The following is a 144,179-nucleotide window of genomic DNA, read 5'->3' on the forward strand; positions in this document are numbered from 1 at the left end:
GATAGGATAGGATAGGATAGGATAGGATAGGATAGGATAGGATAGGATAGGATAGGATAGGATAGAATAGAATAGAATAGAATAGAATAGAATAGAATAGAATAGAATAGAATAGATATTGGAATGAAGAATGGAATGGAATGGAATGGAATGGAATAGAATAGAATAGAATAGAATAGAATAGAATAGAATAGAATAGAATAGAATAGAATAGAATAGAATAGAATAGATATTGGAATGAAGAATAGAATATAATGGAGCGGAGCAGAATGGAACAGAACAGAGCAGAAATGAGCTGGGAGGGACCTTGGAGGCCTTCTACTCCAGCCCCCTGCTCAAGCAAGAAAACCTATACCATAGTTAATTTATATTTATTTTATCATCTTATCCTACCCAATTCTCATATAGATCCTTTTTTGGTGCCTTTTCTTTAAGGATAGGGGCAATTTGCATTGTTGGGATTGTCCATAAAAGCTCCCTCCACCTCAAAGGAATTATAGAGCAGGAAATTAAAGAAGCAGAAAGAAAGATGCAGAATAACTTTTCTTTTCTGTAGCCAAGCCTCACTTCCAGCTCGACCTCCCAAGGTTGCTGTGACTATAAACATGGGGATGCTGTCCACAGATCACTTTGCCCTTCTCAGAAAAAAGGCAGGCTGTAAGATAAGAAATAAATACATAAACACATACAATCACCAGTTTTTTAAAATAATAATATTGTCACTTGGAACACAACACATCAGATATCACAGTTGTTGAAAACCGAAAGGTACAATTTATTGACATCTCAGTACCAGGAGTCGAAGAAAAAGAACTGGAAAAAAATCACGAAATATCGTGACCTGGCCATCGAAACTACACGGCTATGGATGAAACATGTAACAGTGATATCCATTGTCATCGGGGCATTTGGTACCATGTCCAAGAATTTTATAAGATACATCAACAAATTGCAGCTTCCTGTAATAACACCAGCAGAACTGCAAAAAATTGCGCTACTTGGAACATCGTACATCTTAAGAAGATACTTGGTTGATACCTAGGACACTGGCAGCAACCCATATCAAACATTAGCACCAGTCAATGGTATTTGTGATGCATTTTTGAATGTTCAGTTAACTGAGTTTCATGTTTAATGAATAAAGTAAATAATAATAATAATAATAATAATAATAATGATCTGTGATACGAAATCCAGCATAATTATCTCGTTTGCTGTGTATACTGTCATTTTGTGTAAATAATAATAATAATAATAATAATAATAATAATAATAATAATAATAATAATAATAATAATAATAATAGGCATCTCTATTGAGATTTTGATGATGGGCAAATGTCTTTAAATTCACTCTTTTTTTAAATAATAATAATACAGCCGACTGCGTCATGAAAAATGTTGAGTTGAGAAGAAACATCTTAGACATCTTCCCACCCATCACCCACCACTATTTTGTTGGCCACAAATTTCTTTTTGTTTCCCGCAAACTGGGGTTTCTAAAGAACAACCTTTTTTATACAAACAGAATCAAATATTACACGGTGTTTCCTTGGACAAAGCACCCAACTGTTTATGATTTCTTGCACCCTTCCTCTTCCTCTTTCTGTCTCACCCTCTCTATCTACAAACTTTAGAAAGCTCACATATCTACAAATATGCTCACAAAGACTTGTCTGCTGTCTCACTCGCACACTTGCCGCCGCCCCCCCCATTACGTGCTCAGACTTTCCAACACTTTAGGGGCCCCAAAGTATTCACTATTATCAGTTGAGTCACGTCGAAAGCTCAGCAGAAGGTCATTTCAGGTCATTCCCGAGATGAAAGAAAGGAGCTAAAGTATGTGAAAGAGACAGCCTGGAGGAGGAGGGGGGGAGGGAAGAAGAGGAGGAGGAGGAGGGAGAGAGGGAAGAAGAAGAGGAGGAGGGAGAGATGGAAGAAGAGAAGGAGGAGGAGGAGAAAGAGTTGAAAGAAGGAGGATAAGAAGGAAAATGGATGGGAAGAAAAATAGAAGAGGAGGAGGAGGAGGAGGAGGAGGAGGAGATGGAAGAAGAAGGAGGAGGAGGGAGAGAGGGAGGAAGAAGAGGAGGAGAGGGAGAGATGGAAGAAGAGGAGGAGGAGGAGGAGGAGGAGGAGGAGGAGGAGGAGGAGGAGGAGGAGGAGGAGGAGGAGGAGGAGGAGGAGGAGGAGGAGTTGAAAGAAGGAGGATAAGAAGGAAAATGGATGGGAAGAAAAATAGAAGAGGAGCAGGAGGAGGAGGGAGAGATGAAAGAAGAAGAGGAGGAGGAGGAGGAGACTGAGGTGAGAGGACCGGATGGGTGAGGGCAGAAACAAGGAGAGGAAAAAGATCCAAAACAGGAAAACGAAGCGGGTGTCATCAATCCAGGGTTAAGCCTGGTCTGTTCATCCCAAGATTCATTCCAGGCAGGGATCCCGGCCTTCTCCAAAGCCCCACGGCTGACCTTGAATCTGTTCCAGTGTGGGAGGGAGACGGCTGCCCAAGGTCACCACTTTCATTCCTTCCCATCACTCAGGTTTCCCCTCTGGCCCCCCTCCCTCTCTCTCTCTCTCTCTCTGTGTGTGTGTGTGTGTGTGTGTGTGTAAGTCCTCTAATAAAAGAGACCCTGTCCTAAGTTAGGGAGAGGAGGAAAGAACCTCCATTATGCTCTAGATCCATTTCTCTGCCTTTTCTTTGTTCCGAAGTGTGTTGCGGGGAGGGGGCAAAGACCGGGAAGGAATGGCTCGTCCTCCATTTGTTTTATCCATTGGAAATTAATTTTGCATTCAGGAGAGGTAAAAGAGAAGCCTCAAGGACATTGCCCCAACTAATGTTTCATTTCTTTCCTTCCTTCCTTCCTTCCTTCCTTCCTTCCTTCCTTCCTTCCTTCCTTCCTTCCTTCCCCTTCTCTTTCCCTTTCCCTTCTTTCCTTTCCTCTTTCCTTTCTCTCATTTCCTTTCTCTTCTTTCTTCCCTTCTTTCCTTTCCTTTCCCTCCTTTCCTTTTCTTTTCCTTCCTTCTTTCCTTTCTTTTCTTTTCCCCTCTTTCCTTTTCTTTTCCTTCCTTCGTTCCTTTCCCTTCTTTCCTTTCCTTTCCTTTCCTTTCCCTTCTTTCCTTCCTTCGGGATTTTTATCACATACAGAAAAGAGGGGTTGCTGGTAGAAGAGGTAGAAAGTTTGGCATCCTCCCTGGAGCATTTTTACAATGTACATAAACTACATTAACATGTGTACACACATCATCGGGTAGAAGAGATTTGTAACTCAAGGTTGAACTGTGAGGTCCTTGATGCTCTCTGAGCTCGGTTGTTTTCTCAACAGACGTTTCATTACCCAATGAGGTAACTTCCTCAGTGCTTGAAAGGGAGTAGCAAACTACTCCCTTTGTCCCACTCAGTTCTACAACTGAGGATGTTACCTAGTTGGATAATGAAACATTTGCAAGAAAACAACCAAGCTCAGAGAGCGCCAAGGACCTCCATCTCCTCCTCCTCCCCCTCTCCCTCCTCCTCTTCCTCCTCCTCCTCTCCTTCCTCCACCTCCTCTTCCTCCTCCTTTCCCTCCTCTTCTTCCTCCTCTTCCTCCTCCTCTTCCTCCTCCCTGCACACTCCCTTCTAGAACTGACGATGTTACCTAGTTGGATAACGAAACATTTGCAAGAAAACAACCAAGCTCAGAGAGCACCAAGGACCTCCATCTCCTCCTCCTCCCCCTCTCCCTCCTCCTCTTCCTCCTCCTCCTCTCCCTCCTCCACCTCCTCTTCCTCCTCCTTTCCCTCCTCTTCTTCCTCCTCTTCCTCCTCCTTTTCCTCCTCCCAGCACACTCCCTTCTAGAACTGACGATGTTACCTAGTTGGATAACGAAACATTTGCAAGAAAACAACCAAGCTCAGAGAGCACCAAGGACCTCCATCTCCTCCTCCTCCCCCTCTCCCTCCTCCTCTTCCTCCTCCTCCTCTCCCTCCTCCACCTCCTCTTCCTCCTCCTTTCCCTCCTCTTCTTCCTCCTCTTCCTCCTCCTTTTCCTCCTCCCAGCACACTCCCTTCTAGAACTGACGATGTTACCTAGTTGGATAACGAAACATTTGCAAGAAAACAACCAAGCTCAGAGAGCATGGATGGATGTCATAGGAGAGGAGTAAAAGAAGGGTAAAAGCAGCTGAAGCTGGTGAAGGAATGGTATAGGTCGAGCAGAGAGGGTTGGACTAGAAGACCTCTGAGGTCCCTTCCAACTCTTCCGTTACTCTGTAAGAGATCCATCCTGTGGGCAACTTGGCTTCCCTTTGTTAGCTGCAGCCAAAAGGTCAGATCGGTTTTGCGCCGAGCCCAGACGGGTTGGCTCAAGCGCTCAGCTTTTTCTCGTCTTTCAAACCTCCACCCAGCTTAATCTTCCAGACAGGGCTTCTCTGAGCCAATCAGCTTCCAGCAGACACAGTCAGCTGTTCCCACCCACCCACCCACCCCCGACCCCCCCCCCTCCCAACGGGAACAACCTGGGAAAGGGTGGCAGCCAGAATAATGAACAAACCTCCGGCTCTCTCGGAAGGAAAATGCTGATGGAGCAAAAAACCCCCAGCATTATTACTTGGTTGAGCGTAAGAGAGAACAAGGGAGGGGTTTAGGAATACTGAAATCACAAGGAGGCACAATGGACAAAGCGCGAACGCACACAGCATCGCTGATCGGGTGAGAGTGAGAACAGATGATTCCCTTATGCAGCGTAGACTGATTCCAAGTGTTCCGCTGGATGGGTTTCGATCAGCGTCTCTCCAACCTTGGCCGCTTTAAGACAGGTGGACTTCAACTCCCAGAATTCCCCAGCCAACCGTGCTGCCTGGGGAATTCTGGGATTTGAAATCCACCTGCTTTAAAGCAGCCGAGGTTGGGAAACGCTGGTTGGGGTTCACCAAATTCAGGAGCAAAAATTCAGAACAGAACAGAATAAGAGAACTGGAAGGGACCTTGGAGGTCTTCTAGTCCGACCCCCTGCTCAAGCAGGAGACTTTATATTATTTCAGACAAGCGGCTGTCTAATCCTGATCCGTTCAGGAAAGAAAAGAAGCACAGAAGCTTTCTGTATCCGTCGGGAATAAATGTCAAGGGAGAGGGTGAAATCCAAGGGTGCTGGTCTGTGAATGGAGTGGCCTTTATTTTCACAACAGCCCAATAAGGTAGGTTAAGCTGTGAACTAAAGTAAGCACGAAAACCAACAATAACATTTCTCCATTTAGAGATGAATTATTTCAGGAATCCTATGTAGGAAGTGGATACTTAGGGGTGAGTTGAAGTAGGGATGGGATGGGATGGAATGGAACGGAAGATAGGGAAGGGAAGGGACAGGAAGAAGGAAGGAAGGAAGGAAGGAAAAGAAGGGAAAGAAAAGGAAGGGAAAAGAAAGAAGGAAGGAAGGAAGGAAGGAAGGAAGGAAGGAAGGAAGGAAGGAAAGGAAATGAAAGAAGAGAAACGAAAGGAAAGGAAGGAAGGAAGGAAGGAAGGAAAGGAAAGGAAAGGAAAGGAAAGGAAAGGAAAGGAAAGGAAAAGAAAGGAAGGAAAGGAAAGGAAAGGAAAGGAAAGAAGGGAAAGGAAAGGAAAAGAAAGGAAAGGAAAGGAAAGGAAAGAAGGGAAAGGAAAGAAGGAAGGAAAGAAGGAAGGAAGGAAGGAAAGAGAAGAGAAAAGAGAATGGAACAGAATGGAACAGAACAGAATAACAGGATATTCTTTATTGGCCCAGTGTGATTGGACAAACAAGGAATTTGTCTCCAGTGCATAAGCTCTCTGTGTGCATGCAAACAACGAAGTGATAAATCATAAATCATAAGATACAAACAAACAAAGTGATAAATCCTAAGATACCAATAGGAGAAGGCAGTAGGAAAGATGAGAAGGATAATAGCAGTATACTGTCGTTTACCACATAGGTAAATATCCTTAGGCATAAAACAGTGCTGTGGGAATTAGGTGTTTAGCAGAGTGATGGCACGGGGGGGGGGGGGTAGGGCAATATGTATGGAAATATGTATTTTGTTTCCCTCTGGTTTGTTTTTTTTTTAATCTCTTTCTCCTTTCTAACTACGCTGAAAAGGAAAGTCCTTCTCAGCTGTCGAAATTAATCTGAAGAAACTGAGATGAAGGCCTGGAATTCAAATTAAAAAAAATAATCATAGAAAAATGCATGGGACTATATTTTCTAACCTTCCCCGCCCCCCCCCTCCCCAGGAAGGCGAGACAAAATTCAAATACAACCTTTTGACGCACTCTTCGGAAAGAAAGCAGGCTTAGATATCCTCCTGGTGGATCTAGGACAAAATAACACCGTATTTTATTTATTTATTTATTCTAATAGTTTGCATTTCCTGCCCCCCTCTGGTTCATATTCACAATTCCAGGGAGTTGCAATTCTTCGTTGGCAACTACCCTGATGGGCTAACATAACAAAAGTGGCCGCACATTTATTGGGTCCAGTTTTCTTTCTTTCTTTCTTTCTTTCTTTCTTTCTTTCTTTCTTTCTTTCTTTCTTTCTTTCTTTCTTTCCTTCCTTCCTTCCTTCCTTCCTTCCTTCCTTCCTTCCTTCCTTCCTTTCTGGAATTTGGCAAACAGAGCAAAAAAATGATTTGGGGACAATGTGTTGAAGCATCTCTTTCAGAAATGTTTCTAAAGTTTGCCAGGATTTGTAAAATTTAGACACAATTATGTGTTGCCACCAACATGTTATGGGGCAAGGCCTTTCATCTGTAAATGATGTGCCCTGTGCAAAATAAGGAAACTAATATTTTGGGAGGGAGGGAATTCTATAATTGCCCGGGAAAAGGCAAGTCCTATTAATTAGCGGGTTTTTAATAGGGTTTTAGCTTCTGAAAAATTTTAGCTAATATTTTAAGTATACAGCGGTTGAATCAGATTTTTAAACTTGTTATAGTATTTTAATTTGTTTAGGATTTCTGTTGTTTTATTGGCTGTACCCCGCCCTGAGTCTTCGGAGAAGGGCGGTATAGAAATATGAATAAATAAATAAATAAATAAAATTAAGATTTAATTAATAGGACAGGGCTTCCCAACTTTGGAAGATGGATGGATGGATGGATGGATGGATGGATGGATGGATGGATGGATGGATGGATGGATGGATGGATGGATAGGAATGGATATTCCTATCCAGAATGGATATTCTCAAGAAACAACACACACGCACAAAAATATTCAGTCCATTCAAGCTGCCAAAATAGCCCATTTCCCTGGTTCTTTTTGGAAATAAATCTGAGCAACGCTCTAATCTGAAATGTGCTATTTTGCAAGTTTGCTCATTTTTTTCAAAGCTTTCTCCCTCTCCCAACCTGCGCTCGGCAAGGTCTCCCCCACCTACAGTTTAATCTGTCAAAACACAATCCAGGGAACTTCCTGCAATATGAATATACACAAAACTGATTAGCACCTTTGATCTGGGCCTGTGCCACACGCTTCCTACTGCAAAATCCTTCCCTATCGCAGGAAATCGCATTTTTTTTCACTCCACAATGCGACAGGATGCTCTCGCTAAAGTTCTTACCAGAATTGTAAGCCTGTGTAGACACACAAACACACACAGGCACATACACTTGGGGAAAGGCAAGTCTGAAGGACCTGCGGAAAAATGGGTGAATGTTACTTATGTACAAGTGATTCTATCCAATTCAGTGGTGAAATCCAAAAATTTTTTACTACCGGTTCTGTGGGTGTGGCGTGGCAGGGGGAGGATACTGCAAAATCGCCCTCGTGACGTCTCGCCTGGATTACTGCAATGCTCTCTACATGGGGCTCCCCTTGAAGGGCATCCGGAGGCTTCAGTTAGTCCAGAATGCAGCTGCGCGGGTGATAGAGGGAGCCCCTCGTGGCTCCCGTGTGACACCTATCCTGCGCAGACTGCACTGGCTGCCTGTGGCCTTCCGGGTGCGCTTCAAGGTTTTGGTGAACATCTTCAAAGCGCTCCATGGCATAGGGCCGGGTTACTTACGGGACCGCCTACTGCTACCGGATACCTCTCACCGACCCGTGCGCTCTCACAGAGAGGGACTCCTCAGGGTGCCGTCAGCGAGACAGTGTCGTCTGGCGACACCCAGGGGAAGGGCCTTCTCTGTGGGGGCTCCCACCCTCTGGAACGAACTCCCCCCAGGACTTCGTCAACTTCCGGACCTCCGAACCTTCCGTCGCGAGCTCAAAACACATTTATTCATCTGCGCAGGACTGGATTAGTTTTTAAATTCGTGGGTTTTTAAGGGGTTTTAAATGGGTTTTAAATGGGTTTTTAATGGGTTTTATTATTTGCTAAATTTTAATTGCGGCCAAATTGAATAAGTTTTTTAGTAGTATTTTAATAGTATTTATTTTGTAATAGTACTGTTTATTTTATCTGCCTGTAAACCGCCCTGAGTCCTTCGGGAGAAGGGCGGTATAAAAATTTAAATAATAAATAAATAAATAAATAATTCCCTCCCCACTCCTGGGGGAACGATACTGCAAAATCCCCATTCCCACCCCATTCTTGGGGGAAGGATATTGCAAAATCTCCATTCCCACCCCACTCCTGGGGGAAGGATATTGCAAAATCTCCATTCTGGGACCAGCCAGAGGTGGTATTTGCCGGTTCTCCAAACTACTCAAAATTTCCATTAGCGGTTCTCCGAACTACTCAAAATTTCCGCCACCAGTTCTCCAGAACCTGCTGGATTTCACCCCTGATCCAACTTGCTGCAAAGGTTCTCCTAGCAATTAACGTGCAGAAACATAGATATTCACACATAGTGTTGTGACCCAGGCCCAAGTAGGTAGTAGTAAAGTTCAAAAACAGACTTTATTAGAACAGCTGAGAATTAACTCATTCTCAGCATTGTCCAAACTAAATCAAAACAAATTCTTCATAACACAATTCTTCAGTCTTATCACCAACCTTGGTCTAATTAGGCAAACTGCCAAAGGCCTTTCTTGGCAAAAGTTCATAAGCAGAAAACATTGACAAGAAATAAATGCAGCAAGACAAGGATCCAGTCTATCAATGTTGTTTTCCGACAAAGAGCCCAAATGCCATTGCTGGTCTTTTAAGCCTTATGGGAGGGACCAATCATCTCTTGGCCCTACTCCCAAGTCATCCTCTTTGCTTTAGCTGGTCTTGCCTTCTGGCAGCTCTTGTCATGCATGCATTAAGAACAGGCTCCTCCTGTTCCTCTGCCTCACTACTGTCAGCCTCTGGAGGCTCTGGAGTCCACACATCACTCCCAGATGGCCCTGGCCCCATCTCTGACTCCGATGCAGAGCCCTTATCTGGGCCTTCCCCAGCCTCCAGGACTGGCTCATGTTCTTCCTCAGTCTCATCGCTGTCCGACTCACTCGGCGACACAAATTTTGGGCTCAATTGCAGTCATAAGTCGAGGTCTACTTGAAGCCAAAGGTTCAACTCAACTGAAAAAAGGGGCTGTATTAAAATGAGGGGAAAAAAATCATTGAATTTTCAGCTGCGCGTGTGGTTTTTCTCCTTTTCATTTTTCGGTTCCTGTCTCTTTCCACTCCACCTCCGACACCAGGTTTAGAGTTCAAGGTTCATTTGAGATGTGCGAGCCAGGCTTGTGTAGAAACGCAACGGCAACCTGCCAACACAACAGCTGCTGTCGTCTTTCTTTCTTTGTTCAGGGCGCTTCCGAAGGGCCAATTCTTTCCAACCGAAGCAGAAAACTTTATCAGTCCTCACTAGCTAATCAAACTTCTCCTGCGGTCTGTGACAATTTCCGACCTTTTCTTCTCTCACCCTTCTTTAGATCAAAAGTTTTTGTGGGTTGTTTTTTTTTTTAAAAAAAATCCTAGACTTGTCCTTTCCCCCAAGGAGGGCCCCTTAATGAGCTCCAACCGAGGGGCATCAAAACGACCCCCCCTCCTTCCCCCCCCCCAGCCGCAATGTAATCCAGGGAAGTTTGATCAATGAGACAAAAGGGAAGGAAGGAACAATCGCTCGCAAGCGCGCTTTGCCCCCACCGTTACGCACTAAACGGAGCTGCCTTTTCATCCCAATTATGAGTTTTTCCTCCGGGTGGGACACACGTGGGAAAAAGGCTTCCCCTCCCCTCCCCACCCACCCACCCCACCCCCCACTGGGGTGTTGGCTTCCCATTTCATCTGCCCCGGGGAGAGGAAAGGAGGTGACCTGATCGCCCACCGTTCTCTGAAAAGGTGGCGGAGAAGGTTACCATTTTACGCACGAAAAAAAAAAAACGCTTCCTTGAAGCGTTTGGGGGAAATGCAGGAGTCAAGGCTCCCGCATCCCATCCCATCCCTTCCCTCCTTCCTTCCCTCCCCACCTTAGGAGCTCCCCCCCCCCCACTTTTAAAACGAAGCTGGAGGTGAGCTTATGCATACAGATGATTTTTTTACACACACACCCCCTTTGTTCCATCCAAGCAAACCTGCGCGGCGCCTCCTCCTCCTCCTCCTCCGTTCTTTAGAAAGCTTGGCGCGAGCTTGGCGCAAAATACGCAGCGCCCAATTATTATTATTATTATATATATTTTTTTAAGAGCTGACAACGGGGCGGTTGGAAGGGTATCGCGGACCCTAATGAGCCTCCGGCTTCACATCGCTCAAGGAGACTTGTACTCCCCCTTTCTCCGAAAAATTGACAAGGTTTAACCTGGAAGTCGGGGAGGGGCTGGGTGGGAAAGGAATAGCAATTGCTCATTAAAGTGTCTTCTTTGCAGGTTTAGTTTTTTTTAAAACAAAAAACAAAATTCAGTGCCTGCCTTCTTACTTGCTCATCGAAACGCACTATCAGAAAAGATATTAGCCCCATCAGGGGGATTCAGATGAGGTGGCTAAGCTTCGCTTATAAACAAATACATTAAAAATGCGGTTCCTGCCAGCTTTACCTGACTCTGTGGTCTCTTCCCATAATCCTAAAAGCATTAACCAAAAACTTTCTACTATTGACCTCACCCCATTCCTAAGAGGACCATAAGGGGCGTGCATAAGCGCACAAATGTGCCTACCATTCCTGTCCTATTGTTTTTCTTTTCTTCTTCCTATATATATATATATATATGCTTATACCTTCTAACATTTACTCATATATATGTTTATATACTATATAATCTTTTTGTATGATGTTGTGACAAAATAAAATAAATAAATAAATAAAGCTTAGATCGGTTGAATAGGCCTGTGTGAGAGATACAGGTAGTATATTAGGGTGAATTAAGTGAATTTGGCTTCTCTATTGACTTTGCTTGTCAGGAGCTGTGGTGGCGCAGTGGTTAGAATGCAGTATTGCAGGCTAATTCTGCCAACTGTCAGCAGTCTGATCCTTTATTTTATTTATTTATTTACTTACTTATTTTGTCACAACAGTATATATAAGCATAAGCATGAAATAACTATACGATATATAAGCATAAATATAATCATAAGTATGTAATAACTATATGAAATTGGATACAATCGAAGGAAACAATAGGACAGGAACGGTTATTTATTTTTTTTATTTTATTATTCATATTTAAATACCGCCCTATCTCCCAAAGGACTCAGGGCAGTTTACAGGCATTTAAAAACAGATAAATACAGTCTAAAAACAATTAAAAAACTTATTCTAAAAGCCTAATAATTAAAAATATAAGAATAAAACCCAATTTAAAACCCGTAAATTAAAATCTAGCTCAGTCCTGCGCAATTAAATAAGTATGTTTTAAGCTCGCGGCGGAAGGTCCGAAGGTCCAGAAGCTGACGAAGTCCGGGGGGCAGTTCGTTCCAGAGGGTGGGAGCCCCCACAGAGAAGGCCCTTCCCCTGGGCGTCGCCAGACGACATTGCCTTGCTGACGGCACCCTGAGGAGTCCCTCTCTGTGAGAGCGCACAGGTCGGTGAGAGGTATTCGGTAGCAGCAGGCGGTCCCGTAGATAACCCGGCCCTATGCCATGGAGCGCTTTAAAGGTGGTCACCAAAACCTTGAAGCGCACCCGGAAGGCCACAGGTAGCCAGTGCAGTCTGCGCAGGATGGGTGTTATGCGGGAGCCACGATAGCCACGGTAGGCACGCTTGTGCTCTTATGCACGCCCCTTATAGACCACTTAGGAATGGGGTGAGGTCAATAGTAGACAGTTTTTGGTTGAAGCTTTTGGGATTTTGGGAAGAGACCACAGAGTCAGGTAGTGCGTTCCAAGGACTAACAACTCTGTTACTGAAGTCATATTTTCTGCAATCAAGGTTGGAGCGATTAACATTAAGCTTAAATCTATTGTTTGCTCTTGTATTGTTGTGATTGAAGCTGAAGTAGTCAGCCTTCCACCCTTCCGAGGTGGGTAAAATGAGGACCCAGATTGTTGGGGGCAAATAGGCTGACTCTGTAAACCGCTTAGAGAGGGCTGTAAAGCACTGTGAAGCGGTATATAAGTCTAAGTGCTATTGGTAAGTGGGAAAGAAAGAAGAAAAGAGGGAAGGGAAGGGAAGGGAAGGGAAGGGAAGGGAAGGAGAAGGAAGGGAGGGAGGGAGGGAGGGAGGGAGGAAGGAAGGAAGGAAGGAAGGAAGGAAGGAAGGAAGGAAGGAAGGAAGGAAGGAAGGACCGTGATGGCACAATGGTTAGAATGCAGTATTGCAGGCAGATTACCAGTGTAATCTGAGATTTTTCTGGTGTGATCCTATCAACAGAAAATGTCTAGAAGATGTTAAATAGGCTATATTTTTTTTCTGTTTGGCTTCTCTTTAAGGGGGAATCAAGAAAGGGGGATTTCCAGGTCCTTTGTGTCCTACACAACTGTTTTTCTGCTAAAAAAAGTTGTGTATGGAAAAAAAAAATAGGTACACAGAAATGTGATGCAATGGTGCCCCCTAGTGGCCAGACTTTTAAGAAAGTAACCCAGAGAATAAAATCGGTTCCTTTCATTCACACATAGATAATTAAGAATAGAATAGAATAGAATAGAATAGAATAGAATAATGAATGGAATGGAATGGAATGGAATGGAATGGAAGGGAAGGGAAGGGAAGGGAAGGGAAGGGAAGGGAAGGGAAGGGAAGGGAAGAGAAGAGAAGAGAAGAGAAGAGAAGAGAAGAGTGAATGGAATGGAATGGAATAGAATAGAATAGAATAGAATAGAATAGAATAGAATAGAATAGAATAGAATAGAATAGAATAGAATAGAATAGAATAGAATAGTGAATGGAGTGGAATGGAATGGAGTGGAATGGAATGGAATACAGTTTTTTATTGGCCAAGTGTGATTGGACACACAAGGAATTTGGCTATGGTCCACACGCTCTCAGTGTACGTAAAAAATACATTCATTAAGAATCTTAAGATACAACACTTAGTGATAGTTAGCAACAGCTCTTGGGCTCTTTGTCAGAAAACAACGTTGATGGCCTTGCTCCTGGTCTTGCTGCATTTATTTCTTGTCGGCGTCTTCTGCTTCTGAACTTTTGCCAAGAAAAGCCTTTGGCAGTTTGCCTAATTTGACCAAGGTTGGTGATAAGACTGAAGAGTTGTGTTAGGAAGAATTTGTTGTTGATTTAGTTTGGACGACGCTGAGAATGAGTTAATTCTCAGCTGTTCTAATAAAGTCTGTTTGTTTTCGAACTGTTTGCATTTAATATTACCTACTTGGGCCTGGATCACAACAATCCAGTACCACCTTCCTCTAAACCAGAGGTGTCAAATTCAAGGCCCAGGGGCCGGATCCGGCCTGGAAACAGCGAAGGACCGGCCCACAGTGCCTTTGCCAACAAAAATGGAGCTCGGGAAGGCTGCATGCAGCCCTCCTGAGCTCCATTTTTGCTGGCAGAGGGTTGTAAGAGGCTGTTGCAGCCAAAAATGGAGCTCGGGAGCCCATTTTTGCTGGCAAAGCGCTTGGGCCACCACAGGTGCCGCCGACATGAGTGACATAGAGCTGGCCACGCCCCCTGGCCACGCCCCCCTGCAGCACCACCACCCGAGGTCGAACACAGCCCTCGATGAAATCAAATTTGACACCCCTGCATTTTGCAAAAGCAGCCTGCCATATCGATATTCCTTTTAATTTAAAAAAAAAATCCCAGATGAGTTTCTCTTAATAAACCTTCAAATAAACTAAAGAGCAGTTAAAACGTTTAAAAATATGTCTAGCAAATGTTGGAAATGTAACCAAAAACCGGGCACATTTTATCCTATGTGGTGGACTTGCGTCAAAGCAAAAAAAAAAAAAAAATGTGGGCAAAGATACACAGGTGGCTAGAAAAGATGATCGGGAAATGTAGGTTTTAAACCTGAATTGTATTTATTAGGGATAATATCGGGGAAAAAATTGATAAGAAAAGTATATACTTAATATTACATGCCTTAACAGAAGCGAGGATTCCCTTCGCACAATACTGGAAAAATGAAGATATACCGCGAGATGAAGAGATATTTTTCTCTTCATATTTTGTATGTATTTTTCTTATGTATTATAAAATAGATATTTTATCTATTTTTCAGACTATTAGATGCACCTAAACTTAGAAGAGGAAATAAACAACGACAACAAAAGGTTTTGGCCTCCGCGCGCCTCATTTTTGGGCCTTTTTGGGGGGGGCTTTTCCAGCCTTTTTTCGGCCTGTTTTCAAGGCTTTCTTTCTGTCTATTTTCGAGGCTTTTTTCTGCCCATTTTCCAAGGTTTTTTTCAGCCCATTTTTGAGGCTTTTTTAAAGCCCATTTTCAAGGTTTTTTGGCCCATTTTCAAGGGTTTTTGGCCCATTTTCAAGGCTTTTTTCTGCCCATTTTCAAGGCTTTTATCTGTTTTCAAGGCTTTTTTCTGCCCATTTCTGAGGCTTTTTTCAGCCCATTTTTGAGGCTTTTTTAAAACCCATTTTCAAGGTTTTTTGGCCCATTTTCAAGGTTTTTTGGCCCATTTTCAAGGTTTTTTTCTGCCCATTTTCAAGGCTTTTTTCTGTCTGTTTTCAAGGCTTTTTTTAGCCCATTTTTGAGGCTTTTTGGCCCATTTTTGAGGTTTTTTAAAGCCCATTTTCAAGGTTTTTTGGCCCATTTTCAAGGCTTTTTTCTGCCCATTTTCAAGGCTTTTTTCTGTTTTCAAGACTTTTTTAGCCCATTTTTGAGGCTTTTTTTGGCCTATTTTCAAGGTTTTTTCGGCCCATTTTCAAGGCTGTTTTCTAAAAAATTGACCAAAAAAAGTCTCAAACACGGGCTGAAAAAAGCCTTGAAAATAGGCCAAAAAAGCCTTAAAAATGGGCTGAAAAAAAGCCCCGAAAATGGGCCACAAAAAGGCCTGCAAAAGGATTTAAAAAGGCCACCAAAAATGGCATGCAGAGGCCAAAAAACAGCCAGCAGGTGGGCGGCGCTTCAGCAATATTCAGTCTATAAGATGCACAGGCACTTTCACCCCCTTTTGGGAGACAAAAATGTGGGTCTTATAGTGCGAAAAATACAGTAGTCAGGAAGATATTAGATTGTGCAGAAATGGATAGACTGACATTGAAAACGAAACAGAAAGAAAATGTAGAATATGATCAAACGTGGAATCTATTTTACCAACGGTTGGAAAAAAAAGAGGTGGAGAGTAAGAATGTAAATTCGTATTGTTAAGCAAAATAAATACCCAGACAATGCAGCGTTTATTAAGCACTAAAGAAATGTATTTAATAGACAATCAATTTTTTTTTTAAAAAAATAAACTAAAGAGAAGCAAAGCGCCCATGTCACCTGCTCGTTTTACGCTGCTAACTCTTGCCGCGAACGGATGTAAGAAACGCAGGAATCCTTTGCAGGGAGCTTTTGAAAAGCCATCGAAGTTCAGAGCCAGCCGGCAAGGAGTTATGTCATTGTCCAAACACGAGGCCTTTTCATGAACTCCCCTGGGGAAACGACTGTTACGGCCCTCATTCCATCAGAGGTTGGCACTCCGGGCGGTGACCGAAACACCGTGTTTCTTTTTCACTGGGGGTATAAGAAGTTGGCGTTCACAATAGGTCTTTTATCACGCTGGCCTTATGTTTTCCGTGTTGACGGTCTGGGAGCCGGGCTCCAAGAATTCTTCCGTCACCATGGATACCAGTAATTAATGCAGGCCCGGAGAGCCGGATGCCTCGTTTTTTTTCTTCGTCGTTTCTGGCGGTTTCAAATTGAGCTGGTTCAGCTCCAAACGCACGGGTCAAAACCTTCGGATATGGCGGAGATGCATCAAAGGGGACCATTGAACGATCTGCTTTTTGAAGACGGAGGAAGATAGAGATTCCCCGAAGTCCATCCGTCCCGATCTGTTTGCCAGGGGAAATTCTGAATTCTCATTTGTACAAATATGTTCGTCTCAGCTTGTACCCTGGTTCTGCAGTTCTTCCTCACAAATAGGATGAGAACATTTGAACTGTTTCTCATTAAACCTGGTTTGTTGGAAGTTTCTATGTTATTGTCATGAAGGTATATATATTTTGGCTCATGTAAGGTGTATATATACACACACACACACATACACACACCGGTTCGCTGGCTGCGCATGCACACCGTGCGCCAAAGGCATGCTACACACGCATGCACAGCACACGCCGAACACACGCTTCGTGCGGAAAAAGAAGACTTCCCTAGGTAAGTAGAATAGTGAGGGGAGGGGAACAGCTGTGCCACACAATTTAGCTTCGCTAGAAAGCAGGATTTCCTGCTTTCTAGCGAATATAAACCGTGCGGCACAGCTGATCATCAGAAATACCGGTTTGGATGAACCGATATCTTTTTTTTTACTACCGATTTGTAGTTTTTATCACTACCGGTTCGTCCGAACTGGTAGCATTTCACCCCTGATATATACCAGGAGGACTATGGCAGATGGAGGCGGTGCAAGAAAGAGGGGCATAGAGAATGCTGATTCAAAGAGTGGCCCAGGACCAGACATGACTGAATGGCTGATGATGATGATATATTTTGGGTTTGGTTTGCATTTCCATATCCTTTATTTAAAAAATGACTCGCACTTGAGGTACAAAGCTAACTGGAGGACCTTGGGCCAGCCACTTTCTCCCAGCCCTAGGAAGAAGGCAATGGCAAACCACTTCTGAAAATCTTGCCCCCCACAAACTGCAGAGACTGGTCTAGGAGATTGCCAGGAGTCAACACTGACTCAAAAGTGCACAAGTGTGTATACACACATGTCCATGTGTACACACACGCACACAGAGAGAGAGAGAGAAAGAGAGAGGGAGGGAGGGAGAGGGAGAGAGGGGGGAAGAGAGGGGGGAGGGAGGGAGGGAGAGGGGGGAGAGAGAGAGGGTAGAAGGGAGGGAGAGAGGAAGAGAGAGGGGGGAGAGAGAGAGAGAGCGCGCACTGAGAATTCAGTGCATTTTGAATGTTAATTATGTTTCAATTGGTGTATTTCTTTAGAAATGCAAAATAACCTTGATTAAACTGGCAGTGATGTCAATAAAATAAAATAAAATAGTCCCACAGCTGTTCACCCATGGCTAATTCCAACATTACCCCATTACCAAGATACTGGAAATACTGTGATTTTTTTTTGGGGGGGGGTTCTTTTTTATAATAAACTGCAGAATTAGAACTACAGCAGATGGATGGATGGACGGACAGACGGAGGGAAGTACCGATGGGTGGGTCATGCTATAATGGCAGTCGTGATAGATTGGAAAGCCACTGAATATTTACCCATATATGTGTTTATTTACTATATAATCTTTTTGTATGATACCTACATATATTGTTGTGACAAAATAAAAATAAATAAATGAATGAATGACTTGCACATTAGCAGAACTTTCAGGAAAAGGCCTGGAAAGTGCTTCAATCAGCCACCAGAGGGAGCTCCAGGATCTTTGGAGAAAGCAGATATTTTACATTCTGTTCCAGGGGTCTCCGACCTTGGCAACTTTAAGGCTGGCGAACTTCAACTCCCAGAATTCCCCAGCAAAGCAAAGCTGGCTGGGGAATTCTGGCAGTTGAAGTCCGCCAGGCTTAAAGTTGCCAAGGTTGGAGACCAGAGATGCGTTTCAGCAGGTTCTGACCAGTTCTGGAGAAACGGTAGCGGAAATTTTGAGTAGTTCGGAGAATTCCCTCTCCTTCCTTCCTTCCTTCCTTCCTTCCTTCCTTCCTTCCTTCCTTCCTTCCCTCCCTCCCTCCCTCCCTCTCTTTGTTCCCTCCTTTCTTCCTTCCTTCCTTCCTTCCTTCCCGCCTTCCTTCCTTCCTTCCTTCCTTCCCTCCCTCCCTCTCCTCCCTCCCTCCCTTCCTTCCTCCCTCCTTCTCTCCCTCTTCTTTCTTTCTGTCCTTTTTCTTTTTTCCTTCTTTCCTCTCTCTTCTTTCTTTCTTTCTTTCTTTCTACCCTTCTTCCTTCCTTCCTTCCTTCCCTCCTTCCCTCCTCTCTTCTTTCTTCCTTCCTTCCTCCCTCCTCCCTCCCTCCCTCCCTCTCTTTGTTCCTCCTTTCTTCCTTCCTTCCTTCCTTCCCTCCTTCCTTCCTTCCTCCCTCCTCCCTCCTTCCTTCCTTCCTCCCTCCCTCTTCTTTCTTTCTGTCCTTTTCCTTTTTCCTTCTTTCCTCTCTTCTTTCTTTCTTCTTTCTTTCTTTCTTTCTTTCTACCCTTCTTCCTTCCTTCCTTCCTTCCTTCCCTCCCTCTCCTTTCTTTCTTCATTCCCCCCTTCCTCTCCTTCCTTCCTTCCTTCCTTCCTTCCTTCCTTCCTTCCTTCCCTCCTTCCTTCCTTCCTTCCCTCCCTCCCTACTTACCTATCTACCTATCTACCACAGACAGACCGTTTTCTATGACATTTCCCAGGCCACAACTACTGAACAAGGATGGGTTTGTCTCCAACTTCTCATCCATCCAAAGGGCATTTTCCAACAGTTTGGGTAACTTTAATTCAAAGTATTAGAGGCCGTGAAGACACATGGAAGTAGGTTGGCCTCAACATGCAACCACTGAAGAAACAGATGTCTAAGCACTTCCAGGAATGTGGTCTTTGGGTCTCTTTGTCGAATGGCAGGATCCCATTTCTCAGCCTGTGTATTTAAAAACTCCCTTGAAGTTTTGAGTTCAGATAACCCAGATGTGATCCATGCCGTGCACGGAACAGGTAAGCCTGTAGCAAGTTACCTAGTTTATCTCTTTCCCTGCAGGTACTTCTTCTTCCAGGAGTAAAAAAATTGCAATAGGTAAACCCTGGGGATGGGCTTCATAAATTTTAGCAAGGGGTTCTCTGCCCATTTGCTGAGTGGGCGTGGCCATGGTGGGCGTGGCCTAGTCGGACTCCTGCACCACGGCAGGACATGGGGGTCTTTTTGCCCTCCCTGGGCTCCGGAGGCTTTCTTTGAGCCTCTGGGAGGGCAAAAAACGGCCTCCCCAGGCTCCGGAGGCCAGAAATGGACCTGTTTCCTGCCTTCCGGTAGGCCTGTTTTTCGCCCTCCCTGAGTCTCCCTGCGTGCCCTGCACTTACCTGCATCCAAAATGGGCCGTGTGGGGACTCCTGGCAGGGGCGGGGCAGGATGGGCGGGGCCAGCCAGGAGTGGGATTTGGGGGTTCACTGAATTGCACAGAATCTTAGCTAGAGATTCTCCCGAACCCCTGCAAAACCCCAGCAGCCCACCTCAGGGTAAACCCATCAGTGGGTCAGCCGTTGAGTTTTCATTCCCCTTATTTAAAAAAAAAAAAAAAAAACATTGCCAAATTTGGGCACAGGTCTGAAAGGGTGACATGACTTATTTTCTAAGGTGAAGGCAGGACCCCAAAAGATGCTTTTTCAAAAGACAACCGGTTGGCTCCACAATTGATCGGGCTTTCGGCTAGGACAGGTAGAGGAAAAAGGAGGTCGTGCTAGGAGGAGACTCTATGGTGGGGGAACCGGACTTCCGGTTGACTCCAGAATTGAATGAATGGGGGGGGCGCTTCCGATTAGGACCTTTGTGTTTAAGGTTGCCGACCCCTGGTTGAAGGAACGTTCAGGTTAGAATAGAAATATTGCCCTTGGCCTCCTCCATTGAGAAAAGTAGCAAAACTCCGCCGACTCCGACAAGATCTGTGTTTAACACACAGAATCATCTATTGTAATATCCTTCCTGTAAAAGACTACTTCAGCTTCAATCGCAACAATACAAGAGCAAACAATAGATTCAAACTTAATGTCAACCGCTTCAAACTTGATTGCAGAAAATATGACTTCTGTAACAGAGTTGTTAACGCTTGGAACTCACTACCTGACTCTATAGTCTCTATTCAAAACCCCAAAATCTTCAACCAAAAATTGTCTACTTTTGGCCTCACCCCATTCCTAAGAGGACTATAAGGGGCGTGCATAAGAGCACAAAAGTGCCTACCGTTCCTGTCCTATTGTGCCCTTCATTATAGTATTATATGCATACTTTTACTTATACTTTTATTTATATATACTTTTTTTCTCTCATGATGGGTTATTGTTTATGTTGATGATTGTATATACTGTTGCGACAAAATGAAATAAAAAAAAATAACAAGCTGGATAGAAGAGATGTTAACGATCAAAACAGAGGTCAAACCAGAATTTTTCTTATGGGGCATGATGGATGGCAAATACGATAAAAATGTTACCTACTTAACATTGCATATATTAACCGTGGCAAGATTAGCATTTGCTCAAAGATGGAAGCGTAAAGAAATACCTTCAGAAGAAGTAATAAACAAAATCTACAACTGTGCGGAGATGGAGAGACTTACTTTAGAACTCAAAGACAAAAACGAATCAAGATACGATGAAGTCTGGATTAAATTCTACGACGGCCTTGATCGGAGAAAGAATGCCATAAACAAGAGATAAGGAATGTCTGGAAATATATATTATTATTTATTATTATTATTATTTATTATATTTGTATACCGCCCATCTCCCGAAAGACTCAGGGCGGTTCACAGACAAAAAACAACAGAAAACATATAATAGATAAAAAACAGCTAAAGAATAGATAGTTAAATTCAATTGATGCTCTAACTTTTAAATACAAATTTAAAACCTCATTTAAATCCCCCTTTTTTTAAAATCCAATTTAAAACTACATTCAGGCTAGTCCTGCTCTTCGAAACAGCAACGTCTTCAGCTCGCGGCGGAAGGACTTGAGATCGGGGAGTTGACGAAGCCCCAGAGGGAGCTCATTCCAGAGGGTAGGGGCCCCCACAGAGAAGGCCCTCCCCCTAGAGGTCGACAGCCGACATTGTTTAGCTGACGGTATCCGGAGGAGGCCCTCTCTGTGAGAGCGCACTGGTCGGTGAGAGGCTAATGGTGGCAGTAGGCGGTCCCGTAAATATCCCCAATATATATCAATGTATATTGTATTTGTGAGGGTATAATAGGCTTATTAAATATGTACATACTTGTAGGGGTAGTAGTAATATAGTATATATGTGATGTATAAGGAATTAGGAGATATGTAAATTTGTATATAGACTGAGGAATATATGATATAGTAACTTGAACTTGACATAAATGTTAGCAACCAGACACGTGGAACAATGTCTATTGTTTTTGTTTATTTTTAAAACCAATAGGGCCTCTGGTGGCTCAACAGACTAATGCAGTCTGTTATTAACACAGCTGCTTGCAATTACTGCAGGTTCAAGTCCCACCAAGGCCCAAGGTTGACTCAGCCTTCCATCCTTTATAAGGTAGGTAAAATGAGGACCCAGATTGTTGGGGGCAATATGTTGACTTTGCATATAAATATACAAATAGGATGAAGACTATTGCTAACATAGTGTAAGCTGCCCTGAGTCTTCGGAGAAGGACGGGATATAAATGCAATTAAAAAATAAATTAAAAAAATTAAATTTTCAATTAAAAAAAGAGAGAGAGAGAGAGAGAGAGAGAGAGAAAAGTATCTTTGGCCTGGCTTGACAGGTTGAGTGATGGTAGTTTGCTTAGCCGTAGTTTGCAAGGCCCTCTTATACAGAGTAAACTGGACCATGGTTAGTCCCAAACTCCTGGATTTTGAAGCGTACCGTCCAACCATGTGGGTTGACGGTACAGCTCAAGTCCGCTGGGCTCAACTGAGATGGGTTAACTTTTGATCACGGGGGTGGGGGACAGCCGGATTCAAGAGGACACAATTTTAGTTGGTGTTTGGATGGGACCACCTGGGAATTCTAGCGCTGTAAAGTAAATTGGGTACAGACACATACGGGGGAGGGAGGGAGGCAAGGACAAACCCGCTCGGCAGCATAGCCGTGCCAAGAAAACTGCACACATTCAAGTCAACACAGATCAAATTTCATTCCAAGACTGTCTCTCTTAAATTCACCGTTTCCCCCTGTTGTTTTGTCTGATACTTTCCCCCTTGTTTGGAGAAGCATGTCGGGCAAAGCAGGGTGGGACAGGCAGGGGTGTTGAAGTCTAGGACAGGGGCCACCAACCGATGGTCCGTGGAACACTGGTGGTCTGCGAGAAAATTTTGGTGGTGGTCCGCAGAAAAATTATTTGCATTTTTACTATTGCACTAAATGGAGGGGTGCTCAAACAAAAGGCCTGGCTGGGACGGATACGTGCAGTGAACGTTTGTGTTGCTGCAGAGAGCCTCCCCCCTCGGGGTCTTTTTCTGTGGGTTGGAGGGGCGCAGAAATTCCGACTTGGAGTCTGCTTCAGTCTCCTGGTGTGGGGCAAAGGCTGGAGGGAAGTGCAGCTGGTGGCCAAGAGCCGGAGGGCCTTGTTCCAGTGGGACTGCATCATGGCCTGGAACTGGCTGGCCATCTCAGCCCGCTGAGCCTCCAGGTGCCGGTACCTGGCGTTGCACTCCCGCAGGTCTTCCCTCTGCTTGGAAAGCCGATGCTCCTAGTCCTCAGTGAGGTGCTTCTGTTGAGCCTCAGATCCAATTTGAACTGAGCTGTTTTGCCAACTCTTTCTCGTAGTGGCTGCTTAGCTCCAGCAACTGCTTCTTGTTGGGGCCCTAAGGAGCCCGGGTGGGGAGGTAAAGAGTTGGCTATGCCCACCCAGTCACATGACCACCTAGCCACACCCACCCAGCAGGCCATTAGGCAGATCATATTAGTGGTGGGCAGGATTTAAAATTATGAACTTAGTGGTCCCTGAGGTCCGAAAGGTTGGGGACCCATGGTCTACGAACAAATCCAAGGAGAATTGATTATGCTTTCTGAGCTTGGTGGTTAATTTTACGTAGCTTCTTTTCCAAAAACTCTACACTACTAACCAGAGCATACAAAACATTTGCCAGACCTATTCTTGAATACAGCTCACCTGTCTGGAACCCATACCACATCTCTGACATTAATACTATCGAACACATCCAGAAATATTTTACTAGAAGAGTTCTTCGCTCCTCCGAAAACAACAAAATACCTTATACCACCAGGCTAGAAATCCTGGGACTCAAAAACTTAGAACTCCGCCGACTTCGACATGACCTGCGTTTAACACACAGAATCATCTATTGTAATATCCTTCCTGTCAAAGACTACTTCAGCTTCAATCACAACAATACAAGAGCAAACAATAGATTCAAACTTAATGTCAACCGCTTCAGACTTGATTGCAGAAAATATGACTTCTGTAACAGAGTTGTTAACGCTTGGAACTCACTACCTGACTCTATAGTCTCTACTCAAAACCCCAAAATCTTCAACCAAAAACTGTTTACTATTGACCTCACCCCATTCCTAAGAGGACTAAGGGGCGTGCATAAGAGCACAAAAGTGCCTACCGTTCCTGTCCTATTGTTCCCTTCATTATATCAAATTAACATAGTTGTTGCATACTTTTACCTATATATATATATTTTCTCTCATGATGGGTTATTGTTTATGTTGATGATTGTATATACTGTTGTGACAAAATGAAATTAAAAAATAATAAAAAAAATAAAAATAAAAAAAGGTTCCAATACCCAACTTGGTTGACATCATGAGTATGTAATAACTATATTAAATGGATATAATGAAAGGAAACAATAGGACAGGAACGGTAGGCACACTTGTGGTCTTATGCACGCCCCTTACAGACCTCTTAGGAATGGGGTGAGGTCAACAGTAGACAGTTTTTGGTTGAATAGTATTGAATAGAATTGAATAGTAGACAGTTTTTGGTTGAAGTTGGCCGATGTTTCGTGACCCATCATCAATGATGGGTCACGAAACATCTGCAAGAAAACCAGCCAGCTCAGAGAACCTCCAAAGATCACACAGTTCAAGCTTGAGCTAGAAATATTCTCTCCTCCTGGCACAAATCCCAAACTTGATTTCTAAGTCTCGGGTCACCCAAATGCAGCCTACGGGAATCCAAGGATCCTCAAAGGCGATCCCCACCAGATCCTTGCATAACCCGCGCGGGTAGGAACCGGGGCTTGAGTTTTGCCTCTTTTGAAATATTGCGGGGTGGGTGGGTAGCTGAGTGGGAGGTGGGGGAGAAATGCGTGCAGAGGGAAGCCAAAACAGGGCGGAAATGGAGTAGCGGAGTCGGGCCCGCCGGCTTTGACGCGCCCGCCTTTGATCCATTCAGAAATTCCCGGTGGCCAAACGGGAGGGGGGAGTTGGAGGAGGCGGGGAAACAAAGGACGAGGGAGCTCCCCGAGAGAGGAGGAGGGGGGGGGAGGAGGAGGAGGCTCGTGGATTGGTCGGCTCGGGACCTGAGCATCCGGGCGGGGCGAGGGAGGGGAGGGAGGGGAAGAGGCAAGGGCGCTGGGCGGCAACAGCTGCCGGCACCACCTTGGCGGAGGCAGAGCCAGGAGGAGGAGGAAGGGGAGGAAGGCAGCTCCCTTCGCCATCTACCCAGGAAGCTGCCGCTTGCAACAGTAGCTGCGCAATCCTCTGGCCTGGCCGGGCGCGCATCATCCATCCATCCACCCACCCACCCAACCACCCGTGGTGGCTTTTGCAGCAAGCCAGCCGGGCCAACGCCGTCCCTTTGGCAGGGCGCGCTCCGAAGCTGCGAGTCAAACGAGGGAGCGGGTCCCCGTTGCTTTGGTCCGGCTTGTGGGTGGGTGGGGGTGGGTGGGCGTGATGGTCGGGTGAACGCCAGCCGGGCAGCCGTCCCCTCCTGCCACCGCTCGCCATGGCTGCCAAGGAGGACTTGTACAGCCAAGTGGCCCCGTGGAGGAGCCGGCAGAGCCGGGCGGGGACCATCAAGCGCGGCTCATCGCTGGAGATCCTGCTTTCCATGGGTTTCCCTAAAGCTCGAGCGTGAGTTAGGCCCGGGATAAAGGGGAGGAAGGGATCTGCTTTTGGGGGGGGGGGCTAGAGGGGAAGAGGGGGGGTCGCAGCTTTGCCTCCTCCCCCGAAGCTGGGCTGGCCGGCGCGCTTCGCCCGCGTGCCAAAGCAAAGCGTGCGCATCCCGGCTTCTCGCCTTCTTCTCCAGCCGTGCCCGGGGCTATGCTCTCTCTCTCTCTCTCTCTCTCTCTTCCTGCCTTGTCTGTCGGACAGCGGGGCAAAGAGACGCTGCTTCTCCAGGCTGGATCGGTGGAGTTCTGTGGTTTGCCGAGCATCCTTTAGCCCGGCCGGGTTGTTTTTTTTCCAAGGGAGCCGTGCTTTGGCTGGAGATGGGTTGGGTTGGGATGGATGGACAGACGGATGGACGAACTGCGCTCTTGTTGCACCTTCGAGCGCAGAGGCCCAAGCGACGCCTCGGCCGGCGGCACCCAGCAGCTGCTTTCAGGGTGGTCGGAGAGAGCGAGCCAGGCGACGCGAGGCCAGCGCGTTGCTCCCAGCATCAGCGCCTGGCCGCTTTCTCCTCTGGCTTTTCATTTCGGGTCCTTGTCTCCTTTGCCCTTCCATCGCAGCCCCGAGCGGCCCGTAATAAGCCAGGACTGAGTCCGCAGCTGGAATTGAAGCTGGGTTGCTTTCCCCCCCCCCTCCCATCCCCCCTCCCCCCCCCCGAGGATGGGAGTGATGAAGGTTGTTGTGGTCCAGGACGCCAGAGCATCCTTGGCTTCTGGTACCCCTCTGCAAGGGTCGGTCGCCTCCCCTTTGGGGAAATTGGCAGGGTCTCCCCTGCGAGGAGAGGCTGGGACGAGCGTTTTCTCCGTCCTCTCCTCCCCTTCGCTGGGCATCGCCTCCCTCCTACGCCAGCTTTTCCAGCCGGTGCCCTCCAGCTGTGTGTTGGAACTCGACTTCCCAGCCTGCCCAAGCAGCCAGGGTGGGTTGGTGAGGCTGCAGAGGAATGCTGGGAAACGTAGTCCCGGGCACATCTGAAGGCCAGCAGGGTTTGGAAACCTGGCTTCCACAACATTTCAGGCTTGCTGGCCTTGATGGAGATTTTTTTTTTTTTGGCTTGGCAGGCCTGTTTTTTTCCCTCTCCTTCTTTCTAGCCCAAGAAATATATTTCTTGGGTCAGCCCAAAAAATATATTTCTTGGGTCAGCCCAAGAAATATATTAGCCAGTCAAATGTCAAGGGAGAGTCTTGTCGATTATAAGGAGAAAAACCGGTTAGGCCATTTTAAATTATCTTTCAGAAGAATTTAAATGCTAACCTTTGGCCTCATTCACTCTTTATCCAGGAAACATCGCCCATTAATCGACCTGGGCCAGGTGCCATTGAAGGCACTGGAGCATAAAATTAAAACAGCAGCAACAACATCTTGGTTGACCGATGCAGGTGGTAGAACTGAAAGCGATCGCGTCCAAAACAAGGCCATTCCCTCTATTTCAGTTACGGCTGGATTGTAGTGACATATGAAGAGTGTCACTTAGGGTTTTGTTCAAAACGCTTTTTGTTAATGGTTTGAACATTGCCCCGAAATAGCACAAAACAAAAGGAAAAAGAAAGCAGAAAGAAACAGAATCCAAAGTGCAGAAAGAAAGGAAGGAAGGAAGGAAGGAAGGAAGGAAGGAAGGAAGGAAGGAAGGAAGGAAAAAGAAGGAAGGAAGGAAGGAAGGAAGGAAGGAAGAAAGGGAAAGAGAGAAAAGAAATCCCAAGTGCAAAAAAAAAAGAAAAGAAAAGTAAAGAGAAAAAGTAAAACTAGAAATAGGAAAAAAACAGAATATTTAAAGAAGTGACTCCCAGCCTTTGCAACAAGTTCAAGCAAATTTTATTTAATTTTTTTAATTTATATTTCGTATTTTCTAACCGTCCCTCTCCCTCTGAGATTAAATTTTCCTGCCCCCCCCCATAAAATTATGAACATAATTATGTTCATAATTTCGAAATTATGAGGTTAAGGAAGACATTCCTCTTGGCCGCCATGCCTGTCTGTGAGAATTGTTGAGACAAGGGAGGTGACAGCTAGATCCCATCGACTTGAAAGTCACAAGAAGCAAAATAACAGACTTGGAAGGGACCTTGGAGGTCTTCTAGTCCAACCCCCTGCTTAGGCAGGAAACCCTAGACCACTTCAGACAAATGGTTATCCAATATCGTCTTTAAAACTTCCAGTGTTGGAACACCCTCAATTTCTGGAGGCAAGCTGTTCCACTGGTTAATTGTTCTAACTGTTAGGAAATTTCTCCTTAGTTCTAGGTTGCTTCTCTCCTTGATTAGTTTCCACCCATTGCTTCTTGTCCTGCCCTCAGGTGCTTTGGAGAATAGGTTGACCTCCCTCTTCTTTGTGGCAGCTGCTGAGATATTGGAAGGCTGCTATCGTATCACTTCTACTCCTTCTCTTTATCAGAATAACAGGACTGGAAGGGACCTTGGAGGTCTGCTAGTCCAACCCACTGCTGAGGCAGGGAACTCTAGTCCAGGGGTCTCCAACTTTGGCACCTTTAAGACTTATGGACTTCAACTCCTAGAGCTTCGCTGGCTGAGGAATTCTGGGAATTGAAGTCCACAAGTCTTAAAGTTGACAAGGTTAGAGAGACCTCTGCGTCTAGTCTATATCATTTCAGACAAGTGGTTGTACAATCTTTTCTTTAAAGCCTCCGTTGTTGGAGCACCCGCAACTTCTGGAGGCAAGTCGTTCCACTGATTAATGGAACTGAGTAAGCTTTCAAGGGGCCTAGATTGCTTCATCAGGCGAGAGGGTCTAAAAAGCGAGATGGAAGTGGCGAAAGAAAAAGGAAGCTGCGGATATGCGTTGGTCACAAAGTCTGCCGAGTCATCATCTCAAAATCAAGAGCTCTAATGGAATCAGGAAAAAAAAGAAAAACGAAGCAGACAGAAATAAATGCATGCTGTCTGTTTCTATGTTTCATCCAGCGATGGTGATCAACTCCTTCCATTTTCACGCTGTCTGATGAATATTTGGAAATTTCAAAAGCTTGAGGGTTTCCCCCCCCTCCCCCATTTGGTGGTTTTGACTTAACTGATTAACAGAGTTGGAAGGGACCTTGGAGGTCATCTAGTCCAACTCCTCCCTGCCCATGCAGGAGACCCTACACCATTTCTGACAGATGGCAGTCCAGACTCTTCTTGAAAGCCTCCAGGGATGAAGCTCCCACAACTTCTGTCCCCATGGGTTGATTGTTCTCACTATCGGAAAATTTATCTGTACTTCTAGGTTGAATCTTTCCTTGTTCAGTTTCGATTCATTATTCCTTCTCTGGCCTTCAGGTGCTTTGGAGAATAGCTTGACTCCCTCTTCTCTCTGTGGCAGCCCCTCAGATATTGGAAGACTGCTATCATGTCTCCTCTGGTCCTCTTCACTAAACTAGCCAGGCCCAGTTCCTGCAACCGTTTGTCGTACGTTTTAGCCTCCAATCCCCTAATCATCTTGGTTGCTCTTCTCTGCACTCTTTCTAGAGTCTCAACAACTTTTCTCTAGTGTGGTGACCAAAACTGGATCCAGTATTCTAGCTGTGGTCTTACTAGAATAGAATAGAATAGAAAAGAACAGAACAGAACAGAACAGAACAGAATATGGGGAAGGGAAGGGAAGGGAAGAGAAATAGATATTGGAATGACTAGAATAGAATAGAATAGAATAGAATAGAATAGAATAGAATAGAATAGAATAGAATAGAATAGAATAGAATAGAATGAAATTAGGAAAAGTAGAATAGAGTAGAATAGAATAGAATAGAATAGAATAGAATAGAATAGAATTGAATAGAATTGAATAGAATTGAATTAGGATAGAATAGAATAGAATAGAATAGAATAGAATAGAATAGAATAGAATAGAATAGAATAGAATAGAATAGAAGTTTTTATTGGCCAAGTGTGATTGGACACACAAGGAATTTGTCTTTGATGCATATGCTCTCAGTGTACATAAAAGAAAAGATACCTTCATCAAGAATTCTAAGGTACAACACTTAATGATAGTCTTAGGGTACAAATAAGCAATCAGGAAACAATCAATATCAATATAAATCATAAGGATACAAGCAACAAAGTTGCAGTCATACAGTCATAAGTGGAATGAGATGGGTGATAGGAATGATGAGAAGATTAATAGAAGTGCAGACTTAGTAAATAGTTTGACAGTGTTGAGGGAATTATTTGTTTAGCAGAGTGATGGCCTTCAGGAAAAAACTGTCCTTGTGTCTAATTGTTCTGGTGTGCAGTGCTCTGTAGCGTCGTTTTGAGGGTAGAAGTTGAAACAAGTTTATGTCCAGGTTTAGAAGCCAACCCCATAAAAAAAAAGCGCAATAATATAATTTACATGTCTGTGCACTTGGCTGCCTTAGCCTGAATATTATCACTAGATTCTCTCCCTCCACCCACGGGTGTGATATTTTCATGCGTCTTTTTCCACTGACCTATTTTGATGCCTTGATAGATATCAGCCATCAAAAATCTTAACGTGGTAAAAGATAGTCCTTGAATTACAACCACAACGGTGGGGCTAGAATTTCCACGGCTAAGGCAAGGTGGTGCTTCCGTGTGTCGGGCTCGATTTCGCAACCCTCTTTGCCAGGGTTGTTAAGCGAATCGCTTAACATTTGTTAAGCGAAAACACATGGTCATTAAGCAAATCAAAGCTCCCCTTGTCAGAATCTCCCTGGGAAGGTTGTAAGTGGGGATCACATGATCCCAGGGATGGCAGGGGAAGGATACTGCAAAAATCTCCATTCCCACCTCACTCCTGGGGGAAGGATATTGCAAAATCTCCATTCCCTCCCCACTCAAATGGGAAGGATATTGCAAAAACTCCATTCCCACCCCACTCCAGGGGAAGGATACTGCAAAATCCCCATTCCCTCCCCACTCCTGTGGGAAGAATACTGCAAAATCTCCATTCCCACCCCACTCTGGGGCCAGCCAGAGGTGGTATTTGCTGGTTCTCCGAACTACTCAAAATTTCCGCTGAACTGTTCAAATTTTCCGCTACCGGTTCTCCAGAACCTCTCAGAACCCGCTGGATTTCACCCCTGTAACTACTGCAAAAATGTACCCATTTTTTTTAAAAAACACCAACTTCAAACAAAATCATTGAAGAGGAGAATTAATGAAACTTATAAAACATGAATCTTAAATTCAGCTTTGGGACTTGTATTACTTCTGCCCCGGTTCTACATCCTGAAATATAAAATGCCTTTAAAGTAAGACGCGATAGAATGAGGTTATGCTGAGGAATAATTAGTACGTCGAGGCTGTTCTGTTAAGCTAATGAGGCAAGACACTTATTAATAGCAACGAACTGGGCTGCATACTGTCCGTCTCACTCTTCGAAATGAAATCTAGCAGATCTGCAGAATAGCTTCAAGGATGAATCGCTTCCAGCTGGAAGCTGCTCGGAGGTTAACTAGATTAAAACTCTCTGTTTTTTTCCCCAAAACAGCTACTTGATCCAGGGAATAATTGGGCCTTGCTTTGTCGTAGAGATGGTTGGTGGCTTCTCATCCTGAGCTGATAACCGGTTTTGTCCTAACATGTCATTGCCCTACCAAAGGTGCTTTTTCAAGAGGCAACTGGACTTTCTGGTTTTTCTTTGAAGACGTTTCGCTTCTTATCCCAGAAGCTTCTTCTCCCACCATCCAGTCAGATCTGAAGAAGCTTCTGGGATGAGATGCGAAACGTCTTCAAAGAAAAACCAAAAAGTCCAGTTGCCTCTTGAAAGAAGCACCTTTGGGACAACCAGGACCTGGATGACTGAGAATCTCCATAGACACGTCATTGTCCTCATACAAAACGATTTTTTTAAAATTTGCATTTATATCCCGCCCTTCTCCGAAGACTCAGGGTGGCTTACACTATGTTAAGCAATAGTCTTCATCCATTTGTATATTATATACAAAGTCAACTTATTGCCCCCAACAGTCTGGGTCCTCATTTTACCTACCTTATAAAGGATGGAAGGCTGAGTCAACCTTGGGCCTGGTGGGGTTTGAACCTGCAGTAATTGCAAGCAACTGTGTTAATAACAGACTGTCTTAGCAGTCTGAGCCACCAGAGGCCCTTCGATGGCCTCTAATTCCACCCAGCAGCTGTAGTTACTTTAAAACTGGTGACCTGATAATATGCCATCAAGTCCACCACATAGATGGAAATCTTTAGTATGATTTCAACGAATGTGACCCTTCGGATCTTCCAGTGGTGCTGTTGCAATGGGTCTGTCTTACCCACCTTGTAGATGTGAAGGTCAACAGGCATGTATAGGAAACATGATGTCAGGGTTAGGGTTTCATTGGGGGGTTCCAAGCAACACCCCCAACGAAAGAAGACTCCAAGGCTTGAAGTTCCATTTTATTAGAGATGTCATATTGGCACATCTGGGAAAACCCGAATTTGAAAATCTCCATGTTTTCCCCACCCAAAAGAAAATCCCTGCCCAGCACCCACATGTCCATCACATGGTCCAATCATCCACCATCCAAACTGGAGATGCCTCCCAGTTTCAGCCCTCCAGGTGCAGGGCAAGATGTCCTTGACTCTCCGAGAAAGGAATGTTATTATGACTGTATATCACCCAGTGGTGAAATCTGAACCGGTTTATTACCGGTTCGCTGGCTATGCATGTGAGCTCCACACACCAAATGCGAGGTGCGTAGGTGCAGTACAGTACGCGGGGTGGGGGGTTCATCAGCTGTGGCGCATGATTTTTTTTTTACTTTTAAAAGCATTGCTAGAAAAAAGGCTCTGACGATCGCGCTTCGGCTGAAGAGGTTGTAAAAAAAATGCTTCTAAAAGGCTCTGACAATCCCAGCTGAGTTGCCTGATCATCAGACGCTTTTTTTTCACCTTTTAAAAGCATTTTTCTGCCGAAGAGGTTATAGAAAAAATGCTTTTAAAAGTAAAAAAAAAAAAGGCTCTGATGATCGCATGGCTCAGCTGGGTTTTGCTAGCGGTTCGCCGAACCACCTGCCGCCATCGCTACCGGATCAGCCGATCCGGTCCGAACCAGGAGCATTTCACTCCTGATATCACCCTCGCTCCATACTATTCCCCCCTCCCAGTTTCCCACAGTAGTAAATATGTCAGGCCTGAAGATCCAACGGAAAAAAATAGCTTCCAGGCCTGACACATGAATCAGGAGGTGTGAGTTGGCCTTTAGAACTGAGGGCCTTAACCACCAGAAACAGCCACCTCAGCTTGTCTAATGATAGAGCTGGCCCACGCAAGCCATCCATTTTCTAGATTTCCAATCAGACTATTACATTTTACTAAGCGAGAACATGAGTGAAAGCAAGTCTCATTAACCCAGATCACACAAAACTAAGATTTCCCCTATGAAGGGGACAATCCAGTGTTCATGCTGGTTTGGGAATTGTGGGAATTGAAGTCCACAAAGTAGCCAAGGTTGGACCTCCTCCCTGCCCTTCACTACACAAGTCAAAAAGAGGGCTGTGAAAATATTTACAGACTCCTCACATCCTGGACGTAAACTGTTTCAACTCCTACCCTCAAAACGACGCTAAAGAGCACTGCACACCAGAACAACTAGACACAAGGACAGTTTTTTCCCGAAGGCCATCACTTTGCTAAACAAATAATTCCTTCAACACTGTCAAACTATTTACTAAATCTGCACTACTATTAACCTTCTTATCGTTCCCATCACCCATCTCTTTCCACTTATGACTGTATGACTGTAACTTTGTCGCTTGTATCCTTATGATTTATATTGACTGTTTCCTAATATGATTTGATTGCTATTTGTACCGTACGACTGTCACTGGGTGTTGTGCCTTGTGATTCTTGATCAGCGTATCTTGTCTTTTTATGTACACTGAGAGCCTAGGCACCAAAGACAAATTCCTTGGGTGTCCAATCACGCTTGGCCAATAAAGAATTCTATTCTATTCTATTCTATTCTATTCTATTCTATTCTATTCTATTCTATTCTATTCCATTCCATTCCATTCCATTCCATTCCATTCCATTCTATTCTATTCTATTCTATTCAGGATGGGGAATACCTCTGGATGCAGCCTAGAGAGAGGTTGGTTAAAAAAGAATGAATCCACCAATAAAGAATTCTGTTCTATTCTATTCTATTCTATTCTAGTCTAGTCTAGTCTAGTCTAGTCTAGTCTAGTCTAGTCTAGTCTAGTCTAGTCTAGTCCATTCCATTCCATTCCATTCCATTCCATTCTTTTCTATTCTATTCTATTCAGGATGGGGAATACCTCTGGATGCAGCCTAGAGAGAGGTTGGTTAAAAAAGAATGAATCCGCCTTTAAATAGGTGTCTTTGGTCACATAGGCCATAGTTATTTGACAAGCTTATGACAGCAGCTAAAAAGAAGCACAGGATACTTGAAGGCCAGAGAGCTGTGGGTTTCAAAATGGGCTGGTTTCTCCTCCTTAGCCGCAGAATCTTCTCGAAGAAACTTCCTCTCCATTCTGGTTTTAATTGGAGGGCTTCAAAGCCGGTGATTGCAGTTTTGTGCTTCATTTGTAGAGTCTGAACGCAGCTACAGATGTTGCGATCTCCTTTTTTGGTTGCTTTGTTTACTGTTCTTGGTCCGTATCTGATGACTACACCAGATGTTGTAAGTTGCAGCTGCAGCAGTCTTAGGCAACCAGGGGGTTTGGCCAGCGAAGTCCAACTCTTTTTCTTGCGAGGTATTTTTGAGTCAATGTCGTGGACGGGTCAAACAGGCATGGTGGAGATTTATCCTCTGGAGGGGGTTGAAGATTCGTGGGTTTTTTTCCTTTTTTAAAAGAATGTGTTAGTGAGATTCCACACGTTCCCTTTGGCTAATAAAATCAAATCAAATCAATGATAATTGCAAGGGCTCTTGTAAGCCACACCTCATTGTCACAGCCAGAGAAAACCAAGGTGTTTTTAGTCCAAGAATTGGTTGTCGATTGTGTGTTCACAGCTGGAAAAACAGAGTTGTTTCGGCCAATGAATGAATACGCTTGGAATTAGGGGTGCATTAAGATTCTCACGCAGAACTTTAAACCCCGTTGTGTTTTTGAGGGTTGATTTTTCTTATTAACATATGGGGGACATACAAAGATCTGTTCTGCAGCGCCACATATTTTATTGATTGATTGATTGATTTATCCCACCTTTCTTGTTTTATAAATAATACAAAACAGCAAATGTACCTAATATTCCTGCCTCTTCCTGTTTTCCCCACAGCAATAACCCTGTGAGGTGCTGTGAATGGGAATAATGGGCTCGAGGCCACCCAGTTGGCTTTCCTACCTAAGGCTGGACTGGAACTCCCAGTCGCCTGGCGATTGGCCCAAAAATACCGAGCTGTTTTTCCAAGCCTAAGGCGGGATTAAAACTCACCGTCTCCTAGTGATTGGCCCAAAATCATCCAGCTGGCGTTCATGCCTAAGGCAGGACTAGAATTCACAGTCTCCTGGTGTTTGGCTGCAATTCACCCAGCCTGCTTTCACGCCTGAGACTAGCACTCACAGTCTCCCAGTTTCTGGTCCAGCACCTTAACTACTATACCGAACTGACTGTCTCTTAATTTTCACAAACATTTGTGGGAAGAAAACTGTTGGCGTACCAAACATTGTGTTGGAAGAAACGTCCATATTGTCGTGTCCCACTCCTCCGCTGACGGCCGGGTCAGGGAAATCCGAATCAGGCGTGCCTCTGCAGCTCTGCCAAAGTCCTAGCAAAGTTCTCAAGGCAGGCAGGAGACCAGAAAGTGATTTCAGCAAGATAAGGTAGACTTTGCCTGACTCAGAGAATGCCAGAAAGCAGATCCTTTATATAGGCCATGGGGTGTGGCTCCATGACTCAGCACTTATCCCGGCCTGCCCCTCCCTTCCTTCTGTTGACGCCGCTTATCAATTCTCCTGAAGCAAGGGTCACTCCAGTCTGCAGCTGTTGGTAATTGACCTTCCTCAGGCTCACATGCTGTGGGGGAGGGGGAGGGGTCTAGTTGCTCCGTTTGCCTGGGCATGGAGCCAGGGCTGGGGGCTGGAGGTGCTTCTTCTTCCTCAGCCTGTCTGGGCATGGAGCCAGGGCTGGGGCCGGGAGGCATGCTAGGACATTCCTCAGTGTTCAGAAGCAGATAAGAAGGCCCCGGCTGCGGGGAAAGCGGACGAGGCACAACACATATGGGTTCAGTTCCAAGTGGGAAAAAAAAAACACTGGAAACATGGAGACTGCTTGGAAAATTGGTTTAATGATAGACAGGACCACATGGGTTTTTTGGGGTCCTGGGCAAAATGAAGCACATGGGTATGTATGACAGAGAGAGACTTATACCCTCTGTTGGGCTTTGAATGTGAGCTTGTATTCTGACTGGTTGTCAGACTCCCATGGGGCGGGGTCTTAGCTAATTTGTAGGCTGTCTATGTCCCAGGCTTGGTTGAGCCTTGCTGGGTGATGTAATTTTCCCAGGTGCCGTGTGGTGAGATGGGTAGAGGGCTAATCCTATCATGTCCTGAGGGCCATGGCTTAATCCCAATGGAGCTGAAGCAGAGGTGGGTTTCAGCAGGTTCTGACCAGTTCTGGAGAACCGGTAGCGGAAATTTTGAGTAGTTCGGAGAACCGGTAGTAAAAATTCTGACTGGAATACTCTATTCATCTATTCTCTGCCTCCCGAGTCCCAGCTGATTGAGAGGAAATGGGGATTTTGCAGTAGCCTTCCCCTGGATTGGGGAGGGAATGGAGATTTAACAGTATCCTTCCCCTGCCACGCCCACCAAGCCACACCCACAGAACCGGTAGTAAAAAAATGTGAAACCCACCACTGAGCTGAAGGGGTGGGGGCAGCGAGCTGCAGGGAGTCTTTAAAATATGTTTCTCCTTTTCTCATCCAAGGAAACATAATATTCTGCCTTTTTAAACTTTCCTAAAATATGTCATTCCTCTAGGAGAGGGGTGGGTGCTAACTTCCTTCAGCCAAGTTGTTGGAATGACAATTTTCCACAGTGGACAAAACTTCCGCGTTGTCGGAAACCTGTTCCCCAGCTGAACAGCTATTTCTTTTGCAATTTTTTTTTAAAAAGAAAACTGCTGGGAATGTTTGGACCAAACAGGGTGACTAAGGAAAGAGCAAACATAACGTTTATCAGGTATTCTTCTAAGAGACTGGGGTGGTTTTGCAAGGATCAGATAATAAGACAGAGAACTTTTGTTTAGGAAAAACTTCCCAAGGCTTATGCAAACCACGGGTGGAATTTGAAAGGCGGCGCGTATAAAGAAAGAGGGGCCTTGGATTTAGACTATCAGAATGAAAGCATTACATTACATTGGCTTTCTGTGTTATGCTAGAAACTAGAAGATAACTATAGCTCACATTTTGGGCCTTCTGAGTAGTTTGTGATAAATATTCAAGGGACAAATGCTCTCTTTCTCTTCATTTCCCAGTAGGGACTTTTTGCTTTGCTACCGTTGTTTCCTCCAAAATAAGACTGGGTCTTATATTAAATTTTACTCCAAAAGACACATTATGGCTTATTTTCCACATAGGTCTTATTTTGGGGGAAATACAGTACTAAACACTTCCGTCTGGTTGACTATCTTATCTGGGGCTTATTTTGGGGGTAGGGCTTATATTACGAGCATCCTGAATAAACATATTGGGCTTTATTTTCCAGTTGGGTCTTATTTTCGGGGAAACATGGAGACTGCTTGGAAAATTGGTTTAATGATAGACAGGACCACATGGGTTTTTTGGGGTCCTGGGCAAAATGAAGCACATGGGTGTGTATGACAGAGAGAGACTTATACCCTCTGTTGGGCTTTGAATGTGAGCTTGTATTCTGACTGGTTGTCAGACTCCCATGGGGTGGGGTCTTAGCTAATTTGTAGGCTGTCTATGTCCCAGGCTTGGTTGAGCCTTGCTGGGTGATGTAATTTTCCCAGGTGCCATGTGGTGAGATGGGTAGAGGGCTAATCCTATCATGTCCTGAGGGCCATGGCTTAATCCCAATGGAGCTGAAGCAGAGGTGGGTTTCAGCAGGTTCTGACCAGTTCTGGAGAACCGGTAGCGGAAATTTTGAGTAGTTCGGAGAACCGGTAGTAAAAATTCTGACTGGAATACTCTATTCATCTATTCTCTGCCTCCCGAGTCCCAGCTGATTGAGAGGAAATGGGGATTTTGCCCTGGATTGGGGAGGGAATGGAGATTTTACAGTATCCTTCCCCTGCCACGCCCACCAAGCCATGCCACGCCCACAGAACCGGTAGTAAAAAATTGTGAAACCCACCACTGAGCTGAAGGGGTGGGGGCAGCGAGCTGCAGGGAGTCTTTAAAATATGTTTCTCCTTTTCTCATCCAAGGAAACATAATATTCTGCCTTTTTAAACTTTCCTAAAATATGTCATTCCTCTAGGAGAGGGGTGGGTGCTAACTTCCTTCAGCCGAGTTGTTGGAATGACAATTTTCCACAGTGGACAAAACTTCCGCGTTGTCGGAAACCTGTTCCCCAGCTGAACAGCTATTTCTTTTGCAATATTTTTTTTTTAAAGAAAACTGCTGGGAATGTTTGGACCAAACAGGGTGACTAAGGAAAGAGCAAACATAATGTTTATCAGGTATTCTTCTAAGAGACTGGGGTGGTTTTGCAAGGATCAGATAATAAGACAGAGAACTTTTGTTTAGGAAAAACTTCCCAAGGCTTATGCAAACCACGGGCGGAATTTGAAAGGCGGCGCGTATAAAGAAAGAGGGGCCTTGGATTTAGACTATCAGAATGAAAGCATTACATGACATTGGCTTTCTGTGTTATGCTAGAAACTAGAAGATAACTATAGCTCACATTTTGGGCCTTCTGAGTAGTTTGTGATAAATATTCAAGGGACAAATGCTCTCTTTCTCTTCATTTCCCAGTAGGGACTTTTTGCTTTGCTACCGTTGTTTCCTCCAAAATAAGACTGGGTCTTATATTAAATTTTACTCCAAAAGACACATTAAGGCTTATTTTCCACATAGGTCTTATTTTGGGGGAAATACAGTACTAAACACTTCCGTCTGGTTGACTATCTTATCTGGGGCTTATTTTGGGGGTAGGGCTTATATTACGAGCATCCTGAATAAACATATTGGGCTTTATTTTCCAGTTGGGTCTTATTTTCGGGGAAACATGGTATATCCGTTAGCTGTTGGCAAATGGGGTAAAAATTCTTCCTAGTGCACAGAAGCAACACTTGAGGAAAGCATGAGTTGACAGGGAAGTAATAAAACCTACACTGTGCGCAAATAAATAAGAGCAAGTTTTTGAACACTTCCGATGGCCTTCAAAGTCAGTTTCTCGCTCAGGTTTCAGAAGCTGGGATGCTAGTTGTAGTTAATTTGTATTGCTTATGTTGATTGAAGAGCGGGTTTTGACCTACTATCATTTATTGTTCTTGTTCTCGTCTTCAGAAGTTGTTCTTGTTCTAATATCTTGTCAACAGCCCAGCATTCTTTGATTAAGATGGCTGTCTTGTCTTAAGTTTGCAGGAAAAAAAGAATAATACATGGACAGGGTAGTCCTCGTTTAGCAACTGTCTCCTCTGGCAATCGCTCACATTATGACGGTAATGAAAAAGTAACTTTACAACCAGCCCTTGCATTTATGAACTTTGGAGGTCCCGTAAAAGCAAGGGAAAACTGAAGTAACATACTCACAGTTGTCGTTTGCTTTTAGCCACTGTCTTGCTTAATGACAAGAGTTGCCAGTCCTCATTGTGATCGCTGAACAACAACTTTCTGTAATGCTCTTACATGGTGCAGAATCTTGTTTATACCTCTTCATCCACGCTTCCAAAACTGTAGGAAGTTAGCACCCACCCCTCTCCTAGAAGAATGAAATAGTCTAGGAAATATTGAAAAGGCAGAATATTATATTTCCCTGGATGAGAAATGGAGAAACATGGTTTTTAGGCAGGAAGCAGAGTCATTCTTAATAGCCCCCACCCTCCTCAATAGCCCACAGCAGATGTCAGCACTTAAGAGATAAAGAGATAGCTGGGTCTATTCATAAGCAAATGCCCTCACCCAAGATTCAACAAAGATAGGATTAGCCATCTACCCATCCAGCAACAGAACTCACCACATGGCACCTGGGGAGATTGCATCACCCAGCAAGGCTCAACCAAGCCTTGGACTCAAAAGACAACTTACAAAGTTACCCCTGCATGGCCCCATGGGAGTCTGACCACCAATCAAAACACAAGCTCAAATTCAAAGCCCAACGGAGGATATAAATCTCTCTCTCTCTCTCTCTCTCTCTCTCTCTCTCTCTCTCTCTCTCCCTCCCATCTGTTTTTTGCCCAGGACCTCAAAAACCATGTGGCCCTGTCCACCATTAAACCATCTTTCCAAACAGTCTCCATGTTTTAGTGTCTTTCTCCCCACTTGGAACTGAACCCAGATGGACATTTCTTCCAACAAAACTATTTTACCATAACTTCTGTGTTTCACTCTGCAATTAATCAGAACATATTCCCAGGTTTGACTTTTAAGTTCTGGAGCCAAGGAGAGGCAAACTTTGGCTTAGGATGATAACTTATCTGGGCCCCAAATCTTTAAGCGAGGCCATTTCCCCTATAATTTTGGGGAGATTTGGCTTCACCCCTCTGGACCATCAATCTTCTCCTGCCAACAGAACAGCTGCACCAGACAGCTGCTCAACCTTAAGTTCCTTGGAGGGGAAAAATAAATAAGGCCCAGATGTAGCAAGTTAATCTAGTTTGGCCCTTAATCACATCACTTTGTCTATATTTTAATTTTCACATCTGCAAGCTTGGGATAATATTGCTGACCTAGTTTGCTGGGTAAGAGGCAACACGGGTTTTGAACATACTTCAAGCCTCGTACAAATGCTGATAATTCGCAACCATTACTTCTGCATTGTGCTTGGAAGTATTTCCCCCCCCCTTTAGGTGAGTCAGCCTTGGTCAGACGTCCATGTTTTAGGGAGTGGGGGGGTAGAGATACAAGGACATCTCAATGCCACACTGCCACAACTCCCTCTGACTTTGCGCCATTTCTTTTTCATTTATCATCTTGACCCGTGTTGAGCATTCCTTCCTACAATCAAAGGCGGCCATTATTTATTTCTCTGTGCGTATTTTTTTGTCTGCTATTTTATTTATTATTTATTATTTATTTATGTTATCTAATTTGTGCAGGAGAAGAGCAGGCTGAGCTGGGAGGTGGAGTTAAAGGTGCTATCTTGGGACAAGAGACCCAAGTCCAGCATCCTCTAAATTCATTGAGCCTTATCTAGCACCAATTTAGCTTTGACCATTAGTTGACTACATTTGGGTGGATATATAGCAGTAATAAACTCTTCTGTACTTTAAAAATCAATTGGTGCTGTTGGTTATTTGTGCCTGACAATTTGACTTCATTACATTAGAGGAATATGACGGTTGTTGTTAGTTGCAAAGTTGTGTCTAACCCATTGTGACCCCATGGACAACGTTCCTCCAGGCCTTCCTGTCCTCTACCATCCTCTGGAGTCCATTTAAGCTCATGCCAACTGCTTCAGTGACTCCATCCAGCCACCTCATTCTCTGTCGTCCCCTTCTTCTTTTGCCCTCCATCGTTCCCAGCATTAGGCTCTTCTCCAGGGAGTCCTTCCTTCTCATTAGGTGGACAAAATATTTGAGTTTCCTCTTCAGGATCTGGCCTTCTAAAGAACAGTCAGGGTTGATCTCCTCTAGGACTGACCGGTTGAATCACCTTGCAGTCCAAGGGACTCGCAGGAGTCTTCTCCAGCACCAGAGTTCAAAGGCCTTGGGCCTGTTTGATGTTGTCATCTTGAATTCCTCTTTGTTAAGTTGTCATTGGGCAACTAACGTTCTTTCTCTTTCCGGTCTTGTTTCTTTTTTCCTCCATCTTCTTTCCTTTTCTTTAAACTTTTGATGGGCAAACCTTGTGAGTGGCGCTTCCTTCCCCTTGGGCTAAAAGTTTGGTATGATCCAAAGATCAAACAATCGTTTGACAACAAGCTGGAATGGTTGACACGTTCAGCTCCTGTGCGTGTAGCAGCAAAACCTTTCCATTATGACTGTACAGTCTGGTAGTCCTGGACTGAATCAGCCCTGAAAAGAGGGGGGCATTGATGAAGTCAGATAAGGACTCTTCAAAACTGGTGGGTGGGGGAGAGAAAGAAGAGGAGATACAATGGTAGGCCAGTTTTAGAGGGTTGCAATTGATCCTGCTTGCCAGGTAGAAAATGACTCATATTTTACAAGTGCTGTCAGGGTTCCAAGTAACATACCCACAGCAAACGAAACTCCAAGGCAGGTAATTTCCTCAAAGAATAAGTTTTATTGGATTATGTCACCTTGGCACAGGCTGGTGAAAACCGACTCTGAAGGTTTCCCGCGGTTTTCACCTAATTAAAAGTAAACGTTTTTCCCCCCCTCCCCAAAACAATCGGTCACATGGCCCAATCAAGGCAGCTGTCTAAGCCTTGACGAAGGTGGCTCGGTGGCTAAGACACTGAGCTTGTCGATCAGGAAGGTCGGCAGTTTGGCGGTTCGAATCCCTAGTACAGGTCTCCTGCGTCAGCAGGGGGTTGGACTAGATGACCTCCAAGGTCCCTTCCAACTCTGTTACTGGTACTGGTTGCCTGGTGACATCATTCCTCCTTCTTCCGACCAGGCATGAGAATGTCCTTCGTTCCCAAGAGAAAGTATTTTGTTTTGGCTACAAAACCCCAGCTATCTCTAATCCCCACCCCCTCCCCTATCCTCTCAGCTCCAGAGAATAGAATAGAATAGAATAGAATAGAATAGAATAGAATAGAATAGAATAGAATAGAATAGAATAGAATAGAATAGAATAGAATTTTATTGGCCAAGTGTGATTGGACACACAAGGAATTTGTCTTGGTGCATATGCTCTCAGTGTACATAAAAGAAAAGATACCTTCATCAAGGTACAACATTTACAACACAATTGATGGTCAATATATCAATATAAATCATAAGGATTGCCAGCAACAAGTTATAGTCATACAGTCATAAGTGGAAAGAGATTGGTGATGGGAACTATGAGACGATTAATAGTAGTGCAGATTCAGTAAATAGTTTGACAGTGTTGATGGAATTAATTGTTTAGCAGAGTGATGGCCTTCGGGAAAAAACTGTTCTTGTGTCTAGTTGTTCTGGTGTGCAGTGCTCTATAGCGTCGTTTTGAGGGTAGGAGTTGAAACAGTTTATGTCCAGGATGCGAGAGATCTGCAAATATTTTCACAGCCCTTTTTATTTTATTTTATTTTTATTTTATTATTTTATTTTACTTTCAGTGGCAACACTGAAGCTCCAATATGGCTTCGGTCAGGTCAGCTTCAGGGTTGACAAGTGCTTTATGGGTAGACAGAAAAGCAGTGGTGAAATCTGAACCAGTTTGCTACTGGTTTGCTGGCTGCGCATACACGCTGCATGCCAAGGACGTGCTGTGCTCATGTATGTGCAATGTGTCAAACGCATGCTGTGTGCATCTGCATTCATGCACGGTGTGTGCCAAATACACGCTGTGCACACATGCGCATTACGCACCAAAAGGAGGCTTGAGTAAGTAGAACAGCAAGGGGGGGGATCAGCTGTGCCACACAATTTAGCTTCGCTAGAAAGCAGGATTTCCCGCTTTCTAGCAAAGCTAAACCGCGCGGTACAGCTGATCATTGGAAACACTGGTTCGGAGGAACCGGTAGCTTTTTATCACTACTGGTTTGCCCGAACCGGAGCGAACCCGTAGCATTTCACCCCTGCACAGAAGCTTCAAGGAAAACTAGCTGGGCTATATCAACCTAGATTTTTTTTTTTTTTTACAATTCAGCTGTGCTGCTGTGGAGATTTCTAGGCTCTGGAGTTACCAGGAAGTGCTGTTCACCTGAAAAGTGGTCCAGCTGGTTGTGCATGTTAGAATCAAGAAAAGGCTTGCAACATGTTCTACAAATGACCTTTGCAGGAGGATATTGCATAGCCATTGTGGAAAACAGAGAGCTGGGCTGCATCAGCTTTAAGGCAGCTTCTATGGGGTTCTTCCTATGTTTGCTTTCTTTCTTTCTTTAGACCCATTCTTTATTTTTTTATATATAAATAACTCAACTAATATTCCTTCCTCCTCATGTTTTCCTGCACGACAGCCTGGTGAGGTGGGTTGGGCTGAGAAAGAGAGACTGACTCAAAGTTACTCAGCTGACTTTCATGCCTAAGGAGGGACTAGAACTCACCATCTCTTGGTAATTGGTCCAAAGACACCCAGCCAGCTTTCATGCATAAAGCAGGACTAGAACTCACCATCTCATAGTGATTGGCTCAAAGTTCTCCAGCTGGCTTTTGTGCCTAAGGAGGGACTAGAACTCACCATCTCTTGGTAATTGGTCCAAAGTCACCCAGTCAGCTTTCATGCATAAAGCCGGACTAGTACTCACCGGCTCTTAGTGATTGGCCCAAAATTCCCCAGATGGCTTTCATGGCTAAGACAGGACTAGAACTCACCATTTCCTGATAATTGGTCCAAAGTCACCCAGCCAGCTTTCATGCATAAAGTGGGACTAGAACTTACCATCTCCTAGTGATTGGCCCAAAATTCCCCAGCTGGCTTTCATGGCTAAGGCAGGACTAGAACTCACCATCTCATGGTTCCTAGCCTGGTACCTTAACCACTAGACCAAACCGTCTCTCTCTTAGTGCCCTATGGAAACACCAGGCCTCAGCAGTGCCCAAATGAATGCACCCGGCCTCTGTCTGTCTTATTGCAAATCTCTTAAGATGGAGAACCAGGGTGGAATAATGATTTTTGTTTTCCCCCTCCAGAAGATTTTCATTAGTTTATCAAAGTATAAAATAGAAAGTTCGTTAAATAATTCCAGCATTACATTACTCATCACTTCTTGTAAAGTTTTGTATAGTTCCGCTGGTAGGCCTCCCAGAGAAAATTAGTAAAGAAAATATTACTTGATTATACATGTAATAACAGCGGCAAGGATTGTCTTTGCACAAAATTGGAAAGCAGAGAAATTATTCCTGGAAGGGGAAGTTATTGAAAAAAATTTAGACCGTGCAGAAATGAATAGATTAACTTTGATGATTAAAGAGAGGACTCAGAATATTTTAAGATACGGGATCAATTTTACCACTGGTTAGAAAAAAGATCTAGATAAGCAAGTTAATAGTTATGTAAGAAAATAGTATAATCAGAATATTGTATTTGTGGGGAAAAAAATTGTAACAGATTAAATGAAAATGAAGATAGAAGAAGCGACAAAAAGATGAAGTCAAGGAGAAAACACCGAGCTGTCACATGGAAGGAATGCCTGATGTATTAAATGTTCATTTGCGTCTAAAATTAAAAAAAATAGAAAGAAAAAAAGTATAAAATAGAAAGAAAAAAAGTCATGGAAAACGATAAGAAGAGGGCAAGGGAAAAGAAAAGAGACATAGGTTAAAAGGAGAAAAAAGAAAGCAACAGTCCGACTGCCTTTAGCACAGTGGAAGATAACATCACAACCACAACTTTTTGCTTTTACACAACGAACCATTTCTAGAACAATAAGCCTACCTAGCTAACAAAAACAAAGCCGTTGTTGTTGTTTTTTCATTGCAAGCACAAAAATCCGGAAGCGATTTTCAGAATAGGGATAAAAGAATCAAATTTGACAAGTCTCTGCTTCTCTTTGTTGTGGGGCAAAACAGGACGGGATAACGATTAATTGCTGGACTCTAAATTGTGGGGAGGAGGGGATGTCCATTATCAGCTTCATCCTCAAAATTCAGCAAGTTTGGCGGGTTTTTTTTCTGCCAGGCCGACTTATCTCACAGGATGTTTGGGGTGGAGGAAAAAAAAAAAGAGAGAGAGAATTGCAGGAGGAAATACTATCGGTCTGCCTTTAAGGTCTTGAATGAAAGGAAGGAACGTAACTGTAATAAAAAGTTTAAAGAAAAAATATTGCCCAAGGAGCTTGAACTGAAAAAGTGTGTGTGTGTGTGTGTGTGTGTGTGTGTGTGTGTGTGTGTGTGTGTGTGTGTGTTTTCTTGGCAAAGGAGCACACCGTGTTCTGATAAACAGGCAATTTGAATGCATTTTCAGGCCACGTTCTCCCGCCCTGGGTTTGTTGTGTAGCTTCGGCGCGCAATGCACGCCTGGCGTTGCGGCTTTCCCAAGTTGCCTTTTCGCACACAGGGTTCGGTTTGCTGACAGTTGCAAGCTGATTTCCTCTGTGACGGTGGTTTCGTGGTTTGCTTTTTACTGACCTTCCCTGAGGGGGTGACATTTAGTCTCCACGAAGCTTGGCTAAATGTCTCTTGAGTCTATTTTGAGGGTTTCTATTCATTCCTTCCAGCAAGGAGGGGAGACGTGGCTTTGTAATTCTTTACCTGTGACGTAGAGCAGCGGTCACCAACTGGTGGCCCGTGAGAAAATTTTGGTGGTCCGCAGGAAAAAATATTTGCATTTTTTTATATTGCACTAAACCAGGGGTCCTTAAACTATGGTCCCTAGGCTGGATACGTGCAATGAACATTTGAGTTGCTGCAGAGAGTCTCTCCTTTCTGAGTCTTTTTGCGAGGGTTGGAGAGGGACAGAAATTCTGACTTGGGGTCTGCTTCAGCCTCCTGGTGTGGGGCTTTGGGCGAAGACTGGAGGGAAATACAGCTGGTGGCAAGGAGCCGGAGGGCCTTGTTTCAGTGGGACTGCATCATGGCCTGGAACTGACCATCTCAGCCCACTGAGCCTCCAGGCGCCGGTACCTGGCCTTGCACTCCCGCAGGTCTTCCCTCTGCTTGGAAAGCCTATGCTCCTAGTCCTCAGTGAGGTGCTTCTACTGAGCCTCCTTCTTGGTCAAATCCAAATTTGAACTGAGCTGTTTTGCCAAACCTTTCTCGTGGTGGCTGCTTAGCTCCAACAACTGCTTCCTGTTGGGGCCCTAAGGAGCCCAGGAAGGCAGGCAATGAATGGAGGGGAGGGGAGGGGCAAGTAGACTCCATCAAGACCGATGTTTAACACACAGAATCATCTATTTCAATGTCCTTCCTGTCAAAGACTACTTCAGCTTCAATCGCAATAATACAAGAGCAAGCAATAGATTCAAACTTAATGTGAACCGCTTCAATCTTGACTGCAGAAAACATGACTTTTGTAACAGAGTTGTTAATGCTTGGAATACACTACCTGACTCTGTGGTCTCTACTCAAAACCCCAAAATCTTCAACCAAAAACTTTCTACCTTTGACCTCACCCCATTCCTAAGAGGACTATAAGGGGCGTGCATAAGTGCACAAAAGTGCCTACCGTTCCTGTCCTATTGTTTCCTTTCATTGTACGTGCTTGTATATAATGTTGTGACAAAATAAAAATAAATAAAATAAATAAATAAATAGAGGCTGGCAAGGTGCCCCTTGATGTGAGTGACATTGAATTGGCGACGCCCATCCAGTCACATGACCACCTAGCCACGCCCACCCAGCCAGTCATCAGGCAGATCATATTAGTAGTCCGCAGAATTTAAAATTATGAATTTAGTGATTCCCTGAGGCCCGTAAGGTTGGTGACCCCCTGACAAGCAGCCCTTTTGTTTCATCACATCTGTGCCCATCCGCGGTGTTAAGCAAGGGACTTCATACAGGACAGTACGTGGGGCTTACCAATATCCTTTTCCCAAGTCCCACAACTTTCAGATTCAACCTTAGTAGACAGAACTAGGGAAAGTTAAAGAAGTTTAACTCCTCTAATTATATCTAACGTAGTTGGACTGCAACAATCCAGATGGCCAGTAGATGGAAGCAGGGAGACACTAAACAATTCTATTGAGCGGTTCAGATTTTTGCACAGGGGGAAGAGGAGGAGGAGGAGAAAGAGAGAGGAGAAGAAAAAGAAGAGGCGGCGGAGGAGAGAGGGAAGAAGAAGGAGAAGAAGAAGAAGAGGAGGAGGAGGAGGGAGAGAGGGAAGAAGAAGAAGAAGGAGGGGAAGAGAGAGGAGGAGGAGGGAGAGAGGGAGGAAGAAGAAAGAAGAGGAGGAGGAAGAGGAGGAGGAAGAGAGGAAAGAAGGAGGAGGAGGAGAAGAGGAGGAAGAGAGGAGGAGGAGAGAGGAGGAGGAGGAAGAGAGGAAGAAGGAGGAGGAGGGAGAGAGGGAAGAAGAAGAAGAAGAAGAGGGGAAGAGAGAGGAGGAGGAGGGAGAGAAGGAGGAAGAAGAAGAAGAGGAGGAGGAAGAGGAGGAGGAAGAGAGGAAAGAAGGAGGAGGAGGAGAAGAGGAGGAAGAGAGAGGAGGAGGAGGAAGAGGGAGAGATTGGAGGAAGAGGAAGAGGAGGAGATCTCTTAACATTTGAACAAGCCTGACATGACTCTCAGCCTGATGGACCTGGGAAATCCTCAGGCTAAGCCATGGCTTGTTCACAGTTTCGTGAATGAACACAGGCGGAATATGTTAAGAATCCAAAAGAATTAAGCGACCGCCTTTTCTCTCCTGCAGGGCTGCTCAATTCCTATGGAGTCTTGCTTGACAGAAGCACCACATCTAGCATTTCAGCCTCAATTCCCCAAGCTTTTATTTTTTAATTATTATTTTTTAAAGGACATGATGGAGGTTTTAGCAAACCTTGGCAGAGGATGAATGAGGCTGAGAGGCTGTCTGTGCACCAAGACGAAGGAGAGAGAAAGGTGGCGGTTAACAAAGTGGAGTGTGTTGCACGTAGTCGTGCAATCAGTAGTGATTTCTAGTGTGGGTTGCCATTAGAAGGGAGGGGGGGAAAAGGCTGGCAATGGGTTTTATAGCCCCCTGTTTGTCTTACAATGTTGGTCAGCTTAGAGCAATGGTGGTGGGTTTTGTGGTTTTTTCTGAAAAATTTTATTTATTTTTAAACATAAAATAAAAAAACCTCATCAATCAATTCCATTAGAACGTGCTGTAAGGGTGTTAACATATCTTCCTGTGCATTCACAAAATAATCATCTCATCCATACATATACTCATTTTTCCTAACGTATCTTTTTCCATTTAACCAATTATAGAATAAATCCCATATTTTACAATATTGTTTATCTTCTTGTTCTCTAATTTCTGAGATTTAAATTTAAATTTAATTTAAATTTTGTTAATTTACTCATCTCTGCACATTCCAACATTTTTCTAATTATTTCATCTTGCAAAGGTAACTTTTCATTTTTCCATTTTTGTGCAAATACAATCCTAGCTGCTGTAGTAATATTCACAATCAAATATTTTATATCTCTAGTATATATCTCCGGTCTAATTCCCAACAGAAAGATTTCTGGCTTAAAGTCAATATGCTTTTTAATCATTTTTTTCCAGCCACCTGTGTATTTTAGTCCAATATCTTTTAGCTTCAATGCATGTCCGCTGAGCAGTGGTGGGTTAAGTAAAATTTTTACTACTGGTTCTGTGGGTGTGGCTTGGTGGGCGTGGCAGGGGAAGGATACTGTAAAATCTCCATTCCCTCCCCAATCCAGAGGGAGGTTACTGCAAAATCCTCATTCCCTCCCGATCAGCTGGGACTCTGCCAGCGAAAACGGAGCTCATGCACGACTCCTGCGAGCTCCGTTTTCACTGGCAGAAGGCTGAGGAGGTCGTCCAAAAATGAGTGACGTCAAGCTGACACAAGTGACATTGAGCTGGCCAAGCCCAACCCCTGCACACACATACCTGCCCCCCCCCCCGGACAAACACAACCTGGTTGAGGCCCTCAATGCGCTTCAAGGTGTTAGTAACTATCTTTAAAGCGCTCCATGGCATAGGGCCGGGCTATTTACGGGACCGCCTGCTGCTACCGAATACCTCTCACCGACCCGTGCGCTCTCACAGAGAGGGACTCCTCAGGGTGCCGTCGGCTAGGCAGTGCCGTCTGGCGACACCCAGGGGAAGGGCCTTCTCTGTGGGGGCTCCCACCCTCTGGAACGAACTTCCCCCAGGACTCCGTCAACTTCCGGACCTCCGAACTTTCCGCCGCGAGCTTAAAACACATCTATTCGTTTGCGCAGGACTGGACTAGGTTTTTAAATGTAGATTTTAATGGGTTTTATTATATATATTGTTTTTAATTATCTGGCTGCATCTAATAAGTTTTTTAATGGATATTTTATTTTTGTATTTATATGTATTTTATTTGCCTGTGCATCGCCCTGAGTCCCTAGGGAGATAAGGCGGTATACAAATTTGAATAAATAAATAATAAATAAAATAAATAAATAAAAATTGAGTTTGACACCCCTGCTCTAAGCCATCGCTCCTTAAATGTTTAAATGTCAACCTCCCGTCAGTCATTTTGACAAGCCCTGTGGTCTCCCGAGCCCTTTTTATGGGGCACAGAAGGCATTCTAAACTCACCATAATTAAGGATGGTGCACAGCAACTCATTAACTTCTCTCGGAGTTACTGCTCAGCCGTATCTCGTTGACTCAGCCGCAATTAGCTAAACCTCACACTTCAAGCCGTAAATTATGGTTCTTCGCAAACCAGGATGGCAGAGGTACAATAGTAGTAAACAAACCTGATGAAAATATTCCGCAGTGGGCATGTACTGGGTTACGTGCAGTGATGGGTTTCAAAAAAAAATTTTTACTATCGGTTCTGTGGGTGTGGGTTGGTGGGTGTGGCATGGCTTGGAGGGCGTGGCAGGGGAAGCATACTGTTAAATCTCCATTCCCTCCCCAATCCAGGGGAAGGATACTGCAAAATCTCCATTCCCTCCCCAATCCAGGGGAAGGATACTGTAAAATCTCCATTCCCTCCCCAATCCAGGGGAAGGATACTGCAAAATCTCCATTCCCTCCCCAATCCAGGGGAAGGATACTGTAAAATCTCCATTCCCTCCCCAATCCAGGGGAAGGATACTGCAAAATCTCCATTCCCTCCCCAATCCAGGGGAAGGATACTGTAAAATCTCCATTCCCTCCCCAATCCAGGGGAAGGATACTGCAAAATCTCCATTCCCTCCCCAATCCAGGGAGAAGGATACTGCAAAATCTCCATTCCCTCCCCAATCCAGGGGAAGGATACTGCAAAATCTCCATTCCTCCCAATCCAGGGAAGGATACTGCAAAATCTCATTCCTCCCAATCCAGGGAAGGATACTGCAAAATCTCCATTCCTCCCAATCCAGGGAAGCATACTGTAAAATCTCCATTCCTCCCAATCCAGGGAAGCATACTGTAAAATCTCCATTCCTCCCAATCCAGGGAAGGATACTGCAAAATCTCATTCCTCCCAATCCAGGAAGGATACTGCAAAATCTCCATTCCCTCCCCAATCCAGGGGAAGGATACTGCAAAATCTCCATTCCCTCCCCAATCCAGGGGAAGCATACTGTAAAATCTCCATTCCCTCCCCAATCCAGGGGAAGCATACTGTAAAATCTCCATTCCCTCCCCAATCCAGGGGAAGGATACTGCAAAATCTCCATTCCCTCCCCAATCCAGGGGAAGGATACTGCAAAATCTCCATTCCCTCCCCAATCCAGGGGAAGGATACTGCAAAATCTCCATTCCCTCCCCAATCCAGGGGAAGGATACTGCAAAATCTCCATTCCCTCCCCAATCCAGGGGAAGGATACTGCAAAATCTCCATTCCCTCCCCAATCCAGGGGAAGGATACTGTAAAATCTCCATTTCCTCCCCACACCAGAGAAAGGATACTGCAAAATCTCCATTCCCACCCCACTCCAGGGAGAAGGATACTGCAAAATCTCCATTCCCTCCCCACACCAGGGGAAGGATACTGCAAAATCCCCATTTCCTCCCGATCAGCTGGGACTTGGGAGGCAGAGAATAGATGGGGGCGGGGCCAGTCAGAATTTTTACTACCGGTTCTCCAAACTACTCAAAATTTCCGTTACCGGTTCTCCAGAACCTGCTGAAACCTACCTCTAGTTACATGGTTCACACACCAAGTTTAGGAATTGATGGAATTTCTGGGTATCACAGCTTGGAGGCTGCCAGATTAAAGAAGGCAAATCTCTAATTTAAGTGCCGTGTTCTTTCTAAACTTCACTTGCTAATAGCTTCCCATCCTGCTGGTTGTACCCAAGCCTTTTCCGGAAAGATTTGTCCATCTCTTAATCAGTATTTTCCTCTGAGTCACCGGGCTGCAAAATACATGATCGGTAGCACAGGACTTGGAAATGATTTTCTCCAGCAATGATTAGACTGGTATCTCTTGAAACTCAAAAGGTGCTTCTTAGCGAGCTACAGGTTATCATTTCAAGGTAACCGAAATGATTGCGATAAGTGAGTTTACCTTTAGGTGGTTTTGGCCAGGGCTGGGCTTCAAAAATTTTAGCAAGGGGTTCACTGCCTGGTTGCTGGGTGGGTGTGGCCAGGGTGGGCGTGGCCTAGTCAGCCTCCTGCACCATGGCGGGAGGGCGTTTTTGCCCTCCCCGGGCTCTGGAGGCTTTCCTTGAGCCTCCGGGAGGGCGAAAACAGCTTCCCCAGGCTCCGGAGGCCTTCTGAAGGCGAGAAACGGGCACGTTTCTGGCCTTCTTGAACTTCCAGTAGGCCCGTTTTTCGCCCTCCAAGAGCCTCCGCACACACCCTGCACTTACCTGCATCCAAAATGGGCCGCATGGGGACTCCTGGGAGGGGTGGGGTGGGGTGGGCAGGGAAGGCCCAGCCAGGAATGGGATTTGGGGGTTCTCCGAACTGCACAGAATCTTAGCTAGAGGTTATCCCGAACCCCCAGCGGCCCACCCTGCTTTTCGCCGTGGATGAGAATCACGGCTTGTGAGAGTGATGTGCAATATGACATAAAAACGCCCAGCCTTTTTCATTTAAAGGCATGTAGTAAACATGATGGAGGAAAGGAAGTAATATATAGCCAAGGACAATGGGTGCTTTTGAATAGAATAGAATAGAATAGAATAGAATTTTATTGGCCAAGTGTGATTGGACACACAAGGAATTTGTCTTGGTGCATAGGCTCTCAGTGTGCATAAAAGAAAAGATACGTTCATCAAGGTAATTTTGGAGCTGATAATTAAAATTAACCACTCCCGCAGCACTTTATATTCCTAATGCCCTTTTGCTGCCTATAAAAAAGGATTTTAAAGCAAATCAACGTGGCGCACCTGGTTCTATTCCTCCTGTAAAATTGGTTGATTAAATTAGGAGCCTCCCATTAGCAGGAGAAGATGCAGAGAATGATTAAAACGACTGCTGGATGCTAAGTTGCAAATTTTCTAGCTATTTGCGGGCAGAGAAAAAGGAGATTATTTTTCGTTAATTTTCCTCAAAGAACAACGAAATTCTCTGGGCATTTAAGGCAAGGTGCAGCTCATAATCAGCACGGATTTTTCTCCCCCTCTCTTCTTTTTCTGAGTGTTTTAGTTCATCTTCCTCCCCTTGCAAGTGGCATTAACATATTAGCAACCTGCTCGCAGGTTTTTTTTTCCTTTATTGCTCATGGAAAGCATCATTTCAGAAGTTTGCACATGGAAATGAGTGTTAGTTGTGAAAAGAAACCGGAGAGCATCTTCTGAGAAAATGGAGCTGTTTTCTAAGAGCATTAACAGAGGGGGGGGGAATTGATTCTGGGGAAACAAAATAGTCTGAGAAGATTTGCCTGAACACTGATTTAAGCCAGATGATGCTCAAGTTCTCACAGCACATGGAAGTTACTTAAATAATAGTTTGATTGAACAGCCACCATTGGAAGCAATTACGCTAAGCCTCAAAGGTGTTTGATAAACTAGGATGGCTGCGTTCATCCCATAGAAGTCAGCAGGATGCATCCAGGTTTAGCTTATGCTTTGAACCCAGCCTAAGTATGTTTAAAATCAAATAGACATTCTTGGCTTCTGTTCTTTCTCTTGGCCCACTGAAAAATCCAGTGCTCATTGTAGTGCAGGATGCCTAATTTTGTGGGCCTATCAGCAAACTTTGCAATATCTGGCCATCTGATCTGTTAAATAGGAATGGAATGGAATGGAGGAATAGAAGAATAGAATAAGAATATAGGGAAGGGGAGGGTGGGAGAGGGGAAGGGAGAAAAGAGAGAGGAGAGGGGGGATGGGATGGGATGGGGACAGAGGAGAGGAGAAGATTAGGGAAGGGAAGAGAAGGGAGAGGAGAAGAAAAGAAGAACAACAGAACAGAACAGAACAGAACAGAATAGAATAGAATAGAAATAATGGAATTGGAATAGAATAGGAATAGGAAAGAAGAGAAGAGAAGAGAAGAGAAGAGAAGAGAAGAGAAGAGAAGAGAAGAGAAGAGAAGAGAAGAGAAGAGAAGAGAAGAAGTGGAGTAGAGTGGAGTAGCTTTATTGATTTATTCATTCGATCAAATCAAAAATATAAAAGTAATACAAATATATAAATAGATACAAAGAAAACAATGGGACATGTCCACAGTAAATCATCCCCTATAATTTAATCCCAATCTGATCTAAATATTCTATCTTCTTTGACACGGCTTTTGAAATTAAGAGTGTGGTTTACTAGTCATATGCCGGTTTGTTCCCTGCAAAACCTAAGACAGTTCCTGTTGCATGCCTCCGGTATCTTTTTTAGTCTTTAAATAAGAATCTGTATCAGCAGCTCTTTCTGTAGAGTTACACTTTGCAGTCAGAAAGGATATCCGATGTCTCCAACAGCTGGTGTTCCACATATCCACAGTCTTTCCTCAAATAGTGCTCCACGCAAAATCTCCCAAATCTTACCATGGGGTTTAATTTATATTAAACTCTATATTAACTATGAGATATCCTGATTATCTACAGACCCCTATTCCTATTTGAAATCTCTATATATAAAAGTGAAATGCCACTCACGCGTCATCACGAAATCTCCAGAACCGTAAAGCCTACAAGCTTGAAATTTGCCAAGTATGTTCCTCTCGGCTTCTAGGTGCTCGTTAAGAAAGGATTTTTCAAAATGATCATCAGATCATTAGTATTTCTTATATTAACCGCCCTGAGTCCTTTGGGAGAAGGGCGGTATATAAATTAAAATAATAAATAAAATAAATAAATAAATAAACATGCTCTGATGCTAAGGAGTTAGATGTTCTACTCCTCCTCCCCACCTGAAAAGAACTCTGTTCCAACTGCCACTTGGGCATGGGTGTGGCCAGTGTGTGACTCATCCCGCCTGCGGGCTGGGAGTTTAGACATTCTATTCCCCACCTGAATGGGAGAGAAGGGGATAAGATAGGAGAGGCCTCTGTGGGGCAAGCCTGAGGGAGAGAAGGGGAGAGGAGAGGCCGAGTAACTACTCATTAATTTTCAAGCTGTAAGTATCGATTTATCAGGCCCGATCACATAGTGTTGTAGCGGAGCACGGGTATCCAGCTAGTATATTTCTAAACTTGTGTCACATTGCAAACCCAGCCATCGTTCATATATGCCAACGATGTAAAACTGTGGCCCTTAGATGTGTGTATGTGTCATTGAGACACTTGTCATGGATTGTCTCCAGATCTGGGGATCTTTGGTGGGGATAAGAGGAGCTGCAGGAACGATGCGTTCTGTTGCAAACAGAGGAGAGGAAACTGAATTAAATCTTTTTATCTCCGGAGGTCCAAATTTAGCTTCTTCTTGTACAGTAGATGCCGTTTGGCAAGTGGAAACTCTTTGTCAATAATGAAACGGCAAAAATCCTACTAAAGGTCAATTGTGCAAAATGCGGCTTGTTGCTGACTTGTGTTGTTTTGTTTTGTTTTTTAATTGTTGATTCAGCATTCGTTTCTCCTCCCATAGTTATCACCAACAATTCCTTGTCCTGGTTATTTCTATTTCGGCGTATCCTTGGCAAATATATTTTCTAAAATAAATCAAACTCCTGGGAATAGCCTCTCTCTCTTTTTTTTGAGAGTTTCATTTTGGCTTAATATCTCTCAGGAGATTACAGAAGTCTCCAATTGCCCTTGTCTGGTGTCCTTTTTCCTTTCATAACATTTTATGGAGAGTTTTAAAAACAAAGTGCAAAATGAATACAGCCATGAGGTGGCTTAGTTCACCTTGGGGAAAAAGGTTTGTTCCGCCAGCCATTCTTTAGTACAATCCAAGAAGAAATCTTAATGGGCAATCGCCAGCTTTGTCAATTAGAAAGGCAATTCTATTTTGTTTTCTTTTTTTGGGTCCAATTTTGCTTTTCGGTGATGCAGTTCTGCTCATAACTTCTCTCCTTTCATAGTCGTTCACTGAATTCAGCCAATACCATTCAGCCAGTGCTCTGTTCCTCAATGAGTCTTGGCTCCTGGTTTGATTCCTCTTATACCGATAAAGAGGGAAGTGATTGATGAGGTTGGGAGGACAGCAGTAGTGAAATCCAAATTTTTTTACTCTTGGTTCTATGGGCGTAGTTTGGTGGGCGTGGTGTGGCTTGGTGGGCGTGGCAGGGGAAGGATACTGCAAAATCCCCATTCCCTCCCCACTCCAGGGAAAGGATACTGCAAAATTTCCATTTCCACCCCACTCTGGGGCCAGCCAGAGGTGGTATTTGCCAATTCTCCGAACTACTCAAAATTTCTGCTACGGGTTCTCCAGAACCTGTCAGAACCTGCTGGATTTTACCCCTTGGAGGAGAGGTTCCAAAAATCACTTTTGGATGGTCCATTCTTAGCCTGTCTAGGAACTCTCTGAAGAGCCATTAACCACGTGACCCAAGGGTGACTCATGAAGAGTAGACAGGGGACATTTCCTCCAGTTGGTTTTCAATCATTATTATTTTTTATTATTTGCATTTATATCCCGTCCTTCTATATCCCGACTCAGGGCGGCTTACACTGTGTTAAGCAATAGTCTTCATCCATTTGTATATTATATACAAAGTCAATTTACTGCCCCCAACAATCTGGGTCCTCATTTTACCTACCTTATAAAGGATGGAAGGCTGAGTCAACCTCAACAATCATTGTTAGCAGATACAATATAAATAGGTAGGTGCTACAGATGCAAATTTTGTATGACGGCGGAGGTTGACCGAGCTCTGGGCTGTGATTGCCATCTTTGTCAAAGCTTTTCTCGGATCAAGGTTGAGACTTCAGATAACTTCATGGGAGGATTTGAGGATTTGGAGTAACCGGAGTCAAAAAGTTAGTTGTTGTCTTTGTCTTAGAAGTTTGTTTCAACTTTTGACTCAAGTTTATGGCCTACGCTGAGGTTTCACAACAGCCTCCAGCCTAAATTAGAACCCAGTTAATCTTTTGTGAGATTAACCAAGGTTTAGTTGGGTGTCCCCATTGTATTCTCATTTACGACGTTTAATGCTGCAGATAAATCTTTGAAATGCCTCTTGCTGTGATGGAATCTTGCATGGCAAGAAGTAGATTTTTCTCCTGACAATTACCTTAATACCTGGGCCTCGCCTGAGAGTTTACCTTAATACCTGGGCCTCATTTAGAGTTTGAGACTCGTTTGATTGATGTAATTTCTCGGGACGTGCCCAGATTAATTGCATTTCCGATGCAGATTATTCAGATTTGGCGTTGATATGGCTTTGCCTAGCAGTTAATTGACTATGCAGATAAACCAAGGGCTGTGCGAGCAACGTGGGAGGTGAAGAGGAAGAGAAAGAAAGAAAGAAAGAAAATAGACAGATTGCAGGGAAGGCAAGATGTTGAACGGCAATTAAATAACTTCCACTTTGCTTTGGAGTGGGAAGAGCGGGCCGGTTCTTATACCATAAGGAACAACCTTGATCAGGAATGTCAAACTTTGGCAATTTTAAGACTTATGGACTTCAACTCCCAGAATTCCCCAGCCATAATGTATTAAGGCAGGTGTGTCCAACCTTGGTAACTTTAGGACTTGTGGACTTCAACTCCCAGAATTCCCCAGCCGGTGACTGCCTCTATTTCAGGATATCAGAGAACATGGTACTTAGGAGAACCCTGCAGAATGTCCACCAAATCCTCAACATTCATTTTTTAAAACTCATATGTTAAAAAAATAAATCCCAATTAGCAGATGAGTTGGACGGGACCTTATTAGTCCAATCAACCCACTCACCCAAGCAGGAGACCCTACAGCCTTTCTGACAGAGGGCAGTCCAGGCTCTTCTTGAAAGTCTCCAGCGATGAAGCTCCCACAACTTCCGAAGGCAACTTCTGTTCCATCAGTTGATTCTTCTCAGGGTCAGAAAATTTCTCTTTATTTCTAGGTTGAATCTCTCCTTGGTCAGTTTCCATCCCTTCCCCCCAGTTAAGGAATCTAGCATAGCAGTTGGGAAAAAGTGTAATTTCACCCAGACCCTGCAAATCAAAGGTGGTATTCAGTCAGGGCGAACTGGTAGTAGTGACCACAGCCCAGGCGCCATCCCATCCTATATTGCTGTGTTTTTGACGTCGCACGGAGATATGGACAGCGCGAGCGTGCACAAATTACCGTGTTGTTTGACATCACATGCATGTGTGGTCGGCGCGCCCGAGGGAATTGCCGTGTTTTGTAATGCCACACGGAATGCGCGGATGGCGCAGGCATTCTCACGTTTCCAGTGCTGGGCCATCCGGTTGCGACAGTATGTGAAATTCACCTCTGCTGCAAATCCACATTTCTTTCATCTTGCAGATGACTTGGCAATTGTGGACGGGCTGGCCTCGGTTTGGAGAGAGAGAGATTTTTAAATGTATTTTTGGCTGATGCAGTAACGATAAAGAAAGAAAGAAAGAAAGAAAGAAAGAAAGAAAGAAAGAAAGAAAGAAAGAAAGAAAGAAAGAAAGCACCTCGCTGCAGCCTCTTGATAATGAGCTCCAGCAGCCGCTGCTTGTGAGCGGAGGTTATTTTGTGTCATTGGTAATTGCAAGCCTGAAGGAAAAGAGGCTATAATTAGTCCTTCTGTGCTGTTTGTTTATCAGCGAAGGGAAAATGGTCTTTAAAAGATTGGGCAGCCTTGGCTTGGAGAACGCAATTCCTGTTAACAGATGGGGACGACAATTGGCTCCGATAGCTTTGGCCCACTGCAGAAAAGGCCTGCTTTAACAACAACAACGAACTGGGAGGGACCTTGGAGGTCTTCTAGTCCAGCCCCCTGCTCAGGCAGGAGACCTTATACTATTTCAGACAAATGGCTGTCTAATCTACTCTTAAAAACTTCCAGTGTTGGAGCATTCACAACTTCTGGAGGCAAGTCGTTCCACTGATTAATTGTTCTCACCGTCAGGAAATGTCTCCTTCGTTCTAACTCGCTTCTCTTTCGCTAGTTTCCCAGGCGGTGTGATGGAGAAAGGAACTCATTCACCCCTGGTTATTCTAAGCCAGATGAATCACTACAGTGAGAAGGAAGTGACATGAACTGACGAGTAACTGAATAAATGAGTTGGAAGGGACCTTGGAGGTCTTCTAGTCCACCCCCCTGCTTAGGCAGGAAACCCTATACCATTGCAGGCAAATGGTTGTCCAATCTCTTCTTAAAAACCTCCAGTATTAGAGCACCCGCTACTTCTGGTGGCAAGTCGTTCCTCTAATTAATTGTTCTCACTGTCAGGAAATTTCTTCTTAGTTCTAGGTTGCTTCTCTCTTTGATGAGTTTCCACCCGTTGCTTCTTGTCTTTGCCCTCCAAAGGTGCTTTGGAGAATGCCTTGACTCCCTCTTTTTTGTGGTAGCCCCTCAGATATTGGAACATTGCAATTGTTGAAAGAAATGTCCATCTGGGTTCAGTTCCAAATGGGGAGAAAAGACATTGGAAACATGGAGACAGCTTGGAAAGATAGTTTTTAATGACGGACAGGATCACATGCCTTGAAAATGTTGGGTAAAGAAAAAAAAAGAAAAAAAAAACTGCCTTGATTTTATGCCCTCTCTGAGCTTTTGAATTTGAGCTTGTATTCTGATTGGTTGTCAGACTCCCATGGGTCCATGTAGGGGCTGTGTTTTTGAGTCCCAAACTTGGTTGAGCCTTGCTGGGTGATGTAATCTTCCCAGGTGCCATGTGGTGAGATGGGTAGAGGGCTAATCCTATCTTGTCTTGAGGGCCATGTCTGAATCCCATCACCCTGGAGCTGAAGGTCTTTTGTGTGTCGTAAAATGTCTTTTGTCTTTCTGGGACTATTAACACAGGTGGGGGCCACTTTCCAAGAGCGTGTTTCTCCTTGAAATATTTCCTAGAATATTTCATTTTTTTAGGCGAGGGATGGGTGCTAACTTCCTACGCTATCATGTCTCCCCTAGTCCTTCTTTTCATCAAACTAGACATATCAAGTTCCTGCAACTGTTCTTCATATGTTTTAGCCTCCAGTCCCGTGGTGGGTTTCCAATTTTTTTACTACCAGTTCTGTGGGCGTGGCTTAGTGGGTGTGGCCTGGCTTGATGGGCGTGGCAGCGGAAGGATACTGTAAAATCTCCATGCCCACCCCACTCCAAGGGAAGGTTACTGCAAAATCCCCATTTCCTCCCAATCAGCTGGGACTTGGGAGGCAGAGAATAGATGGGGGTGTGGCCAGTCAGAATTTTTACTACCAGTTCTGTGGGCGTGGCTTAGTGGTGTGGCCTGGCTTGATGGGCGTGGCAGCGGAAGGATACTGTAAAATCTCCATGCCCACCCCACTCCAAGGGAAGGTTACTGCAAAATCCCCATTTCCTCCCAATCAGCTGGGACTTGGGAGGCAGAGAATAGATGGGGGTGTGGCCAGTCAGAATTTTTACTACCGGTTCTCTGAACTACTCAAAATTTCCACTATCAGTTCTCCAGAACTGGTCAAGACCTGCTGAAACTCACCTCTGCTCCAGTCCCCTAATCCTCTTGGTTGCTCTTCTCTTCACTCTTTCTAGAATCTCAACATCTTTTTTACATCGTGGCGACCAAAACTGGATGCAAGTACTCCAAGTGTGGCCTTACCAAGGCCTTATAAAGTGGTATTAACCCTTCACTTGATCTTGGTATATTTGGTGTGTGGCTGTTTTAACAGTCCCTAGGGCAGAAGGACGACCTCGGTGAGCACCATAACAGGAATTGCAAGGCGGTTTTGCAGCTCACAATTCTTGCTGCTGTACAGACGCGTGCATATGTAGGCAGCAAGGGCTCTCTCATGGCCCATGGGTTGGCTTTGCGCACGGTGCTAAGGTGTTGTTAACCATGGCTTGTGGTTACACATTGCACTAAGGCAGTGGTTCTCAACCTGTGGGTCGGGACCCCGTTGGGGGTCGAATGACGTTTTGCCAGGGGTCGCCTAAGACCATCGGAAATATGGGAAGTATACTTGCGAGTCGAAGAATTGCGCTCCAATGGTTGACTCCACAAGCCAGCTGCAGGCTCTTCAAATCGCTAGCCGAATTCGGCTTCAGGCGCGATGAGTTAAAAAAAGAGAGAAATCTTTGCTCTGATGTCTCCCTCTCAAGCCAGCTGCAATCACTCCCAATCGCTAGCCTAATCTGGCTTCAGGCGCGATAAACTTAATAGGGGAGGAGTCTCCGCTTTAATGCCTCCGTCCTCAAGGCAATCGCAAGCAGTTCAGATCGCTAGCCAATACGGCTTCAGGCGCGATAAATTCAAAACTAAAATAATTTTACAGTTGAGGTTGCCACATTGTGGGGAATTGTATTAAAGGGGTCGCAGCACTATAAAGGTTGAGAACCACTGCACTAAGGCATAAAACATGGATTATAAGCATACGGCTGCATTTGGCTTGTGTAAAGTGACCAGATTTCAGCATTGGCAAAACAGGAAACCATTGACGGGGTGGGGGGGCTGCGCATGCGCGCTAAGTCTTGCCACCTGCCTGAAGGAGGAGGAGCGGCTGCTGCTTCTCCGCTCTTCCAGGCAGGCTCGGCTCTCCTCGGCTCTCCTCTCCGCTCTTCTCTTCCTCTCCGGTGAAGTCAAGCGGTGTCTCTCCTCCCTCTTGCGCCCCCTTCTCCACCTCCTCCTCTTGCGTTGCCGCCTCCCATTTTCAGAATGGGAGTGAAACAAAAAAAAATCGGGACTTTTTGGAATTGCCGCGGGACGCGGGACAAATTATTAAAAAGTGGGACTGTCCCACCAAAAGCAGGACGTCTGGTCACTATAGGCTTGTGGAACATCCTTCCTTTGAAACCTGCTGGGTCACCATCCTCTTAAGCAGTGGTGAAATTCAAATTTTTTTACTACCGGTTCTGTGGGCATGGCTTGGTGGGCGTGGTGTGGCTTGGTGGGCGTAGCAGGGGAAGGATACTGCAAAATCCCCATTCCCTCCCCACTCCTGGACAAAGGTTATTGCAAAATCTCCATTCCCACTCCACTCTGGGGCCAGCCAGAGGTGGCATTTGCCGGTTCTCCGAACAACTCAAAATTTCCGCTGCCGGTTCTCCAGAACCTGTCAGAACCTGCTGGATTTCACCCCTGCTCTTAACTTTCTGAAAAGTGGTAAAGAGCTGCTTTTTCTGTCAGGAATTTTGCTGAAATAAGATCGAAGCCCAGGATTGCATAGGTGAATGGATGCGGTTGAAGGACGAGGCACCTGGTCCTTCTAGATTTTTGTTTTATTCGTGGATTAGGCATCTGGTTATTCTTGATTTTTGTTGTATTGATGGACTCGGCTTTTCCTGATTTTTGTACTTATTGTTTGTGATTTTATTATTGTTGTGAGCCACCCAGAGCTGTGCTCCAGAAGATGGGCAGCCATTATCAATTTTAAAACACACACACACACACACTAAGCTGCACCAAACTCCCATTACAGAAGGACCTCTTGCATAAATCAGATTACATATACCCCATCCAGAGCGAAGAGATTCGCATCTGAGACAGTCATAAGTTGATTTATTAATATGGTTTTGCAGGCTTTATTGCAAAGACTGTGGTCAATGCCATGCCAACAAACAAGTTTAAAGTGACGAATGAGTCCAATTTTCCCTACAGCTAATGGCCAAGTAAGAATTCTTTCAATAGAAGAGGATATTTGTTGCTCACGGTGGAAATAGGGAACCCTTGGTGCTGTCTGAGCTTGCTTGTTTTTTTTTGCAGATGTTTCATTATCCAAATAGGCAACATCATCAGGACATAAATAAGAATTCTATCTTCCCAAACTTTCTGTATTTTAAGAAACAGAGATTCTGCACTTTTTATTGTACTGAATTGGTACAATATATTCTAGCCTAGTCTTAAAGAGTGCAGAGAAGAGCAACAAAGATGATTAGGGGACTGGAGGCTAAAACATATGAAGAACGGTTGCAGGAACTGGGTATGTCTAGTTTAATAAAAAGAAGGACTAGGGGAGACACGATAGCTGTGTTCCAATATCTCAGGGGTTGCCACAAAGAAGAGGGAGTCAAGCTATTCTCCAAAGCACCTGAAGGTAGAACAATGGGTGGAAACTAATCAAGGAGAGAAGCAACTTAGAACAAAGGAGAAATTTCCTGACAGTTAGAACAATTAATAAGTGGAACGACTTGCCTGCAGAAGTTGTGAATGCTCCAACAAATTTTTAAGAAAATGTTGGATAACCATCTGACTGAGATGGTGTAGGGTTCCTGCCTAGGCAGGGGGTTGGACTAGAAGGCCTCCAAGGTCCCTTCCAACTCTGTTGTTATGTTATGTTATGTTATGTTATGTTATCTTTTCTTCATTCCAATAACTAATCTAGTCTAGTCTAGTTTAGTCTAGTCTAGTCCAGTCTTCATTCTAATAACTAGTCTAGTCTAGTCTAGTCTACATTCCAATAACTATTCTAGTCTAGTCTAGTCTAGTCTTCATTCCAATAACCTATTCTAGTGTAGTCTAGTCTAGTCTTTATTCCAATAACGAAACTATTCTAGTGTAGTCTAGTCTAGTCTAGTCTACATTCTAATAACTATTCTATCCTATCCTATCCTATCCTATCCTATCCTATCCTATCCTATCCTATCCTATCCTAGTCTAGTCTAGTCTAGTCTAGTCTAGTCTAGTCTATAGTCTAGTCTAGTCTTCATTCCAATAACTATTCCATTCCATTCCATTCCATTCCATTCCAACAGAGGCTAAATTATTTAATCTGAGTTATTTCCAGCTGTGAGGGGGAGGTGGACCATTGCCCAGACTATTGAACTATTGTTGCTTCAGTGTTTCTCCTTCAAATGTCTGCTGCAAAGAACTTTTACTCCTTGCCTCCCTCCCCACACACACACAGTTTGAAGCTCTCCAGAAAATGAGGGATGCACAAAAAAACCCAAAAACGATTGCACACAAATTCCTCCCCATCTGGTGGGGATGGGATTGCATCTTGTTTGCAGGTAGAAATGTCTAAATGGTCTCTTCCTTCCTTCCCTGCAGCGCAGGGATCGTTTCTCTTCCCTTCTTTCCCCCTTTCCCCAAGAAAGGGGTGAGTTCTGGAAAAGATTTGTTTTTCTCTGGAGACTTGGCTCCTAAAGCCATTTCCTTCCTGGAGTCTCTCTAATGAGAATGTTATTGCTTTCCCTTGCAGTGGTTTTTTTTCAAAACTTCATCCACATTTGTGGGGGAAGCTATTTTTTTTTTAATATTTTTTTTAAAAAAAATTGAGTTAATAGCCATGAAATTTCGGAGTCTCTTCCATCGGAATCCCGGCTTGCTAGTGATTTGAGGAGGAGGATAGCAGCAGAGATGCAATTAGTCCATTCATATTCCACTTTCTTTTAATGGTGGCACTTAAAATGATTTAGAAGAAGAGCAGGCATATGGTTTGTGTTTTAGATACTGGATCTTTGATGCAGTGGTGGAATTCAGATTTTTTTTTACTACTGGTTCTGGAGCGTGGCTTGGTGGGCGTGGCAGGAGAAAGATCCTGCAAAATCTCCATTCCCTCCCCACTCCAGGGGAAGGATACTGCAAATTCTCCATTCCCACCAAATTCCAGGGGAAGGATACTGCAAAATTTCAATTGCTATCCCACTCCAGGGGGAAGGATACTGCAAAATCTCCATTTCTACCCCACTCCAGGGGAAGGATACTGCAAAATCTCCATTCCCACCCAACTCCAGGGGAAGGATACTGCAAAATTTCAATTGCTATCCCACTCCAGGAGGAAGGATACTACAAAATATCCATTCCCAACCCACTCCAGGGGAAGAATAGTGCAAAATCTCCATTCCCATCCAACTCCAGGAGAAGAATAGTGCAAAATCTCCATTCCCATCCAACTCCAGGGGAAGGATACTGCAAAATTTCAATTGCTATCCACTCCAGGGGGAAGGATACTACAAAATCTCCATTACCTCCCCACTCCAGGGGAAGGATACTGCAAAATCTCCATTCCCTCCCCACTCCAGGGGGAAGGATACTACAAAATCTCCATTCCCTCCCCACTCCAGGGGAAGGATAGTGCAAAATCTCCATTCCCATCCAACTCCAGGGGAAGGATACTGCAAAATTTCAATTGCTATCCACTCCAGGGGGAAGGATACTACAAAATCTCCATTCCCTCCCCACTCCAGGGGGAAGGATACTACAAAATCTCCATTCCCTCCCCACTCCAGGGGAAGGATACTACAAAATCTCCATTCCCTCCCCATTCCAGGGGAAGGATACTACAAAATCTCCATTCTCTCCCCACTCCGGGGAAAGGATACTGAAAAAAAAAAGGTTAAAAAAGGGCTCCGACAATCACAGCTGAGCCGTGTGATCGTCAAAGCCTTTTTTTTTAACTTTTAAAAGCATTTTTTTTACAATAGGTTGTAAAAAAATGCCTTTAAAAGTAAAAAAAAAAAGATCGCGTGCCACAGCTGTTCATCCCCCCCCCATGCACTGTTCTACTTACCCCATGCCTCCCGTTTGTGTGCACTGTGCACACACCTTGCACTGCGCATGTGTGCACACAGCAAGCATGCACAGCCAGCGAACCAGTAGTAAACCGCTTCAGATTTCACCACTGCTAGTTGGTTAATGAAACATCGGCAAGAAATTCACAAAACTCGCAGATCACTAAGGATCCCTTAGCAGTTCGATCCTGAACTACAAATATTCTGTTGATAGTAGTCTTACTTGGCCAGTAGATATAAGCAAAAGCTGGACTCATTCGTCACTTTGTTGGAAGAAATATCCATCTGGGTTCTGTTCCAAGTGGGGACAAAGACACTGGAAACATGGAGGCTGCTTGGAATGATGATTTAATGGTGGCCAGGATCACATGGCTTGAGTTCCTGAACAGAAAAGGGATGAGATCCTGTGCGCTCCCTGGCTTTGTGCTTTCTCTGAGCTTTGAATTTCCTGGGGCATAAGAAGAGTATCCTGATTGGTTGACAGACTCCCAGGGGGTGGAGGTCTTAGCTAGCCTTGCTGGCTGATGTAATCTTCCTAGGTGTCATGTGGTGAGTTTCTGTTGCTAGATGGGTCCTATTGTGTTGCAGATGATGGACCATTGACAAAGGTGGGGGAGAATGAGCTTCTGCCTCTGGCCTGTTGACAAAGGTGGGGGGAGGCAGGAAGCTGCAGGGAGCTGCTTTGTCCTTAAAACACGTCTCTCCATTTCTCATCCAGGGAAATATATTCTGCCTTTTTAATATTTTCTAAAATATTTCATTCTTCTAGGAGTGGGGTGGGTGCTAACTTCCTACAACTTTAAGCTAAGGAAAATCAACAAATAGTGGGTAAAATAAGATACATTGAGCCCCAAGGTCAAGTCATCCCCAGCTATGGAATCACACTGGATGGGACTTAAGACTAATTGCTTTTTCTCAACCCAACCTACTGTTGGAAGAAATATCCATCTGGGTTCAGTTCCAAGTGGGGAAAAAGACACTGGAAACATGGAGACTGCTTGGAAAGATGGTTTAATGGTGGTCACATGTTCAAGGCGTTGGGTGAAGAACCAGAGAGGAAAGGAGAAGAAGAGAAGAAGAGGGTAGAAGGGTAGAAGGGATGCTGAGTGCCTGAGTTTATACTCTCTGTGGGGCCCCACCTTGGTGTTTCCTGTTCCTGTATAAGAAATGTACCCTGATTGGTTGTCAAACTCCCAGGTGGTCTAGGGGTCTTAGCTAATGTTGTAGGTTGTCTCTCAAGCTTGCCTGAGCCTTGCCATGTGGTGAGTTTCTGTTGCTAGATGAGTCCTATTGTGTTGCAAATGATGGTCCATTGACAAAGGTGGGTGGGCAGGAAGCTGCTTTGTCTTTAAAACAGGTTTCTCCATTTCTCATTTATTCAGTATCCTCCAAAATATTTCATTCTTCTAGGAGAGGGGTGAGTGCTAACTTCCAACACTACCTTATGTTGTGTGTTGTTTACAATTCTCTATAGAAGGAAATATGTTCCATGGCCCAAATTTTGCATCCACCGCATTTGGTGGCAGCCATAATCCATGATGCTGAAGTTCAACCCATGAGATGATACCTTTAGAAAAAAAGAACAACAGCTTATATTTCTCCCAAAAATGAAAACCGGTTCTACTGGAAGTCATATTTTAAGGTTCATCTTTGTGTTGAGAATATGGCGGCGGTGAAGGGAGCACGCTAAGATAGATGTTCGCCAGGCTGCAAGTGCCATTTAGATCATTTTGAGAGCAATTAGCCGGGCTTAACATCTCAAATGCTTCCCCTTTAGCATCTGTGTGGCCTAAGCAGATTTAATGTGGTCTAAAGAATAGATGCGATTGTTGGCCGAGATGCTTGTTAATCTTGTTAAAGAGACAATGTGGAGTGTTTCCTGAATGGGGATCTTGTGTTGTTGTTGTTTTCCTCCTCCCATTCAACTACTTCATGCCAAGTTTAAGACAGACTCCAAAATTTAGAGCAGCTCCATTGCGTTTCTTGGTGTTCTCTGAGCTTGATTGTTTTCTTGCAGATGGTTCATTACCAAGCTAGTTAACATCCTCTTCCTTACATTTCCTTGTATGAAACAGGGCATGTTATGTAGCTTAAGGGGTTGAGTTTGTGCAAAAATCCGTGCCTGACAACTGACCCATCCATGGGTGTTGCTATGAATTACAAATAGTTTGCTTCAATTTCATGGTCAGCGTGCAATTTGGAAGGCCAACACGATCAAAAATAAATGAACAAATAAGGCTGCCCAATCCAAATCCGTTTCTTTCTTTCTTTTTTCCATAGTTGCTCATGCATGGCCTTTTAATCTGAAATCTGTTAATCTGCATTCTGTGCTGTCACCGCCCTTTAATCTGCATTCTGCAAATCGTTAAATCAATCTGCCAGGGTTTTTTTGTGTTTTTTTTTCCCCTGGCTTGTTATGTTTCACTTTCTTTTGCTTTTAAGAAAAGTACAAACAGACTTGGGTTTTGGGTTGTTGTTTTTTTTTTCCCCCTAAACCATAAAATGCCAATCTGAAGGAAATTGGCTGGGATCCTGGGCTCATTGTCACAAGTAAACAGATTCCTTAACAACACAATTCATCGAAATGTGAAGACAGGCTGCGAAGACGTGATTGTGGTTTTGTGAAACTTCCAGAAATGGAGCTATGCGCAAGTTCTACATTCCTCCACTCACCCATGGTTCAGAAGAAGCTTGGGGTGAGAAGCCGCCTTGATACCAGTTTTATGACATCTTGGTCCACTCCTTGTTTTTGTTTTTTTAATTTTGCATTTATATCCCGCCCTTCTCCGAAGACTCAGGGCGGCTTACACTATGTTAGCAATAGTCTTCATCCTATTTGTATATTTATATACAAAGTCAGTTTAATTGCCCCCAACAATCTGGGTCCCATTTTACCTGCCTTATAAAGAATGGAAGGCTGAGTCAACCTTGGGCCTGGTGGGATTAGAACCTGCAGTAATTGCAAACAGCTGCTGTTAATAACAGACTGCATTAGCAGTCTGAGCCACAGAGGCCCCAATCTGTGGGCCATTGTTCTAAAGCAATGTCCCAATCTTGGCAACCTTAAGACTTGTGGACTTCAACGCCCAGAATTCCCCAGCCAGCATCTTCTTGGTAACCGGCCTACATTTATAGCTCTTTAGAGCACTGATCACCAACTGGGGGTACGTGAACCACTGGTGATCTGTGAGAAAATTTTGGTGGTCCGCAGAAAAATTATTCGCATTTTTTATATTGCACTAAATCAGAGGTCCTCAAACTATGGCCCCTGGGACAGATACGCGCAATGAACGTTTGTCTTACTGCAGAGAGTCTTTCCCTTCGGGGTCTTTTTGTGTGGGTCGGAGGGGGGCAGGAATTCTGACTTGGGGTCTGCTTCAGCCTCCTGGTGTGGGGCTTTGGGCGAAGGCTGGAGGGAAGCGCCGCTGGTGGCGAAGAGCCGGAGGACCTTGTATCATGGCCTGGAACTGGCTGGCTATGTCAGCCCGTTGAGGCTCCAGGCGCCAGTACCTGGCCTTGCACTCCCGCAGGTCTTCCCTCTGCTTGGAAAGCCTATGCTCGTAGCCCTCAGTGAGGTGCTTCTATTGAGCCTCCTTCTCGTTCAGATCCAATTTGAACTGAGCCAGCTGTTTTGCCAACTCTTTCACTGGTGGCTGCTTGGCTCCGACAACTGCTTCCTGTTGGGGCCCTAAGGAGCCTGGGGAGGCGAGGAGTAGCTGGGAGATGGAGGGGCAAATAGAGGCTGGCGAGGCACCTCTTGACATGAGTGACAACTAGTTAGCCATGCCCACCCAGTCACCTGGCCACCTGGCCATGCCCACCCAGCCAGTCATTAGGCAGATCATATTAGTGATCCGCGGGATTTAAAATTATGAATTTAGTGGTCCCTGAGGTCTGAAAGGCTGGTGACCCCTGCTTTAGAGCGTCCTGCAGTCACCTGACTGTGACTTACAAGCTTTTTTAAATTATTAGAAACTGGTGTTTATTTCCGGTTTCCAGCAAAGAAAATTCATTGAGTACAATGGGTTCTCTTAATGACCCAATGCGTTTGTTTAATGACCCCTCACACTTCCTAAACCACTGCCCCCCCAAAAAAAAGGTGGGTGCAGTCATAGGTTGACCTGCTTAATTACTGGCAAAAGCTATGCCAGGTTGGCCGCAGCAAGATGGCCGCAGCGAGATGGCTGCGGCAAGTTGTCCTATGAGTCATGGTGGCGCAGTGGTGAGAGTGCAGTACTGCAGGCTACGTCTGCGGATTGCCGGCTGCCTGCTCAAGGTTGACTCAGCCTTCCATCCTTCCAAGGTCAATAAGAGAGGGCTGTAAAGCACTGTGAAGCGGTATATCTTAATTTCATTCTACTCTACTCTACTCTACTCTACTCTACTTTTTCCTAATTCTATTCTATTCTATTCTATTCTATTCTATTCTATTCTATTCTATTCTATTCTATTCTATTCTATTCTATTCTCCATATGGTTTAGTCTCCAGGCCTTTGATCATCTTAGTTGCTCTTCTCTGAACTTTTTCCAAAGTCTCAACATCTTTTTTACAGCATGGTGATCAAAATTGGTTGCAATATTCCAGGTGGGGTCTTACTCGGGTTTTATAAAGCGGCACTAATACTTGACATGAACTTGATTCTATGCCTCTGTTTATACAACCCAGGATTGTATTAGCTTCTTTGGCGGCGGCTGCACACCACTGGCTCATATTCAAACAATCATCCACTAAGACTCCAAGGCCCCTCTCTCACAGTTACAATTGTTGGGAGAACAAGCCAAAGAAACTAAACAGGCCTTTGGAGGAAAAAGAGCACAAGAGTCTTAAAATAGCCGAAAAGCTTCCTGAACGAATGGGAAGAGGGCCTGTCTTAATTTGGAACTGTGATGTACAAGCGTCTTCCTTCCTTGTTTCTTGGAACTGGATACTTCCTCAAGAGGCCACAACACTTCCTTTTTTCCTCTCTTCTTACCCAGCTTCATCTTTCAAGTAACGTGGATGAGGGACCAGGGGTGCTATTCAGCAGGTTCTGACAGGTTCGGGAGAACCAGTAGCGGAAATTTTGAGTAGTTCAGAGAACCGGCAAATGCCACCTCTGGCTGGCCCCAGAGAATAGAATAGAATAGAATAGAATAGAATAGAATAGAATAGAATTTTTTATTGGCCAAGTGTGATTGGACACACAAGGAATTTGTCTTGGTGCATATGCTCTCAGTGTACATAAAAAGAAAAGATACGTTCATCAAGAATCATAAGGTACAACACTTAATGATAGTCTAGAATAGAATAGAATAGAATAGAATAGAATAGAATAGAATAGAATAGAATAGAATAGAATAGAATTTTTTATTGGCCAAGTGTGATTGGACACACAAGGAATTTGTCTTGGTGCATAGGCTCTCAGCGTACATAAAAGGTACGTTCATCAAGGTACAACATTTACAACACAAATTATGGTCAATATATCAATACTGAGTGAAGTGGGATTGGAGATTTTGAAGTATCCTTCCCCTGCCACACCACAAAGCCACCCCCACAAAGCCACGCCCACAGAACTGGTAGTAAAAAAAATTGGATTTCACCACTGGGCTGTCCCCTTTCATGTCGAAAGTGGGAGGAAAGACATCCTATCTCCTTTCCATCCTGCAGAAGACCACGAGAGAAATTTATCGCACTCAGATCCACACGACATGCATTTCCTTTCCTGCCACTCCAGATGGGTTTCTCTTGAACCTCTCTTAACTCATCTGACTCTTATTTGCCCCTCCCTTCCTCCTCCCCCATTGCCGTATTTCTGATTTTTCAAGTGTGTGTGTGTGTGGGGGGGTTTCCCCTACTTTCCCCTGTTGGGATCGGGTTTCATGTCCTCCGAAGAACGCGGGGCTGGGGGTTGGTGATAGGACTGCGTTGCTCTGCCTTTGAAGGAGCAACCCAGAGCAAAGCAGCACATGGAAGCCATGTGGATTTTGCAATGGCGGGGGCGGGAGAGGGCAGGACTTCTTCCTGGCCGGGCTAATTGATTGCACGTTTCCAGGCCCTCCCTCCCTCGAATTCTGCTTCTTCAGCCTCTCGGCTCTGCTCCGAGCCAAACGTCTGGTGATCTGCATCCTCAGAACATCCCTTCTTCCTTCTCTAGACCGCAAACTTTGGCGGCAGCAAAGCTCTTTCGAAAGCAATCATTAACCACAGACATTTTTCCACTGGTCCCAGCCAATGTTTCTCCACTCCGCGCTGTTTTTCTTCTTCTCTTTTTTCTTTTTTCTTCATCCATTGGTTTCGTGTCAAAGAGAGGGCCAGGGAGCAGATGGGCAGGAGATTCCCAGCTCTTCCCTGGCAGGCCTTCAATCCATCGGAGCCAGGTCATGTTACTCAGACTCAGATCCTGACCTTGCTTTTACTCCTCCTCTTCCGTTCTTTTATCATCTTCTTATTCCGTGTCCAGCTCAGGCATCGTCATGAGCCACAATCGGAGAGCTTGCCAACTCACAACTCAACCCAACATCTCTCTGGAAAGTCTCAGTCATTCAATTCAGGTCGTGGTTGTCCCAAAAGTGCTTTTTTCAAAAGGCAACTGGACTTTGTTTCTTTTTTTTTTTCCTTTGAGAACGTTTTGGTTCTCATCCTGGAAGCTTCTTCAGATCTTCAGAAGGGAAATTCTTCAGTCCTTCAGAATTGAAGAACTGAAGTTCTTCAGGTCTTCAGAATTGAAGAACTGAAGTTCTTCAGGTCTTCAGAACTGAAGTTCTTCAGGTCTTCAGGTCTTCAGAACTGAAGTTCTTCAGGTCTTCAGAACTGAAGTTCTTCAGGTCTTCAGAATTGAAGAACTGAAGTTCTTCAGAACTGAAGGAGCTTCTGGGATGAGACGTGAAACATTCTCAAAAAAAACCCCAAGTCCAGTTGCCTTTTCAAAAAGCACCTTTGGGACAATCCGTACCCAACCATTTTCAACTCATAACTTATCTCCGCTGGTAGTTATTTCCCTGGCTGATGTTATGCTTTGTTTTTTGTTCTGCTTGTTTGCTTTCTTTTCCCTAAACCGTTGAAAGCTTACGGATTTGTTTCTCTGCCACCCTTCCTCTCGAACAAACCCAAAGGGCGAGTGGTGCCAACGGGAAGAGGAAACATCTTCCCAAATCTTTGGATCAAAAAACGCTTTCGTTCATTTGCACTTCCCCTTCCTCCTTGGCCTCGTGATGTCCCTTCAGTTTTAAGGGTTCTGGAGAGGTCTGCTTGTGCAATCCTTGATGTGCACGTCGCCCCTCACCCCAGCTGTGGTTGTGCCAATTGTCTGTGTGTGACTGTGTCTTACGCAGAGGCTAAAGCTCTGCGTAAGAGGCAGCAGAGGTAGTGTTGCAGATTGGCAGGTCTTTCTCCAGAAACGACTCTGTTTTATGAGAAAACCAAAAAGGACTTGTGGGAAAGGGGCCATGAGGTGACCTTTCTTCAGGAGAATTTGTACGCTTATGGCTTTCTGCTGTTGGCTTCCAGCTTCTCTTTTTCATATCAGACATGAAGCAAAGAGTAGAGCAGAGTTGCAAGGCCACCAACCCAACACTGATGACAGGGCATGTCAATGCATTCTACAGCTCTCGATTACCTTATCACAGATGTCAAAGAAAACACTTTATCAAAGTGATAATTTAAGAGCTGACCAGCTGATGCAATGAGAATGAGTCAGCAGGGTCTTTGGCTGTTATCCCTTTAAGAGCCTGTGCAATAAGAGGAGGCCCTGCTAGAGTGTTCATCGGTTCCTCGAATTTCTTCTCTGCTATAATTGCTGTTTGTTTAGATACTGCTTATAGGACATGTATGTATAGTATTCCTATATTCCTATTGTAGATGAAAACCACTATTTGATACAAACCATTGTTGGCTGTACTTGCTCCTGGGTTCATACTCATGATAGACCTGTGCGCACTCTGGCACACCTTCACAAAAGCACATGTTCTAATGGACAAAGAACCATTCTGGTAAAAAGTTGTACCAAGGATTCAGAGAAGTTATTGCGTCTGAGCCATCTTACGGATAGTCCTTGACTTACAGGAGTTGATTTAGTGACCGTTCAAAATGGTACAGAAAAACTTATAATCATTTTTCACCAGTGTTGAAATGTAAAATTTGTTACTACCGATTCTGTGGACAGGGTTGGTCGTGGTAATGTGACTGTGTGGACGTGGCCAACTTTTTTTTTTTTTTTACTTTTAAAAGCATTTTTTCCTACAACCCCTTCGTCTGAAGAGGTTGTAGAAAAAATGCTTTGAAAAGGCTCTGGCGATCCCAGCTGAGTTGCCTGATTGTCAGAGGCTTTTAAAAGCATTTTTTACAACCTCTTCGGCCGAAGAGGCTGTAAAAAAATGCTTTTAAAAGCCTCTGATGATCCCAAGTGAGCCGCGCGATCATCAGAGGCTTTTTTTTACTTTTAAAAGCATTTTTTCGGCCGAAGAAAAAATAATTTTAAAAGTTAAAAAAAAAACCCCTCTGATGATCACGCAGCTCAGCTGGGCATGGGGGGCAGGGATTTTTGCTACTGGTTCTCCAAACCACCGGCCGCCATCGCTACTGGATCGGGCAATCCGGTCCAAACGGGGAGCATTTTCACCCGTTTTTCACCCTTATGACCATTGCAGCATCCGCAAAGCCACATGATCAAAATTCAGATCCTGGGGTTATGTGATCCCCCTTTTGCGAACCTCTGACAAAGAAAGTCAATGGGAAGCCAAATTCACTTAACAACCGTGTCACTAACTTATCAACTGCAGTGTGTTTCACTTAACAACTGGGGCAAGAAAGGTGGTAAAACAGGGCAAAATTCCTTTGACAAAAGTTTCACTTTTTATTTTTTTGCATTTTAGTATTTAACACCTACGGGCCTCACAGTTTATGGGTTGATACTGCAGTATAGTTAGGGCACGTTACTGAAAAACTGGATGCCAGATTGTGATTTTAATGTAGATTTCATCTGTTATTTATTATTTTATTCTTGATTTTTTTAACTGGATATATTCATTGAGTGTTTTTATTTGTTCCGGTCTCTGGTCTTTGACTAATTGGACCAAGGTTGATGATAGGACTGAGAAATTGTGTGTTGGGAGGAATTTGCTTTCATTTAGTTGGATTACGCTGAGAATGAGTTAATTCTCAGCTGTAGTAATAATAATAATAATAATAATAATAATAATAATAATAATAATAATAATAATAATAATAATAATAATAATAATAATAATAATAATAATAATAATAATAATAATAATAATGATGTTTTAATTTGTATATCGCCCTTCTCCCGAAGGACTCAGGGCGGTGAACAGGCAAGCAAAATACAAAACAGAAATATACACCATAATTAAAACAACCCTTAAAAAACGGATTCAAATATGCCAAAAATTTAAAATAACATTACACCCATCAGTCCAGCCTGATTCTTAAATATAATAAAGTTTGTTTTTTTTTTACGCTGACTGAGCTTCCTACTAGGTCTGTAAGGGGCGTGCATAAGAGCACAAGCTACCGTTCCTGAACTATTGTTTCCTTTCGTTATATCCAATTAATATAGTTATTACATACTCATATATATATCCTTCTATATTGTATAGTTATTACATGCTTATGCTTATATATACTGTGTGACAAAATAAATAAATAAATAAAAATACCTACTTGGGCCTGGATCACAACATAAAAGACCTCTAAGGCCCGTTCCAACTCTGACTCCCATTGCTTTGAGTGAAGACATTTCTCTGCTTAAATCCAAGCCAGGAAGATCTTTCGCGGCCATGAATCTTTAATGCAAAGGATGTTCAGAGCCATTGCCGAAAAGTCACATGCTAGAATATGTCAAGGGTGCTTTTATTATGAATCAGGAGATGAGGAGGAGCCAAACCAGGAGGATGGAACCCTTGGTAGAAACTAGGATTTTATTTTTTATTTTATTTTATTTATTTATTTTGTCACACAGTATATATAAGCATAAGAATGAAATAATTGTACAATATATAAGCATATATATGAGTATGTAATGACTCATATATATGCTTATATATTGTACAATTATTTCATGCTTATGCTTATATATACTATGTGACAATATATATATGAGTATGTATATATACTCATATATATATATGAGTAGATATATATATATATATATACTCAACCAAGGTTGACTCAGCCTTCCATCCTTTATAAGGTAGGTAAAATGGGGACCCAGATTGTTGGGGGCAATAAAGTTGACTTTGTATATAATATACAAATGGATGAAGACTATTGCTTAACACAGTGTAAGCCGCCCTGAGTCTTCGGAGAAGGGCGGGATATAAATTCAAATAAAAAAAAATATGAGTATGAGTATGTAATGACTAAGGCACGCGGTGGCTCAGGGGCTAGGACGTTGAGCTTGTCGATCGAAAGGTCGGCAGCTCAGCGGTTCGAATCCCTAGTGCTGCCGTGTAACGGGGTGAGCTCCCGTTACTTGTCCCAGCTTCTGCCAACCTAGCAGTTTTGAAAGCAGGTAAAAATGCAAGTAAAAAAAATAGGGACCACCTTTGGTGGGAAGGGAACAGCGTTCTGTGCGCCTTTGGCGTTGAGTCATGCCGGCCACATGACCACGGAGACGTCTTCGGACAGCGCTGGCTCTTCGGCTTTGAAATGGAGATGAGCATCGCCCCCTAGAGTCGGCAACAACTAGCACGTATGTGCAAGGGGAATCTTTACCTTTACCTTATGTAATGACTATATTAATTGATGAAACAATAGGACAGGAACGGTAGGCACATTTGTGCTCTTATGCACGCCCCTTACAGACCTCTTAGGAATGGGGTGAGGTCAATGGTAGATAATTTTTGGTTGAAGCTTTGGGGATTTTGGGAAGAGACCACAGAGTCAGGTAGTGTGTTCCAAGCATTAACAACTCTGTAACTGAAGTCATATTTTCTGCAATCAAGATTGGAGCGGTTAACATTAAGCTTAAATCTATTGTGTGCTCGTGTATGGATAGGTTATGAGTCTCTCCCTCGGTCTTGACATTGTAGGAGGGGAGTTACTATTATATTTATTTTATATCCCCTACTTCTGAGCTGTCTATCTCCATTGGAGAGGATCTCTGGGTGGCATAGAATCTAATACATAAAATTAAACATTAAAAATTTGGATTAAGAATGAGGAATCTTTGGTGTTCTTTGCATTGGATTGTTGATTGATTGGGGTTGTTGTTGTTTTTTCAGATGTTTCCTTACCAAACTAGATAAAATCCTCAGTTTTTCTTATAACTTAGAAGAGTCCTTCTAAACCGGTGCACTGATAGTGTTACCTAGTTGGGTCATGAAACATCTCTAAGAACACAACCTAGTTCAGAGAGCACCAAGGACCCCACAGTTCGACCCTGAGCTACAAATATTCCCTTCCTGTCGGAAGGAAATCTACTGAACACACACTGCACACTCGCAAACGCAAAATGTAAAACACAAGGCCTACTATTATTTATTTAAGGAACCCTTGGTTTGATTTTTTTCATTCTTTGAAAATAAAATAAAAAATATCCCATCTCCATGGAGACTCCGATGTCTCATCTCTCTTTGGCGATTCTCCCTCCCTCCCTCAGCAAAGAGGAATTATTCTAGGGAAAGATGGATAGAGTGTTCAAAAGAAAACCAGTGGTGGGTTTCCAATATTCTTATGACCAGTTCGCCACGCGCCTCCCACACCTGCACCCAGCCTTCCGCGCATGCGCTCTGCTCACTCATGTGCCTTCCGTGCATCTGCCCGTCCTCAAAAACATGCCTAAATAGGACAGCATACAGCTGGGGTGGGTGGGCGGGCCCACCTGCGATTTCCGCTACCGGTTTGTCTGAACCGCTACGAACCGGCTGAATACCGCCTCTGAAGAAAACCCTCCACTTTTAATGGATAAAAGCACCCGCTTGGGTTCAGATGGACAATCCAATATTTTATTTTTTATTTGTTTGCAAGGAAGAAGGGCAGTACAGAAGAATGCCGGTAGCAGCAAAGTTTTTCCTAGCCTTTCCTCCCTTTTCTTTAAATAAAGAAAAGAAGGATGATGTAAGGATTTAATTTGGGTCGGTCATCGGGATGAGAGGTTTAATCTTCTGAGTTTTTGGCCTTGTGCTGAAGCCCATCTTCAGGGAACTTCTCTTTCACACATTCTGGTGAGAAATAAGACTTAATCTCTGGTCCCAATGACATTATCCAGGGACACATATAGTGTACGTCCCTTCATTCTTGACAGAAGGATGTGATTCTTGACTGCCATCTAGCGTTCTGACCTCATGTCTCTTCTCTCTTTGTTTTTCTGCAGACAGAAAGCTTTGGCATCCACCGGAGGTCGAAGTGTGCAAGCAGCTTGTGACTGGTGCGTATGAATTCATGTATTATGAAATCCCTAACCCTGCCAGTATTGTGGGAAATAAAAAATTTCCCCTTGCCCTCGGAAGAACTGGGAATTAAACTGGTGGCTTGGTGCATAGGCTGACATGGTCCTCTGGCATTGATCTGTAGCTACATCGAAAACAATTATCTCTCGGGCATCTCACAGATAAAAAAAAAAGAGCAGGGTTTATAATTTCCCCAGGGCTTGAACCATTTGTTGTCCAATTCACATCGGCTACTTGTATTAGGTCAAGGTAAAGGTTCCCGTCGCACATATGTGCTAGTCGTTCCTGACTCTAGGGGGCGGTGCTCATCTCCATTTCAAAGCCGAAGAGCCAGCGTCATCCGAAGACGTCTCCATGGTCATGTGGCCGGCATGACTAAATGCCAAAGGCGCACGGAACGCTGTTACCTTCCCACCAAAGGTGGTCCCTATTTTTCTACAGCGTTCCGTGCGCCTTTGGCGTTGAGTCATGCCGGCCACATGACCATGGAGACGTCTTCTGACAGCACTGGCTTTTCAGCTTTGAAACAGAGATGAGCACCGCCCCCTAGAGTCGGGAATGACTAGCACGTATATGTGAGGGGAACCTTTACTTTTATCATAAGGAATTCTATTGTTTATTCATCTGGATTTGTTCTATGGACCTGAAAGGACCATCCGGTCTCCTCTGTTCTTCCTTACAGGCTCTTTTCCCATGTCTGTGACCCCTTCCTCGATGACCCTCTTCCTCGGGAATACGTCCTCTACCTACGTCCCACCGGCCCGTTAGCACGGAAGCTGACCGACTTCTGGCAGCAGTCGAAACAGTTGTGTGGGAAAAACAAAGCCCACAACATATTTCCCCACATCACACTCTGCCAATTCTTTATGGTGAGTCTGGACCGGAGCACCCGGAGTCCCTCCTTGAAAATGGCAACGCAACTTTGAGGTCTGCGTCTCACCTTCTTATGGGATGTCTTGCAGTGTGAAGACAGCAAGGTGGACGCACTCTGTGAAGCCCTACAGGCTACAGTGACCCGGTGGAGATGCAAATTCCCTCTTCCTTTGCCTCTGGAACTCTATACCTCATCCAACTTCATCGGTCTCTTCGTTAAGGAGGACTATGCAGAGATCCTGAAGAAATTTGGGGCAGACTTTGCGGCGGAAGCCACCGCTAAAGCTGGTGAGCAGGGAGTGGAATAACCGAACAACTCTTCCCGTTTTAAATTCTGCTTAAATGGTCTGAGCTGGTCAGGTATTCACTTACCTTCGCTAACGATTCGCAAATGTGAGCGGGTGCAGTCATTTCGCTCACACACGCCACCTCCACAGATGCACAGGACCATCCGCGCATGCGCAGAGCATCAAAAACGGGACGTGATTACATCTGGGTGGGTGAGTGGAGCCTCCCGCCGCCACCGCTGCCGGTTCTCCTGAACCGGATAGAACCAGCTGAATACCATCACTGGTGCTGGTGCCTTTGGAATGGCTTTCCATGAGCTCAGGTAGGCAGGCTTTCTGTTGTGACCTAGGCTCACTTAGGCATAAAAGACACAATTAGTCTTAAACAGCCCTATTTTATTATAACAGCTGGGAATTACTTCATTCCCAGCTTAGTCCAAATCAATTCCAAAACAAGTCCTTTAGAAAAAGTCCTTCGGCCTTATCACAAACCTTTATCTTCTTTGGCACCCTACCAAAGGCTTTTCTTGGCAAAGCCCCAAAAAGTTCAGAAACAAGAGAGGCTGACCAGAAACAAATGTAGCAACATTGCTTTCCTACAAAGAGCCCAAGAGCCGTTGCTGCTCTTTTAAGCCTTATGAGAGGGGCCAATCATCTCCTGGCCTTACTCCCAAGTCATCCTTTTTGCTTCAGCTGCTCTTGGCTTCTGGCAACTCTTTGCATGTGTGCACTAGGAACAGGCTCCTCCTGTTTCTCTGCCTCTTTGGTGTCCACCTCTGGAGGCTCTGGAGTCTGCACATTGCTCCCAGGTGGCCCTAGCCCCATCTCTGCCTCCGAGCCCTCGTCCAGGCCTTCCCCTGACTTCAGGACTGGCCCACTGTCCTCCCCAGCCTCCTCACTGTCCGACTCTGCTGCTGGCAGACTATAACACTTTCCTTCCAGTTTGCTTTTGACGAGGGATCTTGAAGAACCCAAGGAAAGGGTTTGCCTTGAAAAGATCCCAGAAATAGAATAACAGAATTGGAAGGGACCTTGGAGGTCTTTTAGTCCAACCCCCTGCTCAGGCAGGAAACCCTACACCATGAGCACAGTGGTGGCGCAGTGGTTAGAATGCAGTACTGCCGACTATTTCTGCTGACTGCCGGCTGACTGCAATTTGGCAGTTCGAATCTCACCAGACTCAAGGTTGACTCAGCCTTCTATTCTTCCAAAGTGGGTAAAATGAGGAGCCAGATTGTTGGGGGAAAATATGCTTAGTCTGTAAACCACTCAGAAAGCAAAGCTGGCTGAGGGACTCTGGGAGTTGAAGTCCACAAGTCTTAAAGGGACCAAGGTTGGAGATCCCTGCTGTAAAGCACTGTGAAGAGGTATATACCCTGTTTCCCCTAAAATAAGACATGTTTTCGGTGACATGCTATTGACCACCATTTTTCTTCTTGTAGACGTGCACGTGGAACCCCACAAGAAGCAACTCCATGTGACCCTGGCTTACCACTTCCAAGCCAACCACTTGGCCACCCTTGAGAAGTTGGCTCAGAGCATCGATGTCAAACTGGGCTGCGATTGGGTAGCTACCATCTTCTCCCGTGACATTAGATTTGCCAATCATGAGGTAAGTTGGACTTGAAGAAACTTCTTGTAAGATGTTCAGGAGGATGTTCTGAAATGGACTCACTAGGTCCATGGTGCTTCCTTGGCAGTTTTATAGATGTGATTTGTCACTTATTCTGGGATAGCTTCTTGATTTCGCGGTTGAGTCAAGGGTCTTGACTTCCCAGTCTTGTCAATAGCCCCAGAATTATGTGCTGGGTTCTCAGAATTCAAATACTGCTAAAATAGTGAAGTAGGAACAAAAAAGTGGTGTGGTAGCCTAGAGGTGGAGCTCTTGCCTCACAGTCAGGAGGCTGTGAGTTCGATCCTAGGTAGAGGCAGTTATTTCTCTCTCTGGGCACAATGAGAATATATCTGCTGAACAAAACTCTGCACTGGCAACAGGAAGAGCATCCGGCCAGTAATCACTCAGCTCCATTTAGTTGCCCAGACTCCATCCACAAGGGATTATGGGGTCATTAAAAGATGATGATGAACTGAAGTAGGAACAAAATATTATTTATTTGGGAGTGGGAATTCCAGAAACTTTAGTCTTAGAATTTCTCCCTGAGAATCCATAGTTAGGGGAAAAGTAGAATAGAATATAGAATAATAGAATCGGAAGGGACCTTGAAGGTCTTCTGGTTTAACCTCCAGCTCCATCAGGAGACTATCCCATTTCAGACAAACGGTCATCCAGTCTCTTTAAAAGCTTCCAGTGATGGAGCACTCACAACTTCTGAAGACAAGGTATTCCGCTGGTTGATTGTTCTCACCATTAAGAAACTTCTCCTTGGTTCTAGGTTTTTTCTCTCCTTGGTTAGTTTCCATCCATTGTTTCCTAGTTTCCATCCATTGTTTCCTAGTTTCCATCCATTGTTCACGTCTTTTGAAGGATCGGAAAAAGGAGCCCAAAGCAAGAGATTTGCTGGTCAGTGGCTCAATTTCCTCCTCTTTCTCTTTTCCAGACCCTGCAAGTCATCTATCCCTACACCCCACAGAACGATGACGAGCTCGAACTCGTGCCAGGAGACTTCATCTTCATGTCTCCTGTGGAACAAATCACAACTAGCGAAGGCTGGATTTATGGTACATCTTTTGCCACGGGCTGCTCAGGATTGTTGCCAGAGAATTATATCACCAAAGCCGATGAATGTGGCACTTGGGTTTACCATGGGTGAGTAATTCCATTTTCCACGTTTTCTAGTATTTTTCACGGGGAGTTAAACCTAATCCTATCCTGAAGGGTTAATAAGAACTTTTCTTGTTGACGGGTCTGGGAAATAGCTGAGTAGACATACGTTGTTAGAAGGTCAAGATGAACCTGTGGGTAGAAACATGTTCTTCTGGCCTGTCGGCCCGCTGGCCCCTCCAGCAGCCGAATCAGAGGAGGAGGCATGGGAGTCAGGATCAGCAGCAAAACAACCTGAGAACTCCGGGGGAGAGGAGCTGGCAGAGAGAGACAGAGACAGAGACAGAGGCGGAGCCTGGGCTGTCCATCAGCCCTCAGATGGAGAGTCAACAGTCCCCAGGTCTGATGAGGAAGAGGAGGAACAGCTGGGTCCAGTGCTTGTCGCACAGATGTACAGAAGGCAGAGAAGAGGAGAGCAATGGAAATCTATGGGCTTGTTGTGTCTGTGCCCCCCGAGCCGGGCTCCCTGCCAGAAAGTGACTCGGGAAGTGAGGGGGAAGGGCCATCAGGACTTACCTCAGGAGCACCGGCTTCCCTGGCTCAGCTCCAGGAGCCAGAGGCAGACTAGGTGGAGGAGATAATGAGGCCTCCGTCCCCTGACTCTTCCCCACCCCCCCAGGCCATGCCTCCAGACCCGGCTGATGGCAATCAGGCCTGGCTGGACCCTAGGTTTCGTAGGCAGGAGAGGCGGGAACAACAGAAGCAGGGGTGTGGCAGGCCTAGAAAGTGCTGAGTCATGGAGCCACACCCCACAGGATATAAAAGCAGCAAGGGCTGCTATACCACTTTGTGGCAAGCAAATCAACTGCTTAACTAGAGCTGAAGTACTGTTTGTTCCTGGTTGACTCATCGGCATCAAGAGAGATAACAGAGACACTTGGCAGATGCTTGCTAGTTTGCTGCCAGAGCTGATAGTGCTGGCTAATTAAGCCATCGCTCGGACTGGGGCGAGGGGGACAGAACAGGGCTGATCCTTGGGATGGAAGAGCCACCGCTGCTAGTGAAGCCCCATCCTAGCTCTGGGGATAAAAGGCAGGGGGCAGAGATGTGGCAGACAACTATTCATCTCCCTGCCGGACAGTCTTGTTAGTCTGCGGCGAGAGAGAAACAATTTTGCCGGGGCTGCTGTGCTCTTAATAAAGGAATCATTGCTTCAACTACAGAGGGTTTGTCGTGTTTGGGGAGGTGGGTCAGAACACATGTTGGTAAAAGGTCAGGATGAAGTACTGATGGAGAAGACCTGATCTCTCTTGGATATTAAAAGACCAGCCTCTCAGTCTACATCCCATTTAATGGCTGCAATTTGGAGTAATTTTTGGACATTGTCCAGACCGCCTGGGAGAAAGTAGCTCTTGCCTTTGTGTTTTCTTCCTCCTCCCAAACGGCTAGCATTTTGGAAAGGAACAGTCAAATCTCTTCCTTGTGAGAAAAGGTTGCAAAAATCATTTGCTCCAGATTTTAATAATTATCTTCCATAAGAGAGCTGACATTTTCAAACTAGGTCAATTATAATCCTCAGTGTTAGACAGCCATGGCCCTAAGGAGGTGACGTAAGCATTCTGACCATCGTATAGTTACGCTACCAAGCGATGAGCCACCGTTTATTCTTGTCTGTTGCAAAAAACCAACCCCTGTATCTTCCTGCATCTTTGGAAAATGTTAAGTTTTATTTTCTTTTTACCATAAGAATTGGTGGAGGCCAGTTGGTACCAGGTTCAGGGCCATTGGTGGGCTGTTGCCGGTTCGGACCGGTTCGGGCAAACTGGTAGTTCCAACCACCGGCTGGGTCCGCCCACCCACCCGCCCCAGCACTATCCCGTCCTATATATCTCACTCTCTGGCTCGCTCGCCCTGCCCACACAGCCCAACTGATTTCCATGCCTCACCCGCTCTACTCACCGTGGCTGCCCGAGAAGTTGTGCCGGAAGCCGCGTGCAGGAAATCGCCGTTTGAAACCGTACACAAGCGCTCACATTTTCGGTTCTGCACTAGGCGTTAGTGTTGTTAAATTATACGAAGCCCATTTTTGTTCAGGGCCCTTTGGTAGAATGCTACACTTGAAGAGTTATATTCTCTAAAATAGCAATAGCACTTAGACTTATATACCGCTTCACAGTGCTTTACAGCCCTCTCTGTAAAGTGGTTTTACAGAGTCAGCCTCTTGCCCCCAACAATCTGGGTCCTCATTTTACCACTCTCGGAAGGATGGAAGGCTGAGTCAACCTTGAGCCTGGTGAGATTCGAATTGCCAAATTGCAGTCAGCCGGCAGTCAGCCTGCAATACTGCACTCTAACCACTGTGCCATCCCAGCTCTTGTTAACCATATTTTTCCTTTCTGCATTGGGTCTAGGTCATATTCTATTATGAATGCCACTATTTCCTCGTCTCTCGTGATGTTCGCTGATGGGGTGATGGATCGGCGATCCCAAGAGGATCAAGGACCAGGGGAAACAGGGCCTCTCACAATTTTCTGTCAGAGTATGCAGGTAAGGAAAGTTCACACTTGTGAATCCTTCCCTCTATCTGCCTCCCAGCTTTGACTGCCAGGAGGGGAGAAGTCAAGCCAAGGTAGTGTTTAAGTCCTACTTTTTTTTCTTGTGGTCAGCCCTTAAGGATCTCCAACACACCTGGACCCCAGAAAAGATGCCTGTTTGTTTGTCGCCATGGAGAAAGAATGGATGTCGTGTTTGGAAAATATTGGCTCTCGCAATGTTTTGATACCAAAGGTGAGTTTCTCTCCATTCCACTCCCTGATGAACCTGTTCATTCCTCTATGTTTACAGGTAGCTAATTTGGAGTTCAAAGGGACGTGGTGGTTCAGGGGCTAGGACGTTGAGCTTGTCGATCAAAAGGTCGGCAGCTCAGCGGTTTGAATCCCTAGTGCTGCCGTGTAATGGGGTGAGCTCCCGTTACTTGTCCCAGCTTCTGCCAACCTAGCGATTCGAAAGCACATAAAAAATGCAAGTAGAAAAAATAGGGACCACCTTTGGTGGGAAGGGAACAGCGTTCCATGCACCTTTGGTGTTGAGTGATGCCGGCCACATGACTACGGAGATGTCTTCGGACAGCGCTGGCTCTTCGGCTTTGAAACGGAGATGAGCACCGCCCCCTAGAGTCAGAAACGACTAGCACATATGTGCGAGGGGAACCTTTACCTTTACCTTAATTTGGAGTTTAACAATGGGGATTCACCTGATTTAGAAGAGGATGGGAAGTAGGTTGGAACAAAAGCAGAGGACAAATGAGAAGGAAGAGAGTGTGTGTGTCCATAGACCTGAAAGGGAGAAGAACGTATGGTGAATTTTGAGATTCTGGAACTTCCTAGACAGACACACAGATGCCATGGGATCCTCTTCCAGACATTTCATTACCTAATTGGGTAACATCATCAGTGCTGGAAGGGGGTGGGGTTTGCTCTCTGTTTATATACCGTGGGTTACGCTGTCAGTGTTGGTGAGATGTTCTTGATGGTTCATTGGACTGTTGTTTACTTGTTAGCTTGTTTGTTTGAGCTGGTAGTTCCTTGATTTGGTTATTGTTTACTGCTTGGTTGTTGTTCTTAGATGGATGGATGGATGACAGATAGATAGATAGATAGATAGATAGATAGATAGATAGATAGATAGATAGATAGATAGATGATAGATAGATTGATGATAGATAGATAGATAGATAGATAGATAGATAGATAGATAGATAGATAGATAGATAGATAGATAGATAGATACTTAATAGGTAGTGTGTATGTGTATATATAGAGAGGGGAGGGAGGGAGAGAGAGAGAGATGATAGATAGATAGATAGATAGATAGATAGATAGATAGATAGATAGATAGATAGATAGATAGATAGACAGACAGACAGACAGACAGACAGACAGACAGACAGACAGACAGAGACAGATAGATAGATATGGTGAGATATATATATACACACATACAGAGAGAGGGAGAGGGAGAGAGAGGGAGAGAGAGAGAGATCTATGTATTTATAGATGCATACATACATGATAGAGATAGATTAGGAGAGAGAGATACATAGATAGAGATAGATGATGATGAAGACATTGATAATGGACGATAGATAGATGATGGATAGATGGATGGATGGATGGATGGATGGATGGATGGATGGATGGATGGATGGATGGATGGATAGATAGATAGGCAGACACACACCATAGTACCAATCCCAAAATTGCCAGGCCATCCCATTAATGTACAAGAGGTGACAACACCTGGCCAACCTTGGCTGATCTCAGAAGAACACCAAGGTCAAACCAAATTATATTTTGGAAGAGGAGGCCATCAGCCTCCTCAGCTTCGGACCTTGGAGGTCAAGCCCACCACCACTCCATCCCCCAGAACTCGATCGGGACAAACCCTTTCTCTAACGGCGCCAAGAAAGCTTCACAGATGCTACCAGGAGTTGAGGTTGACTTCTATCTTGACGTAAGTCATGCGTCCTGGAGGAATCTCCTTATCTGGCACTCTTCCGTGTCTCCACACAGGAAGATACATCCGCACAAATCTGAATATGCCTCACAACTTGCCTCAACGGAGCGGTGGTTTTAGGGAGTATGAAAAGGATGCCCCTATCACGGTGTTGGGATGCACGCAAGCCCGGCTTGTCGGTGAGTTTGCTTTCTCAGGGGTTGGGGCGGGAAGGGGCACGTTGAAAAGGTGTATCTTTGTCCTCTAAAGCAAGGGTGTCAAACAACAAGGCCCGCGGGCCAGGGGTGAAATCCAGCAGGTTCTGACAGGTTCTGGAGAACCGGTAGCGAAAATTTTGAGTAGTTCAGAGAACTGGCAAATACCACCTCTGGCTGGCCCCAGAGTGGGGTGGGAATGGGGATTTTGCAGTATCCTCCCCCTGCCACGCCCACCAAGCCACGCCCACAGAACCAGTAGTAAAAAACAATTGGATTTCACCACTGTCCGCGATATGGTTGGATCTGGCCCACGGGCCCATCCTGGAAAATGTAAGGGGCCTGCCCACGTTGCTTCAGCCCAGTCTACCCAGCGCAAAGAGGAAACATGCCAGCAGTTTGGGGAGTGGCGTCAAGATGGCCACGCCCACCCAGTCGGCTGGAGGGAAGTGCCGCTGGTGGCAAAGAGCCGGAGGGCCTTGTTCCAATGGGACTGCATCATGGCCTGGAACTGGCTGATCATCTCAGCCCATTGAACCTCCAGGCGCCGGTACCTGGCCTTGCCCTCTCGCAGGTCTTCCCTCTGCTTGGAAAGCCTATGCTCCTAGTCCTCAGTGAGGTTCTTGTGCTGAGCCTCCTTCTCGGCCAGATCCAATTTGAACTGAGCCAGCTGTTTTGCCAATTCCTTCTTGTGGTGGCTGCTTAGCTTCAACAACTGCTTCCCGTTGGGGCCCTAAGGAGCCCGGGCAAGCAGGCAAGGAGGAGCTGGGAGGGGAGGGGTCGAGTAGAGACGAGCAAGGTGCCTTTTCACATGAGTGACATCGAGTTGGCCACGCCCACCCAGTCACATGACCAGCTAGCCACGCCCACCCAGCCAGTCATTAGGCAGATCGTATCAGTGGTCCGCGGGATTTAAAATTATGAATCTAATGGGCCCTGAGGTCCAAAAGGTTGGTGACCCTTGGTTTAAAGCAAGAATGTCCAATCTTAGCAACTTTAAGATCTGTGGAGTTCGACTCCCAGAATTCCTTAGCCACCCCTGATTTAAAGGCACTGGCGCACTCACCCTTGCGTAGCCTTGGGATTCGTTCCATAATTCGTTCTGTAACAACTAGACACCAGAACAGTTTTTTCCCTAAGGCCATCACTCTGCTAAACAAATAATTCCATCAACACTGTCAAACTATTTACTGAATCTGCACTACTATTAATCGTCTCATAGTTCCCATCACCCATCTCTTTCCACTTATGACTGTATGACTGTAACTTTGTTGCTGGCAATCCTTATGATTTACATTGATATATTGACCATCAATTGTGTTGTAAATGTTGTACCTTGATGAACGTGTCTTTTCTTTTATGTACACTGAGAGCATATGCACCAAGACAAATTCCTTGTGTGTCCAATCACACTTGGCCAATAAAAAATTCTATTCTATTCAATTCTAATGCTCCTGCACCTGTTGGCCTCTCCTTAGCAAAAAAAAGACAGCAAAGGCACAGTTTCGCCTACCTCCCCAGGGCCGTCTTGCTTGCCCCCGGCCCAGTTTGGCTGCAGCTTCTCCATCGACAACATTTGTGCCACTCGGGGTCGAACAATGTCACCGGCGGAATGATATCCAGCCTCTGACCCTTCCCCAGGCTGAGTCCATGAAAACGACATCCTGCAATCGCATTTTCCAGAGTGACAATGTGATAACAGCCACTCAAAATCACCTCTTGAACTAAGCTTTTAAAAAGGAAAATACGCGCTGGATAGGAACGTGGTTTTTTGCAGCACGAGTGCCATCTAGAGGCTGAATGTGGTTACTGCTTTGCAGGTCACAGTTTTAGTTGCTTTTCTCACCCTAGTCCAGGGGAAGGATACTGCAAAATCCCCATTCCCACCCCACTTGGAGGAAGGATATTGCAAAAATCCCCATTCCCACCCCACTCTGGGACCAGCCAGAGGTGGCATTTGCCAGTTCTCCGAACTACTCAAAATTTCCGCTACCGGTTCTCCGGAACTGGTCGGAACCTGCTGGATTTCACCCCTGCTCCTATGGACAATGTAACAATTTCCCTTTTTCCTTTTACCCATCTTCAAGGTCTTTTTAGGGTTGGAAAGTCACAATTTTCCTAGCTTGAAAAAAAAAGCCAATTTGGCCCTCAGTGTGTTGCAAGACACTGCCATATCCTTTATTTTGAACCCGGTGTCTCTGTACAGGCGAGGCTCTTCTTGAAAGCAACACTGTCATTCACCACATCTATTGTTCTCCATCGCTGCGCTGTGTGCAGACCGCACATCATATCCTGAAAGGTAAGTCACTGGGTGGGTTGATGTTGGTTTCCCTGAGGGACACCCATGGCCCCATCCATCCTGACCCCTCTGTCTTCACTAGGAGTTTTATTGTGTTGGCGTGGTGGTGCACTGAGGGAGCTCCACCAATCTCATTGCACATATGTTGTGCACTGAGAATAAAGATTTGAATTTGAATTGAATTGGATTTGAATTCTTTCTTTCTTTCTTTCTTTCTTTCCTTCCTTCCTTCCTTTCCTCCCTCCCTCTCTCTCTCCCTTTCTATCTTTCCTTCCTTCCCTCCCTTGCTCCCTTCCATTTCAATCTTCCTTCCTTCCTTCCTTCCTTCCTTCCTTCCTTCCTTCCTTCCTTTCCTTTCCTCCCTCCCATTTCCATCTTCCTTCCTTCCCTCTATCTTTCCTCCCTTCCTCTCTTTCCCTTCCTTCTTTCCTTCCTTCCTTCCTTTCTTTCCTTTCCTCCCTCCCATTTCCATCTTCCTTCCTTCCCTCTTTCTTTCCTCCCTCCCTCTCTCTTTCCCTATCCTTCCTTCCTTCCTTCCTTTTCTTCCCTCCCTCCCATTTCCATCTTCCTTCCTTCCCTCTATCTTTCCTCCCTCTCTCTCTCTTTCCCTTCCTTCCTTCCTTCCTTCCTTCCTTCCTTCCTTCCTTCCTTCCTTCCCTCCCATTTCCATCTTCCTTCCTTCCTTCTTTCCTCCCTCTCTCTCTCTTTCCCTTCCTTCCTTCCTTCCTTCCTTCCTTCCTTCCTTCCTTTCCTTTCCTCCCTCCCATTTCCATCTTCCTTCCTTCCCTCTATCTTTCCTCCCTCCCTCTCTCTTTTCCTTCCTTCCTTCCTTCCTTCCTTCCTTCCTTCCTTCCTTCCTTCCTTCCTTCCTTCCTTCTTTTCAATAGGCTTGCAACAAGAAAATAACCTGAAGATTCGAGTTGAGCCAGGCTTATTTGAATGGACCAAATGGGTATCAGGAAATTCTCTGCCAGCCTGGATCCCACCCCCGGATTTAGCTGCAGCCAGTTTGAGTGTCGATACAACATACAGGTAGGAGCAACTGTTGCGGGAATTGGGTATGTCTGGTTTAATGAAAAGAAGGATTTGTGAAGAAACTAATCAAGGAGAGAACCAATCTACAGTCAGAACAATTACTCAGAGGAAGGACTTGCCTTCAGAAGTTGTGGGTGCTCCAACATTGGAGGTTTTCAAGAAGAGATTGGACAACCATTTTTCTGAAATGGTGTAGGGCCATGATGGCGAACCTATGGCACGAATGCCAGAAGCTCTCAACTAACAAATGCTCTGTCTTACACATTGGAAAAAAGAATCAGAACACTAAATACAAGCTTGATGGACATGATCTTGTAGATGACCCTCACTCCATCAAAGACCTTGGAGTTTTCATATCAAATGATCTAAGTGCCAAAGCCTACTGCAACTACATTGCCAAAAAGGCTTTTAACAGTTGTAAACCTAATCTTGCATAGCTTCTTCCCTGGAAAGATTATACTATTAACCAGAGCATACGAAACATTTGCTAGACCAATTCTCAAATACAGCTCGCCTGTCTGGAACCCACACCTCATTTCGGACATTAATACAATTGAGCGTGTCCAGAAATATTTTACAAGAAGAGCTCTCCACTCCTCTGATCACAACAAAATACCTTATGCCACCAGACTTGAAATCCTGGGTTTAGAAAATTTAGAACTCCACCACCTTCGGCATGACCTGAATATAACTCATAAAATCATCTGCTACAATGTCCTTCCTGTCAAAGACTACTTCAGCTTCAGTTGCAACAACACACTAGCACACAACAGATTTAAGCTTAATGTGAACCGTTCCAATCTTGATTGTAGAAAATGACTTCAGTAACAGAGTTGTTAATGCCTGGAATGCACTACCAGACTCTGTGGTCTCTTCCCAAAATCCCCAAAGCTTTAACCAAAGACTGTCTACTATCGACCTCACCCCATTCCTAAGAGGTCTGTAAGGGGCGTGCATAAGAGCACCAGCGTGCCTACCGTTCCTGTCCTAATGTTCCCTTTGGTTGTATCCAATTCGTATGGTTATTTCATGCTTATACTTATAAGTGGCACGCAGAACCATCTCTCAGAGTATGCGAGCCATCGCCTGTTGGTTCCTCCGGGTTCTGGCACACTGGTCTTCACGCACGTGGGAGTGCCAGAAATTGGAAGAGCAGCCTCCCGGTGCTCATGCACACGCTGGGAAGATGATCTTCCAGTTTCCTGCACGTGCATGTGCACCGGCCACCTGGTCTTCCAGTTTCTGGCGCGCATGCCCGTGCAAAGACCAGCTGGCCAGCGTGCATGCACTAGGGGTGGGTTCTACTTACTTACCTTTACTACCGGTTTGTAATGGGAGCACACGTGCGTTGATTGTCCATTATGACATCCGGGAGGGTGGGCGGAGCCTCCCGCCGCTTTTACGACTGGTTTGCAAGAACCGGACAGAACCGGGAGCAGCCCACCACTGGCATGCACGTGGCAGAAACCGGAAGATCATCTTCCTGGCGGTACATGCGCATTGGGCAGCTGCTGTTCTGGGTTCTGTCGCGCTCGCGCTCCCGTTTCGGCACTCGGTGCTGAAAAGGTTCGCCAACACTAGTGTAGAGTCTTCTGTTTGAACCGGAGGTTGGACTATAAGACCTCCAAGGTCCCTTCCAATTCCATTATTCTCTTATTTGTTTGTATTTATTTATTTCAGTTGATTCCTGCAGCCGCCCATCTCACAAACCCAATTCTGGGAGGTTAATGAAGTGCAAAATAATAAGAAAAAAACCCCAATAAAGCAGAAAGACAGAAATGGTAGCCAAGTTGTTCCTTCTTACGATACTTGAATTTTTCGCTGTTTCTTTTTTTCCCTTTTACTTCCACAGACCTCATTTAGCCGTGAACAAATTAGGAATTTCTGAATCGTATGAAACCTACATCAGCAGAAGCTTCCAGGTCACCAAGGAAATTCTAAGTGAATGCAAAGCTAAAGGCAAGTATAATTGCATCCTGAGGAAGAGAAGAACAGTAACATTAGATTAAGAGATACAGGCTGTCCTCGACTTATAACAGTTTGTTTAGTGACAATTTACAATGGCACTGAAAAAAAGCGACTTACAACCGTGATTCGCACTGCACCTTAACAAAGGTGGCAAGAACAGCCGTAAAATAGGGGCCTCTGGTGGCTCAGACTGCTAAGACAGTCTGTTATTAACATCAGCTGCTTGCAATTATTGTAGGTTCAAGTCCCATCAGGCCCAAGGTTGACTCAGCCTTCCATCCTTTATAAGGTAGGTAAAATGAGGACCCAGATTGTTGGGGGCAATAAAAGTTGACTTTGTATATAATATAAAAATGGATGAAGACTATTGCTTAACACAATGTAAGCCACCCTGAGTCTTCGGAGAAGGGCGGGATATAAATGCAAATTTAAAAAAAAATGACTTCACTTAGCAACAGAAAGCTTGGCCTCAGTTGTGGTCGTAAGTCGAGGACGACTTGTGTATGTAACACTGCCACTCAAGACACGGTAGGATAGGATTGTAAAGACAAGGCAGAAGAGAAAACCAGCTTTACGATAGGAAACTCATGAGCATTGTAAATAGACTTTCCCTCTTATAAAAAAAAGGTTGCAAACAGCAAAGCTCTCTATTCTGTTATGTACAACGTTAAGAAAAAAAAATAAGAAGGCCCATCCCACGTAAAGAGACACTCTTGGGAAAATATGGCACGAGAATTTATTGTTGCTTAATCTCCTGCTGTTGACTGTGTGAACCTTGATTTAAACTCATTTAACTTTGGCCAAAAGAATTAATCCAATTAATGACAAGGTAACTCTTTTCTTCCCCATTTCGAATGTCTCAAACTTTACCTCTACATTGAGCTGGGTTGGGTTGGGTTGAGTTAGGTTGCCTTGCATTGGATTGCATTGTGTTGGGTTGGGTTGGGTTGCATTGTGTTCGGTTGGGTTGAGTTGAGTTATATTGTGTTGGGTTGGGTTGAATTGTATTGTGTTGAGTTGGGTTGAGTCGCATTGTGTTGTGTTGTGTTGGCTTGCAATGCATTAGAAAGGCATCTTATGGAAATGGTTATGTTGAGTAAAGGAAGAAGAGAAAGGAGATTCTACCAGAGTTTGTGGGAAAGCAAGATAGGAAGGAATTGATTATAAGTAGACAAAAAACTGGTGTCTGTGTGTAGTGAGTTGCATTGTGTTGAGTTGTGTTGGGTTGGGTTGGGTTCAGTTGAGTTGCATTGGGTTGGGTTCAGTTGAGTTGCATTGGGTTGGGTTCAGTTGAGTTGCATTGGGTTTAAAAGGCACCTTATGGAAACAGTTATGTTGAATAAAGGAAGGAGAGAAAGGAGATTCCACCAGAGATTGTGGGAAAACAAGATAGGAAGGAATTGATTATAAGTAGACCAAAAACTGGTGTATGTGTATAGTGAATTGCATTGTGTTGGGTTGGGTTGAGTTGAGTTGGGTTGGGTTGAGTTGCATTATGTTGGGTTGGGTTCAGTTGAGTTGCATTGTGTTGGGTTGGCTTGGCTTGCAATGCATTGGGTTGGAAAGGCACCTTATGGTTATGTTGAATAAAGGAAGGAGAGAAAGGAGATTCCACCAGAGATTGTGGGAAAGCAGAATACGAAGAAATTGATTATAAGTAGACAAAAAAAAAACCCCGGTATCTGTGTGTTGCGTTTCTCTACTTTCTCGACTTCTCACTATCTTCAGCTCAAAAGGACAGCATCTTGGTGCTGCTTTGGACTAGAAAACCCACCAGCCTCATCAAACCCACGTCAAAGCTTTGCATCTGTGCCCTGGAGAGCTCATCCCCGGGAAACTTAAATCCATGTGATTCTGTGTTTATCTGTTGTTGTATTGTGTTTGTTTTTAACTGCAGGGAATAACATTTTGATTGTTGCGCACGCATCCTCCCTGGAGGCCTGTACTTGCCAGCTACAAGGACTGTCACCGCAGAATTCGAAGGATTTTGTCCAGATGGTCCGGAAGGTAATTGACATGCTGACAAGATAAAGCTCTTTAAAGGTGGTTTTGTTTGTGCCCAGATGAAAATCTTCTTACGCGACTCCAAAACATGCTTTATTCAGTCAGGCGTGATCCCGAAGCTTATTGTCTGAGAACAAGAACCGCAGGAGCAGGGAAGATGGCTGGACAAGGATTGTCTCATACCTCATTTGGACAACCAGTTGACGGTGCCCATGAAATTGTGAACGTCTAGGCACATTTGCAGAGCAATTAATTCCGACTGTGCATGATAGACTTAGCGTTCCGAAAAGGTTATTTCAGCATCTTTTGCATTTTGCCTTTTCGACACGTGTGTCGCTTCCGCGCTCCTGAAACAAAATTGTAATTGTGTAGAGGACGTGCCTGGCTGAAAGATATTTTCTCGCCTCTCCAAACACAACCTAAATAAGGTTATTTGACCAATCATACTGAAACCCAGTTACTGGCATGCAACGTCTTGGCTAGAATAGAATAAGAATAGAATAGAGCTGGAAGGGACCTTGGAGGACATCTAGTCCAGCCTCCTACTCAAGCAAGAAAACCTATACCAGTGATAGCTAACCTTTTCCGGATCGAGTGCCCAAAGTGCTTGCGTGTGCAAAGCTGCTAAAAAAGCCAACACAGTTCTGGGCTGCATCAACAGAGGGATAGAATCAAGATCACGTGAAGTGTTAGTGCCACTTTATAAGGCCTTGGTAAGGCCACACTTGGAATACTGCATTCAGTTTTGGTCACCACGATGTAAAAAGGATGTTGAGACTCTAGAAAGAGTGCAAAGAAGAGCAACAAAGATGATTAGGGGACTGGAGGCTAAAACGTATGAAAAACAGTTGCAGGAACTGGGTATGCCTAGTTTAATGAAAAGAAGGACTAGGGGAGACATGATAGCAGTGTTCCAATATCTCAGGGGTTGCCACAAAGAAGAGGGAGTCCGGCTGTTCTCCAAAGCACCTGAGGGTAGAACAAGAAGCAATGGGTGGAAACTGATCAAGGAAAGAAGCAACTTAGAACTAAGGAGAAATTTCCTGACAGTTAGAACAATTAATAAGTGGAACGACTTGCCTGCAGAAGTTGTGGATGCTCCAACACTGGAAATTTTTAAGAAAATGTTGGATAACCATCTGACTGAGATGGTGTAGGGTTTCCTGCCTGGGCAGGGGGTTGGACTAGAAGGCCTCCAAGGTCCCTTCCAACTCCGTTGTTATATTATATATATATATTAACTCCCAAAATGCAATGCGTGTGTGGCCCCCGTGCATGCAGCCCAACCCCATGCAAGCGTACGTACTCCCCCACATGCCCCGGCCCCTGCACACAGCCTCCACACATGTGGCCCGGCCCCTCCCCCCTCGCTTTTGGCATTGAATTATGGGTGTGGGCACACATGTGCGCGACCGCCCCGTGCTCCCCTCGCTTTTGGCACACAATGACAAAAAGGTTAGCCATCCCTGGTATAGGGTCTCCTGCTTGAGCGGGGTGGGGGTTGGGGGTTGGACTAGAAAACCTCTAAGATCCCTTCAAGCTCTATTCTAATCTAAATATTCTGAACATTCAGGGCCTCTGGTGGCTCAGACTGTTAAGACAGTCTGTTTTAAAACACAGCTGCTTGCAATTACTGCAGGTTCTAGTCCCACCAGGCCCAAGGTTGACTCAGCCTTCCATCCTTTATAAGGTAGGTAAAATGAGGACCCAGATTGTTGGGGCCAATAAGTTGACTTTGTATATAATATACAAATGGATGAAGACTATTGCTAACATAGTGTAAGCTGCCCTGAGTCTTCGGAGAAGGGCGGGATACAAATGCAAATAATAAAAAAAAAAACATGGGGGGGTGTTGTCTTCAGAAATTGTGAGTGCCCAATCCCTGGAGGTTTTTAACGAGAGTTGGAGAACCATTAGTCTGAAATGGCATAGACACAGGGTCTCCTGCTTGAGCAGAGGGTTGGACTAGACGACCTCCAAAGTGCCTTCCAACTTTTCTTATGCTGTTAAATCTCTCGCTGACGTTTCCTTTTCCTTCCATTCAGATTCCCTACCTGGGCTTCTGCTGTTGCGAAGAACTCGGAGATACTGGACTTTGGCAACTGACTGATCCACCCATCCTGCCGCTCACTCATGGACCAACCGGTGGATTTAACTGGAGAGAAACTCTACTCCAAGAATAAGGCCAAAAGGGCGGATGGGGGGAAAGTCAGAAGGACAGGGGAAAAAAGTTTCTTAAAAACTGGAGCACGCCTCTCACTTCCTCAAAAGGTTTTTTTTTTTAAACAAACAAACAAACAAAAAACCAACAACAGAAAATATTGATGGTGGAGAAAATTACTCGTAGCCCTGGAAATGGCTTCACCGAACGGCACTTCTAGGGGAGGGAGGAAAAAAATGAGCAAATATAGCATCTGCTTGGATTGTGGGAAAAAATATAACGTTATTCCAACTGATTTTCATTCTTTGTCTCTTCAGTCTCCTGTCCAGCAGATAAGGCTCTCTTAATGTAAGCCATTGAGTTTTAATGTATATCTCTATGTATGTATTTATGTGTATATATATATATGTATGTATAAATATATAATTTCCAGAATTTTTTTTAAATTTGGAATTAAGGTCTAAGGAAGGAAAACTTGTTTTCACTGCCTTCTGTATAATCGTTAGCAACGAAGTCGTAAACTGTGGATTTCATTTCATATTAGTTTGGTTTTTTTTTAATTTTTCTCGGAGTGCACCGTGCAAGTTTGTTCTGAGCCATTTTGGATCAAGGGCACTCCAACCAGATTTTACTCAATTATTATATTATTATACATATATATATATATCGAGCAAGATTTCATCCCCCATAGGGATGTGTTTCTGGAAAAAAAAAAATATTTTTCTGTGGAAGAAAAAGTTCAGGTCAAAACAGAGAAGGCTGCCTAACCTTAACAGTATATCTAATTTTTCTAGCATTGTCAGGACAGGGTTTATGAACTGATATTTGAAATGAACAAAAGGAATCAGAATGCAAAAAAAAAAAGGGGGGGGGAGAGATTTTTGTACAGGGAAAACTTGTTTGCACACAAAAGATGTCCAGGTAATCTTTGACTTACAACCAGAACTGAGCCCCAAAGTTCTGTTCCTAAGCGAAACATTAAGGGAGTTCCTCCCCCGTTTCATGACCGTTCTTGCCACAATTAAGTGAATCACTGCCATTGTTCAGTTAGTATCCTGGTTGTTAAGTAAATCTGGCTCCCCCGTTGACTTTGCTTGTCAGAAGGTCGTAAAAGAGGATCACGTAACTCCGGGGACATTGCAACCATCAAAAATAGGAACCATTTGATTGCATGGCCATGGGGATGCTGCATTGGCCGTAAGTATGGAAAATGGTCGTTTGTCGTTAGTTGCGAAGTCATGTCCGACCCATCGCGACCCCCTCCAGGCCTTCCTGTCTTCTACCATCCCCCGGAGACCATTTAAACTCAAAATGGTCATAGGTCAGGGGTTTCTTTCTTTCAGCGCCGTTGCAACTGGGAATGGTGACTGAACGAACGGTTGTAAGTCAGGGACAACCTACGTTATCTCGCCATACTTTAAAAAACCTCAAGTGAGACAATTGTCTAGTTAAGAGACTGGAGAAACTCTGTACTTTAGTGGTAATGATGTATTTCAACCATGACCACCACCTCTTGATGTTACGAGTCAACGGTGTTGAACCTACAACTCAAAGATGGGACAGGTTGCGGTTTTGTGGCCCTTAAAGCCATCGTCTTCAACCCTCATGAGCCAGTTCTTCCGTGCACATTTTTCTTTCTTTTTTTTTTTCATAAATATTTCTCCGAAAAGTCACCATTAAGTACTCTTTTCACCGATCGGGCTTTTGCCTGCAGGACAATGATTCTTCCCTAGAAGCGTTTTATTATCCTCCTCCCCATCCCCTCTCCATTTTTTCCCCTTCCTTACTCTTTTCATAACTTCACAACGATTGGTATCTGCAAAGGTTTGGATGGTTCTTTTTGTATATTTGTCCTAACTGATTTTTTGGGGGGGTCAATTAGCATTCAGAATTCCTCGCACAAAGAAGCCACTGAAAGAAAATGTTCTCACTTAGTGGCTGTTTGTTACCCAGAGCCGGTCCTATCCTGAGGCAAAGGGACACAAGGGTCTTAGATGGAAAGGCTTCCGTCTGTGACTTGGAGACACTAAGAGAAAAAGTCCTGCCTTGGAAGATGATCTAAACATGGTTGCCACTGGAACAGCTCTTAAGATTAAACCCGTGAAACGCTCAAGATCTGATCCTGGATATATCTAGTCATGCGATTAAGCTGGATGGTAATCTTGAGTCTTCAAAATATTATGATGCCTCTTGGCTTTCCTGCTGTGAACTTGGGGGACCGGTAATTAAAGAGGAGGAGGTCTAGTTGCTAACAGAACTAGACAAATCTTATTTAATAACAACTTGATATAAGAGAGCTTGTATCGTTAAAAAATGCACCCAGAAAATTTAAGTTCAGAATTCATAGAAATGGATGGGTGGGTGTTGTCTTTAAGATTCAGGTGGGTCTGTTTCTCAGTGCCATTTTAAGGTTATGTTGTTTAAACGCTACGTTGAATTGATAAACAATTGGTTTATCAAATGGTTTGAAAAGCATGATATTTTTCATCCGTTTAGGCAGCTTCAACGTACAGCTTTTACTTTCAACTACAATCAAAAGGCCAGTATAAAACCTTCAAGGAAGTATTATTATTATTATTTTGGGTGTCTGGTTGGGACGACAAGTATCTTAAAATAGTTTCACCAGACATGACGTTGGCCCCCAGCAGATACAGCCTCTTACAAATAAGTTACGCCAACGCTAAACTTGGTTAACTATGGTTCATTCATTACCAGTATTCCTCAACTTACGAGCACAATTGGGAGCAGATCCTCTGTTGCTAAGCAATGCAGTTGTTTAGTGAGCCGCGGCCAGTTTTATGGTTTTTTTTCCTGCAGTGGTTAAGTGAATACCATGGTCGTTGAGCGAACTCAACTCCCCCCATTGACTTCGCTTGTCAGAAGACCCCTGGGAAGGTCACAAAGGGCCATCACATGACCCCAGATGTTGCAACCGTCATAAATATATGCCGGTTGCCGAGCGCCCAAATTTTGATCATGTGACCCGGGGTGGGGTGGGGGGGAGGACGAGTTGTAAGTCATTTTGTCAGCACTCCCTACGGTTGCTAAACGAATGGTTGTAAGTTCAGAGACAACCTACATTCCTTAGTGCTACGAGTGGCTTAAATGCAGGGGTGAAATCTACTTACCTTCCTTACCGGTTCTGAAGTGCGCGCACCATCATCACATCCGATTTGGGACCCTCTGCGCATGCGCAAAGCCTTCTGCACATGCGCAGAGGGTCAAAAACAGGTTACTTCCTGGTTAAAACCAGGAAGTAACAATGTCCGGGTGGGTGGGCGGAGCCTCATGTTTCCGCCACTACCGGTTCACCCGAACTGGAGTGAACCGGTAGCAGTTGACCCCTGCTTAAAGGGTAGAACAATCCGCTTCAATTCCACCCGAAATATTGTTGCTACCCTAAAGTTACCATCGAAACGGTGCTCCCTTTTAATCCACGTACCAAAGTCAACCCAACTGCCAAGATGAATCTTTCTTCAACCGCGGTGGCGATCGGGTCCCGTCGCCGCCGCCTTTACGACTGCACCTCCAAAGGCTCAAAGACTAGTTTAGGGTAGCACCGAGTCGGTTCTCTGGGCCCAAAGCTTACGCCTCCAAACCTTGTTTGTTTGGCACCTTCCTGAATTCTGCCAAAGGGTGGGGCCGGCCAACGCCGAACAGAGCTGCTACCTGGCTGGGTTCGAATAAATAATAATGCCATTTGCATCTTACATATATATATATATATATATATAGGATAAGCTTTGCTTTTAAAAAAATGGGAGCTTTCCGCCAAGGGTAGCATAGGGCGCTACACCGATCCCTAAAAGCTCCTTGTGTGCAATATGTAAATTTACTTAAATTATGTACATTCTAGCCATGTCAAAGTAAGCAAGGCATTTTGAAAAGTGTTATTTTTAACCAGGGATGTACAGTGAAAAGTTGAGACGTTGCAACCGAGAACAGGAGAACAATTGTAGGCCTTGTATTACGCAGTTGGTTGCTGCTAGTATTTTTGGGAATGTATACATATGTGTATAGACACACACACACCTGTAAATACATACATACATGTATGTATGTATGTATGTAATTTAAAATATTTTTGGCTATGTACAGATATTCTAAAAACGAACCGAGAATCTAGCTTCTTCTTCAGGCTGGTTTTTCTGGAAGAGTCTTTGCGATCTTTGAACCGTGTTTGACAATCAACGCCGACTTATTGTTGACTGATAATGTATTTAATTGGGGCGGGAATTGTTTTTCTTTTTCTTTTTTTGCACTGACAGCTTGCAGGTTGTTTATACTTAATGATGTACTGTACAAGAAAGAAAGAAAGAAAGAAAGAAAGAAAGAAAGAAAGAAAGAAAGAAAGAAAGAAAGAAAGAAAGAAAGAAAGAAAGAAAGAAAGAAAGAAAGAAAATGTTTGAATAGCATTCACCCCAAAGTAGGTTTAATCTTTAATGTATCAAAACTCATTCACTAAGTACACTTTCCAGGTTCTTAACTCCGTTGTTAGTATTGATGCTTATGTACCGGATGATCGGACAGATGTCCGTTCTTTTTCCCACCAAGTAGCTCTTTTAGCATGTTTAGCGAATTCGTGCACTGATTTGGGGAAGAGAAACGTCTTCCCCTTCAAAAGGAAATTGCTGAATTCAGGGAAATGGGAAGCAAAGAATCTTTTAAAAAAAAAATGACATGCAAAAATATATATTTTGGGAATCTTTGGGAAAGGTTTCTCCTAATCTCCTTCCCACAACCAAATGCTAGTTTTTCGTTGTGTTTTCTTATTGTTGTTGTCATCGTTGTTTTTGGTTTTGTTTTTTTTTTTTTTTAAAAAAGAGTTTGCACGGAGTTTGGAGCGAACTAAGATTTTCTGTTATAAAGGGATTGGTGCTAAATAAGCAACATCCTTTTTACTGTTGCTTTTAAGTTTTTGGGAGTGTTATCTGGTATGAAAGGGAAATCCTATGCCTCCTTTTGCAGATTTTTCATTTGGATGTGAATTGTGTATGCATGTGTGTGTGTGTGTGTTAAAGGAGAGAATTGCTGCTTACAGTATGTTTTCTTTCTGTTACTGCTCAATTTCCACATGTTGTCATTTGAAAAAGAAATTGATCTCAATAAAAGAAATCGGTCTCAGTTTCTCACAACCGCACTATGCAAAGTGTACATTTATTTATTTTTTCTTCCACAAAAGGGAAGAAAAATACTGTCTCCCCACAATATTATTTGGGATCAAGGTCTGGGAACAGAACAGAACAGAACAGAACAGAACAGAACAGAACAGAACAGAATAGAATAGAATAGAATAGAATAGAATAGAATAGAATAGAATAGAATAGAATAACAACAGAACAGAACAGAACAGAATAGAGTAACAGAGTTGGAAGGGACCTTGGAGGTCTTCTAGTCGAACCCCCTGCTCAGGCAGGAAAACCTATACCATTTCAGACAAATGGCTGTCCAATCTCTTCTTAAAAAGTTGGAGAATTCACAACTTCTGGAGGCAAGTTGTTCTACTGATTAATTGTTCTAACTGTCAGGAAAATTCTTCTTAGTTCTAGGTTGCTTCTCTCCTTGATTAGTTTCCACCCGTTGCTTCTTGTCCTGCCCTCAGGTGCTTTGGAGAATAGTTTGACTCCCTCTTCTTTGTGGCAGCCCCTGAGATATTGGAAGGCTGCTATCATGTCTCCCCAGTCCTTCTTTTCATTAAACTAGACATACCCAGTTCCAGCAACCGTTCTTCATATGTTTTAGCCTCCACTCCTCTAATTGAGTTAGCATATGGTGGTTTCCAATTTGGCAGAAAGAACAACTGAAACAGGATGTGGTACACCCTTTCTAAACCCTTTCTCAAAGGTTACATAAAAAGTAGATAGGGATATTATTCTCCTTTTCCCATCGTAACTAAGGAACAGACATTGCAAGTTGCATAAAATTTATAAGGGAGGGAGGGAGGGAGGGAGTCCCACAGAACAAAAAGGGATTTAAAAAGACGATGGTTAAGTTTAACAGAGTTGGAAGGGACCTCGTAGGTCATCTAGTCCAACCCCACCCACCCACCCACCCAAGCAGGAGACCCTACACCATTTCTGACAGATGGCAGTCCAATCTCTTCTTGAAAGCGTCCAGGGATGGTAAATTAATTAACAGATTAACAGAGTTAGAAGGGGCCTTGTAGCAGGGGTGAAATGTAAAATTTGTTACTACCGGTTCTGTGGGCATGGCTTGAAGGAGGGGAGTAATGTGACTTGGTGGGCAAGGCCAACTTTTTTTTTTTTTACTTTTAAAAGCATTTTTTTCTACAACCTCTTCGGCCGAAGAGCTTGTAAAAAAATGCTTTTAAAAGGTTCTGGCGATCAGGCAACACAGCTGAGATCGCCAGAGGAGCCTTTTAAAAGCTTTTTTTTTTTTTACAACCTCTTCGGCCAAAGAGGTTGTAGAAAAAATGCTTATGAAGGGTTCTGACATCCCAGCTGAGCCGCACGATCATCAGAGGCTTTTTTTTTTTACTTTGAAAAGCATTTTTTTGGCCGAAGAAAAAATGCTTTTAAAAGTAAAAAAAAATAAAAATCTGATGATTGCGCGGCTCAGCTGGGGCGGGGGGGCAGGGATTTTTGCTACCGGTGTTGGGGCTATCTGCCTGCTGGGAATCAACATTGCAATGTGTTTGCACATGGAAGTAACCAGGAGCAGCTTGTAATGGTTATGATTAGCACCAGGGCGAAGGAAGATGATAGTATTCTGATCCAACCTTAGCAGAAACAAGAAACACTTTTTGTCCCGAAAAACTCCTCTTTATTTATCTCTTGTGAATTAATGGCATTCCCCCACCAAAAAGTCCAGACAATAGTCCTTCAAAGAGTTAACTGCAGTAACAGACTTTATCAGTTCTTTGGTGAGCTCCCAGCCGCAAAGCTGAAAATTAAGTTCTGGATATTTTTTTTATTTTATTTTTTTTGCATTTATATCCCGCCCTTCTCCGAAGACTCAGGACGGCTTACACTATGTCAAGCAATAGTCTTCATCCATTTGTATATTATATACAAAGTCAACTTTGTTGGGGGCAATAAGTTGACTTTGTGTATAAATATACAAATAGGATGAAGACTATTGCTAACATAGTGTAAGCCGCCCTGAGTCTTTGGAGAAGGGCGGGATATAAATGCAAATAAAAAACAACAACAACTTATTGCCCCCAACAATCTGGGTCCTCATTTTACCTGTTAATAACAGACTGTCTTACCAGTCTGAGCCACAGAGGCCCTGTATATGATATCAGTCTTTGTGGCACAACACACAATGAGCCAAATCTCCAGAAATACGAACGGCTGTCTCCTACGACAACCATTCCCCTTTCCTCCTATTTATTCCCCAGCCAGGGAGGGGCCATTTAGTGTCCACGTCTGCTTTGCTTCCCGAGTCGACTCCTTGTCCTCCGTTGTTCACCTCTCCTAACTGCTCTGCGCATACGTGCATCTGGAACAGGCCCCAGCCGTTCCTCCTCCTCCTCACTCATCTCTGACTCCCAAGGCAGCTGCCTCTCCGGTGGCTGGGAAATGTCGGACGGCCCTGGCCCTATCTCTGCTTCCGATGCAGAGCTGTCGTGTCCCACTCCTCCGCTGACGGCTGGGTCAGGGAAATCCGAATCAGGCGTGCCTCTGCAGCTCTGCCAAAGTCCTAGCAAAGTCCTCAGGGCAGGCAGGAGACCAGAAAGTGACTTCAGCAAGATATGTTTAGACTTTGCCTGACTCATAGAATGCCAGAAAGCAGATCCTTTATATAGGCCATGGGATGTGGCTCCATGACTCAGCACTTATCCAGGCCTGCCCCTCCCTTCCTTCTGTTGCCTCCGTCTATCAAGTCTTCTGACGCGAGGGTCACTCCAGTCTGCAGCTGTTGGCAATTGACCTCCCTCAGGCTCACATGCTGTGGAGGAGGGGGAGGGGTCTAGTTGCTCCGTTTGCCTGGGCATGGAGCCAGAGCTGGGGGCTGGAGATACTTCCTCCTCTTCAGCCTGTCTGGGCATGGAGTCAGGGCTGGGGCCGGGAGGCATACTAGGACATTCCTCCGTGTTCGGAAGCAGATAAGAAGGCCCCGGCTGTGGTGAGATCGGACGAGACACAACAAGAGCATCCATCGGAGTTTTCCTCAGACTTCAGACTTCAGAGCTGGCCCAAGTTACTCCCCAACCTCCTCATCGTCCAAGTCTGCCGCCAGCTCCACTGGTGGCTGGGGGGGCCACAAAAGAGGGAAAAAGAGGGGCGATAGGCAGGCAGACAGATGTCAGTGGAGCACTGTGGTTCACAAAGACTAAAATCCATGTTCCTTAAGGAACCAGCAGTTGACCTGTCCTGCAGAAGAGTCACGTGGCTTGTCCCATTTGTACAAGAGGCAATTCGGGACGCGCCCAGCAGGAAGCTATGAGATGCATGCACAATGCACCTTGCAAGAGCTGGTTGCTGAGCTGCGCTTCAGCGCTGACCACAAAGCAAAGTTTGGAACACTTTAAAAGAGAGGCGCAGATTTCCCCACGCACAAGCGTAGAGATCAGTTGTCCCTTTGCTGTGTGAGGGGAACTGCGAAGATAAGGGGGAGCGAGCGGGAGGAGTCAAGAGAAAGAGGGCCGACCTACCACTGATGAAGTCATGGCACATAACTTTCGCTGCTCGGTTGAAAAGGAGAAGTCATCAGCAAGCCCCTGAGATCTAACGTGGAGAGGAAGTTGATGAGGCATCACCTCAAGATGACTCGCCTACCTCAAGTCTGGGCGCTGGCTTTCCTGTCACTGAGAGGTATGTAACAACAGAGCATCTGCTCAAATTCTGCGCCAGGAGTCCGGTTCTGGGATATCTTTGTGGCTTTCAGAAAGCCAACAGGGTAGAGGATCCTGCAGCCTCTTTAGAAATCAGACTCGGCTCAGCTTCACCTCCTTCGAATGAGTGTTGAGATCAAGCCAACCAGTGTTGGAGCATTCACAATTTCTGGAGGCAAGTTGTTCCACTGATTAATTGTTCTCACTGTCAGGAAATTTCTCCTTAGTTCTAAGTTACTTCTCTCCTTGATTAGTTTCCATGCATTGCTTCTTGTTCTACCCTCAGGTGCTTTGGAGAACAGCCCGACTCCCTCTTCTTTGTGGCAGCCCCTGAGATATTGGAACACTGCAAGTCATGTCTCCCCTAGTCCTTCTTTTCATCAAACTAGACATACCGAGTTCCTGCAACCGTTCTTCATATGTTTTAGCCTCCAGTCCCCTAATCACCTTGGTTGCTCTTCTCTGCACTCTTTCTAGAGTCTCAACAGGGTTTTGGAGAACCCTGGCTTACAGCAATGTCTGAATTCAACCTGGGAATTCCTGGGATCAATGTTGGGTAGGTGGGAGGATGCTAAGCCAAATGTGGGGGAAATGAGTGATTCCTTATTTCCTGTTCTCCAACATCGATCAACCAATCAGAATAGAGCTGGAAGGGACCTTGGAGGTCTTCTAGTCCAGCCCCCTGCTCAAGACAGGACACCCTATACCATTTCAGACAAGTGGCTGTCCAGTCTCTTCTTAAAAACCTCCAATGTTGGAGCACCCACAATTTCTAGAGACCAGCCATTCCACTGGATAATTGTCCTCTTAATTGTAATTAAGAAGTTTCTCCTTAATTCCAGCTTGCTTCTCTCCTTGATTAGTTTCCATGCATTGTTTCTTGTCCTGCCTTCAGGTTCCTTGGAAAATAAGTTGACCCCCCTCTTCTTTGTGGCAGCACATCAGATACTGGAATGGTGCCATCATGTCACCCCCTAATTCTTCTTTTTTTCTCCATACTTGGTTCCATTTAAAATGCACATTTACATCTTCTTCAACCACGCCTTCTGCATTTTTTTTTTCCCTCTCGGGTTTTTCTAAGACCTCAAATGGAAAGGAAATGCATAATTGATTCTGGAGCCCAATCTTTGTTGGTGGGTACGTTTCCTTTCGGCCTCATTTCATAGTTTGTGCAGAGACCTGCGGCAGGAAACAGTGAAGCTAAAGATGAGTCCACAGGAAGACCACAAATTCTGCCTTTCAGCCCCCAGGAGAAAACCTGACAAAAGTTCCCCTTTGGTGTGAACATTTTGGAACATTTTTATTCCATCCTCTGGAAAACACGTGTTCAAGCCTCGGTGACGCTTTTCACAGATAAGGTGGAGGTATCAACCAGTTTCGGGAAACTCCAATGTTTGTAGAAGTTGTGACATTATTTGAGGTGGGCGAAATGAATCAGAAAGATAGAATGGAAGCAGCCCTCGGGTGGGTAAAATTCAGCACCTTCACTGGGCTGCCTCTCCCTTGCCTTTTGGATTCATTAGATCTTGGCTTGGGGCCATGTTTTAGCTTAATTGGCAATGCGGGTTTAATTGGGAGGGGTTGAGGGATAAATGGGGTGTTTTTAAATGTTCTTTTATTGGCAACAGCTTGGAACCTCGTGGCTTGGAGGATAGATTTATTTTTATTTTTTTTTAGAATAAATGAAAATGAATAAATGAATCTTTGGCGTCAGGATTTGGAGCTAACCATGACGTGTTTAAGTGTCTTTGGGCAAATAGCGTTTTACGGAGGTCCATATCCATGTCTGGTTCGCACAAGGCGTTAAGTCCAGCCAATGTGTAGGATGTGTTAGGAGAAAATAAGAATTCAGCTGCAATACTGTGTGTGTGTGTGTGTGTGTATTTATGAGAGAGAGAAAGACAGAGGGAGGGAGAGAGATGGAGGGACTGAGCGAGGGAGAAAGAGAGGGAGAGAAAGAGAGAGGGAGGGAGGGAGAGCAGGAGGGAGAGAGAAAGAGGGAGGGAGGGAGAAAAAGAGGAGAGATGGAGGAGGGAAAGAGGAGGGAGAGAAAGAGAGAGAAAGGGAGGGAGGAGGAAAGACAGGGAGGGAGAGTGGAAGGGAGCGAGAAAGAAGGAGGGAGGGAGAGCGGGAGGGAGAGGGAGGGAAAGAGAGAGGGAGAAAGAGAGAGAAAGAGAGAAAGGGAGGGAGGGAGGGAAAGAGAATGGGGAGGGAGAAAGAAAGAGGGAGGGAGAGCAGGAGGGAGAGGGAGAGGGAAGGAAAGAGAGTCGGAGGGGGAGAGGGAGAAAGAGAGAGGGAAAGAGAGAGATGGAGGGAGGGAGAGAAAGAGGAAAGGAGAGGGAGAGGGAGAGAGAGAAGAATATCAAAGATACATTTCCCCAAGAGATTGGAGAGGCCGACGTGAGGCTACTCTTGCATTTTACTCAAAAGGACTCAATCTCTGGGTCTCCCCGGAGTAACCCTTTACAAACCCTTTTTCTTTGCTAGGGATTTTTCCCCAGCTCCTCGTGGAACATCTCAGCTTGGAGGAAGGTCAGAATCTGGATCTCCATTGCGTCACCAGTAAAGTCAACACTTCGGCTCTAGAATGGAAGGATCCCGGCGGCTTTGCGATATTTTTCAACGATTGGCAAGGTACGTCAGAACGGGATGATGGCGCCAAGAGCTTTTTCCAGGAGTAGAGAGTAAAAGAGGAGGGGAGAGGGAGAGAGAGAGAGAAAAAGAGGGATGGAAGAAAGGGGAAAGGCGAGGAAGAAAGGATAGGGGGAAAGAGTAGGAGAGAAGGTGAGAAAGAGGGAAAAGAGGGGAGGAGTGGGGGAAAGGAAGTGTTCTGTTTCCCTTCCCCCAATACTCCCAGCAAAGAGTCAGTCAGAGGCCTCCTTTTCTGATTTATTTACATATATATAAATGTCCTGGCTACGTCTACCCACGGGCCTGCCAAGTTTCTGGAGATAACAAGGAAATTACAGATAAGGCCAGAATCACTCACGAATATATTCTTCCCTCCGTTGATACAGTTTGCCCGCGCAAATTCATTACTTTGTCCAAGACAAAAAACCAGGAAGTCCCGCCTCCTATTTATAGTCTCTGCAGATGTCACTGCATGACAATTATGACTTGGCTTTGTCCCAACTCTTCCGCTGCTGCGCACGCCGGTCACGCCTGCGCAGTCTTGCATCACTCCAAAACTGTTCTTGAAGGCTACAAATCAGAAGAAGGCTCCAGGGAATCAGGCTTTGCCGGCCCCTCCTCCTCCCTTTGAGTGGGTGCCAGGGAGGGAAAGGGCTCAAGAGAAGCAGGGCTGGCCAGGTCTTCTCCCTCACTTTCTGAATCATCCGAGTCCAGGAGTCCGGGTCCAGGAACCTGGGTCACAACAGGAAGGGGAAGTAGGGAAGAGGAAGGAGAGGGGGAAAGAAGAAAGTAGGAGAGGAGAGAAGGGAGGGAAGGGAAAGAAAAAAGGTTTGTTGTAAAATGAAGGAAAAGAAAGAATAGAAGAGCAACCAATTTGTAATCAAAAATGCTTTATTTTATGCTTTCTTTAGAAAATATATGTGTGTGTGTATGATCAATTATGAATAAGAGAATGTACATTTACAATATGTGTATAAGAAACAAAAATTTTTAAAAATCCAAACAAAAACCCCTTTTTCCACTGGAAGGAGACAAGAAGGGGCTTTCCCTACCGGCCTCTGAAGTGTGAACAGGCTGGGGTAAATCCATTTTCACAACCTGCCCTCTTCGTTGAAAGCCACAAGATCTCCACACTGTGGTTAGGATGTGTTGAACAGGGCCAATTCCCATAGTTCGATCGCTGCTTCACCAGTTTTTTTTCTTTCTTCTTTGAAAGAAATACTTAAAAAGCATTCATTCTCTTCAACGAGAAAGCACTCCGCGTGATGTTCAGTTGTGTTAATGTCCATCTATGTCCCGGGCAAGTAGTGTCTCGATTTATTTATTTATTTTAATGGACGTATACGCTGATTGTGGGGTCCTTGGTAGACTAGATCACGGGTCTCCAATCTTGGTCCCTTTAAGACTTGTGGACTTCAACTCCCAGAGTTCCTCAGCCAGCTTTGCTGGCTAAGGGACTCTGGGAGTTGAAATCCACAAGTCTTAAAGGGACCAAGGTTGGAGACTCTTGGACTAGATGACCTACAAGCAGGGTTGAAATGCTCCCGGTTTGGACCGGTTCGCCCAATCCAGTAGCGATGGCGGCGGGTGGTTTGGAGAACCAGTAGCAAAAATCCCTGCCCCCCACCGATGCCCAGTTGAGCCGCGCAATCATCAGAGTTGTTTTTTTTTAACTTTTAAAATTATTTTTTCTTCGGCCGAAAAAATGCTTTTAAAAGTAAAAAAAAAAGCCTTTGATGATCGCGTGGCTCAGCTGGGATCATCAGAGGCTTTTAAAAGCAGTTTTTCTACAACCTCTTTGGCCGAAGAGGTTGTAGAAAAAAATGCTTTTAAAAGTAAAAAAAAATTGGCCACGCCTACCCAGTCACATTACCCCACCACCACCAAGCCACGCCCACAGAACCGGTAGGAACAAATTTTACATGTCACCCCTGCCTACAGGGTCCCTTCCAACTCTGCTAATCTGTAATCTGAGAAGCAAAGAAAAAACCCTTTGCAACAACTGCAGTGATTCACGTAACCACCGTGGCGAGAAAAATGGAGCCGAGCTCACTTAACCGTTGCCTTGCTTAGCAAGAGAAATTTTGGGGTCAATGATGGTCCTAAATCAAGGGCTACTCGTATACTCATTTTCAGTACAGGTGCCTTGTATGGCCTTGCCTCTCTAAGAAATGCTGTCCATGTTTAGGTTCAGTTCGGTGCTTAGAAGAAAGAGCTGGCAGAAAAAATCCATATATTTATGAATAGAATAGTATAGAATAGAATGGAGTGGAGTGGAGTGGCGGAGAGGAGAGGAGAGGAGAGGAGAGGAGAGGAGAGGAGAGGAGAGGAGAGGAGAGGAGAGGAGAGGAGAGAGAGAGGAGGAGAGAGGAATGGAATGGAATGGAATGGGAATAGAATAGAATAGAATAGAATAGAATAGAATAGAATAGAATAGAATAGAATAGAATAGAATAGAATAGAATAGAATAGAATAGAATAGAATAGAATAACAGAGCTGGAAGGGACCTTGGAGGTCTTCTAGTCCAACCCCCCTGCTCAGGCAGGAAACCCTACACCACTTCAGACAAATGGTTATCTAATCTCTTCTTAAAAACTTCCAGTGTTGGAGCATTCACAACTTCTGGAGGCAAGCTGTTCCACTGATTAATTGTTCAAACTGTCAGGAAATTTCTCCTTAGTTCTAGGTTGCTTCTCTCCTTGATTCGTTTCCACCTGTTGCTTCTTGTCCTGCCCTCAGGTGCTTTGGAGAATAGCTTGACTCCCTCTTCTTTGGGGCAGCCCCTGAGATATTGGAAGACTGCTATCATGTCTCCCCTGGTCCTTCTCTTCGTTAGACTAAACATACTCAATTCCAGCAACCGTTCTTCGTATGTTTTAGCCTCCAGTCCCTTAATCATCTTGGTTGCTCTTCTCTGCATTTTTTCTAGTCTCCACATCTTTTTTACAATGTGGCGACCAAAACTGGATGTAATATTCCAATTGTGGCCTTACTTTACCAATATTTATATCTCTCTTTTAAACAGTCACAAGAGATGGAAGGTATCAACTTCTAAATTACTCCAACGATTCACTGTCCATTCGTCTGTCCAACATAACAAGACACGATGAGGGTCTGTTCACCTGTCTCTACTACAGTGAGAATATTGGAACCAAAGTAGTGAACGTTACAGTTTGGGGTAAGCTCTGAAACTCCTACCTTTCAATGGATGATGGCTGGTGGAGATGACTTTGAGCTGAACCGGAGGCCGTGGAGGATTCACTTAACAATCATATTACTTACTTAATAACTGCAGCGATTCGCTTAAAGGTTGTGACAAGAAAGTCACAGAATGGGACAAGATTCACTTAACTGTCTCACTTAGCAACAGAAATGTTGGGCTCATTTGTCATAAATTGAGGGCCACCTGTAATCTTTAACTATATATTTACTTATATCTCCCCTCCAGATAGGGGGCGTGGTGGCTAAGTGGCTAAGATGCTGAGCTTGTCGATCGAAAGGTTGGCAGTTCAGCAGTTCGAATCCCTAGTGCTGCCGCGTAACGGGGTGAGCTCCCGTTACTTGTCCCAGCTTCTGCCAACCTAGCAGTTCGAAAGCAGGTAAAAAATGCAAGTAGAAAAATAGGGACCACCTTTGGTGGGAAGGTAACAGCATTCCGTGTGCCTTTGGCGTTGAGTCATGCTGGCCACATGACCACGGAGATGTCTTCGGACAGTGCTGGCTCTTCGGCTTTAAAAGGAGATGAGCACCGCCCCCTAGAGTCGGGAACAACTAGCACATATGTGCGAGGGAAACCTTTTGTTGTGACCTAGGCCCAAGTATTTATTACCAAACACAATCAGTCCTAAACAAACATATTTTATTAGAACAGCTGAGAATTACTTCATTCTCAGCTTAGTCCACATTAATTCCAAAACAAGTACTTCAGCCTTATCACAAACCTTTATCTTCTTTGGCACCCTGCCAAAGGCTTTTCTTGGCAAAGCCCCAAGAGACACTGACAAGAAACAAGGGAGGCTGAGAAGAAACAAATGTAGCAACGTTGCTTTCCTACAAAGAGCCCAAGAGCCTTTGCTGCTCTTTTAAGCCTTATGGGAGTAGCCAATCATCTCCTGGCTTTACTCCTGAGTCGTCCTTTTTGCTTTACCTGCTCTTGACTTCTGGCAGCTCTTTGCATGCGTGCAGTAGGAACAGGCTCCTCCTGTTCCTCTGCCTCTCTGCTCTCCACCTCTGGAGGCTCCGGAGTCTGCACATCGCTCCCAGATGGCCCTGGCCCCATCTCTGCCTCCGACACAGAGCCCTCATCCGGGCCTTCCCCTGACTCCAGGACTGGCCCATTGCCCTCCCCAGCCTCCTCACTGTCCGACTCTGCTGCCAGCTCTGCAGGCTGCTGGTGGACCACAACACCTTTACCTTTACCTTACTCCTCCAGATAGGTGGGTGGGGTGATCCTGTCCCAATCCTATTCAACTCAAATAAAATTCCAACAGGAAGGCTACAACCTAATGAATTCACTTCTTTTTTCAGCTCCACCTTCCAAACCTTTGTTGGAAGTGTTGAGGAACACAATAAGCTACACAGAAGAAAATATCATCTTAAGGTGTTCCACGGAGGGCAGCTGGCCTGTTCCTCAGATCACCTGGCTGCTACAGAACGGAATGGAAATCTTTGGTATGTTTCAAATAACTTTCTTTTTCTTTCTGGACTATCCTTTGCCTTTTAATAGCCCTTCTTTGATAACACTGGAAAAAAAAAACCACCACTAAGCAATTACCTGCTTTAAAATCAAGTTGTACGTCTGTTTATTTATTAGCTGGGTCCATTGTATGAGCAGCGAACTTGGTTTATAATCAGCATTCAACAAAAATAATATTAAGCATTTTAAAAAAAAATCTGTTCCAGATCTTTCAGGATTTCACCAAATTGCTCTCGGTATTATCCTTGCTTTCTTTTGCCATTGTCATTCTACTTCTATTTGTTGGCCTTTGTATTTAGGGAGTTCTTTCTCTTCTCTTCTGCTGCCTCCAGGTTCTATCCCATCCACTATTCAGACATTTTAGTCTTGCTTAAGCAGTTCTAATTATCCTATTATAATAAGATAAATTGGAACTGCAGAAAAAAACAATTACTACCAACCTGCCTTCCACTGAGAACCTGTATACTGCATAAGTCAAAAAGAGGGCTGTGAAAATATCTACAGACCCTTCACAGCCTGGATATAAATTGTTTCAACTTCTACCTTCAAAACGACGCTGTATGGCATTGCAAACCGAAAGAACTAGACTGACTAAAGGATAGTTTTTCCCTGACTGCCATCACTCTGCTAAACAACTCATTCCCATAACACTATCAAACTATTTAGTAAGACTGAATTACTATTCTTCTTCTCATCTTTCCTATTACCTATCTCCTTTTCTACTTACAACTATACCTTTGTTGCTGGTATCTTTACAATTTATACTGTTTTATTTAGTTTCCTAGTATGATTTATGTTGATTGCTCATTTAGTATCCTATGACACTCATTGTACCTTATGATTTATGATGAATGTATTTTTATGATTATGATCATGATTGTTCACATAGTTTTTATGTACACTGAGAGCTTATGCACCGAAGACAAATTTCTTGGATGTCCAATCACACTTGGCCAATAAAAAGTCTATTCTATTCTATTCTATTCTATTCTATTCTATTCTATTCTATTCTATTCTATTCTATTCTATTCCAATTCCAATTCCAATTCCAATTCCATTCCATTCCATTCTTTGAAGGGAAATCACAGTATTTGTATGACCTTAAATTCTTATCTAAGAATTTAAAAAAGCCCTATGCTTAGCAATAGGGCTGTCTTAACGCATGGGCCTGATGGGCACTTGCCCGCGGGCCCCACGAGCAGAGGGGCCCCATACTAATCTGTGTATGTTAACCCTTCAATGCACCTTGTATTATATAAATACAGCAACACATTTATTACATATTTATTTGCTAGAAGTGCCAATAAAATAAATACATGATTATTTATTATATTTATTATAAACATTTTTATTCCTGTGAGTAGTTTTTTTTTTTTTGGTTTTTGTTTACATTTATATCCCGCCCTTCTCCGAAGACTCAGGGCGGCTTACAGTGTATAAGGCAATAGTCTCATTCTATTTGTATATTTTTTACAAAGTCAACTTATTGCCCCCCCAACAATCTGGGTCCTCATTTTACCTACCTTATAAAGGATGGAAGGCTGAGTCAACCTTGGGCCGGGCTTGAACCTGCAGTAATTGCAGGCTCTGTGTTCTAATAACAGGCTTCTTAATGGCCTGAGCTATCCCGGCCTAGTTGTCGTAGGGGCCCCAGTACACTGCTTTGCCCGGGGCCCATGATGCTATTAAGATGGCCCTGCTTAGTATCCTCCCCATTTAGAACCTCAGTTGAGGTCAGCATCTTTCTAGGAACTTCAAATGTTCTGTGGGAACCTGGCTTGTTGGGCCTTGAAAAGCAACCATCGCTGAAGTTCTCCCCTGGGTTTAATCTTCATGGTAGCCATGTAGGGAAGGTGAGAAACTACAACTGGGGAAATGACACAACCAAGTAGGATTTTAAACCTGGTTTATTCTAGCTCGGTACTCGTGGAGAACCCTAGTGTTAGGGTTAGGGTTGATGAAGGCAACCATGTCAGACTGTGGGGAGAGGGAAGTAGCAAGCACTTTCCAAAAGTTTCCATGTCCACTTAGTCTGTGTTGTGGTCCGCCAGCAGCCTGCGGAGCTGGCAACAGAGTGGGACAGCGATGAGGCTGAGGAAGAGCATGGGCCAGTCCTGGAGGCTGGGGAAGGCCCGGATGAGGGCTCTGCGTCGGAGGCTGAGGTGGGGCCAGGGCCATCTGCAAGCGATGCACGGACTCTGGAGCCTCCAGAGACTGACAGTAGTGAGGCAGAGGAACGGGAGGAGCCTGTTCCTAATGCACGCATGAGAAGAGCTGCCAGAATGCAAGAGCAGCTCAAGCAGAGAGGACGACTCTGAAGTAGGGCCAAGAGGTGATTGGCCTCTCCCATAAGGCTTAAAGGACCAGCAACGGCGTTTGGGCTCTTTGTCGGAAAACAACATCGATAGCTTTGTCTTGTTGCATTTGTTTCATATCGATATCTTCTTAATTTTTGCCAAGAAAGGCAGTTTGCCTAATTGGACCAAGGTTGGTGACAGGACTGAGGAATTTATGTTGGGAGGAATTTGCTTTAATTTAGTTGAACTACACTGAGAATAAAGAAATTCTCAGCTGTTCTAATAAAGTTCATTTGTTTTTACACTGACGGAGTTTCCTACTACCTCCTTGGGCCTGGGTCACAACTGTCTGTTCCTTGTGTGGCCAATCACACTTGGCCAATGAAGAATTCTATTATTATTTTGTTATTGTCATCATAATTATTTTCTCTTAATGCATCCTTCTGTGCATCTTAGGAAACAATCAACACCGATTGGAAGCCAAGAGGTTCCACTCCGTAAGCAACTTGGCTGTCTATGCATTCCCCCAAGGCTCTGTCATTTCTTGTGTGATACACCACAAAGCCTTAGGAAGAAGAAATTTAACTCTGACTTTGCACCTGGAACATGCCAGTAAGTGGAGATCTTGAGGGCAGGGTGGAAAACGTGTTTAAAAAAACAACAACAGGAGAAATAAGACCCTCTTAGGAACTACACAATCATTTACACGTGCAATATGCCTCATGGGAAACGTATAACGTTTGCACTGCAGGTGGTTCTCGATGTACAATAGTATGAGCAAGAGACAGAGAGACAGAGAGACAGATTGATAGATAGACAGATGACAGACAAACAGACAGATGACAGACAGATAGATAGATAGATAGATAGATAGATAGATAGATAGATAGATAGATAGATAGATGATGGATGGATGGATAGATAGATACGGATGGAGCGAGAGAGTGAGTGACAGATTGATACAGATGACAGATATAGTAGGTAGGTAGATAGGTAGATATATAAGTAATTAGGTAGGTAAGTAGGGATGGATGAATAGGGATGGATGGATGGATGGATGGATAGATAGATAGATAGATATGGATTGAGAGAGAGAGAGAGACTGATAGACAAATGACAGATAGACAGACAGATGACAGATATAGATATTCCATCACCCCTACTTACGATAGATAGATAGATAGATAGATAGATAGATAGATAGATAGATAGATAGATAGATAGATAGATAGATAGATAGATAGACAGATATAGATATTCCATCAGCCCTACTTACGATAGATAGATAGATAGATAGATAGATAGATAGATAGATAGATAGACAGACAGACAGACAGACAGACAGACAGACAGACAGACAGACAGACAGACAGACATAGATATTCCATCAGCCCTATTTACTATAACAATGGTTGAGGATAGTGGATTCTAGAAGACCACATTATCCGGAAGGTCATATCTGATCTAAATGGATTTACTAATCTAGTAGGACTCTCACGTTTGACCTTTATATACGTTACGCTTGGACATTAACAGCTTTCCTTGTTTCCTTTTCCACACATTCAGAACAAAAACAGAAGACAGAAGGAACCTTTAGCATACCAACGTTGTCTCCAACCAAGGAAGCAGAAACACAAAGTTCTAATGCCGCCAACGGTAAGACTATAACATTGATCCTCTCTGGTATTTCTGGACATACACAAAATTGTCTACTACAGCGTCCTACCTCTCAACGACTACTTCAGCTTAAACCTCAACAACATCCTCAAACCAGGGATGAAATGCTCCCGGTTTGGACCGGATCACCTGATCCGGTAGCGACGGCGGCAGGTAATTTGGAGAACCGTTAGCAAAAATCCCTGCCCCTCCCCCCCCCGGCCATGCCCAGCTGAGCCATGCAATCATCAGAGGGGGTTTTTTTTTTATTTTTAAAAGCATTTTTTTCCTTCAGCCGAAAAAATGCTTTTAAAAGTAAAAGAAAAGAAAAGCCTCTGACGATCAAGCAACTCAGCTGGTGATCGTCAGAAGAGCCTTTTAAAAGCATTGTTTTACAACTTTTTCGGCCGAAGAGGTTGTCGAAAAAATGCTTTTAAAAGTAAAAAAAAAAAAAGTTGGCCACGCCCACCCAGTCACATTACCACCACCTCCCACCAAGCCACGCCCACAGAACCGCTAGTAACAAATTTTACATTTCACCACTGCCTCAAACCCTCACAGCTTCAACCTTAAACTGTCTACCGTGGACCTCACCCCATTCCTAAAGAGGTCCGTAAAGGGGGCGTGCATAAGCGCACCAGCGTGCCTACCGTCCCTGTCCTACTGCCCCCGTTTACGTATACTCATTTCATGGGCTCATGCCCATGTTTATACTTAATGCCTGTCATCTCGTACATGTTCGACAAATTAATTAAACAAATAAATATAAATAAATAAAATAAAATAAACTTGCTTCCAGCTCTTCTCCGTAACATCGGTTGCATTTCTCCTGGCTTTTCCATAACCTTCTTTTTCATCCTTTCCACAGAATCCAATCCAACCTTCAACGTAACAGAAGGAAACCCAACCACACAAACACCGTTCCCAAGTACAGATAGGGAGGTTTGGGCAAACAATCGTAAGTTGTTCCCACATTACTCCTAATGTTCAACTGATGTGCTTTGAATTCTTTGCTCTCCTTCCTGATCTGATGCCAGGGGCTTGGTGACATGGAACAGATTAGGGAAGACGATAAAGTTTTCATTTCAGAGTATTTATTCGCGTAAAAGATAAGCTCTTTTTGTGTTTCTCTAGTCAAACTTCCTGGAGTTGAGTGTATATGGGCATGGAAGTCTTTATAAATGGAGATAAATAAGGTTTATAAATAGCCTTTCTTGGCTAGATATGCTCAGTAGACACTAAGCGATAAATCATAATTTGGATTCAGACACTTAGCCAAAGCAAAAGTAATGACATTCTAGGTAGATTCATATTGTTCTTATTAATTGAGTTCGAATGATGTTCCTAGTATAGAAATTGTCCTGAAGAGGCGGTTGGATTAGATGACCTTCAAAACGACACTCAGAGATGACACTCAAAACCGTAGAAATGGTGGTAGACTTTAGGAGAAAGCCTCCCATACTACCACCTCTTACAATACTAAACAACACAGTATCAACCGTAGAGACCTTCAAATTTCTAGGTTCTATCATATCTCAAGACCTAAAATGGACATCTAACATCAAAAAAGTGTTGTACCTTATGAGTCTCAACAAATGTGTTTTCTTTTTATGTACACTGAGAGCATATGCACCAAAAACAAATTCCTTGTGTGTCCAATCACACTTGGCCAATAAAGAAATCTATTCTATTCTATTCTATTCTATTCTATTCTATTCTATTCTATTCTATTCTATTCTATTCTTCATTCCAATATCTAATCTATTCTATTCTATTCTATTCTATTCTATTCTATTCTATTCTATTCTATTCTATTCTATTCTTCATTCCAATATCTATTCTATTCTATTCTATTCTATTCTATTCTATTCTATTCTATTCTATTTTCCAATATCTATTCTACCCTACCCTACCCTACCCTACCCTACCCTACCCTATTCTATTCTATTCTATTCTATTCTATTCTATTCTTCATTCCAATATCTATTCTATTCTATATTCCAATATCTATTCTACCCTACCCTACCCTACCGTACCCTACCCTACCCTACCCTACCGTACCCTACTCTATTCTATTCTATTCTATTCTATTCTATTCTATTCTATTCTATTCTATTTTCCAATATCTATTCTACCCTACCCTACCCTACCCTACCCTACCCTACCCTACCCTATTCTATTCTATTCTATTCTATTCTATTCTTCATTCCGATATCTATTCTATTCTATATTCCAATATCTATTCTACCCTACCCTACCCTACCGTACCCTACCCTACCCTACCCTACCGTACCCTACTCTATTCTATTCTATTCTATTCTATTCTATTCTATTCTATTCTATTCTTCATTCCAATATCTATTCTATTCTATATTCCAATATCTATTCTACCCTACCCTACCCTACCCTACCCTACCCTACCCTATTCTATTCTATTCTATTCTATTCTATTCTATTCTTCATTCCAATATCTATTCTATTCTATATTCCAATATCTATTCTACCCTACCCTACCCTACCGTACCCTATCCTACCCTACCCTACCGTACCCTACTCTATTCTATTCTATTCTATTCTATTCTATTCTATTCTATTCTATTCTATTCTATTCTATTCTATTCTATTCTAATGTTCAACTGCTATGCTTTGAATTCTTTGCTCTCCTTCCTGGTTTGATGCCAGAGACTTGGTGACATGGAACAGGTTAGGGAAGACAATAAAGTTTTCATTTCAGAGTATTTGCTTAAAAGATAAGCTCTTTTTGTGTTTCTCTAGTCAAATGTCCTGGAATTAAGTCTATATGGGCATGGAATTCTTTATAAACTGAGATAAATAGGTTTATAAATAGACTTTCTTGGCTAGGTACGCTCAGTATACACTAAGCTATACATCATAATTTGGATTCAGACTTAGACTTAGCCAAAGCAAAACGAATTACATTCCAGGGGGGTTCATATTGTTCTTATTAATTGAGTTCCAATGATGCTCCTAGTATAGAAAAATGTCCTCAGTAAGGGGTTGGATTAGATGACCTTCAAGACTCCTTGAAGACTATACAACTCTGCTTATAGCCCAGAACTTTCTGGGAAATAGCAAGTTGGAGAATGATGGTGTGATGGACCCAGACATCATGGAAGCTCAGTTGGTGGAGAAATACAATTTTCCAGCTCTTATAACCCCCCAGTGTTTTTCTGCTAGGAAATAGAAGCTAAAGATGACAAAACTCAAATGTTTTCTGGTCCTTTTTTCCCCCCCAAAACAGAAACAAACATGACTTACAGAGGCTTTGTGGAGGAACAAGCCACCATTTTGTTCCCGGGTCTTGTGTCCATTCTCCTTCTTGCTCTCTTGATCATGGTCCTTCTCTTTGTGGTGAAGCTGTGGAAAGCACACAGGGACTGGAAAAAAGGTAACAAGGAAAAAAAAAGAATTTAATGCATATTGGCAATAGTTTCCTCTTCCACCCACGTCCCTAAAAGTTCTTTAACAGCTTGCATTCAACACCCACAAAATTTCTTGTGGTGCTTCAACGTTTGGACTAATACTCTGCACCTCATTCTTGTCCCTCCCTAATATAGAAAATAATAATAATGCTTCTGAGCAACCCATTGAGAGCTACAGGCCTAAAGCAAACGAAGCCTCTTCCAGACTCGAGAACAATATATGCGGTATGTATAAATGGGATTTCTTCATGTTTGCAGGCGGGGCAGTGGCTGGAATTAAGAAAAGCAAGGGTGAACTAATGTGCAGTTCCATTGCTGTGGAATACACATATAGACTGTGTGAAACCAAGCCTAATAGCAGTAACTGTGAGAGGGATCTTGGAGTCTTCGTGGACAACCAATTAAATAGGAGCCAGCAGTTGTGCAGCAGCAGCCAAAAAAGCCAATGCGATCCTAAATTGCATTAACAGAGGGATACAATCAAGATCAAGGGAGGTGCTAATGCCGCTCTGTAAAGCCTTAGTAAAACCACACCTAGAATACTGCATCCAGTTTTGGTCGCCACACTATAAAAATGATGTTGAGACTCTGGAAAGAGTGCAGAGAAGAGCAACCAGGATAATGAGGGGACTGGAGGCTAAAACATATGATGAACGGTTGTAGGAACTGGGTCTGGTTAGTCTAGTGAAGAGAAGGACCAGGGGAGACAGGACAGCAGTTTTCCAATATTTGAGGGGCTGCCCCAGAGAGGAGGGGGGGGCCAAGCTATTTTCCAAAGCACCTGAAAGCCAGACAGGGAAAAATGGATGGAAAATGAGCAAGGAGAGATTTTCTTGACAGTGAGAATGATCAACCCATGGAACAGAAGTTGCCTTCGGAAATTGTGAGAGCTTCATCACTGGAAGCTTTCAAGAAGAGACTGGATTCCCATCTGTCTCCCTACTCAGGCGGGGGATTGGACTAGATGACCTACAAAGTCCCTTCCAACTCTGTTTAATCTCTGTTTTTTTACCAGCTGTTTTGGAGTTGAAATATGAGCTAGGATCAGAAGTAAAAAGAAATGAGCTGAAAGTGGAATGGAATGGAATGGAATGGAATAGAATAGAATAGAATAGAATAGAATAGAATAGAATAGAATAGAATAGAATAGAATTCTTTATTGGCCAAGCGTGATTGGACATCCAAGGAATTTGTCTTGGTGCATATGCTCCCAGTGTACATAAAAGAAAAGATACGTTCATCAAGAATCATAAGGTACAACACTTAATGATAGCCATAGAGTACAAATAAGCAATCAGGAAACAATATCAATATAAATCGTAAGGATACAAGCAACAAAATTACAGTCATACAGTCATAAGGGGAAGGAGATGGATGATGGGAACGATGACAAGATTAATAGTAGTGCAGATTTAGTAAATAGCCTGACAGTGTTGAGGGAATTATTTGTTTAGCAGAGTGATGGCATTCGGGAAAAAAACTGTTCTTGTGTCTAGTTGTTCTGTAGCAATGACCTGTGCCTTTATTTTATGCAGTGATCCCCTGGAGGAACAGCGAGAAGTATGTAATTCAAGAATCATATACCAGGAAGCCAAACTCTTCAGAAGGAAGTCATGATTCTTCGGTCTTCGAAAAAGAATTGTCCCACCTTAAAGAAACGGATATGTAAACCCTAAGGACGATATTGTGCTGTGTTTAGCGGCAAGAACCATCTTCTCTTCCCATTTTTCTTTCTTGCACTGCCCCGTTCTGCAAAAAAAGATCTCTTCAAAAACCCAGATTTTGGAGAGGATTTCAGATGAGAGCCTCCTAGCGCCTCTCAGAACAATATTGCAAATAAAGTGATAACCAACAATAAAACGCCCTTGAGAACCTGTGTCAGTTGTTATCTAGCAGTTAAATTCCTCGTGTGGACTTAACGATTTTGGGATATGCAAAGTTGTTTTATTACATTACTCTAAGAAATCTTTTAAACATCCCTGAAGGGAAGGTTAGAATAATGCCCCCCACTGCAACCTCTGGCTGCAAGGACAGTAGTGTATCCTACTCATTTGCCAGATACTATAGTATAGTGCATCGAAGCTGCAGAAATCAGGATAACCAGGAGAGGGCAGCAGGTTTTGGGTTAAAACCTCCCCCTACAAGTCATGTGGAGGTTTGCAATCTATCTTACATTAATTAGAGCTTAATTTCCATCAAACAGAGTTCCTTTTTGGAGAAAAAGCATAAGTTTCAACTGTGCCAAAGTGAAGAAAGAGGGCCTATCATAAGAAAGGCCATTTGCAGATTTGATAAATATATATATATATATGAGAAATAACATTGCTGACTAAATTGCCCTGTAAAATCCCTCCCATCCTTTCTTCCTTCCTCCTTTCCTAGCTTCCTTGCTTCCTTCCTTTCCTTTCCTTCCTTCCTTCCTTCTTTCCTGTCCACCCTCCCTCCCTCTTCCATCTTTTTCTTCCTTCCTCCTTTCTTTCCTTCCTTCCTTCCTCTTTTCCTTCCTTCCTTTCCAACCTCCCCCCATTCCTTCCTTCTTTCCTCCCCACCCTCCCTCTTCCACCTTTTTCTTCCTTCCTTCCTTCCTTCCCTCCATCCTTCCTTCCTTCCTTCATTCATTCCTTGCTTCCCTCCATACTTCTTTCCTTCCTTCATTCCTTGCTTCCCTCCCTCCATCCTTCCTTCCTTCTTTCCTTCCTTCCTTCCCTCCCTCCCCCCACCCTATTCCTTCCTTCCTTCATCCTTCCCTTCCATATTTTTCTTCATTCCTTCCTTCCCTCCCACCCTATTCCTCCCTCCTTCCCTCCCTTCCATATTTGTAGCTCAGGGCTGAACTGTTGAGAACCTTGGTGTTCTCTGCACTTTGCTATTTTTCTTGCAGATGTTTCGTTACCAAACTAGGTAACATCATCAGTCCTTCCTCCCTCCCTCCCTCCCTCCTTCTCTTTCTTCTCTTTCTCCTCCTTCCTCCCTCAAAGAATTAGAAAACTGCCAATTTGGTTTAAATCCTAAACCTATGGATTAAAAAGCAAAACAAAAGTGTTGTACCTTGATGAAGGAATCTTTTATGTACACTGAGAGCACCAAAGACAAATTCCTTGTGTGTCCAATCACACTTGGCCAGTAAAAATTTTTATTCTATTCTATTCTATTCTATTCTCTTTTTTTTATTATTTTATTTTGTCACAACAGTATACACAAACAATTGTCATAAATAAAACAACATGTATTGAAGAAAATCTATAAGTAAAAAAATATGCATCAATAATATTAATTTGATATAATGAAGGGAACAATAGGACAGGAACGGTAGGCACTATTGTGCTCTTATGCACGCTATTCTATTCTATTCTACTCTTCATTCCAATATCTTATCTATTCTATTCTATTCTTCATTCCAATATCTATTCTATTCTATTCTATTCTATTCTATTCTATTCTTCATTCCAATATCTATTCTATTCTATTCTATTCTATTCTATTCTATTCTATTCTATTCTTCATTCCAATATCTATTCTATTCTATTCTATTCTATTCTATTCTATTCTTCATTCCAATATCTATTCTATTCTATTCTATTCTATTCTTCATTCCAATATCTATTCTATTCTATTCTATTCTATTCTACTCTTCATTCCAATATCTTATCTATTCTATTCTATTCTATTCTTCATCCCAATATCTTATCTATTCTATTCTATTCTATTCTATTCTTCATTCCAATATCTATTCTATTCTATTCTATTCTATTCTATTCTTCATTCCAATATCTATTCTATTCTATTCTATTCTATTCTATTCTATTCTATTCTATTCTTCATTCCAATATCTATTCTATTCTATTCTATTCTATTCTTCATTCCAATATCTTATCTATTCATTCTATTCTGTTCTGTTCTGTTCATTCTATTCTATTCTATTCTATTCTTCGTTCCAATATCATTCTATTCTATTCTGTTCTATTCTATTCATTCTTCATTCTATTCTTCATTCCAATATCTATTCTATTCTATTCTATTCTTCATTCCAATATCTATTCTATTCTATTCTATTCTATTCTACTCTTCATTCCAATATCTTATCTATTCTATTCTATTCTTCATCCCAATATCTTATCTATTCTATTCTATTCTATTCTATTCTACTCTTCATTCCAATATCTTATCTATTCTATTCTATTCTATTCTTCATCCCAATATCTTATCTATTCTATTCTATTCTATTCTATTCTATTCTATTCTATTCTATTCTTCATTCCAATATCTATTCTATTCTATTCTATTCTATTCTATTCTATTCTATTCTATTCTATTCTATTCTATTCTATTCTATTCTGTTCTGTTCTGTTCTATTCTTCATTCCAATATCTGTTCTGTTCTGTTCTGTTCTGTTCTATTCCATTCTATTCTATTCTTCATTCCAATATCATTCTATTCTGTTCTATTCTATTCTTCATTCCAATATTCATTCTATCTGTTCTATTCTATTCTATTCTATTCTATTCTATTCTTCATTCCAATATCTATTCTATTCTATTCTATTCTATTCTATTCTTCATTCCAATATCTATTCTATTCTATTCTATTCTATTCTTCATTCCAATATCTATTCTATTCGATTCTATTCTATTCTATTCTATTCTTCATTCCAATATCTATTCTATTCTATTCTATTCTATTCTATTCTATTCTATTCTTCATTCCAATATCTATTCTATTCTATTCTATTCTATTCTATTCTATTCTATTCTATTCTATTCTATTCTTCATTCCAATATCTATTCTATTCTATTCTATTCTATTCTATTCTTCATTCCAATATCTTATCTATTCTATTCTATTCTATTCTATTCTATTCTATTCTATTCTATTCTTCATTCCAATATCTATTCTATTCAAAGCAAAGCAAACAGGCTTCGGACCATACCATTTTCCTCGAGCCCAAGGCGGAAGCTCAAGAACGTGGCTTCCCACCCCCGCCCACATACACACACCCCTCTCTTAGCGGACAGTTGGTTCGCGCCGAGCCTTGTGCGTCTGGATACCGTTGCTAGGAGGGCTACAAGCCACGCTGGCTGCGGAAACGCGCTCTGTGAATACCCCGCAGCGCTGCGACTGGTGGAAGGTACTGAGCAGGTCCCAATGGGGGCGAGTGGGAGGGGGGGGCGACCCCTGAGAAATCCAGGGCGGGCTTGGTCTGGGTGGGTGGGGGGGGGGAGTGGGGTTGGCATGGGAAGGAGGGCTGCAAGCTGCTTCTTCCTCTCCCCCCGCCCCAGGAATGGCGTGGTTCAACGGGGCTATATAGATCAGGGGTCTCCAACCTTGGCCACTTTAAGCCTGGAGGACTTCAACTCCCAGAATCCCCAGACAGCAAAGCTGTCTGGGGAATTCTGGGAGTTGAAGTCCTCCAGGCTTAAAGTGGCCAAGGTTGGAGACCCCTGATATAGGTGCACTGGGCTTCCCCTGTTGAATTTCTGCCTGGAAGAGCCAAGATTCTCCCTGCTGTGCAGCTTTCCCCCCCCCCCCAAAAAAAGGGGAAAAAAAAGAAAAATGACTTTGGATGGGGTTCCCAGGTCAAGAGAATCTTGCAATTTTTCAGCTACCTTTCCTTGCAACATTTGTGTGTGTGTGAATTTTTTGTTATTTTTTAGACAAACATACATAAAAACATCTTCAATACAAATAGAAACACTGTGTCGGTTGGTTGGTTACAAATCTTCTGTGCAATTTCACCATATTCATAACGTGTGATTTATCTAATTTAACAGTTTACCAATCTTTATATATATATATATATATATATATATATATATATATATATATATATATATATATATATATATATATATATATTTGTTTTCTGAGGTTTTCGCAGGTGTTTGTATGTAGGTCTTTGGTTATTCGGGTTTTCTCCCACGTAAAATTGGAAGTGTCTTGGCGACGTTTCGACGAAGTCTCATTCGTCATCTTCAGGCTTCAGCTTCCTGCTTCTGGGAGCAAGGAACTTCTTCCTTTTAAAAAAGGAAAAAGTTAAAAGTTAAAAGGAAGAAACAGCTGCGATCACACGTTGCTTCCAGAAGCACGAAGCTGAAGCCTGAAGATGACGAATGAGACTTCGTCGAAACGTTGCCAAGACACTTCCAATTTTACGCGGGAGAAAACCCGAATAACCAAAGACTTATGTACAAATACCCGCGAAAATCTCAGAAAACATATACATATACATATACATATACATACATACATACATATATATATATATATCTCCATCCATCCATCCAAGTATTTTGGTCAATTAATCGTTTATTTATACTATAAGTATTTCTTCCCTCATTTCGTATAAAACGTTCTAAATTTTAGATTAATCGTATTGCATCGTTCGTTTCGTCATCTTGAATCAGTGTGTATTTCGACCATTCTTACGTTATACAAAACCTCTATCAAACTTCATTAACGTATTTTTTTATCTAACCGTTGATAAAATAAATCCCATATCTTATAACCCTTGCAACCTTTATGGGGTGAATATTTGCATTTTTGGGTGGGGGGGGGGGGTAGCTGTGTCCGGACTGACCCAGAGAGAGAGAGAGAGAATTTCTTGCAAAGGCTGAAAAAAAAATGCATTTTTATTCTGATTTATTTCCCCCCCCCCATCCCCACCCCTTCACCCAGATGCATGTCAGGCTTAGCTTGGCTAGGTGGCTCAGTGGCTAAGATGCTGGCACCTGTCTGATCAGAAAGGCCGGCAGTTCGGCGGTTCGAATCCCTAGTATAGGCCTCCTACGTGAGCAAGGGGGTTCAACTGGATGACCTCCAAGGTCCCTTCCAACTCTTGTTACTCTGTTCTGCTCTTGCATTTCAAGGAATGGCCCAGCCAGGTTAGGAAAAGATGCCATCCTGTGCAGAATACAAAGAGTTAAAACTCAAGAGCCCAAATCTGGTATAATTCTGTATTTTATAAGCGCGAAGCAAGCAAGTCGCCACGTGCCATATCCTGCCGGGTCTGTTAGGTGAACGTTACAGGGAGTCCTCGACTTACGATGGTTCGTTTAGGGACCGTTCAAAAAGTTCAAAACGGCGCTGAAAAAGGACCATTTTCAACAGTTACGACCTTTCTAGCAGCCCCATGAATGTGTTGTGTCTTGTCCGCTCTCACCGCAGCCGGGGTCTGCTTATCTGCTCCCGAACACGGAGGAATGTATGCCTCCCGGCCCCAGTCCTGGCTCCATGCCCAGACAAGCTGCAGAGGAGGGGGCACCTCCCGGTCCCAGCCCTGGCTCCATGCCCAAGCAGGCTGCAGAGGAGGGAGCATCCCCCGGCCCCAGCCCTGGCTCCATGCCTAGGCAAACGGAGCAACTAGACCCCTCCTCCTCCCCCACAGCATGTGAGCCTGAGGAGGGTTTATTCCCAACAGCTGATTGGAGTAATCCTCGCATCAGAAGACTGGATAGGCGGAGGCAACAGAAGGAAGGGAGGGGCAGGCCTTAATGAGTGCTGAGTCATGGAGCCACACCCCATGGCCTATATAAAGGATCTGCTTTCTGGCAGTCTCTGAGTCAGGCAAAAGTCGAACTTATCTTGCTGAAGTCACTTACTGGTCTCCTGCCTGCTCTGAGGACTTTGCTAGGACTTTGGGCAGAGCTGCAGAGGCAAGCCTGATTCGGATTTCCCTGACCCGGCCGTCAGCGGAGGAGTGGGACACGACAGAATGTGTGATCAAAATTCAGGCTCTTGGCGACTGGTTCGTATTTATGACCGTTGTGGTGCCAAGATCAGGTGATCCCCTTTTGTGACCTTCTTGCCAAGCAAAGTCAAACGGGGAAGCCTGATTCACTTAACAACGGGGTGACTAACTTCTCAGCTGCAATGATTCACCACAACGGCAGCAAAGAAAGGTCGTAAAACGGGTCAAAACTTACTTAACAAGTGTCTCACTTAACCACCACAGAAATTTTGGGCTCCTTTGTGGTCGTAAGTCGAGGACTACCTGCCTTGGATGGAGAAAGATGATTGTGCGCAAAGATGCCCACACAAGACACATGCAAACTGCAGATGTGCCCCGTAAGACATATTGGTAAACTATCAGGAAGGATAGGTATTAATTCATGAATTTAATTACTATTTGATGAAAAGATTGATTGATTGGTTATTCATCAATAAGTTATCATTTGATTATTGATTAGGAATGGACCCACAACAGCTGTTTATTTATTATTTGATTAATTTATTAGTTATTGAAACGTAACAGTTGTTTAATTATTATTTGAATTTATTGAGCCATGAACAGTTATTTAAATATCATTTGATTGATTATTTATTTATTTATTTATTTATTTATTTATTTATTTATTTAATTTTTATATCGCCCTTCTCCCAAGAGACTCAGGGCGGTGTACAGCCAAAAGATAAAAAACATAAAAAAATATACAATTAAAACAACAATTTAAAACCGAGCATATTAGAAAAAAATGGCCAACATTAAAAAATTTAAAATTTAAAATTACGAACCCTAAAATAATAAAACCCCAGTTAAAAATTTAAAAATATTAAGCCAGTCCCGCTTGAATAAATATTGACCCTTAATTATTTAGTTATTATTGGATGGATGGATGGATTCATTCATTCATTCATTCATTCATTTGTTCTGTCAATCCGTCAATCAATCAATGTATATAGCTGCCTGATCTCAACTTCCTGACCCTATTAGAATTCTCCAGGATCTGTTTCCATCAATATTCATTTTTTACACCCTCAGAAAAAAAATGCAGAATACATTTTAAAGTCCACAACCCTTCAAAAGCCAGAATCTTGGCATTTAGAAGAACTCTGAACTTTTCATGCCTCTTAATATTTGGATAATATTTATTCTCAGGGGGCATACGCTGAAAACGCCCCGAGGATTAAAAGCGCAAAGTCATTGGAAATTATTCTTAAAATACGATTGCTTTGGCAGAAAACTGGACCGGGCATCCTTGAAGTTCGACCTTTTCGCTTTTGCAAAATGAACGTCAGCAGCCCCTCGCCGAGAGGGTTGACCGAAGCACACCGCCGTTACTCCTTCTTGCAAACCGCCTTTGAAGGATTGGCTCAGAATGAATCGGATTCGGAAAGCCTTGCCGAGGAGACCCAGTACCAGTGGGAATTGCAGAAACGGATCCACGAAACTCAAGAACAGGTCAGCCAGGCCTACGAAGAAGAGGCCGAAGACAGCATGGAGAAGGACAGTCTGGAAGAAATGCGCCTGAGCGAAGAAGAGTCCAATGGAGAAGAAGCAGAGAGGCTGAGTGAGGACCCGGATGAAAGAGGAAATCCTGAAAACGAGAGGTAAATAGGGACCCTTTCCAGTGGTGAAATCCATTTTTTTTTACTACCCGTTCTGTGGGCATGGCTTGGTAGGTGTGGCGTGGCTTAGTGGGCATGGCAGAGGAAGGATACTGCAAAATCATCCATTCCCACCCCACTCCAGGGGGAAGGAAATTGCAAAATCATCCATTCCCACCCCACTCCAGGGGGGAAGGATATTGCAAAACCTCCATTCCCACCCCACTCCAGGGGGGAAGGATATTGCAAAACCTCCATTCCCACCCCACTCCAGGGGGGAAGGATATTGCAAAACCTCCATTCCCTCCCCACTCCAGGGGAAGGATACTTCAAAACCTCCATTCCCTCCCCACTCCTGGGGGAAGGATATTGCAAAACCTCCATTCCCTCCCCACTCCAGGGGAAGGATACTTCAAAACCTCCATTCCCTCCCCACTCCTGAGGGAAGGATATTGCAAAACCTCCATTCCCTCCCCACTCCAGGGGGGAAGGATATTGCAAAACCTCCATTCTCACCCCACTCCAGGGGAGAAGGATATTGCAAAACCTCCATTCCCACCCCACTCCAGGGAGGAAGGATATTGCAAAACCTCCATTCCCACCCCACTCCAGGGGGGAAGGATATTGCAAAACCTCCATTCCCACCCCACTCCGGGGGGGGAAGGATATTGCAAAATCTCCATTCCCACCCCACTCCAGGGGGGAAGGATATTGCAAAACCTCCATTCCCACCCCACTCCAGGGGGGAAGGATATTGCAAAACCTCCATTCTCACCCCACTCCAGGGGGGAAGGATATTGCAAAACCTCCATTCCCGCCCCACTCCAGGGGGGAAGGATATTGCAAAATCTCCATTCCCACCCCACATATATTATATGACCAAACAACACAGTCTAGTCCAGACGTATACACGTACATGGTGAGAAAAACAAATCTTGCAAGTTTACCAGACGGATGGCACAAGGGAACACGGTTGTTACAGAATCTGGTAGTCCTGCTAGAAAAAAAAAAAAGGGGAGAAAAAGTGACTTCTGACCGTTTTTCAAACTTACGACCATTGTAGCATTCCCACGGTCCCTTGATCAAAATTCAGATGCTTGGCAACGGATTCATATTTATGACCGTGGCAGAGTTCCCGGGATCATGTGATCCCTTTTGCGACCTTCTGATACGCAGAGTCAATGGGGAAACCAGATTCGCTGAACAACCGTGTTGCTAAACAACTGCAGCGATTCACTTAACAACGGTGGCAGGAAAGCTTGCAAAATGAAGCAAAGCTCGTTTAACAACCGTCATGCTTAATAACAGGAATTTTGGCTTCAGTTGTGTTTCTAAGCTGAGAACTACCAATAGAAAGTACAGTATTCCTATAGAAATATACTGTACAGTATAGCATACCTATAGAAATATAGAAATATATAGTACAGTATACCTATACAAAGTACATATATAGACTGAGTGAAACCAGGCTTAATAGCAGTAACTGCGAGAGGGACCTCGGAGTCTAACTGGGCAACCAGTTAAATATGAACCAACAGTGCGCGGTGGCAGCCAAAAAAGCCAATGCAATCCTAAATTGCATTAACAGAGGGATACAATCAAGATCAAGAGAGGTACTAATATCACTCTAAAAAGCCTTAGTAAGACCACACCTAGAATCCTGCACCCAGTTTTGGTCACCACACTATAAAAAAAGATGTTGAAACTCTAGAAAAAGAGTGCAGAGAAGAGCAACCAAGATGATTAGGGGACAGGAGGCTAAAGCGTACGATGATTGCAGGAACTGGGCATGGCTAGTCTAGTGAAGAGAAGGTCCAGGGGAGACATGATAGTAGTGTGCCAATATTTGGGGGGCTCCCACAGAGAGGAGGGGGTCAAGCTGTTTTCCAAGGCACCCGAAGGCCAGACAAGGAATAATGGATGGAAACTGAACAAGGAGAGATTCAACCTAGAAATAAGGAGAAATTTTCCTGCAATGAGAGCAATCAACCGATGAAACAGAAGTTGCCTTCAGAAGTTGTGGAAGCTTCATCACTGGAAACTTTCAAGAAGAGATTGGACTGCCATCTGTCAGAAATGGTGTAGGGTCTCCTGCTTGGGTGGGGGGGTTGAACTAGATAACTTACAATGTGCCTTACAACTCTGTTATTCTGTAATCTATCTAAAATAATCAAACGGCCGGAGACTAGTGAAGAAAAGGATCAGGGGAGACACGATAGCAGTCTTCCAATATTTGAGGGGCTGCCACACAGAGAGGAGGGGATCCAGCTGTTTTCCAAGGCCAGACAAGGAATAATGGATGGAAACTAAACAAGGAGAGATTCCACCTAGAAATAAGGATAAATTTTCCTGCAATGAGAGCAATCAACCGATGAAACGGAAGTTGCCTTCAGAAGTTGTGGGAGCTTCATCCCGGGAAGTTTTCAAGAAGAGACTGGACTGCCATCTGTCAGAAATGGTGTAGGGCAGGTGTGTGTGTGTGTGTTTTTGTACTCTTCTCTGCACTCTTTCTAGAGTCTCAACATCATCATCTTTTTTTTGCAGTATGGTGACCAAAACTGGATGCAGTACTCTAGGTGTGATCTTACTCAGGCTTTATAGAGTGGTATTAGTACCTCACGTGGTCTTGATTGTATCCCTCTGTTCATGCAATTTAGGATTGCGTTGGCTCATATTTAATTGGTTGTCCATTTGGCTACTTCTGAACCTTTGTAATACCGGGCATATGGTTTGACTTGAGTTGTGTTTTAATTCACTGATCTGTATATCCGCCTTATATTTAATCCTGCTTTTGTATTGCCGTTATTCTCTTTGTTTTTCATCGTTTGCCAGTCTCATAGCGAGCGTTTTGCTTCATCATTCGGTTGGGGGGGGAAAAATGCAGACACAATCATTTTAGAAGCAGTTAGCTGAATAAGTGGCGAGTTAATGGCTATAAATTTCATTGATTTCAAATAATATACAGAGGGGCTGCCATGTTCAAGAGATCTTAGACTGTATCACTCTGGAAAACATTATTATTTTGAAGGATTTGCAGTGGGGGGAAAGCACCAGCGGACCGGTTGTCTCTTTTTATTCAATAACTGCCTAAGTGCAAAATTAAAACATTCCTCACTTGTTCCGAGAGCCGCATTAACTTTCCTCTTCTGTGCAGATAGAAAATTGGATTTGTTATGCTCATTGGAGCGTTAATGCCACATAAATGCCAAATAATGGCTTGTTTTCAAAGGATTAAATTAAGCCCGAATTGAAAAATGATAAACATGTCCCATTTAATGCCCTGCTTGGAGACAAACATCGCAAAGAGAGAAAAGGGGACTCATTATGAAGAGCACGCTTCCCATATGCCTCTCCGACCGGCAAAGTGGGGAGCTTTTGAATGGTTTTTAATCGCAAGCAGGAAAGGATGCTAATTGTGTGGAGAGCAGAGCCTGCATTGGGGAGAGAGGGCAGGAAGGATCCTGGACTTGCCATTCAGGGGAAATTTAATTTGATGCGTTTCCAAATTAGCGCACTGCTAATTCAGATGGAGTCCATTAAGGCTAACTAGTCTAATGTATTATCTATCTATCTATCTATCTATCTATCTATCTATCTATCTATCTATCTATCTATCTATCTATCTATCTATCTATCTGTTTGTCTGTCTGTCTGTCTATCCATCCATCCATCCATCCCTATCTATCTATTTATCATCCATCCATCCATCCATCCATCCTAGAACAACAACCAAGCAGTAAAAAATAACACGACCATTGTCTATAGTAAGTAGGGCTGATGGAATCTATCCATCTATCTATCTATCTATCTATCATCTATCCATCCCTAACTGTCTCTCTCTCTCTCTCCATCCATCCATCCATCCCTATCTATCTATCTATCTTATCTGTCTGTCTATCTATCTATCTATCTACCTATCTTTCATCTATCCATCCCTAACTGTCTCTCTCTCTATCAATCCATCTATCCCTCCCTTTCTATCTATTATTATTATTATTATTATTATCTATCTAATCTATCTATCTATCTTCTCCCAAGGACCCAGGATGTTCACAGCCAATTAAAATACACAATGATACAATAAATACAATTAAAATACAGTTAAAAACTTATTAAATTGGCCAAGATTAAAATTTAGAATAAAACCCATTAAAACCCATAAATTTAAAACTAACCCAGTCCAGCAGATGAATAAGTGAGTTTAAGCTCATCCGGAAGTTGACGGAGTCCTGGGGAGTTCGTTCCAGAGGCGGAGCCCCACAGAGAAGGCCCTTCCTGTCCGCCAGACGACACTGTCCGACGGCACCCTGAGGAGTCCCTCTCTGTGAGAGCGCACGGGTCGGTGAGAGGTATCCATCTATCTATCTGTCCAGTCTGTCTGTCTGTCTATCTATCTATCTATCTATCTATCTATCTATCTATCTATCTATCTATCTATCTATCTATCTTGTCTGTCTGTCTGTCTGTCTGTCTGTCTGTCTCTGTCTATCTATCTATCTATCTATCTATCTATCTATCTATCTATCTATCTATCTATCTATATCATCTATCCATCCCTAACTGTCTCTCTCTCTCCATCCATCCATCCATATCTATCTATCTATCTATCTATCTATCTATCTATCTATCTATCTATCTATCTATCTATCTATCATCTATCCATCCCTAACTGTCTCTCTCTCTATCCATCCATCCATCCATCCATCCATCCCTATCTATCTATCTATCTATCTATCTATCTATCTATCTAGTCTGTGTCTGTCTGTCTATCTATCTATCTATCATCTTTATCTCTATTTTTATCATCTCCAAAGGTCATAACTGTGAAAAATGGCCATAAGTCCCCTTGTAACTTTGGACGGTCACTAAGCAAACTGTTGTAAGTCAAGGACTCCCTATACATGCTTGCTGCCAAGTGCCCAAATGTTGGTCCCAGGTCCATGGGGATGCTGCAGTGGTTCTAAAGGGGGGGAGGAAGTGCAGAACTGTACATTTGTACAGTTGTTTAGTAACCTTTTGAATACGACTTGTACCAGTCCTCACACTTATGACCACCCCGGCATCCCCCGTGGACACGTGATCAAAATTCAGAAGCTTGTCAACCAGCATATATTTACAAGGCGTTCACCATTTGTGACTTTCGCAGCCAGCTTCCGACAAGCGAACTCAGGGGCCGCACGATTCATTGAACAACTGCAATGATTCACTTAACAACCATGGTTTTAAAAAAAGGGTCATGAAATCGGGCATGACTCTCTTAACAACCCGCCTTGCTTAGCAAGGGAAATTCCGATCCCAATTGAGGTCACACACAGAGGACGATCTATAAAGTGCATCCTAATCAGGACAAACAAATATCGCCGTTTCACCGCCCTTGAGGAAGCATCCTTAAATCTCTCCTAACTTGCATGAATTATTACTATTTATTAATTATTATTTATTAAATTCCAGCATTCCTGTATTTGAGGTGCTGCCACGAAGAAGAGGGGGATCAAATTACTCTCCGAAGGACCAGAAGGCAGGACAAGAAGCAACGGATGGAAAGTAATCAAAGAGAAAAGCAGCTTAGAACTAAGGAGAAAATTCCAGACATGGGAACAATTAAATCAGTGGAACGGCTTGACTCCAGAGGTTGTGGGTGCTCCATCACGGGAGGGTTTTGAGAAGAGACTCTAGACAGTCACTTATCTGAAATATTATAGGTTCTCCTGCTTGAGCAGGGGCTGGAATAGAAGACTTCCAAGGTCTCTTCTCTTCTCTTCTCTTCTCTTCTCTTCTCTTCTCTTCTCTACTCTGCTCTGCTCTGCTCTGCTCTGTATTCTATTCTATTCTACTCCACTCTGTGTTCTGTTCTATTCTACTCTACTCTACTCTGTATTCTATTCTATTGTACTCCACTCTGTGTTCTGTTCTGTTCTGTTCTGTTCTATTCTATTCTATTCTATTCTATTCTATTCTATTCTATTCTATTCTATTCTATTCTATTCTATTCTACTCTGCTCTGTATTCTATTATATTCTACTCCACTCTGTATTCTATTCTATTCTACTCTACTCTACTTTGTATTCTATTCTATTCTATTCTATTCTATTCTATTCTATTCTATTCTATTCTATTCTATTCTATTCCATTCCATTCCATTCCATTCCATTCCACTCCACTCCACTCTGTATTCTATTCTATTCTATTCTATTCTATTCTATTCTATTCTATTCTATTCTATTCTATTCTATTCTATTCGACTCGACTCGACTCGACTCGACTCTATATTCTACTCTTCCGCAAAAATAAGACCCTGCCTTATATTTTTTTGAACCCCGAAATAAGTACTTGGCCTTATTTTCAGGGAGGTCTTAGTATTTTGGGGTGTGTGGAGCAAGACGGGGCTCCTCTTGCACTCTTACCTGATTTCCAGCTCTGTCTGCCTAACTCTAACCAGAGGAAATGGCAGGGACTGGCTGTGCATGCGTTTTAAATATTTTTGGGGAGGGCTTATTTTCGGTGGGAGCTTATTTTAGTGCATGCGCTCAAAAGCCTGATTCAGCTTATTATCAGAGGATGTCTTATTTTCGGGGAAACGGTATATTCCACTCTACTCTACTCTACTCTATTCTGTATTCTATTCTACTCTATTCTACTTTACTCTACTCTACTCTACTCAGTATTCTACTCTACTCTACTCTACTCAATTCAATTCAAATTTGGTTGATGCCCAGCTCACTACAAGGCGACTCTGGGCAGCTTTCAACACGAATTATTCTGAGACATCTAAGGAGATAAGATTCTGAAAGTCTTTAAAAACCGCGACCCTCTTGGCCAACTTTTAAATTTCTTCACCTTTTGCTTTTTTTTTTTTTTTTTTAGCACTCGGGGAAACATCGTGGATGAGTATGCCAAGCTGCGCTACAATCCAAACTGGAGAGACAGTCCAGAAGGAAGAAGCTTTCTCAAGTTAGAAGATTCCCATCGGGACGAACTGGGAAACTTCCGCTTGACTTCCCTCGATCTGGCCTGCTGTCCTTCCCAAGGCGCGATCCCCTCCAAAAACGTCCCATTACAGGAAAGTCCTCAAAATACCTCGTCACCAATTGCTGGAGAACTCTGGAGTCCTTCTGCTGCCCAACCTGGAGATGGCCAAGACAGACCTTCCAGGCTGGAGAAGAAAGGAAGAAAAGCAAGTGTCATCCGTCACCATGACAGCAATGAGAGTTTGGCCAGCTCCGGCTGCAGGGTTCGGTTCAAAGAACCGCCGAAACTGAGGCCCGAAAAAGACTTCATCGAGAAAAACAAAAACACGCTGGGATTAGCAACCCAGCAGAACAAGTCCTACTTTCGGCTCCATGGCAAAAAGCAAAGAGAAGAAGTCTCTGAAGAGAAGGTAACATTTAAGAAAATGTTGGATAGCCATTTGTCTGAAATAGTGTAGGGTTTCCTGCCTGGGCAGGGGGTTGGACTAGAAGATCTCCAAGGTCCCTTCCAACTTTGATATTATTATTTTTATTATCTTTTCTTTCCCATATTTCGTGCTGTGGGAAACTGGGAGGGGGGGAGATTGTTTGCAAGATTCTTTTAATTAAAAAATGGAATGGGGAGAAACGGGTATCCTGCAAAGCGGAAGAGTAGCTTTCTTTTATTGACAAGATAAATAAATAAATAAATAAAAAAGATAAGTTACTTGTCCCAGGTGATCTTAAATAAGGCTCAAGGGACGCAATGGCTGAGTTTGTCGATCGAAAAGTCGGCAGTTCAGCGGTTCGAATCCCTAGCGCCGCGTAACACGGTGAGCTCCTGTTACTTGTCACAGCTTCTGCCAACCTAGCAGTTTGAAAGCAGGTAAAAAATGCAAGTAGAAAAAAATAGGGACCACCTTTGGTGGGAAAGTAACAGCGTTCCGTGCGCCTTTGGCGTTGAGTCATGCCGGCCACATGACCATGGAGACGTCTTTGGACAGCGCTGCCTGTTCGGCTTTGAAACGGAGGTGAGCACCGGCCCCTAGAGTCAGGAATGACTAGCATGTATGTGCGAGGGGAACCTTTACCTTTTATCTTTATTGACAAGAAGGTTTCTGGGTCCCGTAGGCTCAAGAATAAAAATGGGGGAGTTGGCTTTGGCACAGGAATGTTTTAGATTTCGTCTCCTCCCACTTGTGACTGTATGACTGTAACCTTGTTGTTGGTATCCTTAAGATTTATATTGACTGTTTCCCTAGGACTATCATTGAGTGTTGTACCTTAGAATTCTTGATGATCTTTTCTTTTATGTACACTGAGAGCATATGCACCAAGACAAATTCCTTGTGTGTCCAATCGCTCTTGGCCAATAAAGAATTCTATTCTATTCTATTCTATTTCGTATTTTCTATTCTATTCTACTTCATATTTTCTATTCTATTCTATTTTATTCTATTTCATATTTTCTATTCTATTCTATTCTATCTACTCTACTCTACTCTATTCTATTCTATTTCTATTCTATTCTATTCTGTCCCATTTCATATTTTCTATTCTGAATTAAAACTCACTTATTTATTCAAGCGATTGGACTGATTTTTAAATTCTAAATTTTAAAGTTTTAACTTTGTAATTTTATATGGGTATTTTAGGTTAGGTCAATCTGACGGTTTTAATTCGCCATTATGGAATAGGTATTTTAAATTGATATTTTAACTTTGTATTTTCTGTTCTATTCTATTTTATTCTATTTCATAGTTTCAGTTCTATTCTATTCATATTTTCTAAATAAATAAATAAATAAATAAATAAATAAATAAATAAATAAATATTCTGTTCTATTTCATATTTTCTATTCTATTCTATTCTACTCTACTCTACTCTACTCTATTCTATTTCATATTTTCTATTCTATTTTATTCTATTTCATATTTTCTATTCTGTTCTATTTCATATTTTCTATTCTATTTCATATTTTCTATTCTATTTCATATTTTCTATTCTATTTTATTCTATTTCATATTTTCTGTTCTATTCTACTTCATATTTTCTATTCTATTCTATTCTACTCTACTCTATTCTATTCTATTTCATATTTTCTATTTCTATTCTACTTCATATTTTCTATTCTATTCTATTTTATTCTATTTCATAGTTTCAGTTCTATTCTATTTCATATTTTCTATTCTATTTCGTATTTTCTATTCTATTCTACTTCATATTTTCTATTCTGTTCTACTCTACTCTACTCTATTCTATTTCATATTTTCTATTCTATTTTATTCTGTTTCATATTTTCTATTCTGTTCTATTTCATATTTTCTATTCTATTCTATTTCATATTTTCTATTCTATTCTACTCTACCCTACTCTACTCTATTCTAAAAAGACGATCCGTTTGTGAGTGATCACAGCAGGCTTTCCAAAATTCAGACGCATTTTCCAGGTAAAAGAGGTGACCTAGTCTGCTTCCCGGTGTCAGCTAATCTTCCTTCCTTCCTTATTTCTTTCCTCCCTCCCTTCCAATCTTCCTCCTTTTTCCCTAATCACTTTAACCATTCAGCAATCCTTCCTTCCTTCCTTCCTTCCTTCCTTCCTTCCTTTCTTTCTTTCTTTCTTTCAGAGGCGGAAATAAAGCCAGGTGGGGTTGGGACTTGCGCATCAAAGGGAGAGCCTACTGAGCATCTCGCACGCCCGCGATCACCGTGTTGCCGACTCTCCACCTGAAGACAAGACGCCTTAAAAACCCACAACTCTCGGCGGCACAAAGCAGCGTTCGGTTAAAGCCTCTTCTCGGCCTTTGGGCAAAGAGCCTTCTATTAACGTTCTCCATTATGACGGCTGCGGCCCCGTCCTTAAATGGGTGCACACACCTGCGCTAGAGAGCCTAAACCCAGTTGGAAGTTGAAATGTCCCCTTAATTCCCCGGCGCATTTTCTCAAGCATCGGTTTCTTTTTTCCCCGGGCTTCAGGATTGCCTGATTCTCTGAGAATCCGACGATGATGAGTTCCTTTTGAGAGGATGGGAGCTGCCTCCTGTCTCTCACTCAGCTGCGCTCCTAGCCAGTTGCTTTCCTTCTAAAAAAAAACAAAAAAACAACCCACCTCTATTCCCTCTTTTACTTCAAAGCCAGAAACATAATGTACAATTTTTTAATGGCTCTAGACTAAGGCACTCAGGCTTTCTCTGCCACTGCGCCTTACCTCTGTGTAAACACCTCATCAAGACTGGCCGGGCTTCCACAATAGCAGCCAAATGCAATTCAAGAACCCGGAGCCTTTGAAGTTTTCTTGCAAAGGCCGGTTTGCTGGTCCGGGGATAATGACAATTCATGATTGCAGGCCTTTGTTGTCATCTTTTCCTTCTTCTTCTTCTTCTTCTTCTTTTTTTTTTTTTCTGTCCCCCAGCATGGAAGCAATTACGGGCCTCAATTTAATAGAAGAGACATTACACAGCTTACGATGCTCAAAATGCAATTTCATTTGATCATTTTCTCAATTTGATTGGCATTAATAGAACGGTGAGGGGGGGGAGGTGAGGGGGAGGAAACAAAATTGCGGGTCGGAGTTGTGGCTCCCATCTTCCTTTTCAAAGAGCTAATGCAGAAGTATGCTTGCTTCTACCTGCCGGGCACACAACGCGCGAGCACAAACATTTCTTTCCTTTTTTTTTTTCCTCCCCTAACTGTAAGGCTCTCTTGGAAAAGTTCAGATCTTCTCCATGTTTTTTTGCTTTGCTCTGAGTTGCAACCGATTGCAACTCGGTCGTTAATTAATATTTGGGTCAATGCAGCTCAGCTGGAGGGTTTTTTCTAGGCCCGTTACAGCCACTGTAAATGTTAGTTAGTTAGCTTTATTGATTACCTTAGAATTCTTGATGAAGGTATCTTTTCTTTTAGGTACACTGAGAACATATGCACCAAGAAAAATTCCTTGTGTGTCCAATCACATTTGGCCAATAAAAATTCTATTCTATTCTATTCTATTCTATTCTATTCTATTCTATTCTATTCTATTCTATTCTATTCTATTCTATTTTATAGGCCATATCAAAGACATATCAAAATGTTGAATTTTTGGAAAGAGTGCCTCTGAGTATCCTTGTCTATTTGAGCTATTCTAAAGACCTTGGCACATCAGAATAGAATAGAATAATAGTGTTGGAAGGGACCTTGGAGGTCTTCTAGTCCAACCCCCTGCCTAGGCAGGAAATCCTAGACCACTTCAGACAAATGGTTATCCAATCTCTTCTTAAAAACTTCCAGTGTTGGAGCATTCACAACTTCTGGAGGCAAGTTGTTCCACTAGTTAATTGTTGTAACCGTCAGGAAATTTCTCCTTAGTTCTAGGTTGGTTTTCTCATTTAGTTTCCATCCATTGTTTCTGGTCCTGCCTTCAGGTGCTTTGGAAAATAGCTGGACTCCCTCTTCTTTGGGGCAACCCCTGAGATATTGGAACACTGCTTTCAAGTCATCCCCTAGTCCTTTGTTTCATTAAACATTATGACCTCATTCTAGCTGGAAAGAACACATTACATCACACTTAAAATATGTTTATTAAACCAACATGCTGGTTGTGTTCACCCAACAGGGGTACTAAACTTAGGATCTTGTGCAAAGGCCAACTGTGGTTTATTTCATAAGCCACAATTAAACAAACTTTGCTCTGGCACATTTGTGAAATCACTGTATGTTATAGAAACAATTCTGTTTTGCTATTTTACCACAAGGTGAGTTTTTCCCAATTAGAATTCTCCATCCATCCATCCATGGAAGGGACCTTGTAAGTTATCTAGTCCAACCCCCCAACCAAGCAGGAGACCCTACACCATTTCTGAAAGAGGGCAGTCCAGTCTCTTCTTCAAAGCCTCCAGTGATGAAGCTCCCACAAATTCCGAAGGCAACCTCTGTTCTATGGGTTAATGGTTCCTCCTTATTTCTAGGTTGAATCTCTCCTTGTTCAGTTTCCATCCATTATTCCTTGTCTGGCCTTCGGGTGCTTTGGAAAACAGCTTGACCCCCTCCTCTCTGTGGCAACCCCTCAAACATTGGAAGATGCTATCCTGTCTCCCCTGGTCCTTCTCTTCACTAGACTAGCCAGGCCCAGTTCCTGCAACCGTTCATTGTATGTTTTAACTTCCAGTCCCCTAATCATCTTTGTTGCTCTTCTCTTCACTCTTTCTTTTTTTATAGTGTGGTGACCAAAACTGGATGCAGTATTCCAAGTGTGTTCTTACTAAGGCTTTATAGAGTGGTATTAGCACCTCCCTTCATCTTGATTGAATCCCTCTATTAATGCAGTTTAGGATTGCATTGGCTTTTTTTTTGGCTGCCACCGCACACTCGTCTTAAAAACCTCCAGCGATGGCGCGCCCACGATTCCTGAAGGCAAGCTGTTCCACGGGTTAATTGTCCTCGCCGTTAGGAAGTTTCTCCTTATTTTACCCACTGATTTGATCCATCCAAGCAGGGCAATAATGGCCTAACTCCCAACGGCTTCTAGGAACTCGGGAGTTCGGAATTAGAGTCACTACATTACAAACATTAATCACGAGTATAAAAGGTCCGGCTAACAAGTTATCGTCTTGCCACCTCGAATCGTAGGTTCCCCGGGGTTAAACCTTTCACTGTAACATTCTGCTCTATACGTGACTTTAATAAGTACCATTAAGCAGTTACTCTGAGTGCATATTCTCCAACAGGAACGCTGGTGTGGTTGACAAAGAGAGCCTGGGGTGAAGGCCGGATGAAATGGAGGAGGTCATTGCGGGCAAAGATTAAATGTACTGCGGACGGCTTTGTGTTCTACCCCTGGGAGATCCCCATCTCACCTCGTGAGGAGTAGCACCTGAGGCCTTAAGTGGAAGTTGATGAAGCTTTAACTTGAAAATAAATTTTTAAAAAAAGCCAGAACACAACTTCTCTTTCAGCTTTTGATGGTGCTTTCCAAGTGGTGCCGGTTTTGCAGGAACTGGGCCTGGCTAGTCTAGTGAAGAGAAGGACCAGGAGAGACAGGATAGCCATCTTCCAATATTTGAGGGGCTGCCACAGAGAGGAGGAAGGGGGTCAAGCTATTTTCCAAAGCAAAAGGAAGGGAGGGAGGGAGGGAGGGAGGGAGGAAAGTGGAAGGGAAGGAAGGAAGGAAGGAAGGAAGGAAGGAAAGAAAGAAAGAAAGAAAGAAAGAAAGAAAGAAAGAAAGAAAGAAAGAAAGAAAGAAAGAAAGAAAGAAAGAAAGAAAGAAAGAAAGACATCTGAGTGAACCATGGATGGACAGAAGACATGGCTAGTCTAGTGAAGAGAAGGACCAGGGGAGACACGATAGCAGTCTTCCAATATTTGAGGGGCTGCCACAGAGAGGAGGAAGGGGGTCAAGCTATTTTCCAAAGCAAAAGGAATATAGGTAGGTAGGAAGGAAGGAAAGGAAGGAAGGAAGGAAGGAGGAAGGAAGGAAGGAAAAAAGAAAGAAAGAAAGAAAGAAAGAAAGAAAGAAAGAAAGAAAGAAAGAAAGAAAGAAAGAAAGAAAGAAAGACATCTGAGTGAACCATGGATGGACAGAAGACACAGCTAGTCTAGTGAAGAGGAGGACCAGGGGAGACAGGATAGCAGTCTTCCAATATTTGAGGGACTGCCACAGAGAGGAACGGGGTCAAGCTATTTTCCAAAGCAAAAGGAAGGAAGGGAGGGAGGGAGGGAGGAAAGTGGAAGGGAAGGAAGGAAGGAAGGAAGGAAGGAAGGAAAGAGAGAGAGAGAAAAAAAGAAAGAAAGAAAGAAAGAAGGAAGAAAGGAAGGAAGGAAGTAAGGAAGGAAGGAAGGAAGGAAAGACATCTGAGTGAACCATGGATGGACGGAAGACATGGCTAGTCTAGGGAAGAGAAGGACCAGGGGAGACAGGATAGCCGTCTTCCAATATTTGAGGGACTGCCACAGAGAGGAAGGGGTCAAGCTATTTTCCAAAGCAAAAGGAAGGAAGGGAGGGAGGGAGGGAGGAAAGTGGAAGGGAAGGAAGGAAGGAAGGAGGGAAAGAAAGAAAGAAAGAAAGAAAGAAAGAAAGAAAGAAAGAAAGAAAGAAAGAAAGAAAGACATCTGAGTGAACCATGGATGGACAGAAGACACAGTTAGTCTAGTGAAGAGAAGGACCAGGGGAGACAGGATAGCAGTCTTCCAATATTTGAGGGGCTGCCACAGAGAGGAAGGGGGGGTCAAGCTACTTTCCAAAGCACCCAAAGGCAAGACAAGGAATAATGGATGGAAACTGATCAAGGAGAGATTCCACCTAGAAATAAGGAGACATTTTCTGACAGAACAATCAACGAATGGAACAGAAGTTGCCTTCGGAAGTAGTGGGAGCTTCATCACTGGAGGCTTCCAAGAAGAGACTGGACTGCCATCTGTCAGAATGGTGTAAAGCTGTGATGGCGAACCTATGGCATGCGTGCCACAGGTGGCAAGCGTAGCCATATCAGTGGGCATGCGGGCTCAGCTGATTTTCAGGCCTTCTGGTCCCACCAGAAGTTGGCAAATGGACCGTTTGGAGCTGGGGGGGGGACCTAGCCCTTGTGAGGTATGTTTTCGGCTGGGACGGCCTTCTGCAACCCTCTGCCAGCAAAAATGGAGCACGCGGGCCTCCCGAGCTCCGTTTCTCCTGGCAGAGGCCCTGCAGGCCGGTCCTTCGCTGTTTTTAGGATAGCCTCGCAGTCCAGATCTAAACACCCCACGGGCCCGGATCCAGTGGTTGGATTCAGCCAGTTCGCACCACTTCGGGAGAACCGGTTGTTAACTTACTGAGAATTTGGTGAACTGGTTGTTGGAAGGGATCATTAGGGCAGAGAACCGGTTGTTAAATTGCTTGAATCCTACCACGTCCCTGAGACCTTGAGTTTGACACCCCTGACCTATGGGAAGGGGATCAGAAGGAACGTAGGAACCATGTTCTACATGCTTTCCCTATCGTCTTTTTTTCTTTCTTAAGTCCCGGTACGGTTCTATTGATGCCAGAAGTTGCAATTAAGGGAAGACCTTCTTAGGCCGATTTTCTTTTCCGCCCTAACTTATTCTGAAGCACTGTGCTGAGAGGAAGGCAGCCAGTGAATGGTCCTCTGGCTTCAAGAGATGGACCACTTAACCAAGCCTGCCCTTAATTTGTTCGGTTCGAATAAAATCTAATTTGCTTTTTTCTTTTCTTCTTCATGAAGCAAAGGTTTTCCTCTTCCGATGTCTGTAATGAAGACGAGCCGGTAATCTCACAAATGTTGCTCTTCAGAAAATAGAGCATGCCGTGAGATGCCCAAATACGAGACCCCAATTATAAGTAGACAGAGGTCAAAGTTGAAGATGGGGCTACCCTAATCAAGACACAAGTAAACACCTTGCCCTATCTTCCATATATGCTCTTAAGATACAAATTTCAAGGGCTGGTTTGCTTTTCACAGAAAACAACTGTTGCCTTTGGTTGGTTCAAAGTCTGCACCAAACTTTGGGTGGTGGGTTGAGGATTTCATTCCAAAAATAAGTACGAACAAAACCCTGATTTTTGCAGGGTAAATTTTGGCATGTTAAGGAGTGCAGTGGGAGCCTGCAGCCCCAGCAAGTCTGAAGACGCCTGTTTTGTCTTTTGATACCTCCCAAAAATGCAATTAAAAGTCTGGAAAAAATTGACCTCATTGTGATTATGACAAGGGCACTCTGAACCACAGAAGTAGAACTAGCCGGGAGATACTTTTTGTACCTCTTTCCTAAGAAATTTTTTAAAATTAAAATAGCAATACCATTTAAACTTATGTACCGCTTCACAGTACTTTACAGCCCTCTCTAAGCGGTTTACAGAGTCAGCCTCTTGCCCCCAACTATTGTGTTTCCCTGAAAATAAGACCAGATCTTATATTAATTTTTGCTCCAAAAGACGCATTAGGGCTTATTTTCTGGTTAGGTCTTATTTTTGGAGAAATATGGTACTAAATCATATACTTCGCTTAATTAGGAGGACTTAGACCTGGCCACGCCCACACCGGCCCCCTGAGGTCAATCGGGGTGGGCTGCTGGGGGTTCACAGGGATTTGGGAAAACCTCTAGCCAAATCCCACTCCTCGATGGCCCCGCCCCACCCACCCATCTGGCTGACAATCTTAACTGGGGCTTATTTTGAGGGAGGTAGGGCTTATATTACGAGCATCCTGAAAAATCATGCTAGGATTTATTT

The 144,179-nt window shown here is 43.8% G+C and overlaps 3 protein-coding genes across 3 annotated transcripts in view; all 3 read left to right on the forward strand.

Annotated features, from left to right (window-relative positions):
• The first annotated feature begins 24,630 nt into the window (after window positions 1–24,630).
• Window positions 24,631–99,634, forward strand: UBASH3B (ubiquitin associated and SH3 domain containing B). Its single transcript, XM_058194455.1, has 14 exons — window positions 24,631–25,107; window positions 77,056–77,109; window positions 77,814–78,000; window positions 78,094–78,292; window positions 79,734–79,903; window positions 80,850–81,058; window positions 83,425–83,560; window positions 83,680–83,800; window positions 85,585–85,707; window positions 87,929–88,021; window positions 88,909–89,053; window positions 90,909–91,015; window positions 92,922–93,031; window positions 95,074–99,634. The coding sequence occupies exons 1-14, from the start codon at window positions 24,980–24,982 to the stop codon at window positions 95,209–95,211; spliced, it is 1,920 nt and encodes a 639-aa protein (XP_058050438.1). The 5' UTR covers window positions 24,631–24,979; the 3' UTR covers window positions 95,212–99,634.
• Window positions 99,635–103,903: 4,269 nt separating this feature from the next.
• On the forward strand, window positions 103,904–120,548 carry CRTAM (cytotoxic and regulatory T cell molecule). The gene is made up of 10 exons (XM_058194788.1): window positions 103,904–103,969; window positions 106,477–106,623; window positions 109,647–109,799; window positions 111,149–111,292; window positions 114,071–114,226; window positions 115,181–115,270; window positions 116,139–116,228; window positions 118,533–118,679; window positions 118,849–118,938; window positions 120,249–120,548. Exons 1-10 carry the CDS (start codon window positions 103,921–103,923, stop codon window positions 120,380–120,382), a joined length of 1,200 nt encoding a protein of 399 aa, XP_058050771.1. The 5' UTR covers window positions 103,904–103,920; the 3' UTR covers window positions 120,383–120,548.
• A 7,166-nt stretch (window positions 120,549–127,714) lies between these two features.
• The window catches only part of JHY (junctional cadherin complex regulator), a 27,886-nt gene continuing 11,421 nt past the window's right edge, over window positions 127,715–144,179 (forward strand). Inside the window, exons 1-3 of the mRNA XM_058194667.1 lie at window positions 127,715–128,037; window positions 133,486–133,578; window positions 134,899–135,412. Coding sequence (XP_058050650.1) covers window positions 127,715–128,037; window positions 133,486–133,578; window positions 134,899–135,412 — 930 coding nt within the window. The remainder of the gene's footprint in view (window positions 128,038–133,485; window positions 133,579–134,898; window positions 135,413–144,179) is intronic.

The sequence above is a fragment of the Ahaetulla prasina genome, chromosome 9, assembly GCF_028640845.1.
Source record: "Ahaetulla prasina isolate Xishuangbanna chromosome 9, ASM2864084v1, whole genome shotgun sequence".
In the NCBI taxonomy this organism is placed as follows: Eukaryota; Metazoa; Chordata; class Lepidosauria; order Squamata; family Colubridae; genus Ahaetulla; species Ahaetulla prasina.

Bases quoted from the DNA above. Each gene is read 5' to 3' on its own strand.
- UBASH3B (XM_058194455.1), top strand. From the start codon at position 24,980: ATGGCTGCCAAGGAGGACTTGTACAGCCAAGTGGCCCCGTGGAGGAGC. The intron at 25,108-77,055 runs GTGAGTTAGGCC...GTTTTTCTGCAG, and splicing joins GGTTTCCCTAAAGCTCGAGC to ACAGAAAGCTTTGGCATCCA. The intron at 91,016-92,921 runs GCAAGTATAATT...TTTTAACTGCAG, and splicing joins AAGTGAATGCAAAGCTAAAG to GGAATAACATTTTGATTGTT.
- CRTAM (XM_058194788.1), top strand. From the start codon at position 103,921: ATGACTCGCCTACCTCAAGTCTGGGCGCTGGCTTTCCTGTCACTGAGA. The intron at 111,293-114,070 runs GTATGTTTCAAA...TGTGCATCTTAG, and splicing joins GAACGGAATGGAAATCTTTG to GAAACAATCAACACCGATTG. The intron at 118,939-120,248 runs GTATGTATAAAT...TATTTTATGCAG, and splicing joins ACTCGAGAACAATATATGCG to TGATCCCCTGGAGGAACAGC.